Here is a 141,348-nt window from a genome sequence, read left to right as displayed (position 1 = left end):
AGCTAGTTAGCTTCCTTACTAGTGACAAAGTACCTTTTGCTGGTTAGCTCCACAGTAGTTGCACTAGTTAATAATTGATTAGTACTGCAAGACAGGCAGGATAAAAAAAGAGTTACATCTTACATCCTTCCCAATGAGCTATTAGAAGCAAGATATGAGTCAGCACAATCTGGCCAATGAGACCAGCAGAAATAAGCAGATATGGCTGCCCACACAGAACTGGCTATATTCTCTCTGCCACTCAACATGGTTTCTGGACAAACGTTTCTGGAAAAAAGCACAGGGAAACCAGCACTCTGCAAAGAATGTACACATGTAGTTTTTCTCCTCTAATAAAGGCCTACCATCTGTGTCAAAATGGCCCAGACATCTGCAGTGCTGGAGCAGGGTCTTCAACTGCTGCGGATAAGAGACAAACTGCAAACACTCCTCCAGGGCAGAGGGGGCAGCATCAAGCCAAGACACTGTCTGAAGGGGAGAGGGTTGTTTTACATGAAGCTGCTGTTGAGGCTCAGCCTCCTCTCCCATATCCCCCATGACCAGAGGCCCCCTCAGCCTGAACGCTTCTGACATCATTACCTGCATTACCATTACAGCTGTACAATTGTGAAGGAAAAAGAGCAACTCAAAACTAGATTTGTATGCATTTTCTGAAGAAAATGAGATGTGTGGTTGCCTGTGTGCATTAATGACGGTACGTGTGAATTTGTGTGCATTGGAGTTGCTGTCGAAGAATTCACGGAGGAATGGCAGTTTAAAAAACATTTTTTTCAAACACAGAAGTCCTCCCACTATTCTCGCCTCTAGTCTTGAATGGAGGTAAAATTAGAGAGCTTTTTTTCTAAACTGTCATCACAATACTGAAACGAAGACATTGTGAGAATCTGAACATGTACTCCTCTATTTATATTTATATTTATTGATGTATAATTTATGTGTGTGCAGTTCAAAAAGTTTCTAACAGAAGAGTGTGGGCCAAAGGCAGTAAGTTCACACCAGCTCTCTGTGATTGGCTCCGTTGCAGCAATTTAAATGTCAACTGTGAAATTTGGTCAGATTGAGGGGATGCCAAAGACAAAACAAAGACTCATAATTCAAAAACCGTTCATCACAGCACCAAACCGAAGACATTATGAGAATCTGCACAAGTGTACCTCTGTTTTGATATATAATACGGCAGTTTAAAAAAAAAAAGAAGAATCCGGTCTTGTCTTTTTTAATGGGGGTAACATGAGAGTATTTTTTTAAAATGCTGTTAAAACTATAAAACTATATATTTATGAAAGTACAAGGACACCAATGGTGACCAAACCAGGTTTGGTTTGGTATCTGTACAGCAAACGGTTTAGGCTGCATGAAAGCTAGAAGAAGACTAAATACAATAGTAGTAATAATAATAATAATAATAATAATAATTTGTGTACATTTTCTGAAGAAAATACGATGTGTGGTTGTCTGTGTGCATTACTGACGGTACGTTTGTGAGTCTGTGTGTATGTATGTATCTGTTCGTGTTTGTCTGTTTGTGTGTATGTGTTTGTATGTCTGTTCGCGCATGTGTGTGTCTTCGTGTGTGCGTGTCTGTGCGTGTGTGTCCGTGTTTGTGTGTGTATATGTGTGTATGTCTGTTCATGTGTGTGTGTGTGTGTGCCTGTGTGTCTGTTCATGTGTTTGTGTCTGTTCGTGTGCATGTGTGTATGTGTGTGTATCTCTTCGTGTGTGTGTGTATATTTGTGAATGGTTGTGAATGTCAACTGTGAAATCTGGTCAAAATGGACAGATACGAAAGTCTGAACAAGGTCTCATATCTCAAAAACTGTACATCACAGTTTGGGCAACCACACTAATAATAATAAGGGACACAAGAACAGTAGTGTGCGTGCCCTTTGGAAAACCACACTAATAATAAGGGACACAAGAACAGTGTGCTTGCCCTTCGGGCAGCCACACTAAAAACAAACACGCAACCACGGACACAGCACTACGTGATGCAGCAGTATTGGTCTGTGGTGGCACCTGTTTGAGGTCTGGTATTGGCAGCAGCTGCTCCAGTCTGAAGAGAAACTCCCACACCAGCATCTGCAGGGCTGAGTCGTAACTGGGACCAAACAGCACAGGGAACACCTCCTGAGAGAGGAATAAAGAAGGAGGGAGAGGGAGATAAAAGAGAGGGAGAGAAAGAGAGAAATAAAGAGAGAGAATGGAGGGAGACAGAGAAAGGGAGAGAGAGAGAGAGAGAGAAGGAGAAGGGAGGGAGGGGAGAGAGGCAGATACAGATGACAGTACTCATCATGCAAACAAAGCATTTTTGAATTTGAGAGAAAGAGAGAGAAAGAGAGCATGCTCTTTTTCACAATGAGATATTATTTGAACTGTGCAGTGAACACTTGAGTGTAAGACCTGGAGGAAGTGCTCTCTCTCAGCTGGGTCTTTCAGCACGGTCTGAACCAGCTCCTCATAATCAGCTTCTGATGCCTCGACCTTCATATCAGAGTTCTGCAACAGCCAAATACACAACTTACACACTGTGCTGTCACTTTGGTGAGTCTCTCAATCTTCAGCCCAGGGAGAAGTATTTGGATGCAGATAAGAATCAACCAGATAAAAGCCTACATTTACGCTGCAATAATGTGTCGATTGGGAAATGGCAAATGTCTTATTAATTTACATTTTGTAGATCACTGTCCAGTCATCTGACTAACCATACAATTAATCAATAATTGTGACATTCTAATCAAAAAGCAATCATTTGCTCTACAGGGAGGAGGAAAGGGATGGAGTTACAGAAGGAACATCAGGAAGGTCCAAAACAAAGGTGAGAGAGTGCAACAGTAGCCACTGTAATTCATGATTTAACAGAATTTGTAAGTGCAAATACTCTTCATGATTTCCGTAAACTGTCAATTACCCCCATTTGCCAAAGTCTGTATGCTTTGATCGGAAATTTTAAACCCTAAATGTGATTTATAGCGAAACCTGTCTGTATTGTTCCACTCTTATTTTCATCTTTCCAGCACCACCCCCTTTTCTCACCCTCGCTCGCAGTGCCAGAATCAGGTGGCTCCTCTGTCTGTAACTCAGCAGCTCTGGGACTGCCTCTGTCACCAATGCCACAAACTCCTCAAGTTTCCCATAATGCATTATGTCTCCTTGCTGCACCACTTGCCACATGGCTGCAGAGAACAGTCGTAGGGGGGGAACCAAAAGGAGCAGGGGGGAGAGAGTAAGGAAGGGATCTGCAACAGAGAGAGAAAATAAGGAATCTACACACAAACAGGAGCACTTCTGACTAGGGTGACCATACGTCCTCTTTTTCCCGGACATGTCCTTGTTTTGGGACCTAAACCATGCGTCTCTAAACGAGGACATGTCCGGGAAAAAGAGGACATATGGTCACCCTACTTCTGACACATCTAAAGCAACACTGACTTCAGTTACCAGTAGGGATGCACCAATTTATCGGCCATACATCGGTTATCTGCCGATATTCGCTTTGTTGACTGCCATCGGCCTATCGGCAAATAAGATGACATTCACCGATGGCAGTGGCCGATGTTTATCTGTTGTGTTGGCTATTTGCGGTCTGACTTGGACAACAGTAGCCTGCCCAGGTGCATATTCGGATATAATCCAATAGTTGGTACTATAATTAGCCTTATTCACATGGGGGCCATTTTGCTCTTACGTCACGCTCAGGGTGGGAGCAGGGTAACTCTTCAATCAGCATCTATAGCAAAGTAGACTATAAGTTTGACGTGTGTCTGTATCTACCTGAAGAAATAAAACAAAAATGGCCAGATGGGTCAGCAAAGATCCCTAAAATAATTCAAAAGAGATTTAAAATTACATCCACTAATGAATGAATGGCCTGACGCACTTAACGCTAGCTAGTTAGCTAACTAACGTTAAGTTGCTAGCTAGCTAGCAAATGGTACTTAATATCAGAAGTCAGTACCTTGGCTTGCAGTATGAATGTTACAATTAACTGTTTCTTCATAAGAGACATGATGAAGCTGTATTGGTTTGATAGCTAGCAAAGTGCGTGAAAGCCAAATTGCTAGCTAACTAGCTGCACATTCAGCTGAAAAGTACAAATACCACCTTACAAAGACAAATCTAGCTAGCTCACGCACTTTGCTCAGCTGTCATATTACTAAAAGCCAGCCAGCTATCAAGCCTCATCACGTCTCTTCTGACCCAATAGTTCAAGTTTACCACAGACACTACAAGCAAACTGTTCTGACAACTTTAGTACTGTTAGCTAGCTAGCTACCAAATTAACATTATAATTAGCTAGCTAGCTAGTCTGTAGTGAGTGTTTTAGCCAGCTAGTTAGCTAAGTGCGCCAGGTCTTTCTTTAAACTTAGTGGATACCTCTTTCTCACAAATTCAGGTGTGGGCAGAGTGTTCAGTTAGTTCAGTGAAGTGTACGCTTAGCTCAGTGGAGTGTGCGCTTACCACCCCCACAATTTCGGGTTATGTTTCTCATTAAAAAAACTTACCTGTTGCCTACAACATCTCAGAATTATTAAATTTGTATAAATTTGATATTGCAGGTGTGCTGGTAATACTGAACATTGCGTTAACAGTTCAATGACAGCGCAGGTTTGGGTAGTTACACATTTAATATTAAGTACAAAGTGACGGTTTCAAACACCAGTGCACAAGTCTGCAATAACAACCTTTCAAGTAGGCTCGGCGGCAGGAGAAAATATACAGAAGTGCAACTGCAATCCACGGGGGTGCACAAAAAGTCATAAATACCATGCAGACATCGGGATATGAGGAGACAACTGGGGGTGCACTGAGGTCCGGCTTGGAGGGGGGGGCAATGCACCCCTAAGCACCCCCATAACCCCCTGACAGCATTTAAGAATTTGACATGTTAATTCCCCATAAAGCCTGAAGCCTTTCCAGTTTAAAATTGGTGAAACTGTAGGCCAATAAGAATCAGTCGTTTTCTTATGCTACCTATTTTCTTGAGTTAAGGTCTAAATTTCTCGCGTAACGTCAGGCATTCAAACCAGCCAATTTTGCTTACACAGAGAAGCTCTAGAACAGGTTTAGCCCTTGGGATCGATCACACGTCCTGCAAAAGCACCGGCCTGAATAAAACAGATACCGTCTGCTCCGGGATCATTTCGCCCGAACAGCGCCGTTCTCATGAGAGAAAAATCCATACACACCCCTGTTCTCCTTTGCTGTGGAACTTCTCGTTTCCATCGCTACAAATCGTCGAGGAACTATTAATGAAACAGACTGGGACATAAATGTTGAGTCTCGAATGTAAAATTACACAGCCAGTAATGTAGTTAATCGAGCTATTGAACATTAACCAAAGGCAAGGCTGCTACAGCGATGGCAAGGCACTGCCAGCCAGCTCGCTAGTTAGCTGTTCAGCTAACAATTCAAAGCACTGGCTTCCTACAACATTAAGCTGCTTAAGTTGAACGTGGCTTTTAAAGTGGCAAACTTCAGTCAAAACGAGAATGTAATAAGATAGCTTTACCTGCCAGCGAATGTCTCGTTTCCCATTGTATATGGGTGTTGCGCCCTTTTCAAAATAAGAGTTCTCAAGTCTGAAGAATTGTCCTTGTTTTCTCTGAAATTGTCCAGCTTTACTGAAAAATATGAACACAGTGTAGCTAGAATTGTTATTTCAAACGTGGAATGGATCTATGTTCAGGTGGACTGAGGGATCTTTAAACAAATTTTAGAATTATTAGAATTCAATTCCACTTCCTCTTCTGTACCCATGTAAGAATCAGTGACATGTGCATGCCTCCAACACCACCACCATTTTCACACTAGAAGACAGTGAACATCATACAGGAGAACTGCCTGGTAACATGCAGCATCCAGGTGCACCAGATGAGGTGTAGTTGAAAGATCACTTCAGGTACAGCTGACTACCTGAAATTGCAGGGCATAGATACATTTGGCAGTGTTTCTGCAACCAACAAAGGAGGAAATAGTCTCTTGCAATGATAACTGTAACAGCCTCCCACAAATAGAACTGATCCCGTTGAACCAAATTTGAATTAATATGGGACTAGGAGGTGTAATATGTGTTTTGAGTCATATAGTAAAGGGTTTGTTTTCCTGACATTTGGGTCTTTAAAAAAAACAACCCTTTGCTATTTTTATTTTATACCTTCACTTTTTTAGTTTTTGACTTTTAAATATTGAGTCTTATAGTAAAGTGGTGATTTGTTTCCTGATTTCTCGGTATTTGGAATCACTGCAGTTTTCACTGTTCTCTTTCTCAGCAGCTCTTCCCTCCAGTGATGACTGTATCCTCTCCTCTCTGCCCTTCCCTCCTGTCAGAAGAGTACTTCACTGAGCTGTCATAACCAATCAGAATCTGTGCTTGTGCTTTACAGTCATTCAGATGATGCTCACCCTCAGAGTTTTGATCTTTGCTGCTTTAAAATACTTTCAAAATTGTTCATGCACTGACCACAATGACTGCCACAAGGCAATTCATTTGTGGTATTTATGCATAATATGCTCACTAGGTAAAAATGACCCTAGTGGTGGAAACTTTGATACATATGTACTCTGCCACAAATGTAGCTGTTTCAAGTTTTCCTGGTCATTGTGAGCCTCTGAATTTTACCATTCTCAGTTGTTTTGAGTTTGCTCTCCTCAGGGCGGACGGTGAGGAGTCTCAGGTCTTTGCCTGTTCCTAGTGCCCCCGTCTTGCCTGCACTATGGGAACTGCATGCCAGCGTATCAGAGGGGTGAGCTTAGTGAGTTTTATGTGTACCAGGGGCAATTCCAAAGTCAGGGAGATCACTTTCCCTCCCAGCAATCTGCTTTATAAACATATGAACAAGGTCATTTACAGAAAGGCCATTTCTTACATTCAGAATATATTCATCAGTTCCATTTTGTGAATAAAAGAAAAAAAACACCTTTTTGGTTAGCATACAGAAATGGCTTTGATTAGACTCATACAACAAGTATGCAACAAAAGACATTTATTTCAAAATAAAGACAGCATCTTACCTGTTATTTATACATTTTAACACATTAAAACTCAAAGAACAATTCAACACACTGGCCAGTCATGTCAATATAATGTTAGGGATTTAATGAATATTTAGAATTGTCATATGTGGCTACATGTACAAAAATTACTAAACAGTGCAAAAAATTGTCACTCAGTGAAAGGCTGGTGATGTCATCCTTAGACTCATTTTAACAAGTGAGATGTAGACTGTACAGAGAATTTCCACACAACAGAATATTGAAAGATTAAGTAACTGGTTTCTCTTCTTTGATACACACAAATCTATTCATCCATTTCCACTTACTTACAGAGGTGGACACCCCAGCTCCAGAAAGTAAAAGTCCTGCCACGTATTTGTTCCACCCATGCACTACACCAGCTGAATTTAATTAGCGCAACTCTTCAGCCAGGTAGAGGAGCTAATTCGTGAAATCACCTTGTTTAGTGCATGGGTGGAACAGGACTTTTACTTTCTGAAGCCGGGGTGTCCACCTCTGCATACTTATAATTACTTTGTACCACTACTTGTGCTACCTGTTTAACTGCAGGGAAACAACCAGGCCATGGGGGGAGGCTTTCCATAGCTGAGTGCCTCTTACTTTGCAGGTGGTATAATGGCAGTCTAAAGCAGTGTTTCCCAAACCTCTCCTGGAGGACCCCTTGTCCTGCATGTTTTAGATCTCTCCCTGCTCCAACACAGCTGATTTAAATGATCAGTTTGTTTTTAAGCAGCTTCAGGAGTTCATAACGAGTTGATCATTTGAATCAGCTGTGTTGGAGCAGGGAGAGATCTAAAACATGCAGGACAAGAGGTCCTCCAGGAGAGGTTTGGGAAACGCTGGTCTAAAGGATGTAGCCGAATTCAGCACCACTTTCAGCCCATGCAGGGCTTGTAATTGAAACAGAAAAGGTGTGGCTGTAATTTAAGTGAGGCCTGGTTGTTCATGGCCAAAAATATCCAGACTGCAATAAGTAGTTTACTCTGAAATAATCTGCAATAATACCTAATACTTCAGTGTTGTGAAAGTTTGTAGATAACTGATGTTGGCATCATAGTGTTTTAGCAATAAGAGGCTGAAATCCCGCATTCCACACACTAACCATGCCTCTGTGCTGCAGTCCACATGTGTTAGTAGCCTCATATGTGTTAGTAACTCCATAAATCCATACTGAAGTCATCAGAGTTACAGAATAATCACACAGTAGGGCAGAATCTTTCCAATATTTGACTGCTCATTAAACTAAATGATCCATTGCAACTTACACACTGCTGAATAGTCACTCTGTTGGTAGTGGAAATGACTGGGTGAGGCCATTATGGAACATTCAGTTGGTACTGTGGCAGTGTGACATACTGGCAAGGAGCAGGTTCATAAATACAAGGTTGCTGGTTTGATTCCCCGCTGGAGCACTGTTGTTGTACCCTGGGACAAGGTGCTTCATCCACAATTGCCTCAGTAAATATCCAGCTGCATAAATGGATAACATATAAAAACTGTAAGCTAGCTTCTGCTAAATGCCAATAACACATTGTAATAGTAATAAATGCAGCATATTTCTGTGATGACTTTACATATTGACATCTTTATGGTATGTATAAAAGGTTTGTATAAAAAAACTCAGAGTCCTAGAGCAATCAAAGTATTTACTATTGAGAAAAAAAAAATCATGATTCCACTGTGATCCATGAAAAAATGGTTTGAAATGCATGTGGTGTACACCACTGCCTTACAAAGTTCTGGTCATTTTACTTCTGTTGGGTATCTGCACTTTTCCATCTTTCACTGACACATAAAAAGCTGGTAATAAACACATCTCAAATCCCTTCTTGCTAACTAATCATTTTTCACATTTACACTTTTTGCTTAGCAGATGCTCTTATGCTATACAACATATTTTTTGCCATGGAACTGCAGCACACAGTCTGCAATGCCATAATTGTAATATCAGGAAAAAGGTGAGTATTGTGCACCATAGGTTAGCAATCTCATGTCATCATTGTCTAAAATTTAAATCAACATACAGTAACTTAAAAAAAAACTTTTAAAAGTTTTTTTAATCAAAATGATCTTGCTTTAATACTTATGAAAGAAAGAAACCTTCAATTATAGTGTATTTTTAACTATCATGATTGACTAACGCTCATCCAAATTAGGTACAATTCTACGTCTCTCCACCAGAATGAACTCTCTGGTGTGTTTTCAAATTAAATTTGCGTTTAAAGCTCTTCTCACAATGCATACATTTATATGGTTTTTCACCAGAATGACTCTTCTGGTGTTCATTTAAGTGTGATGGAAGCCTAAAGCACTTCCCACACTGAGTACAATCATATGGTTTTTCACCAGAATGAATTTCTTGATGTCGCTTTAATTCTGATGGAAGACTAAAACCCTTCCCACAATGACTGCAATCGTATGGTTTTTCAACTGAATGAATTCTCTGGTGTCTATTTAAGTATGAAAGAAGACTAAAACGCTTTCCACAGTGAGTACAATCATATGGTCTTACAACTGAATGAATCCTCTGGTGGTGGTCATACAAGTGGGATGTCTGACTAAAGCACTTCTCACATTGGGTACACTTGTATGGTTTTTCTCCTGTATGAATTCTCAGGTGAAGCTTCAAAGAATATGCATCGTTGAAACCCTTCCCACACTGGACACACTTGTGTGGGTTGTCATCTGAATGGACACTGCAGTGTCCCTTTAAATGAGATAGACTTTTGTAATTCTTCCCACACTGTATACACTTGTATGTTTGGTCTGCCAAATGAATACTCTGGTGTCGCTTTAAATATGATTCTCTATCAAAATACTTGCCACACTGGTTACATTTCCATGGATTTTCACCGGAATGAATCCTCTGGTGCCGCTTTAAATTTGTTTCCCAGTTGTAATACTTCCCACACTGGACACACTTATATGGTTTTTCACTTGGGCTTTTCTTGTAGGTGTCAGATAAACACTGTTTTTTCTCTGCAGAGCTGCTCTGATTACCTCCATTGTGTATTTCACGCAGGTGACTTGCGTCGTCAGCTTTCTGTGTCTGTACATCACTGAGTCCTGCATCATTGGTACTGAGTTCACCTCCACATTGCCACGGTTCTGTCTTGGCTTTGCAATCAGCTCCAGCTCCCTTCATGACCATGCTGTCATTGGAATCACAGTTCAAGAGATTACATTTTATCTCTACAAGACTGAAGTCCTTAATATCGCTGACCTGCTCTTGCTTAATGTAGTCTTGGTCCTCAGTCTCTACTTTGATTTGGTCAGGTTGCAGGTGGGGTATATATCCCAGCTCAGGACTGTCCAGGCACTCTTTCTTAATAAGATCCTCAGTGCGGGTGGGGCTCAGATCAGTTTCTGTTTTTATGAATGGTGTGGCTGTGTGGTGTGCATGACTGACCCCACTGTGTGCTGGAACACACTCTGCCCCCAGTGTGTGAAGTCCTGCTGCACACTCTGGCTCTGCCATGTGGACAGCCTCTTCTTCCTGTTTGATCCCGGGCTGCAGAGGGAGCTCTGGAGGTGCTGCCTCAGTGTCGTGCTTCACACAGACTCCTGCCTGCATCACTCTGCTGCTGGCAGCTGCGCAGAACTGCAGCTCCTGCAGGGAGACATGGCAAAGGAATCAGCCTTTTAAGGCAAGTCAGGAGTAGCCTACCGTCTACCGAATACAGAATCTTTCCCTGAACAAGTACAAAAGTGTAACGCTAGGAATGGACCATTCAGCCCAACTACTAATTATTCGATTTCCATGAATCTATACTAACAATTCCTGCACGTTAAAGGGGACCTTTTGTACCCCACAGGGTTTGGTCTTCTTCTCTTTCATCATATATGGTGCTGCTTGGAAATATTATTCACAATCACTCAGTGAACCTTCAGTTCTATACAGGTGATACCAAGAGCTATGTTTCTATCAAACCCAGCAAATAAGTACAAACTGCCAGGCTTGAATCATGCTGAAGAGTCACAAAGTGCTGGATGACAGATAAACAGCCAATTAATTCTTAATAAAGATGTTAAATAAAATATGCTTGTATTTCTAACCACAGCAAAAAGGTAGCAACACTTATGGTAAGAGCAAGATTCCAAGATTCCAATCAGCGCTCATACTGCCTAAGGAAAAAATTTCCGATCATTTCATCAATCTTTATATTGGTGACCGATGAAATCTAGAAATTCACAGGTGAACTCCATTAGTTTAAACCGAAAGGTTGCTGGCTTGATTCCCCACAGGGGTAATGCTGTTGTACCCTTGGACAAGTTACTTAACCCGGAATTGCCTGTATAAATGGATAACACGCAGGAACTGTCATATCTCTAAGTTGCTCTGGATAAGGGCGTCTGCTAAAGCAGATATATGTAATTGTCAATGTGAAGTGATTCAGATAGCACTGCTTAGAAGGCCGAACTGAAGAAGTAATCTAAAATGCATGAATGGACTGTCCAGCCCTGGAATCCCCATAACCATTACCTGCCCACACTCCTTACAGCCGCTGCACTCCCTGCGGTGACAGTGCACTGTCACCCAGTTCAGCCTGCTGGAAACTCCAGTTTCAGCACTCAGTCCTGTTTATAGATTCATCTGGATTAACGAAGCCAGAATGTATCACATTCAGAGAAGAGTAAAGCAGGGTGTTGAGTGGTTCAGTCTGTAAGGGCTCTGCTCTGAGGGAGACTCAGGCCTGCTGCTCAAACTTGGTGTTGAAATGAGGAAAGCTCCATTACTCATTCTCAGGTTAGATCATGTATATCGAACAGCCATCGAAACAGCAAAAGCTTACTGATTTCTTTGATGCACAGAAGCTTATCAAGACACTTATCTTGGTAGAATGTGCACTTGTTTATAATTACATTGAATCACTACATCTTTATTGTGTTTTTACTGTATTCTGCACCTACTGCAAATAATGCATTGTAATTAGGGGCCAGACACTGAAGGTGCTAGGCACCTATTGGAATTGTTAGAATTCTTCGCTATTGTTATTATTATACTTTCTGCCATGGGAGTCTATGGCAGCCCATAGAACCCCTTGGTAGATTTTTATGAAATCTGGTACACTCATAGAGGACAGTCCCAGCTGTCCACTCACCAATTTTGGGGTCAGCAAATCAAGCCCTTTAGCGCCACCATCAAGTCAAAGTTCAGCTAACATTTTTGGCCATAACCCCTGACCTAGTTGGAATTTTTTCAAAATTCTTTTTTTTTCCTAGATTCCTTAGGTCAAGCTGAGTCCAACGTACCCATTACCGTCAAAGTCCGCCATATTGGATTTTCAGCCATTTTGAATTTTTAGGAAAAGTGTTTTCGCTACCCCTCCTACAAATTCTTTCTAATCTTTACCAAATTTGGTACATATCTTCTTGAGACCATGCCTCACAAAAGCTATCCACATATTTTAGATATTCCAAAGTGTTCGCTTGTAACATTCAAATGAGTTTTAAAACGAAGACACCAATCAGGAAGTGAGGTCATATCTCAGCAATGCTTTTGTGTCTTCACACCAAACTTGGTGTATGGATTTCCTACACAGTCCTGAGAGTGTCCAAGAGGTTTTGTGTCATTTCACCCCTAGGTGGCACTATAACTAAAACAATTGAATTTCTGCTCATAACTTTTGATGTCTTTAGATTAGAATTATGATATTTTTTCTGTTGATTCCTTGGGTCATGTCAAGTTGAACAGACATAAAATTTTCATTTCCAACATTTTTGGTTGTCTGCCATTTTGAATTTTAATGAAAACAGTCTTTTCGCTACTCCTCCCACAAATTTGTGACTATGCCCTGAGGGTGCCCGAACGTTTTAGTGTCATTTAGTGTCACTAGGTGGCGCTATAACGCATATTGCATATGAGTTCTATTATACTTATATTTTAACATATCTTTTGAATTGCATGGCCTAAAATCATAATTCTCTCTTCTTCTGATTCCTTCAGTCATGCCAAGTTCAGCACACATAATGGTTTCAATGTCTGCCATATTGGCTTGTCTGCCATTTAGAATTTTAATGAAAACAGTCTTTCTGCTACTCCTCCCACAAATGTTCTCCAGTCTTCAACAAAACTGATCTGATTAGTTGTCTACCTGGTGGCCCTGTGGTGCGTGGCCCCTTCATTGCTGCTTGCAGCTATATTTATTATTGCTATTACTTAGGACACACATTTTCTAGCTCAGCCAGAACAGTAGTAGACCATAGTCTGCTTGAAGAAGCTACACACCAACGATGCAATCAGTTTCTGTTTTTATGAATGGTGTGGCTGTGTGGTGTGCATGACTGACCCCACTGTGTGCTGGAACACACTCTGCCCCCAGTGTGTGAAGTCCTGCTGCACACTCTGGCTCTGCCATGTGGACAGCCTCTTCTTCCTGTTTGATCCCGGGCTGCAGAGGGAGCTCTGGAGGTGCTGCCTCAGTGTCGTGCTTCACACAGACTCCTGCCTGCATCATTCTGCTGCTGGCAGCTGCACAGAACTGCAGCTCCTGCAGGGAGACATGGCAAAGGAGTAAGGGCTGGAAAATGAAAAGTCTCATCAGTTTATTCTTAGTTTCTCCATTCTGATCTAATTACCCAGAGAAGGACTGCTGTTAGTATAACACAAGGACACAGCCTGAATTTAGCTAAAGGTAAATTTCCCCCAGACACAACGACAGGTTCAGTCAGTGCATATGATATCTTACAGAGTGGAATCAGAGGCCTTTAAGATAAGGTGCATAGTGCTAGATACTGGAATAATAGCTGGAATAATAGCATTAATTGGCATGCCTCCAGTTAATACAGAAATAAAAGGTGGCTGCAGATATTCCTGAGAGACAAAAATCTGCATGGATTTCTTGTCCTGGCTGATATCCATAGCTCATCTAGAGAAGCTGGTGGTACAAAGCAGTGCTATCAGTCCATCCAATCCAGCATTCTTGTGAAACAGTTCACGTTGGCAACATGCTTACCATTTGTTTACAGAAGTGTGTTTTTGTCTACTTATCTGCTGTGTTTTCTGAGAGTAGGTGGAAGTGTCAGAGACACTTATGAAAGGTTTACTGTGTACCTTCCCTTTGGTTTGTCAATTACACTTGTCTTACCGGCTGCTGTATCTGCAATGGAGAACTTCTACTTGTCCATCAAGAACATACAGTAACCAGCATCCAAAGTGTCAGTTTATTCATTAATTTATTTATCCCTGGCTAAAGCATGAAGACCCCACAGAGATTACCATCTCTTTTCTAAATGGGACCTGACATATTACCACAGATACAATGACAGTATCACAATGACAAGACACATACACAGACGATAAGACAGGCGGTAGTAATAAATAAGATTAAAAGCAGGAGTATTCAGCTGCAGAGTCATCTCTCAATGAGCTAGCTTTATAAAACTGTGTGCAGCCTTTGCTATCTGGCTAGCCATCAGCTACATCTGATGACAGAGCAAGCAGCACTGGTGTACTTCTGGATTGAGCAGACTGTGAAAGCACTCACACTGATATTGCACTTCTGGGCTGGAGCTGGCGTGTATGTCAGAGCTGCAGGGGACTGGCAGTGTCAATCAGAGGCTCTGGGCCAAACTTTGTCAATATTTTCCAAATTACTTCAATGTGTTTTTCAAAAAGTCTGGAAAGCAGCTCTGACCGTTTTCAGATAATGCTAAGTTAGCAACAGCAAGCTAATGTTAATGTTAATGTTAGCTAATGTTATCTTACTTTACGTAATGATGACAGCTATGTTTCCCAGTCATTTTTTCCACTTTACTCTGCTGAGTTTGTTTTTTCTTACTCCATCTGACTAATAGCAGTTCATTGGATTGGATTGTTAGCTACCAAACACCTGACCTTCAGCAAGCTGGACAGGCTGACCATAAGAGAACTGGACAAAGCCATAAAAAATTTTGCAAATCAGACAGAGGAAGGGTGTAGATCTATTTATACGGCATCTAGGTCTTCAGATGTGGCATGAAAGCAAAATTAAAACGCTTACCAGTTTAGACGGGTTCAGGGCCACTAACTGTGCATAACTGGCAACACAGTTGCCTTATATTCAGAAACAAATGCGCAAAAGAAGCCATGGGTTTAAGAGAACGCTTGTGTTTCATATTTTGACTTTATCCAAATACAGTCAACTTTTCAACTTTTGAATTTACCATGAAATTGTTTCATTATGGCAACTGTGTGGAACTGAAATAAGGGCATCTCAGGACTGTCTGTGCCCTGGGTTAAGCAACAGTTACAGTTATATCAACAGTTCATTACAAATTATGAATTATTATTTCATGTCATTTATCTGACAGAATGCGATAATAGCCAATGAAATATTACACTTGCAATAAAGGTAATTTTTTCGCAAAGATGATCTAAATTGTTAAAATTATTATTTCTTCTATATACAGCCCTGTTTTGGAAGAGTCAGTTGTAGCCCAGGCTGGTGTCATCATTGCTGGAGCAATGAAGCGAGAGAAATGCGATTCCCTGTGCGCTCGTTGCCAGCGGCTACTTTCGCACCACGCAGTTTACGCTCAGCGACGGATCGGTGCTGCTCCACTGACGTCATCCGCGCAACTCGCAGTCATCTGAGAGCAACGGTGCGTGGAAAACGCGTCCAGCCTCCGCAGACCTTACCTCACAGTCTCTGACTTTGCTTCTAATTTTGTATAAGTGGTCCTTACTGTACTATGCAGAAAATATAAAATGTTTATACTACAAGTTCATTATGGTTCGGTAGCGCAAATAACCGCTTCTACTGTAGTTTGGTATTGGCCTACTCAATATGCACGGACTAAATTAAGAGTATTTGTTTCTTTGTATCAACAATCAGACAGGATCGAGCATCGAGGATCTCTACTGATCTGCACTGCAAGATTACCAGCGCTAAGCCAAAAAGTGGCCGCGGGAGTTTCTAAGATACACGGATCTGGGCTGGTACCGGCATATTATGACACAGGTTCGCCGACAGAGGACCGGCACAGAACCTGCTGTGTGGATAATGCCAGAGCTGCGCCAACTCTGGCCCGTATCTGTCCAGGATCGGGACACCGCATCCAGGCCATCCTGACCCTGGGCCGGGCCCCCTTTTGATCCGCGCCAGATGTTCTGAGGGACTGGAGCCGGATCCGGCCCGGACCTCTTTTGTTATCAGTAATGTTACACCTTACCATTGCTTTACCATCCTTGTAAAACAGACAGCGTTTACCGAGGAGAAAATTGGCAGTCGCCAAGCCAGCAACAACCTACCTTCAGGCTTTTTTACGCAGAAATATGCTTTGTCATCGTCGGAAGTCCTCGAAAATATGCTGTCAAAACACCCAAAGACAGAAAACCGTCGCCTCTCGAATGCAAAATAGGCCGATTAGCTGGTTAACCTTCCACCGCAGGGAGCGATACGGTTAGCGATGCAGCAGCTATAGCGCAGCACTGTCAGCATCGCACCACTGGGGTCACGCTTTCTACTTCCGTGTGACCAGTGTCGCTAAATATGTCAAAATAAAAGTGCTCATGCATAAGCCATAATATCATCACATACACTTCAGGTATACCAAATTTGTATGCACTGTCCAAAAACATATACATGTGTAATTTTCGTGCGTATATAACATTTTAAGATTTTCTGAGCATTTTTTGGCTCAATGGGATAAAAGTTCAGAGATGTATGGTGGCAGTGTAATGCAGTGGTAAGGACATTGGACGGAAACTCCCAAGGATGGAAAAGATGGACAAACAGAAACAATCTTTAATATTTAGAACATCTATCTGTGAAGCTAGCAATTTGGTATGATTATGTATGTGTATGTAAGTGTAAATATAGTAGCACCAGATCTAATTATTTTTAATAAATTGTTAGATGTTAATATTGTAATTATTTCTACTGTAGCATGTATACTGTTGTCTTTCAGTAAAATGTGCTCATTTTATGATTTGCTATGTAAATCAACAAGCAACAACAAACAATAACATGCTGTGCAAAACTAACCGATTGATGACCTGGGGCAAATCCGGGTTTAGTTCTGAACCACCCAAATACAGATAATCACAGCAACTTAATGTGTGGCTGTCTGCCTTTAATTTAATAATGCCTGCTGTCATTATTGTTAATGCACAGACACTACCATGCTCATAGACAGGTCTACTAAGGGTAAATCAATCATGATAGTGAATATGTGCCATGTGCAAAGGGAACATTTTTCCACACTTCGTATCAAGACAAAAATTTTGTCACACTTGGTCCTGTGAGGAACTATGCATTTTGCTAAGATGCTTTTCTCCTTTTGCAAAATATACGGGGCTCCCTTTCTAAACCTTTTAAAAACCAAGGTCAAAGTTTGTGGCAAACAGGGATGGTTAGGGTTAGGTTAGGAAGTACAGGGATGGTTATATATTGATCTTTGTCATGTCACCTAAACACAGTGTCATCTGATACTACATCTAGTCGTGCAGCAGAACAAGTAGCATTTTTTGCACCCAAATTCATAGACTGACACTATATTTCATCTCTATCATCAGCAATTGCAGTTTGGCAAATACCCATACAGACGGACACCTGTATAGGGTACCTGTACAGACAACCCTTACAGAATTTGAATCAAATCCATGAAAAGAAAGTAAGAAAACCCATCTTTTCAAGCTGTACTTCAGGTCCTTAATGTGGACTTTTCCCTTTTCCCATAGAACTTAGAACACAAATACTTTGCAGTTCATCTCAACTTTGTATAGACTCTTCTAAGCAAGTTCCCTTGCTAGTGCTGATGGTAATGCTCCCTTTGATGTATGCTGAATGTGGTCTGATTTGTAGGTCACTGTGGATAAGAGTGTGAAATGAAGACATATAAATGTACATTTTACCAGAAGTTAACACTTTTGTTGCACTGTTTCTAGTGAAATTGTTGCAAGCTTCATGGAACCACCCAAAAAATTAGGCAATATTTTACCCTTGTGTATCCTGGGGTAATACAGGCTTCATTTTAAGTTTAGCACAACTGGAAGATCTGGACAGGATGATGTATGTACGTACAGACAGGTGACAAATTAAAGGAAAAACCAACATAAAGTGACTTAGTTTGGTGTTGGGCGACCACGAGCCGCCAGAACAGCTTCAATGCACCTTGGCATAGATTCTACAAATCTCTGGATCTCTACTGGAGGGATGGAACACCATTCTTCCAAAAGATATTCCCTCATTTAGTGTTCTGATGATGGTGGTAGGAGTGCTCTCTACCACGTCGGTCCAAAATCTCCCATAGGTGTTCAATTGAGTTGAGATCTGGTGACTGTGAAGGCCATAGCATATGATTCACATCATTGTCATACTCATCAAACCATTCAGTGACCCCTCGTGCCCTATGGATGGGGGCATTGTCATCCTGGAAGAGACCACTCCCATCAGGATAGAAATGTTTCATCACAGGATAAAGGTGATCACTCAGAACAACTTTGTATGATTTGCAGTGACCCTTCCCTCTAAGGGGACAAGGGGACTCACACCTATCCTGAAACTGGCTCCCACTTGAATGTGAAGAATAGCTGTTGGCTGAATGCAAGGCAGGGAGGACTGCATCTATCCTGCTTCAGTATCCTCTGCCAATATTGAAGGGATTTCCACTGCGAAACAGAACATCTTAGCTGAACTGTGCAGAAATCTCCATTGCGATGTCCTGTGCCTTCAGGAGACACATAGAGGAAGTTCCTACCACCGTCCAACCATACCTGGTATGGTCCTGGTCACTGAACGCCTTCACCAAAAATATGGCAGTGTCATATTCGTTAAAGTAGGCACAGTTATAGAAGCAACATCAATGTCTAAAGAGAATAGGATCAAGGTTCTTACAGTTGAGCTAAACAACACTGTAGTAACTTCTGTCTATAAACCACCACCGGTAGACTTCAAGTTCCCCCACTCTGTTCCAAGTGCACAAACAAACCGCAAATCATCATTGGAGACTTTCAACAACCACAAGAAAACTGATTGGAATGGTTTCACACAAGAGCTAGATCAAAAAGTTAGGAGGACTGTCCCAACTTCAAAGAGCTATGATAAGTTTGCTGAACTAGTAAAGACGACCGCTCGAAGACATATCCATTGATGCTGTAGAGTACTTCCCTGGACTTTCTATAGAAAGTGCTATACTCTATGACAACTATGTAGACATGTACCAGACTGATCCCTTCTCAGATAAAACAACTGCCAAAGGTAAGGAAGTGATGGAAGGCATCTCTCAGGAATGCAAGAAAACATGGCATTCCTTGATTGAGTCAATAGTCATGACACACAACAGCAAAAAAGCATGGTCAACCATCAGAAAGCTTAGTGATGACCCAAAAGCAGCCTCTCAGCACCCGAAGGTTTCTGCCAACCAAGTTGCCCACCAATTGGTTGTCAACGGTAGAGGTGGAAAGATAAGACCACAAAAAGTACAGCGATGACCCTGGTTTCACAAGACCCTTCACCATGACAGAGCTGAACACGTATCTCCTCACTTAAACCTGGCAAAGCTATTGGCTTGGATAACATTGCAACTGATCAGATCATGCACTTTGGTCCTGAGGCTAAGAACTGGCTTCTGAAACTATACAATTACTGCCTGAGATACCATGAGATACCTAAGATCTGGAAGAAAGCTAATGTTCTCGCTCTACTAAAGCCGGGGAAAGATCCATCAGTACCCAAGAACTATTAGCCCATCTCACTACTGAGTCACACCTACAAGCTTCTTGAGTGCCTCATTCTTAACAGAATTGCTCCTGCCATCAATGAACACCTCATCCCAGAACAAGCAGGTTTACAGCCAGGCAAGTCAATAACTAGCCAAATACTCAACCTCACACAGTATATCAAAGATGGTTATGAGGAAGGGAAGATAACCAGAGTCATGTTCGTCATCCTGTCAGCTGCCTATGACACTGTCAACCACAGATGCCTTCTCTATAAAATCTTGGAGATCAGTAAGGACATCAAGCTGACAGAACTCACTGAAAGCATGCTGGCTAACAGGCGCTTCTTTGTTGAGTTGGGTGGGAAGAAGAGTAGATTGAGAACACTCAAGAATGGTCTTCCACAGGGGAGTGTGCTTGCACCACTCCTCTTCAACTACATACACTACACTAACGACCAACCACATAGTGAGAGAACCAGATGGTTCATCTATGCAGACGACCTCAGTGTAGGAGCTCAAGACACCGACTTCAGAGTTGTATGAGAAAGACTCTCCAATGCTCTCAATGAGCGGACACCATACCATGAAGAAAACCGCCTCAGTGCTAATCCATCCAAGACACAGGTGTGTGCCTTCCACCTCAGAAATCGTGAAGCCAAGTGCAAGCTTGAAGTTACATGGTCAGGAACAACCCTCGAGAACTGCGAGCACCCAGTATACATTGGAGTCACCTTAGACAGATGCCTCTCCTTCAAACACCATGTAGAGAAGACTAAAAGCAAAGTGTGCTCGAGAAACAGCATTACCCAACTGACGGATACAACTTGGGGAGCAAGCCTAGGACCCTCTGTTTGGTCATGTGCCAGCACAGAATCGCCTATAATCAAGAGAGCTTTTTGCACAATGCCAACCTGCTAGAAGCCTCATCAGAAAGTACCAGAGTTCTAAAGTGTGAGGAAAGACTACAGCACCTCTCACCAACAGACAAAATGTTCTTGAGTATACAAGGTCTTCCACCAGGCTCTGATCTACAACGGACAAAGATGTGGCATTGGACGTTCCAAAGTGTGCCTAAACAAATGCGGATACCTAGACAACCAGGATCTTGCTTGTATATGTGGCACAGAACAACAAATCATGGAGCACCTACTAAGATATCCGTCACTGGAGCACCAATGCACGGCATAGGATCTCGCAGAATACAATGATGTTGTTGCAGAAGGTGTTCAATTTTGGTTGAATCATTTAGCTTTGTATGTGGACCTGCCAAGAAGAGACAGGTCTGCTACACCCTACAAAAACACACAATATATTTTCCACTTGAAAAATGCTTTAATTTGGGGAATGTGTTGTGCTAACATTGCAGCTATAAAATCCTCAGTGTTGGGGGGAATCCCTTACAGGCTCAACTTGCATTTGGGGTGAACGGTTACCCCCCATGAGCATCTCACAGGCTACAGCCCTGCAGCTTCTTGTCGGCCCGTTTGAGGGAGATCCAGGTGTTCAGCATCGACGCCCGCAGCTTTGCCCAAACCAGGTGGTCACTGAGCCCCAGCACCTGGGCCGCAAATTGGGCAGCTGCATCTGGAGAAAGTACCGTGCAGCAGCCCAGACCTGCAGGAGAGCGGAGACATTCAGATACACACTCTCACTCCCTCCCTCCCTCTCCTTCTCTCTCACACACACACACACACACACACACACTCGTACCGCTTGGCAGGCGAAGGGAGGACCACACATCCTGGGCGCCCCAGTCAGGAGTCAGTGGGGGGCAGCTGATGACGGGATAGGCTGTGTTTCCTGACAACACAGGGCCCAGGCCATTGCTCCGTCCTGCCACAGCGATGAACACGGTGGGCACCCCATCTCCTGTGAAAAACAGCATTCCCCAGTGAGAGTTCGCACCCACAGCCACGGCAACGCTCCCAGGCAATGGGACACGCCCCTCGCTCTGCAGCACCTTCATACTCCGCCTTGATGCGCAGAGTCTCGTCGGGCCCCTTGTGGGCAGAGGTGACCCTCAGGGCGCAGGGGATGCCGAAAACGCCACAGGCTGAGCGGATCCTCTCACAGTGGGCCAGGTCCGAGGTGGATCCCATCAGAACCACCACCCTGCCCCGGGACTGGGGCTCCAGCAGCAGCTGCAGAGACACGTATCCCATGAGCCTCTGCTTCTGCACTCTCATCAGGGCAAATGCACTGGATTTCTCTCATTTCAATTTAAAAATCAATCAGAGGTCAGGAAGGTGTAGCATCTGTGAGGAAAGGTCAGTGTGTCACATGTTGCACAAGCAGGTCCTGGAGTTCAGACCCTTCTCCCACCTGAACCACTCTGTTGCAAAATGATTTGTGCTGATATGGAGGTCAGCACAGGATGAAGAGCCCACTGTGAACCTGAGGTTAAGTTAATGTTTTCTTAATGTTCAGTTAATGTTTTACATTACAAAAAGGTTTACAAGGTTGCTGCACAGAACAAGTTCTTCTCAAAAAATACCAGGTTCCCAGCAGTGGGCTGACCTGATGAGACATGCTGACAGGCTTGGCCTCTCAGTGTGTCTAAGAGCCTCCCAGTGCATCTGAGGGCCAAATCAATCACATGCAAAATCAACTTCCTGCACCCTTAATAGAAGGAGCTCTGGGCTGCACCCCAAAACCCCAATAAAGTACTCAAGACTGCAGACACCTTCCAGCACCCCTCACTCCCAAAGGGTTCCCAAACCCCGAGACACACTTACAGATCTCTGGGGAAAACAGAAGGACCTGCAGCTGAAAGGCTTTCAACTCTATCCTGATTCAAAGCAATTCTAGCCATTCTGAGTTTCTACCACAGACAAGGAAGTGTGCTTAGCACACTGATCTGCTTCTAATAAAACCTGGAACACATCTATTACGCCAGCAATAGCAGACTAACATTGTGACTAGCACAGAGAGTACAGAGTAAGAGTGACAGTGAGTGTAGAGTGAATGTGACACAGTGGGAGACAGGTTAGCGCAGCAAGAGCACCTCCACTCTCTCTGCGACCCATTCAAAGTTCCTCTTCACCATCTGCATGGCCTCAGGTGTCACTTCCTTCAGGTCCCTGTACACCTGCAAGGGCAAACACCGGCCATCAGCACCTGCACCTGGCGGGAATGTGCGATTTATTTCCACATTCTATGGATCCTAAGGCTGAATATTTCCATACTCCAACCTGCTGCCCCCCTAGGACTCCATGAATAACGACTGCACTGAGAGCAGACCTGCATTCTGTCATTCTTTCAGGCACGGGATTTCAATATTGATCAATTCCACTTCACATTGTAAATTTCATAATTCTGCTCACCACAATGACAACTTTATTTAACAGTATGTTAAAGGTAGTCAGATGGAGCTGAATTTTTCAGCTTTGTAAGGAAAAAAGGCTGCAATTCCGATGTTCGTGGAAAAGACTTATTTACAGGAAGAGCAGTTGTCAGAAATACATGAAAATGCACTCTGGGTTCAGTGGAGTCAATCTGAACCCCCAGCACTCAGTGAAAGCAGAGCTTTGATCAGGATAGACAATAATTAGCGTACATGTGGTGAAATACAGGAGGCCTGGTAATTAGATTATCTTCCCTAGCAAGAACAGTTCTTAATCATCCATCACCGGTTTCTTTAGAACTATCAATTGCCACAATGGCTATCTGCGGCCAAAGTGACAACTGAAGTCTGTGAGCAGAACTGTGGTTACAACAAGGCCATCTAGACAAATGAATACAGGTATTTTGCATACCTTAAGTGTGAGGATTTGTGCTCTCTTATGATGCATTCAGTGAGCTGATTTAGGGATTTGGACCAAAATCTCACAGCTTTTTCCAGGAATGTCCTACCAGAGCTGTGACCTCTGACCCCCCATGCAGGGTCCAGAATTCTGTTCCTCTACAGCACATTCTGACCCCTCTTCAGCACTTTCTATAGAAACACACACACACACACACACACACACACACACACACACACACACACACCCTACAGAAACACACATGCAATCCCTACAGAAACACACGCACCTGCTTGTCCTTCTGCTGGCTTCGATCTCCTGCCGGCCACAGCCTCCAGGAGTCGTTGTCGATGACATCAGCGAGGATGATCTCCTTGGTCGCCACGTTCACCCCAAACTCAATCTACAAAGCGTTGGCATGATCAGTAAACACTACCTCACTCTTGAGTCACATGATCAGAATTCTGGGATGTGGTCAAAGTCAGGGCAGACCAGTGGTGTCGTTAGGCCTGGGTGTCTGAGGCTGCAGCCCCGAAGGTTTTATGAATAGCCCTGGATCTCAGACCTTTTTTTTTTTTTTTTACACAAAAAGAATAAAAAAAATAGCCCCGGATCTAACCAATTGTCATTCCGATCATGCATTAAAGCCCATGTCATTCAAGCAGAAGATCTACTTCATGCTACTTAGCAAGCGCGCATTTTGTGTGAGCACAAGAGAGAGAGAGAAAGAGAGAGAGAGAGCACGCACCGGTTACAGTGCTTGTCATTGTTGCCATCTGGTGGTAGCTAGCTAGCTAATTCACTAAGGCAAGACTTAAAGGCTATGGACATAAGAAGCTTTTTCAAAAAGAAAAAGCATGAAGGCACAGAAGAAGAACACAGTGACAGGAACAGGAAATACAGCCCATCCTAAACTGTTGCCTACAGCCCAGACTGAAGGAGTGAAATGAACAGTGGGCTGCTGCATCTCACTCTAATGTCCACCAGGGGGCAGTGTTATGTTTGTTTTGATTTGCTTCACTGGTATGACACTCAGATGTATGTAAAAATAGAGCAATAATAATGAAAAACAATACCACTGCTAACAATATACAGAAATGGTACAAAAATAGAATAACTGAGATTTAAAAGTAATGTTAAGACACCTGAAGCGCAGAAGGAATGTCAATATCACTCACTCTCGACCAGAGTGCTGCAGTGAGTCTCTTACCTTCATGTCCACCAGGGTGCAGTTCTGAGTTGCCCAGGCTTTTTCCAGAATCTCAAAGATAGCCACTGTGCTTCGGCTCATAATGTCCACCTCACAGCGGCCGATGTCCAGCCCTGCGAGACAGAAGCGGGCCTCCAACAGCTGCTCCTCTGACCACTGGGGATCATTATTGGCATCGTCCTGAAACAGCAGAACCCCACACAAACAGCCTGTATCACTGGCCTAACAGGAGCGATGTAATACAGTGATGTAACAGTGTCACAGGCTGCTGTGACAGGGACTCAGCAGTGTTACAGGATGGCACAGCAGCAGCAGTTTACTGCAACAGTGTAGGAGGGATGTGATACTGTCTGTGTAACAGGGTGTTGTAACACAGCAGTATAACAGACTGGTGTAACAGCATAGCTCACAGAGAGTGGTGGTGGGGGGGGGGGGGGGGGGGGGGGGGGGTATACCTTGAAGAAAATCTCCATCTTGAGAGGGGAGAATCGGTACCCCTCCTTCACCCCAGGGTTCCTCTTCAGAAAGGAGCCGGTGGCCACTCTCCTGCACACCCACTCCAAGGGAATCATTTCACAGTAGGCCGCAACAAACGCCGTGTCCGAATGCTGCTTCACAAAGGCTGTCTTTATCCCTGCCCAGACACACCAGCGCATCGGGGGTTAAACAGCTCAGGGTGGAACAGTAAGAGGTTTGAGTGTCTCAGCTGTCTAATGGAGAGACGTGTGCTGGTCACATGGAAACCCTTCCCACATTTCCGCCGATATCATGAGCAACGCATGGCCTTCACTTACTCACTCCTCCAAACTGCTTTTGCAAGGAGTCGTTTCTCTTATTAGAGTGTACTATTCAACTGCTAATTCTGCATTTTTTACAAAAAGCAATGTGGTATGACATGTTTCTACATGCTGCGTTACCGCATCCAACGGTGCTTTTTGTGCAACAAACTCACAATATAAGTTTTAGAAACCTCTTCCATAAATGTGGTACACCTCTCAGAGAATGAGCTAGGACTTCCCCACAGAATCATTAGCATTTCTGTAGGAGTGACAGAGGGCCAGTCTCCATGGCTTTGGTGAAATGCTGAAAACAACGGCGCTGAGATTATCCCAGTTGATGTGTTTCCCTGCACCGATAGGGGTCTGAAGCCTTACCAACGTCTTGGAGCAGTTTGAAAACACAGCTGGTCGTCTTATTGGAAATGGCCGCCTTCCCCTCCATCTGGTCCTTACGGGCGGCATTTCCAGCAGTGATCTGGTCCTTGGACTGAACCAGAACGTGACCAGGTTGGTCCAGAACCTCATAGATCTCTTTGGTTTTTCCCTCGTTGAGTTTCTTACCAATCTTCAGCTCTTTGGAACATGAATAATAAAACACTTCACCACTGTGTGGAATGATCTACCATAACAATGCAGTGGTGCTAATGAGACTGGTTCTACTGCTTAAAACTTCCAATAAAACAAACCGTTGGGAATAATATCTGAACTGCTGGCTTTTGAGGTCAATGCCTGGCCAACCTGAACAGATCTGCTTATGTGGCCTTTCCCATGATTCACTACTTAGTGTATTTTTAGGATACAAATGTAAAACTTCATTTTAATAGTGTTGCTTTCATCACAGCAGTGCACTGATCTGGTGTGCAGCAGTTTGTCAGAATTAAGACGGTGGCCCTTCGGTGATCACTGCAGCAAAGATGCACATCACGTGATGGGCCAGAGGTCACAGGCTGAGGCACGTGCAACACACGGAGACAATTCTGTGTTTTGTTTAACATTAAAATACTCATGGTCGGTAACAGTCCTGCTTCTCTACCAAAGTCTAAAATACTACTCTGCTTACTATGATTCACAAAGAATCTCAAAAGATAACCAAACATATTTTTATGCCTGAAATGCATTTTCGGAAGACATTGAAATGCCGTTCTCACCCTAAAATACGGCCTGTGGTGGCATCTGCAGCTGTCCCATTTTAAATAATATATTAATATAAATATATTAATATATATATTATACATTTTAAATAACATAACTATATCAATAGACTTTGCATGTGTTAATGAAAACCTATCAATGTAAGACACAAAATATTATCCGGCACATTTGAGTATAATTTTTTAGCTGAGTTTTAGCTTCAAACTGAGTTCATATTTATTTCAAGCAATGACGATTTGTTGGTGTATTTTACAATGTTCGTATTCAGTTTAAAAATCGCCATCGTTCAATCTCAAGACCTGGAAAAACGTTCCTCCTGTAGCTGTGGAATCTAAGTCGGTGGCATTTCGTGGTTTTATCCACAGCAGCGATGCATCCATGGCGATTTCACAACTTTCATAACTTTGATGTCTGGCAGCGCTGCCAGAGTAATCACGGCGAAGTGCTACATCGCCATGCACGCTTTCTTAACTTTTGCAGATAACTGTATACATTGCACATGGCAAGCTGAACAACGATGGTGTTGGTTAGATCAATGTTAATTCGCTATATGTATAACAGAATACATGCGTTCATCCTCGATGTTTCCTGTCCTGTTTCCTTCCTAGCATAAACTAATCAAAGGCGATGTCCCTACCTGATGCAGACGCCATTTCATCTGAAAACGTGATTTCCTGCAAAACAGTTCGGTGCGTTTAGTTTCACCTGTCCCACATGAGGAATTCCTGCACAACAGTTTTAAACACAAACTAGCACCTTACCAGCGGAACGGGAGCAAGGACAAGGACAAAGACACAACCAAAAATGTGAGAATCTGCTCAGATTCGGCCACTGGCTAAATTACGACACCCCTCTTTACACAATCCGATCACACCAATCAGAGGCACCCCGTCCCCCACGTGGAGAGCGCGTTTATGAAAAAACTGGTGTCAGCCTGCGAGCAATTGGCTAATGTTTTCCATTAACCTAAATCGAAACATTAAATATGTATGCAGCAGCTAGTTTGCTACCAGATTGCGCCAACAGAGGAAAAGTTTGACGAAGAAACACGGCGTCAACCAAGTCAACTTTTGAGGTAAAAATAAATGCAATCGATCATTTATACTTATACAGTATTGATGTTATGAATGGGTCTGGTGAATCAACAGGTATTGTGATGTGAGGTACAGCAGGGTGTAGGAGAATGAGCTCTCCTGAGCTAGTTTAACCGTTGTGGAGAACCGTAACCCGGACGGGCGCTCCCCTACACGGCAGATGGTTGAGTCCGTATGTGTCTGTAGTGTCCGGAACCACATGTGTGTTTGCGGCGTGGCTGCGTTTTGCCGCCGGCACATCGCTGGCAAACTAAGCGGTTCTGATCGGTCGGATTGACCCGCAGGAAAGCGGATCATCATGGAGTTTGAGGAGTCGGGCATCGGGGAGGAGTGCGGCGTGTTCGGCTGTGTGGCCGCGGGGGACTGGCCCACCCAGCTGGAGGTGGCCCAGGTACTGACGCTCGGACTAGTGGCGCTGCAGCACAGGTAAGAGTTTTCAGACTTATTTTTCTGAGTAATTAGTGTCACATTTAATAAGGGTTAACGGATCGTTTTAATCTACACGCTTTCTTGGTTGACCTGACTTCGCCCAGCGCAACCTCTGTATCCAAAACAGAAACGCGTGTCTAAAGACGGCAGAACTATCCATTCACAATAAAACGGAGAACTACACAGTCAGCACTGAGATTAAAACATTGTCATTTACGCGGACATGTGTGCGTTGAAAACGTAGATAAAGCTTCAACCTCAGGATAATTTGCTACTTGACCGAATGTTTCTGTTTAGCAGTGACCCTTTCACATCTCGGGGTATTGGCATCATTCTGCAACTATTCAAACTATTCAGCTTTTGTCCTTGAAAAAGAACTACTGGCACACACACACACACACACACACACAGACACAGGGCTGACCCACCTGTTTTGTGCCAGTGGGAAAGGTGCCTGCACAGAGTTCACAGAGCTGATCTGTATTATGGGAATGTATTGATCTTCTTCTTTGCACTGAAAGCCAATATTCTCTGTAACAGCTCTGCCCTTTGGCCTGCAGCATCGGGTCTGAGCAGGACTTGTTTCAGGGGCTCACTCCAGTCTAAAACAAAGTGTTTTTAAATCGGAAAGAGCAAAGAGCAGGACAAGCAGCACATAGTGTGGGTCTCAGTATTCACAGGTCTAGTGGGAGCTGTTTGCATAAATCATCTTATGATAAAATGGACAAATAACTGGCTCTGCATCTCTGAGTACAGAGGTATGAGAGTGGAGCTGGGGTGATAGCAGGCATTGGAGCACCCTGCAGTGGAAGTGGGAGTGGGTCAGGGGGTGCTGGTAAAGTCACAGTAATCTGTTCTAATTGCACTCACCAGACCTCCCTCATGCTGAGATTCTTTCATCTATTATGACTGGAAGCTGCTGGGTTGTCCCGTGCTGTAGCTCGCTGTCAGACACTGACCCAGTTTTCAGGTCTTAATTCATCGTACGCTCCTTATTAGGAAGGCCACATGCATCACTAATCACTGGGATTTTTTTTCTATTTTTCATTTTGCTTGTATTCATGTATCTCACACCTCATTCTTTTGCTAACTCACTCACCGTTTGCTTTATTTTGAGCATAATTCAAATATGAGGCCTTCAGTCAATGGGGCTGCAGGAAGTGGATTGTCTGGATCCTTAAATATCTGTGAGCCCCCTTTCTTTCCCATTTTTCTTAGATTTCATTAGGAGTCATTCCTGAGTCACAGGACCGAACTGCCCTGTGCTTCTTAAGGCCTGAGAGGTTTTGCAGAGTTTGAATTGGAAACATTTTCCCTTAAATATTCAGGTTAATTATAGAAGGCAAAGCTTTGAACACCTTCATCTGAGGCCTCTGTCTTCACTCCCCTGCCCTTTTCATTTCCTCTGTCCTGGAGTCTGCAACCGCTGTGGAGTAAACTCATGATGTCTTCATCAGGTGCCCATTCTCACACAAAGTTGTTACCATGGTCACAGCACACCAGAGTATTTTCATTTGAAATGCAGTAGAAGATGTGATTGGCAGTAGAATCAGGCATAAGGGAGTGTGTGAGAGGTTTCGAAAGGCAGGTCAGTGACAGGCACACTCCTTTATTGTATTGGTTTATAGGAAAAACACCTTAAAGTGGTTCAGAGCAAAGTGCCACTTGGAATAGTTGTACCAAATGGCAGTAGATTCCCAGGTGTAAAAAGAACTCTTATAGGTTGTGTAAAGTGACCTATTTTGGCATGGTCTGCAAACACTGGATCATATATGACCATTATTGAGGTGACCTCAGAGCAAACATGATACACACACACATTTCAAATATTTTGCAAATATTTGCTTTTTGTGGTATAATTCACTGAAGTACATTGTTAGTTATAATTGTTTGGTATTTTTTCACCAACCAGGTTTCACTTTAGAAAAACACTTGAGTTAAACACAATACAGACAGTCTTACAACTGTGGGTGGTACCTCTGTTACCCGTGCACTTGTGAGCTGTAGGAGAGTGTGATGGTTACCTGTGCAGGTGTGGGCAGTGGGGGATTGTGGTGGTTACCTGTGCAGGTGTGGGCTCTAGGGGAGTGTGGTGGTTACCTGTCTGCTCGCTGTCAGCCCAGTGTGGATCAGTGGGTGAAGCCTGTTGCTTGTGTTGGTTTCTGGTGGCATTCCCTGACCTTCTAAGAATGGCGTTCACCTCGATGTAGAAGCTCATGGCCTGGCAGGGGTTTGGGGCGCCCCCTCGTGCTCAACGCCCAGTGCCTGCAGCCGCTGCGAGATGTGCAATAAAATGTGTCGGTTTCGTGTGGCCTGCTCCAGCCTCCACCTCACCGGCTCCTCTGCCCACACTGACAGGGGTGCCTGCACCTCCTCCTCCACCAGTTCCGCCCCGAGTCGGTCACGCCCACCCTGCTAACACAGCAGCAAGAGAGCACCTGTAGAGGGAGGTAGAGGAGGGCCTCCATCACTCATTATCCCACACACTGTAGGTGGAGGCATTACCCAGAACTTTATTTTACTCACATGCATTCCAGCAGTGCTCATATTTTACACATTGTGGGTAATAATTCAGGTGTATAGCCAGGAATGTCTGAACCTGTTTGATGGCTGGTATTTGCTTCTAATTTAAAACTTTAAGTTGAATTTCATTTGCTTTTGACCAGCTTAAGAGAAGAGAAGTTATAATAAGCTTTTTGTATCTATGTGTGTGATTTTCTTAGATCTGACAGTTCAGTTTTAACATTTGTATATTTTGTATCCTTGTCTAGGGCTCAGATTGTCTTCCTCCACATTATTAATTTAGTCTGTAAAATTGAAGAAAATGGTACATAAGGAAGGAAAAATAGCTTACTTTATAACAAAATTATCAGACTTTTTATGGACATTTTACCCTTTGCAGTTGTCCACAGATATCAGTTCCATTTGGATCTGAAAAGGTTAAATCTCTATGCTTACTGTTGGTGTCACATGATTTTGGTTGATGACCATAATTGCTCGGTCTGCGTCTCTGCAGGAGCTCGGGGTGGATTTCATCTGAAAATAGATAAGGGCTGGAAACAGAACAACACAGTAGCCATCCATAAGAAGGGGCTTTGTAGCGATTTATAGGAAATGACAGCAAATTTATACACCAGTGTAATGTGCATTTTGTTTGAATCCTGTAATCAATTAATATCATTTACGAAATATCGCCCCCATTAATGTCAGTGGCCTGCTCTCTTTCAGGTCCTCTCAGTAGGCTGGGTGCGGCCTGCTCTCTCTCAGGTCCTCTCCACAGGTCCCTCAGATCCCTCCCTTGCGTGATGGCCTCCAACTCTCTGTAGAACTTCATGCTCCTGCCCGTGCTGCTGGTGCCTGGCTGCTTCCTGGTGCTCTTATAGTCGTATTTGAGGTTCTTGTACTTGATGTGGCACTGCCTCCAGCTGTGGGGCATGCCAGACATCTCCTGGACGATGCTTTTATTGCCCCCCCCCAGCTGCTCCCTGTGCTCCCCCCAGACGAGCAGTAGGGCATGCACCTCTTTGTCAGTCCACTGCTTCCACACGTCAGTGGCCGAGGAGGAGGCCATTGCGTGCTGATCTGGGGTCAGGCACTGGGCTCCTGCAGAGAAACAGCACAATCAGGCTTTGTCTGATTATAATATGAAATAAATGCAAGAACCAGGAAGACAGAGAAAGATGCAGGTTAATTAGCTGCTTATGAGGAAGCTGTAACAGTGGCTGGGTCCAGTCTAGCCTGTGTGTTAAGAATGCTGCATATTACCTCAACTGAACATGCCCTGAGCACAGTGCTCGTCTTCCTCACCGGCTGTTACAGAGTCCCTGCAAGCACCATCCTCTTCCTCAGCCCGCTGTGCAGGGGTGTCCTCTGGAGCCAGGATGGCATGCAAGTCCTGGAAGAAGGCTATGGCTTTGCAGGGAGTCCTGGACTCCTGGGCAGTCTTCGCCCTGCGGTACTCCTGCTACAGGTTCTTGTATTTGGCTTGGCACTGTTTTCGCGTGGCCCCTCGGAGGCAGTGGTTGACCCCTCTCTGTGAGCACAGCCAGGAGAGCGCCCACCACCTCCTCTCTCCACTGCCTGCATGGCTTCATGTTCCGGGTGACCTGGAAATGTTTCACCACCCCTCCTCCTTCCACCCCATTACCTAGGCAGCCAGACAAATTTTGTTGGCAGGAGAAAGCTGACAAGCAGGAGCAGCCTCGCGATTGGCTGAGACAGTTTGGTGTGTGTGTGTGTGTGTGTGTGTGTGTGTGTGTGGGGGGGGGGAGGGGTAAGGCAGCTCTGAGCGGCTCTCTGCAATGCTCTCTCAAGCTGCCACCAAAACCAGTCCCATCCAGCTGCAGGCCGTGTGCCTCCAAATCGCTCGCCTCACCCACGGTGTGCAAAACACATGCTGTTAGAGGGTGTGTGTGTCTGCGTGTGTACATGTGCATGCGTGTGTGCTGTTTGGAATGTCAGTTGTGAATTCCCACCTACTTCCTTAAATTGCTGTGGCCCCATTTTCTGGTTACTTATTTCTGATCAATAAAAGCAGTGTGTGTATGTTGTGATTGTTACAAAAGTAGTGTCTGTGATGTTGTACTTGTTGTAGAAAGCTGTGTGTGTGCGTGATGTTGTAAAAAGATGCTTCATCGCTGCTTTGCACCTTATTCTTCAGGGGTCAGGAGAGCGCAGGGATTGTCACCAGCAATGGAGCTTCACCTCCAACGTACACCACCTTGAAGGTAAAAACCAACAAGGTCTCCTTCTGCACCCCACTGCACGCACACAGAGCCAACATACACCATCCTGTGTGTGTGTGTGTGTGTGTGTGTATATATTTCATTGATATGGTGTGTGCATGTATTTCGTTGATTTGGGGTGTGTGTGTGTGTGTGTGTGTGTGTATGTTGCAGGGTATGGGCTTGGTGAACACTGCCTTCCAGCCAGAGGACTTGCTGAAGCTTCGCCATGGGAACCTGGGTATCGGCCACACCCGCTACTCCACCACAGGAATCTCTGAGCTGCAGAACTGCCAGCCCTTTGTGGTCGACACTCTGCATGGCAAGATTGCCGTGGCGCACAATGGAGAGCTAGTGAATGCTGCAACACTGCGCAAACGGGCAAGTCGGGGCCTGCTGTGTGTGTGTGTGTGTGTGTGTGTGTTTACGTGTGTGTGTGTGTGTGTGTGTGTGTGTGTGTGTGCGTACATGCATGTGTTTCAGTATGTTTACGTGTGTGTGTGTGTGTGTGTGTGTGTGTGTGTGTGTGTGTGTGTGAAACAGTGTGTTTATGAGCGTGTGTGCGTTGTACAGGTGATGCGGCATGGTGTGGGTCTCTCCACCAGCTCGGACAGTGAGCTGATCACTCAACTGCTGGCGCTGACTCCGCCCATGGAGGAGCTGGACTCCCCTGATTGGGTTGCCAGGTCAGTCATGCTGGACCATCTCCACAGCAACGCACATTTATGCCAGACTGTGTCAATAACGGATACTCTACTGTACTAATGGCAGTGACTGTGTCCATAATGTACACACCATACTAATAACGCACCATGCTGATACTGTGCTCTACTCTGTCAGTAGATTACACACCATATTTATAATGCACAGTACTGTCAAACTACTCTGTCAGATCTGCTCAGCATTGTCTCCTAGTGATGATGATGATGGTGGTGGTGAAGACGACTGATGCACATCATGAACTGAGAGAGCACAGCTGATCTTGATTTCAGATTTACATTCTTGAGATTTTGGTGTTAAATGGTCTGGCCATGGTTTTGTACAGCTGTAGTGAGGACTGTGTGTGTGTGTGTGTGTGTAATGCTAATGTCATGTGATATAAAGGTGAGGTATAAGTATTCTGTTTCCTGCAGAATAAAGAACCTGATGACAGAGACACCCACCTCCTACTCGCTGCTGGTGATGTACACAGACGTCATTTACGCTGTGAGAGACCCGTATGGCAACCGGCCCCTCTGCATTGGCAGGCTCGTCCCCATCTCCAAACTGCACAGCGCAGGTATCTTACCTGTCACCATCAGTGTAGGTATCTCACCTGTCCCCATCTCCAAACTGCACAGTGCAGGTGTCTCAGCTGGCTGGAGTTAGGGGATTGAGAAGGGGTGGTTAGGGGGTTGGGGGTTAGGGAGGGCTGGCTAGGGGTCATAGGTTAGGGGTCAGCACTGTTCTGTGATGTTGGCAGGAGCAGGGGATGGAGACACAGAGGGCTGGGTGGTGTCATCAGAGTCCTGCAGCTTCCAGTCCATCGGTGCACGGTGAGATCCTGTTTCCATGGTAACCCCTCATCACCTCTGCATCTAGGTTGACTCTGGGAATGTTTATCCATAGACGTATGGTAATATCTGTCACAGTTTCCTAGTATGTATAAATACATACTGAATCTGCCATGGGATTGGTCTCTTTTGAGGTGTTCATATTTTCCAGAGGACTGAACAGAAGTGAGAAGCTTTCCCTGAGCTGCTGATAAACTGTGTTTGATGGGAGCTGTGTCATGTCCTCCTTTGCAGGTACTATCGTGAGGTTGAGCCTGGGGAGATCGTGCAGATCTCTAAACATGGAGTGAAGACCCTGAGCGTCGTACCCCGGCCAGAGGGAGATCCTCCTGCCTTCTGCATATTTGAATATGTTTACTTTGCCAGGCCGGACTCCATATTTGAAGGCAGGGCTTTTGGTTGTTTAGTTGTCAACACTAAAGAAATAAATGTTAAATAAAATTCATGAGCTAAACTTAAAGCAGAACTTCACAAACATGACGTGGAAATTGTCAGTGTTCTGTTGTGAAACTGGCAGGAATCCAGTCCCCTGTGCTATGAAGCAGCCCTGGAGAGACTGAGCTGAGCCCTGGGCCTGGGTTCAAAACTGTCTGTGTTATCTGCTGTTATCAGCAGTGAAGCAAATACATTTTAATAAACCACAATTCCCAGAGTACCTTGCAAAGCGCCTTGAGCAGCTGAAGGACCTAAAGCAAGGCACTAAACCTCGTAGCACAGCCCTGCGTGACTCGGTGCTCTCTGCTGTTGCAGGTCAGATGGTGTATAGCGTCCGGCAGCGCTGTGGACGCCAGCTTGCCATTGAGGCCCCCACAGATGCAGATGTGGTCAGCACTGTACCAGAATCGGCCACACCCGCCGCACTGGGCTACGCCCAGCAGGTGAGTGACGGGTGACCGTGAAAGCCACGCCCTGCTGCGGGGTCGTAGCAGGTGTTTGACCCCTCTCTCCTCCTGCAGGCAGGGTTGCCCTACGTGGAGGTGCTGTGTAAGAACCGCTATGTCGGACGCACCTTCATTCAGCCCAACACTCGCCTCCGACAGCTGGGGGTGGCCAAGAAGTTCGGCGCCTTGACTGACAACTTTGCCGGGAAAAGGGTGGTCCTGATCGATGACTCCATCGTCAGGGGCAACACGATATCGCCAATCATCAAACTGCTGAGGGAAGCTGGAGCCACCGAGGTGAGGACAGAACGAAGCTGCTGTAGTGGTGCTGTAGTGGTGTTTGTCAAGGTTCCACGCTCGGCCCGCTCGCTACCCCCCCCCCCCCCCCCCCCCCCCCTTTAACATGCTGACATGCCAACACAGTCACTTTCTGCTCTGTCATTTGTTTAAAATATTGGTTTTGGTATTTTTTATATTTTTGTGTCATATCAGTTTGAGCGTAAAATGGCTTCCAGTTGTGCTGTTTCTGAATGTGAATGCCGTGGAATCTTTCCTGACTCAACTGACCCCGTTTAGGAAGGAGCTTTTTCAGCTCCGATCCGCTGTAGTTGTGCCTGAATGCTGCACCTGCACAGGTGATACCAGCTGTGATATATCTGCAATGGCATTGGGTGAAATCCTGGCAGTGTGCAGATCATGTCTGTCTCTCGCTCAAACTTGTACTGTTGGGCCCTGGGTCTGTGCTGCAGATGAGACGTTAACTCTCCCACTCAGCCTGAAAAGTGAGCCAAACCAAGACCCAGTTTCAAAAAAAAGCATCCTCTGTGTCTCCGATAGCAGCCTGTGTATGACCTTTCTCATCTCCCCCTCTCAGGCACTTTCGGCCTCTTGTCTCTGTGTAGCGAAATCCTCTGTGTCAAACTGACTGTATTGCTATTCGTTAATATCACTGTGTGACTGTCCCTGCGGGTGCACATTCGGGTCAGACTGACTGTAGTGCTATTCATTTTTATCACTATGTGAATGTCTCTCTGCAGGTGCACATTCGTGTGGCTTCGCCGCCCATCCGGTTCCCCTGCTACATGGGCATCAACATCCCCACCAAAGAGGAGCTCATCGCCAACAAGCCAGAGTTCCAGGACATCGCTGGCTACATCGGTGAGTTTGACCCGTCCTTCAGGTTCTGTATCTCAGCACAGCATGCTGGGATTAGACTTCTGTGGTTAGTGTTATGAGTTCATTTTAGAAACCACCAACAGAGATCCTGAAAGAGAATCCCATTGATAACAGTGTGCACATGTGTAGCGTGACACTATGCATAAAACCTGCGGTAGGGTAGTGTAATTGTGTCATTTGTTGTGCGTATTGTAATGGTGAAGTGTAACAGCGTGGTGTGTATATTGTGTGGAGTGTAGCGGTGTGTTATGTACGTTGTATATTGTGTACAGGGGCCACCAGCGTGTGCTACCTGTATTGTGTGTGTGTGTGTGTGTGTGTGTGTGTGTGGTATATATATTGTATATTGTGCGTTTGGTGTGTTTAATGTGTGCAGGGGCCACCAGTGTACGCTACCTGTCTGTGGAAGGGCTGGTGGCTGCGGTTCAGGGTGGAATCCCACTGCAGAAGGATCGGAGGATCGACTCCAACAGCAAGGCCAGCAGCAGGGTGGGGCACTGCACTGCCTGCCTTACAGGGAAATACCCTGTGGAGCTGGAGTGGTGACCACGAGACTGCAACCTGACCACGACCGCAGAGCTGGAGTGGTAACCTCATGACCACGGCCATAATTCTAACCTAACCAACCCACCTAACCGTGAAGCTCGCTGTGGAGAAGGTGTGCTGACATACGCCCATAACCTCAGAGCAGAACCTAACCCTGCCTGTGTGTGAAGTACCACACAGAGCCCGAATGACCAGGCCTCACTCACACGCAAGGACTAAACATGCAAACATAGCACATGCACATGCAAGTATCAAAGACAACTACGACACCCACAACCCACAACTCAAGCATTATACAAGCGCAGCCCACAGGTCAAGCCAAAGCATTATCTGTTTTAATGCATGTTGAATTTCATATTAACACTGTACTTGTTGATACAGAGAGCACTCTCTCTCTGGGTAAATTTACACAGCTGTGTAGCAGTGAGGTCCTTAAAGCCTAGAGCTACACAAAGCGATTCCACCACACTGCAGCTCACAGGAAATACCAGTTTTATTGAGCCACACTGACTGAAGCCTTAATTAGTCCATTTATGGCATTCCTGCAAGATACACCGTTGCTGATGTTTTAATACCCCTGTACATTTCTGGATAACTGAATACTCCTGGGACTGTTGGATATTTGTTTTCTAAATAAATGACACTGAATTTGCAGTAGAATGTCCTGTGATGTGAGGTGTCTGTCTCTGATGTAGAACTTATTCCTCCATGTTGATATTCTGCAAGAACACCATTTGCAGAACTTATTTTAGGAAACCCATATCTCACAATGGAAGAATGAAGAGGTACTTGGTTTGAAAAATGTTATTGGTTTTAGGCAGTACAGAAAGAACACATGATGCAAAGACCTGTAGGTGAACAAAAACGGGCATAAAAGCAAACCCTCAGTAAAACCTGGAGCACTTTGCTTTACTCTGGCTGGCTCTGGAGTCCGATCTGTGTTTGGATTTGGGGTTGGACTGTCTGTCACATTAGCTGGCAAATGGTGGATTGATTAAAGACAAAATGGAAAATTTACATTTGAATTTAATTTTGACTAATAGCTGAAACTTTTAAAGGTGACTCAGCTAATGACGCCCAATCTGGCCACACCCCATTTCACAGGGAGCAGAATATACATTATCTGAGTTTGTGAAAAACACTTCTGCCAACACTGTCTTAAGTCAAAAGGGCAGGTTTTCCTGTAGATTTTTTTTAATGGTCCGAACTTGCATAAGGCAGCTTGTAGCTTAGTCATAAATTTATAAGAAAAAGCAGGGAACACTGAGTTTGCTACATGTGTAAAGATGAAAGTTCAGGCATAAGGGCGTGAAGGCTTGGTTGAGGTGTTTGCTTTGACTGCACCCTGAGCTCTACAGCCATCAGCTGGGATACAACTGGGAAGACTGGCACAGCAGTGACCCCTGCTGGTCAGTGGGGCACCCACAGTCTGTCTGTTTGAAGCTGTGCAGTAAGTGCCCTCCTTTAGCTCATGCCTGCGCAGGCTTGGCCAGGGGACTGTGCTGTGAAAGGAAGCTGGCTGTTTGCCCTCTCCGGACTGATAGATCCGGCACTATTAATTACATAATTACACATTTTAAATTTGGAGAAAAGGGAAAAAAGCATTATGCATTCCAAATATAAAGGTTAGGCGTACTATGTTTAAGGGTTACGCGTGTATGCGTTCACCAGCTGTCTGAGCAGAACTGAAGCAGATCTATTGACAGTTGCAGCTCACAGAGGCCTGCTGTGTGTAACCATCCTCACAACGTCTGTCTTTAAGATGCTCCAGTCCAGAGCCTGCCAGCAGAATCATGCAACATGTCTCAAAGGGCGACTGCTGAGAAGATTGCCAAGAAAGTAAATACAAACACATGACTGTTTATTCAGCACCTTCGTTACAGTAAGATTTCATACATGCGTTTCATAAAGTCTTCTGTGTTCTGCACTTCCTTCAGTTGAAAATAAACGTTGTGGGGTTTTAAGGAGGACGAGAGGAGGTTGTGTTTTACTGGTGCTGTGGGCACAGGCTGCCTTTGGGAGGCAGTGAGAGGGAATCACTGAAACTGAACAGCACATGGGCAGCAGGATCAGCTGAGAGCCACATCAAACCGCATGAATCAAAACCAGCATTACACAGAACGAGGGTGTGGAAATGGTCTCTCAGGGCAACCGGGATGGCTGAACAGAGGCAGGATCTCTGCTGGAGACACAGAAACGTGGCTGCCCCCAGCCACCAATGCACAGGCTGTGGGGAAGTTGAGGGTTTTTTAACACGAGTATCGACAAAGTAAACGGGGCATGAAACATTTTGTAACATGAGGAAGACCTCTGCAGAGGACAATTTAAAATATTTGAGGGACAGTTCACATGGCCACTGGTGTGCCAGCTGCAACTTACCAACCACTTACTTTGAGTACTAAGTAAAATTAATGTTGAAAAATATTTCTTTATTGTAATTAAAATTTCTTAGCATAGCAGAAGAACGTTTACTTGTGGAGCTGCTGTAATGGCAGGAACACGTTAATGTTACAACGAACCCAGTAACATTACAATACCAACATCTACATTACACGACAAGACATATAATTACAATGACTTCAGCTGCAAGACTGAGGAAACTCGGTTTTGATGTTGGCCAAGCTTTAAGCCTTATTTCAGCACTATTGTCTGTGACTCAAACATTCCAGAAAGAGAAGCAGCCATGCAGATGCCACCAATCGCTGTTAAACAGAAACCTGCAGTCCTGTAAAAAAAAAAAAAAAAAAAAAAAAACTGCTGACATCACATCACTAATGCAGAACTGGGCATGGTGCAGTGTGATATCACTGATGCAGAATGTTTGTTACGGTGCGCTGTGATGTCATCACTGAGGCAGAATGCTGGTTACAGTGCAGTGTGATGTCATCATTGACACAGAATACTTGTTACAGTGCACAGTGATGTCATCACTGACGCAGAATGCTTGTTACAGTGCGCTATGATGTCATCACTGACGCAGAATGCTGGTTACGCTGTTGGTCCCAGCCTGGTTGGCCCGTCTGGTCATTGCAGGAGACTGTACAGAAGCTGTCATCTGGATACATTGCAGGAGAATAACCTGTGAGCATCAGATACAGAAACTGGATGCACAGTCACCAAAACACCTGAATCACAGAAAAACACTCATGACACTGACTGACATTTTCAACCAACTGTAGGAAACCGATAGGGGTTACATTTTGGAAAGTAAATAATAAACTGATCAGCAGATGCAGGTGATCAGAGCTGCATTTGCAAGTACTGAAAATGGCAACACTGGGTCCAACAGTCCATTGCAAACGAGGCATCTTTATATTTCATATAGTAATACATTACAGAATTAATAAAGTAGTTCAAAACAACAATAAACAACAAAGTGTAGAAATATGGAAGAGAAGGAAAAACCCTTTTTGGTGACAATGACCATTGTGGATTTACCTGTGTGAAAATCGATTGGCTCTCACTGGAGAATTCCTGTAAGAGATGAAGAGAATTAAATATTTCTCTTCTGACAAATCTAAGTAACTGCAAGGCCTTTTTTCAAAGATCAAAATCCAGAAACTCACCTTCATATGCAGCAGAAAGTGCATCGTCCTCATGTCTCTAAACAAGAAAATATAGAGGGAAGAACCCATCAGGACGCTGACATGCAGATGAAGAACAGTGAAGCTGTGCATCTGCAGCAGAGACACCCTTACTGATGCATAGCGGAAGCGCTGCTGCTGTAGGCCATCTTCAGAGCCTGGGGCTTTCCTGAAGAGTCTTCCCAAATTCCTGCTGGGCCCTGGGCTGGAACCTCGGAGCAGGGGAAGTCTCTTCCTTGGCTTGTAGAGGCTCCAGCAGGGCTTGCTTCTTGGGGTGTCAGACAGCATGTAGGTGAGGCAGCTGTCTGAATGATGGCTGCAACCCAAACCAGCATCGGTGTGCCTGGAGCGACCTGGAGAGAGAGTGTACTTCTCCCGAGAGCGTTTGGATCTTGGGGATGTCTCCTGGTCTACGTCCCTGTAACGTTTTTGCACCCGGGACCAGAGGGGAGACAGGGCCAGAGCAGCCAATGAGGAGGAAGTCGAGGAAAACGGGTTCCCGGCCATGCTTCTTTTGGGAGACCCCCATCCTGATGCAGGAGAGAGGGGCGCAGAGCGTGGGGGCGCAGGTGCTGTGCAGTCAGAGACTAACCGCTGGTACAGCCTCTCGAACTCCAGGTCAATGAGTTTGCGGGCTGACGGCGTGCTGACCTTACACCCTGAGAGAGAGTGCCGTCTCTGCCGCGGTCCAGCGCTGCTACCCCCACTGCTGGTGTCAGGGAAGGGGGTGGGGGGGGCCGAGACGTGGGGGGACTGTCTGGGGCATCTGTCCTGCTGCAGGGAACTCTCAACAGGCATGGGGAGCTTCCTGGGGGACAGGGTGGAGCACTGAGGCCCCCATCTCAGGGGAGATGCCTGAACAGCCTGGGGGGCTTTTTTGAGCCGGTGACTGCGGGGGTCTGCTCTGCTCTCTACAGGGCCCATTATCAGAGGGCCACTGAAGACCCGTGCAGGGGACACGCTGGGACTGGCACTGTCTGGCACCAGGGCTCTGTGGGCCCTTAGGACCCCAGGGGATGCACTGCGGGGGGGGAATGGGGAGCGAGGAGCAGAAGGTACAGGATGGACTGATTTCTCTGCGTTGGTCATCTGCTGCCAGCCTAAACTCACCCCCTGCTGGACAGGAGGGCAGTTACCCCTGCCTCCTCTGGAGCTGAGAGGCTGAATTGGACCTCCCCCTCCTGCCCTGGAGGGCACGTGAGGCATGGACACTGTGTAGGTGCGAGAGAGGAGAGAGTGTTCCTCAGGGGAGCTGGGGGTGGAGGAGGTGGGGGTGGGGGTGTTGCACTCCTCCCCGCTCTCCCACCCTTTCCCCCGAGGGGGTTTTCTCAGCATGCTGTGCTGGAGGCAGGGTTTCTGCATCCTGGAGCGCCAGCCGCGTCTGCGATACCTGCGCAACACTGCACTGGCTGCCCGTGCCACCTGCTGGCGGCGGCACGCCTCGCCCACCTGGCTGAGCATGCTGGGATACAGCTGGAGGAGCATGCTGCCCTGGCTGCTCAGCGTTCGCTCCAGCTCCTCATCCTGCTCCTCTGGCTGCAGCAGCACCTCCTGCTGGTCACAGTGAGAATCACTCGCCGTGCTGGACAGCAGCTGGGACCCGCCGGCACCAGAATCCCCTGAAATCAGACATTAAAAATCGTAAACACGCGTATACAAACATATACATGCACATACACGCGCATACACACACGCACACACACACAGCATTACAATCACAATTATCAGCCTGTTTTCACATGAGCCAAGTTACCATAAATACAACAATTCCATTGTGGTGGCTAAATTTGGTATACATTGGTATACATTTTTACATAATATAATAATTACATCATGCCAGCCATACACTCAAAGGGAAGAATCTTCCAATTCCAATACACAGCCAATCGACTGACGCCACCTAGTACTGAGCACACACAGAACACCACTCCTGCACTGAGCATGCTCAATGTGTTTACTATGCACATGTTAGGCTCTTACAGAAAAGACTCTCTGAGCTTCTCTCCATCTCAGTTTCCATGGCAATGGAAGAGCTGTTATCGTACTTCCGTGAAGCTTCCTCCTTCATAAGGGAGAGAGGCACAGTTTTCCCCTCAGTCAGGTTTACCACAGATGGCTCAGAAAAGATCCTCACACACAGGCCGGGCTGAACCCCTCTGTACCAGCGCCCCCTGGAAAAGAGAAGATTCCTCCACAGGGACAGAATAAAGAGCCGACTAACAGAGAAACCACAGCCTGGCCCCCCACTTTCTAACTCCCCAGTTTCTGCACCATGTCACGATATGGAAATTAGCTGTGTTTATCAGGGTAATCCTGGCTGTTGTACATGTGCGTCTCCATCATGCAGAGGAGCTACTTGATCCCATGATTCACAGAGCTAGAAAAAATAATGAAATTGGTTTTCAGTGACTCTGCATTTGTAAATTTGTGTTCCCTTTAGAGCTTTTTAAACATCTCTCCAAATATGGAAAGCTGCTATAGTATTTCATATATCATTCCTATCGAATCGATATCGAACGGAATCGAATCGTTACCTTATGAATCGGAATCGAATCGGGGCATCTGTGCCAATACCCAACCCTAGTGTTGATTGATATTTACATAAATACAATGACAGCTGCAAAATTGTAATCCAACATTTACATTTACCAATTTGCACTTGTAGCTCCGGAAGTGAGAGCAGAGCGGGGAGCAGGGGGCGGGGGTGAACCAATCAGAAAGAAGACGAAGCACCCTTTTCATGGGGCTTGCTCTGCTGTCCTCTACGGCAGCCTTTCTCAAACTTCTTTGTCCTGGGGCCCAGTCATGTCAGACTTTGGGGTTACAAGGCCCCATACGCCCCCCCCACCTCCACCCGCAAACGCCCCTTTGCAGTAAGGATAGATAGATAGATAGATAGATAGATAGACAGGTATATAGATAGATAGTATTATTATTATTATTGCCTTTGTGTCCATAGAAGATTATTTACAACAATCATATCAAGAAACCTACAACAGAAGTGCTTTGGCTTCATTGCAAAAACTAACAATGCCAAATAACCTATGAACTGATTTTTATGAACATTCCCAACACACATCAGAGACGGGCAACTGTCCGCAGACTGTCATTTGACAGAGGGATTTCCCTCACCTTTGCAGCAGCAGCCGGACCCAGCACCTCAGAGCAAGCACTGACTAGCGAGGGCAATAAAATGGGCGAAGTTTTTGCCTCTGATTATTCGTTTAAATTAGCATCGTTAGACGCTGGTTGTTTCCTAAAAACGGAATCTAGACTGGCTTGCTTGGAACATGCCATGACTAAACGACAGCTCAAGTAGCGTGCGACTGAGAGAGAGCAAAATGAGAAAACGAAGGGTGCTAGTTCTCTTGAATCTTGAATAAAATGTGACTATTTTCGAATCAAGAAGTTCAGTCAAGGGGGCGGGGACCTGGCGAGTGACAGAAACACCTAGCATAATTTATAAAGTAAATATCTAGCTGTATAAATGGATAACATTGTAAAGAACTGTAACGTATGTAAGTCGCTTTGGATAAAAGCGTCTGCTAAATGATTAAATGTAAATGTAAATAATTTGACTGGCGCAGCGGTAGGGCTCTGCGGACCGGCAGTTTCCTCGTCGCGGACCGGCGGCGGTCCGCGGCCCACAGTTTGAGAAACGCTGCTCTACGGAAGCCCATTGCATTCACAAAAGAAAAAAAAAATTAGACACATTATCTCCTAATTATGAAAACAGATCTCATAATTACGAGAAAAGATCTCGAAACCAGGATCTCGTAATTATGAGAAAAGTTGAGGTAGCCTAGTTATCTATCGTCGCTATCCTAGGCTACAGGATAAGACAGTGGGCAATGGTGGCGCTATCGCATTTAATCTGCTTTTATTTCCTTCTCAGTATAAGACACAGGGAAATATTAACGTTAGTTAATGTGGATGGCATTAATATTAGTATGTCAACACTGAGCAGGCTTCTCAAGTCCGGACATTCTAAAACGCTTAACATGGCTTAATGTTGCAAAACTGCGATCAGTGATCACCAAATTTCTCTCGGACATCTCTTGTCATAGACACTTCCAGCTGTCAAAAAATCAAAACCGAAATCCTATGAGTATGGATGTTGTCTTACATTAAGAGTTTTTCCCTCCATTGACGCCCATTATAAGGAATAGTCACCAAATTTGGTGATCATTGATCGCTGTTTTGGGAGTTGTGGTTGTACTGGAAAATGGACTCAAGTAAAAAAAAAAAAAAAAAGAGTAAATGTTGGATTACAAGTTTGCAGCTGTCACTGTATTTATGTAAATATCAATCTACACATTTGTGAATTTCAACATACAAGTTCACATTTTTCTGCAAGTGAAAATTTAAACATATGAGTTCAGATTTTTGTTCTACAAGCTCACATCGTATTCTGCAAGTTCACAAGATCAAATCTAGTAGTCTACAAGCTCTCGCATTTTGCAACATATTTACCGTCATACTCCCTCCCTCCTCCCTGTGTGTGGTGCTGCTGTAATTTGACACCAGCTGTCTCTGATTGGCTCCGTTGCAACAATTTAAATGTCAACTGTTAAACTGGTGCAGTGAGGAGACACCAAAGACCGAACAAAGGCCCTAAACGGACCACAGCACTGCACTTCGGGCAACCATGCTGCTATTATTATTATTATTATTATTATTATAAATAAAAAATGTCTAAAGAGAATATCAGCACAAACTCCTAAAACGATATCCACTACAACATCATACCACATGAAATATACCAAACGATAACTTCACTTACGTCAGCACATCCTCTGTCTTCTGGCCCTGTGAATGAAATGAGAGGAATGAAGTACACCCATTCAAAACACACCATGAACACTTCAAAGGAGCCCACCTATCCGACAGAAACAAACGAATAATAAAAGACTAATTTGGAATATCTGGCAAAAATATTACGTGGGAAGAAAATCCTCTACCTGCCACCGACTTTTCTCGTAAATCAGGCATTCTCTGGAAGAGAGGTAGAGGAGGGTCAATGCGAATTATCCACCGTCCGCACAAATGATCAGCATTGCGTTTATGGGCTCGTAGCATCTTTGATCTCTGCGTTTCGCTACTGTACCTTCAGAGACTTCATCTGTCTTTCTGCTTCCATTCCGTTCCAAGGTCGGATACCTGGAAAATACGTCGCTGTAACACATTGCTGAAGACGTTGTTTCGGAAATTCTGTGGATTTATTACGGTTTATATAGATCCGTGTCAGCACAGTCTGTTCGGTCGGAAAGGCCGTATTTCCCAGGATGACAATGCGCAATGTTGCCAGCTAGATCATCTCATTCTCAGTGCTTTTGGCCCATCTAGTTCATCTATTCCCAATGGATGATGTTACCAAAGACTGAAGTTGAACGACTCTCTGATCAAAACTCGCTGCAAGGTTATTCTTGTTATAGTCCAAGCGAGACAGGTACAATCTTACCTTCCTCCGTCTGGCAGGTCATGGACCGCAAACACACCTCCGTCCCTGAACCGTCAACATTTGAGTACTGATGTTGTAGAAGGGGATAGAAAGAAAATAAAGTGACTTGTCGATCATGGCAGCAGGTGAAGTACATCAGTTAGCAGGGTGAAAATGCTGAAGCCTTATGCGCAGCTAGCTAACGGTAGCTAACAACGCTCTCATGCACCTTTTGAACGATCCTCTCCAATGCATTCCTGAAAACATCGGCATTTTCTTTCATCTGTCTCTTTATGTAATCATCCATTTCTATTGCCATTATGTAGCTATTCTGTGAAAATAAAAAGACAAGGTCTGCCTTTTTCCGCGGTGTTTTGCCTGTACTGTTAGCGCACCAGCGAACGATTCAAACTTTCTCCCTCTGAGATTCTCCACCGCTGATTGGACATTAGGTTGTGACGCACTTCAAGCGCCGTGGGCGTCATCTCTATGCGAAACAAATACACGGAGGGTGCGAGCTGTATGTTCTGACAGGTCTGCGCTGGTTGATATTCTTCATTTTAACACTTGATAGCTATTTCTGAATGCGGACAGAGATGTGTGGAACGACTCTGCATGAGATGGTGCAGAAAGCGGCAGTTCATCACAGCAACAGGATCGCCGTTACTTTTGACAGCTGTGCGGCGGTGGGCTGCGTGTCCCGCACCTACAGCGAGCTTCTGTCCGCTGCGGAGGAGTTAACCAGACTGCTGAGGATCCGCGATCGCCGGCAGGAGAGGTTGTTTGGGCTCTACTGTCAGCCAGGTATTAACCTCCCACACTGGATCCTAGGGTACGTTCATTGCCACCCACACAGTCCGTATTTATCTAGCGTCTAAACCAGACAGAATAATGGTAAATATGTCATTTTGTACCATCAACATATTAGAGCATATAAATGTAGCCGGCTAATCAGCTGAAGGTTGCTGAAATTTAGCTGGCTCGGCGTATTGGAACTGTAGTCTAAAGACTGATAAACTTCTGCAAACGACTCGCTGTATGAGTCAAACAAGAATTTCACATCTGATTTCTGACACATAATAAGACCTTGACGCTGTCCACCAGATACATTTCGTGTGTGTCTCTTTTTGTGTTCTATAACATCCAGAGTGTGCCGAGATTCACTATGTACAGTAGAACATTTAAGACAGATATTCACAGATAGGTATTCGCTGCTCAGTATCAGAAGGCTGTGGTCTGCCTCTTTTGTGCCTGTGCAGTTTTTTATTCTGTACTGTGTTGTTGTTATTCCTTCTTCTTTGCTCTTGGTCTCATGGTGCAGTGGAAATGGTGTTCATGTGGACATATTCATTTCCTGTCTGTCTACAGCATCCTGCAGGTCCCAGCTGCTTATGTCCCCTTGGATCCTGATGCTCCTCCCCTTCTGTCCGTCAGAGTCATGGAGCAGAGCAAGCTGACATTCGCTGTTGTACAGAGCCATCTCACACAGGTAGCATGCGGAGACACACAGCTGTGACAGACTGTGGCGTCACACACTGCAGTCTCACACACTGCAGTCTCACACAGAGCAGTCTCATACACAGTGATCTCACACAACTAGCTCAGTGAAATGCTGTTGTACAATGATATTAAACAGGTATAAATCTAGAATGGTGTCCTTTTACACTTGATCAGATAATCTCTGCAGAGTGCAGTGAAGTGAAATCTGTGGTTTGTAGGACTCCGTGAATGTTCGTTCCTCTGTGATCTTCTCTGCCCCAGAACTTCCTGAGCTCCTTTACCCCCCACCTGCCTTTGGAGGTCTGTGAAGTGTGGCAAACTCAGGACCTGACACTTGTGAAAATACTGCATGAGTCTGACACTGATAGCCAAGAAGCAGCTGGAGAGGAAGAACATGGCCAGGGTGAGCAGCCCCCCTCAGAGCCCTGCTCTCTGCCTGCAGAGATGGGCATTGGCAGGCAGGGGGCACTGGCCTATGTGCTGCACACCTCTGGAACTACTGGGGTTCCCAAGACAGTCAGAGTACCACATCAGTGCATTGTACCCAACATCCTGCATCTCAGGTTAGTGTGTCTGTGCCACTGATGTGCAGAATACAGCAATCAGTGGCTCAGTCCTGCTTCTCAGGTGCCACCCTAGAAGCAGCCTCGTCCACAGGGACACTGCAGCACTGCAAGCTTCTGTGACAATGTAGGAGTCCACTGATAATATTCCAGACGCCCTGTCAAAGATTATGGATGAACGGCATATTCCTTGTTTTTTATTTTCAGAACAAGATAATAATAATGTGCTGGAAGTAAGTCTGGATAAGAGTGTCTGCTAAATGAATACAATTATGTAATTATATTAAGGATGTTTATTATAACCAATGATGTGTTAAATGAGTCTGTGCACTTATCTCTGATCAGTAAACTGTACAGCTTGGGCACCTAATTGTATTCAAATTATGTTTTAACGCATGGCTTTAAGTTAGTGAACATCACCAGTGGCACTCAAACTGTGGGATTTTGTATTTGCTGAACTGGCATATAGTCTGTTAACGATTTAAGATCGTGTGTTCATGTTGTAGATTTGACTGATCAGAGATGAGTGCACTGGCAGAGTAACGCACATTCTTGGTTATAACCCATGTTCAGTATGAAGTGCTGCTGTGAAAATGATGTGAATACTGTGAGAGGGGCTTTCCTCTTTGTCTTTCAGATCTCTTTTTCAGGTGACAGCAGATGATGTCATATTCATGGCCTCGCCCCTGACCTTTGACCCCTCAGTGGTGGAGATGTTTTTGGCTCTGTCATCAGGGGCATGTCTGCTGATGGTCCCCACAGTTATTAAAAAGGTTCCCAGCAGGCTGGCCACTGTTCTGTTCACACACCACAAGACAACAGTTTTACAGGTGAGAGGCAGTGTCAAGCGTCAGAGTATAATACCCATCGAACAGGTGGGGAATCTCACACAGATAAACTGTAGCCTGTAGGGTGCTGAGTGTCAAGCCTCAGAGTGCAATGCTAATGCTGTGGCCCCTCCCTCAGGCCACGCCCACCGTGCTGCAGCGGTTTGGGGGGCGTGTCTTGCGGACCACTGTGTTGTGTGCATCCTCCTCCCTGCGGGTCCTCGCTCTAGGTGGCGAAGTGTGTCCCTCTGTACCTGTGCTCCTCAGTTGGAGGGAGGAGGGGAACTCCACACGCATCTTCAACCTGTACGGCACCACCGAGGTGTCCTGCTGGGCCACCTGCTACCAGCTGCAGCTGGAGGCTGGGTGAGTGTGCTGAGCCCAAAACACAGCTCCTCCCAAAACACAATCCTAACCCTAACCCCCACCTTGACCTTACCCCTAACATTCACACTAACCCTAATCCCTACACTGATCTTACCCCTGACACTCACAGTAACCCTTACCCCCACCCTGATCTTACCCCTAACACTCACAGTAACCCTAAGCCCCTCACTGAGCCTACCCATGCCACAGCTCTATGTGTTTTAAGAATATTATAAATGTTTTATGAATACTGTGGCCATGTGTTTCAGGAATGATGTCTCTGTTCCCTTGGGGACGCCACTGATGGGTACTGTTGTAGAGGTTCGAGATGAGGGCGGTGGTGTGGTCACTCATGGCAGCGGCCAGGTGTTCATAGGTATCTGAGTGCATTTTTCTACCAGGATATTCAGTTGTACCAGTGATGCTTTGTCCTTTGGTGCCCGATACCCCCTTTAGAATGTGGTTTGATGTGCAGGGGGACACGAGAGGGTGTGCATCCTTGGCGATGAGGTTACTGTGGCACCAGGGGCCATGCGGAGCACCGGGGACTGGGTGGAGGTGAGGGGCTCACACTTGTACTATCTGGGACGGAGGGACCGGCTGGTCAAACGGCACGGACAGCAGCTGCATCTGGACGCATTGCAGCAGGTGAGGTCAGTGCTGCAGATGATGTCAGCACGGCAGGTGTGGTCACTGCTGCAGGAGAGGTCAATGCTACAGGTGACGTCAGTGTGGCAGGTGAGGTCAGTGCTGCAGGTGAGGTCAGTGAGGCAGTTGAGAGTCAGTGCTGCAGGTGAGGTCAGTGCAGCAGCTGAGGGTCAGTGTGGCAGGTGAGGTCAGCGCTGCAGGTGGGATCACTGCTGCAGGTGAGGTCAATGCTACAGGTGTGGTCAGCGTGGCAGTTGAGGGTCAGTGCTACAGGTGAGGTCAGCACTGCAGGTGAGGTCAGCGCTACAGGTGAGATCAATGCAGCAGGTGAGGGTCATACAGCAGCTTGTTGTGTAATGAAAGTGGGTCCTTTCCAGATTCTCTCTAGATCAGCTAAATCATCCATTAAATGAGTGTGTTTCTCTGTGAATATGCACTGAGGACATGCCTGACTGCTGCTGTTATTATATAACACTTACACCTCTCACTGTTTCCCTCACTCTCCTTTTCTCTCTCTCTCCCTCATTCTTCCTCTTTCTCCTCTTTTCCTTCGTGCACACAGACACTGGAGTGTCTGCCTCAGGTGGAGGCCTGTGCAGTGAGTCTGTATGAGGGCCAAAGGCTGCTTGCCTTTGTGGTGCCTGCCCCCTCCACCAGAGACCTGCAGAGGGACCCTAACTCCAGTGACCCTGCCCCTTCCTACAGTGACATTGCCCACCCCCCGAGAAGCCTGCAGACAGAGATACTTGGCAGGCTGTCTCAGCTTCTGCCGTCACACAGCATCCCAGACACCATATTGCTGGTGCTGGCCCTGCCCCTCTCCTCACATGGTGAGCCTCTCTGTCCCTCCCTGCCCCTCTAACTCTTCCCCTCCCCTTCCTTTCCCTCTCCACCCTGCCCCTCTCCTCACATAATGAGCCGAACCCCCCCCCTCCTCAAACTCTGCTGTTAAATTCTGCAGTGCAGACCTGTTCTGATCGCCCTGGCTCTGATTGGTTCTGCAGGGAAGGTGGCCATGGACGAGCTGATTCAGGTGTACAAGAGATGGAGAGCTCGTCATGTTTCCCATGATGCACTGGGAGACAAGGATGCACTGAGGCAACACCTGCAGATGCTGTGGAAGGTATAGATTATTCTGCTCTGCTCTGTGTGTAATCAGTGTGTGTATAATTAATTTGTGTGTAATCCGTGTACGTGTGTAATGAGTGTGTGTGGGTAATCAGTGTGTGTGTGTGTGTGTGTGTAATCGGTGTGTGTGTGTGTGTAATTGGGGTGTGTGTGTGTAATCAATGTGTGTGTGTAATCTGTGTGTGTGTGTAATCGGTGTGTGTGTGTGTGTGTGTGTGTGTGTGTGTGTGTGTGTAATCAATGTGTGTGTGTAATCTGTGTGTGTGTGTGTGTGTGTGTGTGTGTGTGTGTAATCGGTGTGTGTGTGTTACAGGAGGCTCTGGCTCTTGACGGAAGTGCAGAGGTCGATGAAGAAGCACATTTTTTGCTCAGTGGGGGGGACTCTCTCCGGTCCCTGCATCTCTGTGATGACATCACTGCGTCTTTGGGTGTGACCCTGCCAGGAATTCTGGAGGTAATCCTCAACGGGTCCTTCTCCGACCTGCTCAATCACGTCGCCATGGCAACATTCCAGAAGGAAAACACAGATAATACAGCTAACATACCTCTAACTGATGCTCTCCCTCAACCCCGAGCCAAGAGGAAACACACTGACCCTCCCCCTCAAACCCAAGCCAAGAGGAAACACACTGACCCTCCCCCTCAAATGCAGGCCAAGAGGAATCCACCCGACCATCTCTCTTCTGAGAGTGTGCAGAGGCGCATGGGATTTGTAGTTGTGAGGAGAGCAGGCGAGGTTGTGGAGATGGGTCAGGAGAGCGCCAAAGAGCTGCTGAATCACAGAAATGCCAACCAAAGGACTGAATCAAATGCAAACAAAGACCACTCTAACTCAACCGGGGCCAATGAGAGCATGGGAGATGGTGCTGCGGGTTCATCCCGGCTGGCCCTGCGTGTGCGCTGGCAGTCTGACACAGGCAGGTGTGTAGACGCCTCACCGCTGCTGCTGCTGAGCCGGTGGGGCCAGGATATGGTGTATGTGGGGTCCCACTCCCACCGGCTACAGGCCCTTGAGCTGACCACCGGGAGGCTCCGCTGGGAGCGAGTCTTGGGGGGCCGGATGGAGTCCTCGGCCGCCGTCACACGCTGTGGAGCACTCATCGTGATTGGTCAGTTCTGTGAGAGGCGCACACTTCAAATCCCAGAATGTGGTGGCCAATATGACATGAACATGAGACAGTGTGGATGGTGTGGCGGTTTAATGACTGTTAGTGAATGATGATGAATTAGCAGTGAACGGTGTATGAGTAGCAGGTAGACAGCTCATCACTGGCTGGGGTTTATGGTTGCTGGATGATTGGTTGCTGAATGATATGTGGGTGATTGGTAAATGTTTGACGAATGCTTGATACGTTGTAGGTGAATGTGTGAATGAGTGTAAAAATAGTGTTTGTTGAATAGGGAGTGAACAGTTTATTGAGTGGTTGGTGAATGGTCTTTGTGTTTGGTGAGCAGATGGTTAAGTGTATGAGTGGTTGGTGAATGGTCTGTGTGTTTAGTAAGTAGACGGTTGAGTGTTTGCCTGGTTGGTGAATGGTCTGTGTGTTTAGTGAGTAAATGGTGAGGATGATGGCAGGATGCTGTGTGAGTAGCAGGTGTGTAGCGTGTTTGTTGCGGGTGTGTAGCAGGTGTGCAGCGGGTGAGTAGCAGCTGTGTAGTAGGTGTGCAGCAGGTGTTTGGCAGGTGAGTAGCAGGTGTGTTGCGTGTGAGTAGTGGGTGTGTATCGGGTGAGTAGCAGGTGTGTAGCAGGTGGGCGTGGGTGAGTAGCAGGTCTGTAGCGGGTGAGTAGTGGGTGTGTAGTGGGTGTGTTGCGGGTGAGTAGCAGGTGTGTAGCAGGTGTGTAGCAGGTGGACGTGGGTGAGTAGCAGGTCTGTAGCGGGTGAGTAGTGGGTGTGTTGCGGGTGAGTAGCGGGTATGTAGCAGGTCTGTAGTGGGTGAGCAGACGGTGTGTAGCGGGTGAGTACTCAGTGACAGATGGTGTTTGGTGCCGCAGGGTGCTATGACGGGCAGGTGTACTTCCTCTCCGCGGACAGCGGGGAGACTCACTGGGTGTTTGGGACGGATGACGCAGTGAAGAGCAGCGCCACAGTGGACCCCCTGACCGGCCTGGTTCTGCTCGGCTCCCATGATGCTCATGTTTACGCTCTGGACCCGGAGGTAACCTTGATAACACAGACACTATTTAGGGCTCCTCCTGTGTGTACACGGAGGCCACAGCAGCTGCTGTGTATGTGTGTGTGTGTGTATTAAGCCTGGCGCTGTATGTGTGTGTGTTTCAGGGCCGGCACTGTGTGTGGAAGCGGCAGTGTGGGGGTGGAGCTGTGTTCTCCTCTCCATGCCTCCACCAGTCTCTCAGACAGCTGTATGTCGCTACGCTGGGCGGACAGCTGCTGTCGCTAAGGCCAGTGCGTAAGAAACTCCCGACAACACTGTAAAACTCCAAACCACACTATCAAACATTCAACCATGCTGTAACACTCTCAACCACCCTGTAACACTCCCAACCACACTATCAAACACCCAACAGCACTGTAACACTCCCAACCACCCTGTAACACTCCCAACCGGAGTGTACCGCTCCCCACCATGCTGGTACTTAAAACCACTGTTGTTTCTTATATATTTCAGCAAATAACAGGAAGTAAGAGTACATTTACATTTACATTTATTCATTTGGCAGATGCTTTAATCCAAACCGACTTACAAGTAAGGCAGAGTACAACACAAGCAAAAGACCACAAGGAGTCAACAATATTAGAAGCACTGCATGACCAGGTTTCAGTGGTTGGCCAGGCAGGGTACAAACTAGTTGGTCAAGCGAGTGCTTTAAACAGTAGATAAATTTTTTAAAATTTTATATTTAGTAGGAGACAGTTTTGAGACATGACAAGTTCTTTTAGGGAGGCAGTGTTTCAGGTGCTCAGGTGAGAGCGGAAGAGCTATGTCAGACACAGAGAGGGGCTCGGCAAAACGGATGAAGTGTGGAAGTTCATTCCACCATTGGGGGACAACGGCGGAGAAAGTCCTGGATAGTGATTTTACGCTGCAATGCAACAGAACCACCAGACTCCATCCAGTAGCGAAGCATAGCAGTCCGGAGGGGACGTAGGGTTGCAGTAGTGAGTTCAAGTAGATGGGTGCAGTTTTGTTGTTTGCCCTGTACGCAAGCATCAAGGCCTTGAACATGAAGTGGGCAGCTGCAGGGAGCCAACAGAGCGAGACCAAGAGAGCTGTAACGTGAGCCCTTTTTGGTTGGTTGAAAACCAGACATGCAGCCGCATTTTGTATCCACTGCAGAGGCTTAGTAGTGCATGCAGGTAGGTCAGCCAAGGGAGCATTGTAGTAGTCCAGTCTTGAGATGACCAGAGCCTTGGACAAGGAGCTGCGCAGCATACTGAGATAGGTAGGGCCTGATTTTCCTGATGTTATACGGTGCAAATCTGCATGATCTGGCAGTTGTCGCAATATGGTCTGTAAATGCGGTCAGTAAACAGTAAACAGCATTTCCTTGCCTGTTTGCAGTCTTGTTTTGAAACAGTTCCCATCATGTGTGGCTGGTACTGTAAGCCATGGGGTTTGAGACTGACCAGCCTTCCCCTGTGGTTGCAGGACAGCGGCGCCCTCATGTGGAAGCACTGCAGTGATGCACCCTTCTTCTCATCCCCTTGTTGTTCCTGCAGCTGCGTGTGCATCGGCTCTGTGGACAACAATATCTATGGCTTCAGCCACTCTGGCCAACAGGTGACACAGCACCTGAGTAGGACAGGTTCAGATGTACTTTACATTTAGCTCAGATGTAATGTATTGTTTAGCTCAGGTGTGGTGTACCTTTAGCTCAGGTGTGCTGTACTGTCTGTCTCAGACGTGCTTTACCTTTTCAGATGTGGAAGTTTTCTACAAATGGACCTGTCTTCTCATCTCCGTGTGGCACGCCGGCCTGTTTGTCCAATCAGAGAGTGTTCTGTGGGTCACATGACAGCTGTGTGTACTGCCTTGACTCCCGTGATGGCACGTTGGTATGGTGGTTTCAGACCTCAGGCCGGGTGTTCTCCAGCCCCTTCCTGTTCGACGGCTCTGTGTGGGGGTGCGGCAGGCTGGTTGCCCTCGCCTCCACAGATGGAACAGTCTGGGTTCTGGACGCAGAGACTGGGGTGCTGAAAGCCTCTCTCACCCTGCCAGGTGAGCTCTTCTCCTCTCCTGTGGTGTGGGGGCGCACCCTGGTGGTCGGCTGCAGGAATGACTTTGTGTACTGCATAGAGCTGACAAATTCAGAGACTCCTGTATCCTCTCCTGACAGAGGCCTGTAACATTATTCTAATTAATATTAATAGTGAGTTTTTATGGTCAATAAATATTAAAACCTGGATGTGTATGATCTGATTTGATTATCATAACACATAAAAAATAGAAACAGTGGAGAAACAGACCACCCTGGAGACAGAGCTCAAACATCATTATTTAATTTCTCTACAATAATGCATAACATCTGCATCACTTGAAAGAATCCCGCTATGATTAAGTGGAACATAAAGTGCAGTTATTAACAACTGTTTGTCACATATAACACTGTTTACACTACACTATTGCACACTACTGAAGTTAAAAACAAACATAGCAAAGGGGCTCTGGGACTGAGAATGAAATAACTTTAATGGTCCCGTCAAATCACCTCTTTACAGTACATTACAGTGTTGAGTGATGTGATGTGATGACAGGTCGGGTCAGCAGGATACAGACACTACAGGAAGAGAGGGCTGTGGGGCAGTGCGGTCATGTGCTGTGAGTTTGCCCGATCATGAGCCGTGTAGAAGAAGCTGATGGCCAGCAGAATCCAGCTGGCTTCACGTGACAGATCAGAAAGTAACGTCTACAGTAACACAAGTCATAGTTAGCACTGACACCAAGAACGCTACAGGATCTCTGGAACAAAAGTACCCAAAAAAAATTCAACTCATACCTTATACACAAGAGTCAGCCATGAATAAATAACCAAAACCTCATTTAAAACGGGCTGCTTGGAACAGCACCCAAAATAAATACAGAAAAAGGATCAGTTTGATTAAAAAAATCCGACATTGTATCCAGTATTATTTCACATATGCATGCGCAGAGTATTTTGGGTGGTGTTGGAAGGGTAATAATAGGGATATATTATTATTGTTACTATGTTATTTGCTATGCTAGCCCTTAACACATTGCTGCTCTCACAGTAAGTGTTAATAATGAAAGTAAAAAATAATGTCATGGAGTGCAGGCATCACATGTTATATTCTGTTAATACACATTTCCTCTGTTTTTCCCAGTGATCTGACACTGTTGGACATGCCTTATTTACATTGGTGCTGTGGGTCCAGGGCGGCTGTGATCGGCTGCATGACTTTAGTTAATTCCCTCATGTGCAAAACATCATTCATACACCATACATAAAACAGACCACACCCCTACGCCATGCAGCAGAAATGATACACCATACATCATATACCACACACAACGTCCATACACTGTACAGATCATGTCCACACAAGTGGCATACAGCGAGCAAGAACCAGGGGAAGCAGAGAACTGATCTTTAAACCAATCAAAGTCCTGAGTGTCTGTGATGTCATAGTTAACATGCTTCCAGGATGGATCACCCAGCACTTGGTGGTGGATGGTGCTATGACAGCATTGTCTTGGTGCGTCTATCGATAAACCATTATTCTAGCAAGGAACTTGGATTGAATTATATTATTTTGATTATAAAATAGAGATTGGAGATTTATTTAACTCAAATCTAGTTTGAATGTAATCATTACTGGAATGGTTTTATGTGATTTTATGTGATGGTAAGGTATTTTATTTCATGTATGTTAAAATGGTACTGCAAAAAAGCCCTTTCAGGCTTGATGAAGGCACACATTTGCGTATGTATACTCAGGAATATATTCATCTTTTGCTTTGCTATCTTTATAGAGGATTGATGGTTTGATGTCTTCATAGAGTCTGTCAGTTTTAATGTTCATTGTGATATTGATTGCTGCTTCTTACCACACTCTTCAGAGGACATTTTTACAAGAGAAGAAGATGGAAAAAGAAAGGATTTTAAACACAGACATTTGTAAATAATGCAGATGTGGATGGATGATCCTTTCTGAAACTGGAAGCTGTTAATCTTGAGAAACATGGTCAGGTGTGTTATGAGTTTAAAGCTGGATTCTCTGCTTGCCTAGGCTGTGGTCCAACAGCTGCCATTGTTACATACCAGACACCATATCCAGAGGATTTCCCTGCTTCAGCTGATAGTCACATGTAAAGTCTATCCTCTTTCTGAAGTCTCTGTGCACAGGATGAAGGTGTAGAACTAAACATAACCATGTGAATGTGAGGGTGTAGACTGTATTGAGGAAGGGTTCTGTGATGTCAGGACGGGGATGGGGTCAGGGCAGGTCACTTGATGATCTGCGGGCAGTCGCTCCAAGCTTTGGCTTTGCGCTTGGCCAGAGCGAGCCAGGCCGGCTCTGTGGACACCTGCGCAGAATCTGAGGCGGGGAAGCGCTTGGTCACCTCTTTCGCTGAAGGAGAGGTGGAGTCTGCGATCTCAACTGCAACACAGAGAGGCCAGGAGGGTGACTCTTCAGAGCCTGAGACTGTTCAGCTGTTCAAACAGGGGCAGGGAGGGAGCTGGGGAGGAGGCATCACCTGTGACGGAGTTGGGAAGGGTGTCTCACCTGTGACGGAGTTGGGGAGGGTGTCTCACCTGTGACGGAATTGGGGAGGGTGTCTCACCTGTGACGGAGTTGGGGAGGGTGTCTCACCTGTGACGGAGTTGGGGAGGGTGTCTCACCTGTGACGGAGTTGGGAAGGGTGTCTCACCTGTGACGGAGTTGGGGAGGGTGTTAGCCTTCCTCAGCTGCTCCCTGCGCTCGAAGCGGGCCAGTAGCGTGTCTGGTCTCGCCTGCTGCTGGGGGGGCAGTTTTGGGGCAGCGCTGCTGGTGCTGCTGCCCTGGGTGTCAGTGGGGCTCGTGAGCATGCTCTGTAGAGGAGGAGATGCTTGTTACACTTGATATGTGTTCATGTGAACGCATGTCCATGTCATGAAATAATCTGTCAATACGTGCAAATGCTGCCCACTTTCTTGCCGTGGAGAAAAAGAATACTTTGGTACGTACACTTTCTCGATCTTTGGCCTGTTTCTCGGCCAGCTTGACCTCCCTCATGTGCCGGCGTTCCTCTCGGCTCAGTTGCTGGTCCCGGAACCCCTTCTGTTTCTGCAGGGCCAGGGTGATCCACATCGGCCCCACCTCCTTCTCTTGCCCCCGCCCCAACGGCCCCGTCTCCTTCTCCTGCACCCGCGCACTATCCAGGGAGTGTCTGCTCTGCAAGGAGGGCTTCTCTGAAAAGGGAAAAGCACCAAAACCATACCTCAATAAAGACCACAACCTCCCCTCAATAAAGACAACAACTTGCATGTGACAAAAAACTACACTTTCACTACAACTGCATTCAGGCCTCTCCTACCTTCACACCTCTCCTTAATTAAAGACAACAGTTATACTAACACTGACTAACAACACACTGTGCTGACGGCCCTCACCACGTCTGAGCTCAGCCCTCCTGTCTCCTTTCTCTCGCCAGGGGATGTTGATGGAGGGAAAGAATGATCTCTTCTCCCGGATCTCCCCCTCCTCCTGCCGGCTGTGCTGGTCCTGGGGGGCGCTCTTCACCCTGTGCTCTTCCGTCTCCCCCGGGCCCCTCTCTGCTGCTGAGTCACTGGGACCTCCTCTACCCATCCTGGAGAGGGGAGAGGGGGGCGGGGTGGCAGTGGGGGGTTTGGGAGCTACGGAGGGTTTCTGATACAGAGGGGGCCTGGAGGACAGCTTCTCACTGTCGCTGCAGGAGGCTGGGATCAGAGGCCCAGTGGGCTGCGCTCTAGCCGGGGTGCTCTGGGGGGGTTTCCTACCACTGTCCCGGAGAGGAGAGGCGGGGCCGGAGAACACAGAAGCATCAGAGTCGGGATCTACAGGGGTGAGGGGCACAGGCACGCCGTCAAAGCTGTCCCCCGCACTGTACCTCTTCTTCCTCTTCTCTGTGGGCTCGCTGTGGAAACGCAGGGAGTAGTTGGTCCTCCGCAGTTTGACACCGAACGGGGACGGCTTCTCCTCACCAGTTTGTTTCTGCTCCGTGTCCTCCCTGCTCTCCGGACTGGACCTCTCGGATTCTGCTGGGGTCAGGGCCTCGGACAGAGATCGAGCTTTGGGGGACCCTGGGGGAGGGCTGGGTACCAGAAAGGACGGGAGGTCTTTGGCGAACACACATCCTTCTGTTGCGTCTGCGATTCGGACAGCCTTAGCACTGCGAATCTGGGCCTTCCCACCTGTGGGCTGAGAGCCGGGAGAGGGCAGCTCTGCCCGCACCTCCACCTGGTCCCCCCAGAGCAGCCCCTCAGATGGCCTGTTAGCATCTGGAAATTTCCGCCGGGCTGGCGTGATGGAGAACTTGGCATTAGCGGACATGGTCTTTCTGAGGTTGGTGTGTGAAAAGGGTTTCTGGTTCAGATCTTCACTTGTGGGTCGGCTCTGCTGCCAGCTGTCCTTCTCCTGGAACTTTCCCACGTCGGCTCCTTTGAAGATCTTGGAGCGTATGCTGGCCCACTCTGCTAGCACAGCGGCGCTGGCCTGATCGGCCGAGCGCTCATTTAGAGACTTTGTTTTTCCTGTGCCAGACCTGCGCTCTGGTGAGGTCTTTGTGGAGCTTTTGATTGGCTGGATGGCCATGGCTTTCTTGTCCTCAGCCAATCCCAGCAGAGACTTACAGGCCGGGTCTTTGATCTGGTTGAGGTTGACGGCTGCTCCGCAGAGCTGAGCTCCAGTGACCAGGATGGCCGTGTGCGGGACATACAGGGAGGAGGCGAGAGCTGGAGAGTCTGCGCCTCCTGCCACAGAGGCCTTGGGCTCCTTTGTGTAAGCAGCGCTACCCTGCTGGCCTAAAGGTGTCACAGGTGTCAGGTTAACCTTCTGGAACAGAATCTGCTTCTCTCCGGATGACACTTTGAAGCTGAAGGGCCTCTGTCTCTCCTCCATCTCCCTCCATCTAAGCTCCTCTGCTCGCCTCTGCTGTTCCCCAGGATCAGTCCCCTCCTTTGCTCCTGCTCTCCTCTCAGCCTCTCTCTCCTGCTCCTCCTGCTGCTTCCTCCTCTTCTCTGCCTCTCTCTTCAGCTCCTCCTGCTCTTGCATCCTTCTCTCCTCCTCTTCCTCTTTCTCTTGCTGTTTTCTCTCCTCTTCGTCACGCTGTTTTTCCTCCTCTTGCTGTCTCTCTTCTTCCAGCTCCCAGATCCTCTGTTGCTCCACTTCCTGCCTTCTCTTCTCGTCTTCTTCCCTCCCCTTCCTCTCCCTTTCTTCCTCCTCCTTCCTCTGTCTCTCCCTCTCTTCTTCCTCCTTCCTCTGTCTCTCCCTCTCCTCCTCCTCAATCCTTTGTCTCTCCCTCTCTTCTTCTTCCCTCCTCTTCCTCTCCCTCTCTTCTTCCTCCTTCCTCTGTCTCTCCCTCTCTTCTTCCTCCTTCCTCTGTCTCTCCCTCTCCTCCGCTTCTCTCCTCTGTCTCTCCCTCTCCTCCTCTTCTCTCCTCTGTCTCTCCCTCTCTTCTTCTTCCCTCCTCTTCCTCTCCCTCTCTTCTTCCTCTCTTCTCTGTCTCTCCCTCTCTTCTTCCTCCATCATCTGTCTCTCCCTCTCCTCCTCCTGTCTCTTTTTCTCCTCCTCTTCCCTCTGTTTCTTCTCCTCCAGATCTGTCAGTCTTCTCTGCTCCTCCTCCTGCAGTCTCTGCTTCTTTGATTCCTGGGGGAGTTTGTCCACAGGCTGCTGAGGGCTCCAGGGCTCCTCCTGGTTGCAGGGACTCGTTGCATTTTCTCTGTCTGCCTGTGATTCTGGCTCCTCCTGCAGAGCTTCAGGGAGAGACAAGTCCTGCAGATCCTGGGAAAATAAAACACTCCAGTTTTGTGTTGCCTGACCTGCATGTATCTGTGTCTGTAAACCACGACACAAAGGAAACCATCCCATAGCACGAAGAATCTAAACCAATCAGCTTCACTTCAACTGCAATCAGTCTCCCCTCCCTAAAATCTTTTACGTTTATCTGATAATTATACACAACCTTCATCTGGTTACTCATTAACCAGCTGCTTTGATTAACAGCCGCTTCCTTTTTTATTTAACTGCACTCTATGAGTATAACCTCTGTACAGTTCACATGAAATTGTTTTAATCTATTGAAGTTAAAATCTACCTCTGATCTCTTTTTATGATTAAAATGATTTAATGTAACCCAGTTTCTTCTGTGTAATTAAAACTGTTTAATCTGAAGTGCACAGTGTAATTATACAGCGTTTAATATAATTCATTAAAGAAGATTGAGCTGGTGAGTGATTCTAACTGAAACTGGAAAGTTTGTTCATCATCAGTACCAGACTCAGAGCAGATACTGTTTCCCCTTTGGAACTCTGGTACCCTGAATGTGGTGAAGCTGCATACTTACTGATGGACCTCATTACCACACCACTGTGGGATGGAGTGACAGGGGTGAGTGTGATCTGTATGCACTGTTCCACATGCAGGCTGATTAAATACACTGTTGTGTTCTTCATTTATAATAAAGTGAAGTAAAGTGTCTGCTGCGTGACAAAATGTGAATGACGTGTGAATGTAGTAAATACAACCTCACCTGTGTAAGGAGACCAGACCCCCTCTCACCTGTCTAAGGAGACCACAGCCCCCCTCACCTGTGTAAGGAGACCAGACCCCCTCTCACCTGTCTAAGGAGACCACAGCCCCCCTCACCTGTGTAAGTCGTCTGTGCTTCCGTGAGACGCGTTGGTTCTTGGGCTTGACGGACAGTTTGTGTCGGGCGGCAGTGTTGTCCAGGCGGGACACAGAGGCAGGGATGGCATCCAGGTTGATAGACTCGATGGTGCCAGCAGGGGGCAGTGCTCTCCTGGATCTGGGAGACTTTACAGGTGTTCCACTGCCTGCAGCAGCCTGCATTGGCTGACTGACTCCACCCTCATCACCCTGACAACAACAAATTTCCACACACTGATCCAATCTGCAGTATCACCGCACACTCCCACATTGTGCCATTATCCCACACACCCATATACCCCCCACACAGCACCATTACCCTGCACCCCCACACCCACACACCCCCACACAGCACTGTTACCCTGCACCTCCACACCGCCACACACCCCCACACAGCACCGTTACCCTGCACCTCCACACCGCCACACACCCCCACACAGCACCATTACACCACACAGCACCATTACTCTGCACCCCCACACAGTGCCATTACCCCACACCCCCACAAAACACTGTTACCCTGCACCCCCACACCCCCACACAGCACCATTACCCTGCACCCCCACACAGTGCCATTTCCCCACACCCTCACACCACCTGGCCTGCAGTTCCTTTACCTCAGACTGTGCTGGCTCCGCCTCCACCTGTGCCAGCACCTGCAAGGGGCTTCTGGGCACCTCTTCCTCATCGGAGCTTCCTGCTGCCCCCTCACTCTCCCTCAGGGGTGCGGACTTGGGCCCAAACCTGATGCTCTGTGCGATTTGTTTCTATTCAGACAGAGGACAGTGTCTATGTGCAACTGGCAAAATGAGGTATAGTGCTTGGGTACCATAAAGTGGTTTATTGAGTTCCATAAAGTCATCAGGTAGCTTACTTGTTTTCATCGTAATTTTTTTTTAAAAATCTTTCTCACCCCCCATGATACTCAGTTATTTCATTTGAAGAATGAAAAAACTGTTGACAAAGAGCCAACTGCAGGAATCAGAAAGTGAAGACTATCACACAGACGGGCCTGAGAGGAAAGAATCCTCTATGAGCACTCTCATATGAACACCAGCTCACCTTTTACTATACACAGAACCACAGACTTCACTGAAACAACCCGTGATGTGAGCATGTGACCCTTTATGTGCCCATTCCAATCTACATATACTCAGTGACCATTTTATTAGGTACACCTGTACACCTGCTCATTGATGCAAGTATCTAATCAGCCAATCATCTTGCAGCAACTCAGTGCATAAAATCATGAAGACATAGTCAAAAGTTCAGTTGCTGTTCAGACCAAACATCAAAATGGGTAGGAAATCTGATTTGACCGTGGGATGATTGTTGGTGCCAGATGGGGTGGTTTGAGTATCTCAGAAACTGCTGATCTCCTGGGATTTTCACGCACAACAGTCTCTAGAATGCATAGAGAATGGTGCAAAAAACAGAAAACATCCAACGAGTGGCAGTTCTGTGGGTGAAAACACCTTGTTAATAACAGAGGTCAGAGGAGAATAAGCCAAACTGGTCCAAGCTGACAGGAAGGTGACAGTAACCCAAAAAACCACAAGTTACAACAGTGCTATGCAGAAAAGCATTTCTGAACATACAACATGCCGAACATTGAGGTGGATGGGCTACAGCAGCAGAAGACCCCTCTGGGTACCATTCCTGTCAGCTAAGAACAGGAAACTGAGGCTACAGTGGGCACAGGCTCACCAAAACTGGACGGTAGACGATTGAAAAAACATCGCCTGTTCTGACGAATCTCAATTTCTGCTGTGACACGCAGATGGTAGGGCCAGAATTTGGCGTAAACAACATGAATCCATGGATCCATCCTGCCTTGTGTCAACGGTTCAGGCTGGAGGTGGTGGTGTAATGGTGTGGGGAACATTTTCTTGGCACACATTAGGCTACCAATTGAGCATCATTTAAATGCCACAGCCTACCTGAGTATTGTTGCTGACCATGTGCATCCCATTATGACCACAGTCTGCCCATCTTGTAATGGCTACTTCCAGCAGGATAACGCGCCATGCCACAAAACACACATCATCTCAAACTGGTTCCAGGAACATGATATTCCAGGAACATCAGTGAACTCCAATGGCCTCCACAGTCACCAGATCTCAATCCAATAGAGCATGGGATGTGGTGGAGCATTTGTGATGTGGAGGAATGGGACATTCGCAGCATGAATGTGCAGCCGACAAATCTGCAGCGACTGCATGATGCTACCATGTCAGCATGGAGCAGAATCTCTAAGGAATGTTTCCAGCACCTTGTCGAATCCATGCCACAAAGAATTCAGGCTGTTCTGGGGGCAGAGGGGGGTTCTACTCAGTATTAGAGAGGTGTATCTAATCAAGTGGTCACTGAGTGTATTCACCTCAGGTCCTCCTAAAGCAACCTCCAGCCTGCACCTCAAAGGCCTCTACAGGCTGCATGATGATCCTGGGGCCACTAGAGGTTGCTGTGAAATTAGCTCAATGACTGTAACCCTTCTGTATTTTGACAATTAGCACATACATATGTCTTGTGGAGAGCACAGCCCACAAATAATTTAAAACTCATAGCTTAGATAATTTATATAAGGAGATGGACATATTTAAATGTGTGGCTTTCTACCATTTTCTAGTTTTTTAGTGGCTTTGTGTATGTAGTATCTGTGTGTGAATTAAAGCCCTTTGCGTGCCCAAACCCACGTGCAGTATTAAAGCATCTGTTCGAAGCAAATGTATTTCATTCATTCTTTTAAAATACATTCATATTGTTATTTGGTTTTTCAAGTATTGTGTAGCTTCTGAAACAATTGACTCAAGTTTTATCTTTCCTGGTCTGTTTGGTCCCTGACAGATTATAAGCACTGAGAAAATAACTAAAGGTTTTATTATGTGTAACATATTATATGCAACACAGGCCAGTGTCATGTACAGCATGGGTTTGACTGATGTTTAATACGTGTGTGTTCTATGTGACACAGATGAGTGTTTTATGTTTTATGTTTTATGTCATATGTTTTATGTGTGTGTGAGTGTCACCATGTCTCATACTGGTGAGGTGGAGAGAGCAGCGGACACACCTGCAGGTTCCTGACTTTATCGGACACGTTGTCCTGGGACATGGTCTGTCCTGTGACGGCTTCCTCTGTGACAATAACACTATGGTGCGACACAGAGGGACAGCTGGCATTACACTCGCTGCAGAGCACACAGCACAGCTGAGTGGAAACACTCTATACACACAACAAACATACACACTCTATACTCACACCAAACATATACACTCTACACATGCAACATTTTAGCAAACTGTAACCTTAAAGCTTATAGCTGATTTTTTATTAAAGCTGATAGTCTGCATATTCACCCCATAGTCACTGTATCATTTCAAATCCAAACTGCTGGAGTACAGATCAAAAACAACTAAATTTCTCACTGTGCAAATACTTTTGGAGTTCACTGTATATACGATACCACACACACCATATATACACAAAGCATACAGATTCAAACACCATACACACACCACATATACACCAAACATCCACACTCACAAATACCATACACACACTGAACCACACATATTCACTCCATATACACATCAAATGTACACATATACACCCATATACACTCATATATATATATATATATATATATACACACACAAAACATACACAATGAGAGAAACAGCACACAGCAACTCCTCCTGTTCTAGGTTGCACAGCTGTAAGCAGTGAGCTACCAGCACTGTGAGGCCTTGCTCTGCACCTAACATCATTATTTCTGCAATGATTTCCACAGGTCAAAATCAGAAACAGGAGTTTGGAGCAATAAAAGTTATTATTCATGTTGAGTTGTGATTCCTGTGTTTGAATCATTTCAATTCTTTGAATATCATATTAAATATGCCTGTTTGCATGTGTGTTCAGTGATGCTTATTCTTTTCTGCGGTTATTCTCATGAATGGTTTCATCTTTGAGGTCGGTCACCTGAACATTTGGTTAATGTTTTCAGAAACCCAGGGTGCCACAGTGTTGGTCCATGCACAGTGTGATTTTCTACAAGCGTCCTTTTCAGTTAAATATCACATAAAATATGGAGGAGTGAAATAAAACCGAAGGGAGCAACAAATACAGCGTCAGCACTTCATCTAAATGGGACCCATACAGCCAAGATTTCCCTGTCAATGTTCTTATAACCACACACAGCACTCGCCACTGCTGGCCGTGCCACAGTGAGTAAATGCAATAACTTCCTTGAGTTCTGATGGGTTTGAATATTAAAAAAGCATGTGTATGAGCAGCACCACTACGTTACAGTTCAGCACAATTACAGGACAGCAGAGCGCAATTTCATCATTCTCCAACAGCATTACAGCACAGCACTCTATCTGAGTTTCCCGCTGAAGCTGAGACCCTGAAAAGAGGAAGAGAGGGATGAGGCATCTTTACCTCAGATGCTGCTGGGTCTCCTCTTCCTCGGAGCTGAGCCCGTTGCAGATGTCTCCATTGGGCTGATCACCTCTCAGCGTGGCCTCCTCGAAGCTGCTGTCAGGCGCCTTCTTCTTCCTCTTTCCAAACAGCTTTCTGAAGGGTTGGAATTTGCCCTGTCGTCTCTGCTCTGCAGATCAGAAATGATAACGCAGCGGCAGTGAGCTTATCTCCCTGATATCCCTCCTCAGCCCTGTTTAAATACAGCCCATGGCATGCACCAAAGCCAAGGTCAAGGAGTGGTCCTGGCAGAGCGACATGTGGCAGTAAGAATGAGCTCACACTTTCACACCTCTCACACCCAGCTGCTCAGATACACACCTGTGCATTCACACCTGCCGGCTGTATTAATAGACGCAGACACAGAACTGATGGAGAGCAGCACTTACGGTACTTGCTTTTACTGAGCAGACTGAGGAACGAGAGCCAAAGTGAGACAACTGCATCGTCCACACATACACGCGCGCTCACACACACACACACACTCACATGCACACACTCACATGCGCACAAACACACACTCACTCACACACACACACACACACACACACACTCACATGCACACACTCACATGCACACAAACACACACTCACTCACACTCACATGTACACACTCACATGCACACAAACACACACTCACTCACACACACACACACACACACATCAAGTGTCCATTCAGATTCATATGACGGTCTCTGTCTTTGGCTCCTCAAATCTGACAAGAAAAGTCTTCGTTTGAACTTCATTGATTCCCTCAGGCTTTCACAGCCAAGGAGTTTATTACAGGAAGACACATTTACAAGAATCATAACAAAGTCTACTACTGAGAAGGACAAGAGAAATGATTTTTTATATATTACAGTTGAAGAATGTTTGTCAGTTCTGTTTACAGTGGAAGAGTATCTCAGAGCTGAGTGTCAGGATGGGAAAGAGCAATTGGGACAGCTTCCTGTGCACCATCCCCCCATGGCTCTGATTTCTGACCTGTGCCCTCCGTCCATGGAGAGGGCCATGCTTTTCTGGAGAGGATACAAAGAGGAAAGAGTGACAGTAAAAGCAGTCACTTGTGGACTTTTGGCCAGGAGCCCTGTGAGGCTGGAGTATCCAAATGACCTTGAGCACCATCCCACAGGAAAAGGAAAAGCAGTTTCCCATAAACACACAGACCACCTGCGCAATCACTACACGATGACTGTACAACCACTGCACACCTCAAACTCCACATACACTGTACATCTATTCTCAGTCAGTAACTGAAAGAACGGTCAGCACATCAACAAAGTTTACTGTGTGACGACCTGAATCCAAGACTCAGAAGAATTAAACCCAAACCCTGACCCATCCTCCTAAAATAAAGGGCTATCATTGGCCGGAACACAAGTACACTGTCCCCGCCCTGCTGAAATAGAGATTTACTATTGGGCAGAGCACAGCACACTGTCCCCGCCCTGCTGAAATAGAGATTTGGCATTGGGCAAAGCACAGCACACTGTACAGGCAAACAGTGGATCCTCTCTTCTGTTTCCACTCTGCTGAATTAAGGAGCTGAAATTGGGTGGACCAGAGGTGTTGTTGAGATCTTCTTCCTACACCACAAATAAAAGACTACAGAGAGACCTTTTTTTTCATTTCTGCGCTTCCTGGAGTCTGGCCTTTCCTTGGCAGTAACTCACTCATGATAGCAAGCCTCAGGCTGAGAATATGAATCTATTCTGTCTCCACAAAAAGGCCCAGCAAGGAGAGGAGATGTCAGAGAAAAGTGTTGATGTGCAACAGTCAGTAAAAACAAGGTATCTCTGAGAGCTGCAGCTCAGGACAACATTAAAGCCCTGGAGCAGCATTCAGTGCAACGTAAACACAGCATAAACAACAGTGTAAATCGCAGCGTAAACAACAGCATAAACCACAGCGTAAACTACAGTGTAAACCACAGTGTAAACAACACTGCAAACAACAGCGTAAACCACAGTGTAAACCACAGCGTAAACAACAGTGTAAACCACAGTGTAAACAACACTGCAAACAACAGCGTAAACCACAGTGTAAACCACAGCATAAACCACAGCGTAAACCACAGTGTAAACCACAGTGTAAACCACAGTGTAACAGCTGTAACCAGCTGCTGTAACAAATGTGAAATACAATTATTTCTTCCATGGCTTCCAGTCTGTATTATCTATTAAAACCCAATGACGGCCTCAACTAAAACAACACTAGAAAGTGTTTCACATGCAGTGACTCCACATGCTGAACACAAACATACCTGTGCTCCGTCTGTGTGTGTGCATAAGTGTGTGTGTGTGTGTGTGTGTGTGTGTGTGTGTGTATGTGTGTGTGTTGAATCCTGGCTGCTCCCCATGAGACAGAACAGATGAACAGACTGAAATCGGGGTTTGGTGAGGGGATGTAAGCATTTAGGAAAACCTGTAAAAGAACAGAGGAAATCCACTCCACAGCAGATAAGGACAACTGAAATCACAGCACTGCACACCAATCAAGGCCCAGCTGCAGAACTATCACACATTTCACTATAAATGCTTACCAAATTATTTCACCAGCACAGCACACCGTTCTTAAAGAGACAGTGTTAAAAGTTAAAAGAAGAGGTGGGTCTATATGAATAATTTCTTTATTTCATTTATGGAACGAGATGAATGCAATATTGATTAATATTATTTTAAAAAAGGTGAAAAAGGACTGTCTCTTTAAGTTGAGGTCCAAAGCGTTATATATTTACCTGGAGTTTTGGGTATTGTCAAATCTGTACAAACGTCACACCCTTTGGTGTCTGTTTCCATGGTAATGGCAGGGTTTGTCTGCAGGAAAGAGGGGCAGTCTGAGCTTGTTGTTCTGCTGTTCCACAGTGTGTGTGCTAGGCTGTGTAACTCCCAGAAACAGACGCCATTACAGCACGCTGCACAGGAACACTCTCACACACTGTCCCGAATGTCGAAATGAAGCGGAGCCCGCGAGCACCTTTCCTCAGACCCACCTGAGCAGAGTCTAAGGACACAGTCTGATACCAGTCTCACAGCACAACCTGAGAACACAGTCTATATTAACACAGTCTGTGAACACAGCCTAATACCATAGTCTGGTTGCACAATCTGAGAACACAGTGTAATAACAGCCTAATAGCTCAGCGGAATCACACAGTCTGATGACATAGTGTAATAATACAGTCTGAGAGCAAAGTCTTACTGCTGTATCTCTGCCCCAGGGCCACGTTACAGATGAGCAGCTTTGTATGCAGGCTGAGTCCTACAAAAGGATTTGAAACCATCCATGTCTTTTGCCAACAAAGACTGGGACAGTAATGAACCTGGCTTTGATGTGCCAGAGACTGGGGTGGGTAGGTGGGCTGCTGTTTCCTGGTCTTACCGCTCTCATGTGCTCTGTGATTTTACAGGCACCTGCAGGTTGCTCAGTGATGTCAGTGGAATAACAACTATCCTCAGACGAGCTCCCGCTTCACTGTAGTGTACTATGTGACAGTTGTGCCTATCCTCCCATGGGCCCCCACTTCACTGCGGTGCGCTGTGTGACTTGCAGTGTAAGGAACAGCACCATTTTCTGGGTGTGAGAGTGTAGGGGAATGTATTCACTTCAGGGCTCCTGTGTAAAGTGCAGAGGTGTCCGACTGGCGATTCCAAACCAGGAATTAAAAGCACTATCTGCCTCTGCTGTGTCTGCTTCCCCTGTCTGTCTCTTCTAAGTTCTGCCATCTGTTCTTGTAACTGAGAGAAATTATCACTAACAATCTGTTACCATAACATTTCATTTAGAGCATGACTGCATGAATGAAGGAATTTACTGAAATAACATACGACTGCACCGCATCCTATAAAACTCTGTAAGGGTATCCGCCTGTAAAACACTGAAACCATTTTTCCTCATCCTTTTACCTTTTGTCACTCATTCACAACCTCCAACACACTGAGCCACATCACAGCTGCAGCCTCTCTCTCTCTCTCTCTCTCTCTCTCTCTCTCTCACACACACACACACACATACACACAGTGGATGCCACAGTCAAGCCATGAGTGCTTAGCCACTCCCTCTACATGAATATTCTATCATGTGAGCAGAGTCCTTAGGACAGTACTGAGAGGGAAGTCATGCTTTCACTGTAAATATCAATGCATTAATGCATTAATGCTGGATGCCAGTCTGCAGACCCTCTCAGAAATGCCCTCAGGTGCATCTATCAGTGGAAAATGAGCAGAGCCTGGTTCTGATAGGAGAGCAGTACCAAGCCTAGTAGAGCTGCAGAGGGCACGGTGGTACCAAGCCCAGCAGTGCAGCAGTACCGGGACCAACAGAGCAGCAGCACCCATCACCAGCAGCAGGCCGGGTGTGGCCGCCGAATGAGTGTCTCTAACAAGGCTGCAGTGAAGCAATGACAGCAGAGAGGAATGAGGGTGACCTTTAACCTTTTACCTATTTCAGCCTCACAGTGCGACAGAATCACGCACCACCGCAGCCAAGCCTTAGGAAACATTGATCCCTCCGGGACAGGCCTTAAACTGGGGGGAACAGGGCTGCCCTCAGAAAAACACAGACACGGTTCAGCTGCACATGAGCCTGGTCATCAGCAACCAGGGAACACAGAAGAGCAACAGACTTCCTGATATTCAATCATTTCATAACTAATTTAGAAATAAGAATACTAATCACCCCTGGGATCAAAGCAGAGCCAGGAGAGAAGAATGCAGGGTCTTTACAAACTTATTTCAGGAATAAAATGGAGGATTGTTTCACATTTGTGTCTGGAGTAAAATGGAGGACTGTAACATTCATGTCTGGCTTAAAGCAGACGAGGTGTGTTAATTCCTGGAGGAGATGCACACATCCTGCTGAGCTTTTGGTTGAGTTCTTCCATTTTATACAACCAAACATGACCTATGGAACAAACATACATCACCCAGGAAAAGTCAACCATAAAGGAAGTCATCTTTTACACAAAAAGAGTAATTTTAAAACTCTAATCAGTATTTAAAAATGAAACCTTAAAGTATAATGCTCCTCCGACTCTCTCTCAGCACAGTCAGCACAGTGCCTCCCCTCACAGCAGAGTCTCTCTCCTGATAGCACAGAGTCTCTTCTCATAGCACAGTGCCTCCCCTCACAGCAGAGTCTCTCTCCTGATAGCATAGAGTCTCTTCTCATAGCACAGTGCCTCCCCTCACAGCAGTCTCTCTCCTGATAGCACAGAGTCTCTTCTCATAGCACAGATTGTCTCCTCACAGCACAGAGTCTCTCCTCACAGCACAGGATGTCTCTGTTCTCCTGCTCTCTGACACAGTAACCTACAGTTCCACACATTAGGCTCCCATGGAAACCAATTGCCCGAGCTCTGTGAACAAGGGAACACCTTGCAAGCAGGAGCTCATTGTAACTGACACCCCTGAGCCTGACTCCCGCTCCCCACCCCAAACAGAGAGAGAGAGAGCCTCCTCCCCAGTCACACACACAGCCCAGCTCTGCAGCTACACCAGGCTGTGTGTGTGTGTTTATGTGCATACATGTGCTTCTGTGTGTGTATGTGTGTGTCTAAGTGTGTGTGGGTAAGCACCTTAAAGAGCTGCATGGAAGAGACAGAGAGGAGTGGTGAAATGCACAGGGTCACATGATGAGCACAGTATTGCATCTACAAATGTGAAGTAAAGTGTTGTGGCCTCTGCAGCATTAGAAACACACATATTCCACATTCAGAATTACACAATGGCACCTTCCCACTGACTGCATAAAAATATCATGATGGATGATGTATGTGTATTGACTGTGTTAGCTTTACTGTTATTGATTATACTACAGACATAACTTCCATATATCATAAACCACACATTATAACCATTTAAACTCATATGTAAGATGAACTCAGCAGAAAAGTGTTTTTTTTAAATATTTTAATAATTTTGCTTCTGATGCTATTTTTAGCCTTCTCACTGGTAGCCGTAGTAAACAACATGGCCGTACTTTCAGAAAGAAAGCCTAACTGTGTTTGGCTGGATTTCTCTGTACACTCAGCCTCAAAGCCGCTGCCCACCCTCTCCCTACAGGAACGTCTCTGTGAGAATGCAGTCTTACCTTGTTGTTGTTCTTTCTCTGTGTGTATGAGGGCTTCTCTGACTCGCTGTCGTCAGCAGGGAACTGGGGCATTACCTGGAGTGTCAGGTGGCACTATGCGCAGGTGCAATGAATATGCGTGTGGGTGTGTGTGTGTGTGTGTGAGTGTGTGTGTGTGTGTGTGTGTGTGTGTGTGTGTGTGTGTGTGTGTGTTTGTGTGTGTGTGTGTGTGTGTGTGTGTGTGTGTGTGTGTGAGTGTGTGTGTGTGAAAATTGAAATTTTACCTCAAAACTGGTCATTTCTGTTAACCAGTTTGGTTTGTTTACTGAACACTGTCTACTTTCTTTTCACTGTGTCATGCTGTAAATGTCTTCTTTATGCAATGAATTTATTAAAACAATCTGCCTTCATAACCACTGTGCTACACGGCACCCCAGACGCAATGCAGCTGGCAGGGAAAACGTGTTTTAAAGAGACAGAGGCACCAAGCAGCAGGACGGGCAGACCTGACGGGTCATCGCAGGACACTTCTGCCCATCAAAACTCAGGTTAAACCATTTAAGCATCAACATCCATTTATCTTAAGAAAGAAGCAGCTGAGATGAAAATATCTGTGTTAAAATGTGTCATTACTACTTGTGAGGCCTGGCAGTGCTTACCCTAGCTGCTGTTCAGTGTTCAGTGCTGGGTTGTTGGTTGAGGGGGTGGGGGGGGGGGGGTGTTTTGCGGGGTGAGGGGTCTGTAATACACTCTGCCAGCATCACAGTGTAACACAAGTAATGTTTGTTTCCAAGCCAAGCAGCAGGAGGAACAGAATGTGACTGTTGATGAACAGGCTGACAGATACACAAAGGCTGATTATACCAGAGCATTCCTGAATAACTGTGTGTGTGTGTGTGTGTGTGCGTGCATGCGTGTGTGTGTGTATATGGTGTGTGAATATCCAAGTGTAAGTACATGTCTGTATATAGGGTGTGTGTGTGTGTGTGTTTATACTGTGTACATCGGTGTAGTGTGCGTGTGCCACTGTATGTATGCGTGCATAAAGTGTGTATGTGTGAAAGGATTGATTATCTCAGGTCTATAACAGCATTGATTCCATGTGTCTGAGTGGCATTATTATCATGTTCCAAAACACACACAGAGTTGCATGCATGCACACACGCACATAAATTAACAGCTTCAGGAGGGGACCTAAGGAAATAAGATTTCCTGATAGGATGAGACACTGCAGATAGTATTAGAGATGCTTCACCAGCACACTGCCTATTTGCACATATAATAACAGGGCAAGTCTTCATAATGTCCCTCTTAAAATATGTGCTTGGAAGATAATGTAGTAAAAAGGAAGATCTTAAATAGCTTGCATGCTTTTCACATGAGAACTAATGAAGTCCTCAATTTGGAAAGCCAAGAATGACAGCTTCTCTGCACGCGATGCACTCGGTGCACACGGAGAGTGAAATTGCACCCATCATCCTTCCATACCTCTCTCATGCAATTAACTCATCACTAACCTCTGGCATTGTCCCCGAGTCCCTTAAGCAGGCAAGGGTCCACCCACTAATTAAAAAACCCACTCTGAACCCCTCACTAGTCAACAGCTATAGGCCAGTCTCCCTACTCTGCAGAACTCTACAGTATCTCGCTGACCTCTTGTGATACTTCTCGATAACTCTTAGCATAGTGATGCGCTTATTCGGAAGTCGCTCTGGGTAAGATCATCTGCTAAATGAAATAATGTAATGACGCAATGTAAAGATACAACAGCCTCATGCGCTAACAGAGAGTGCGTGTGACACCAGGAATGCGCAAGCTACTGCTGTCATGCTAAAGCGTCAGCAAAGTGATGCAAAAACCCATCTGTACCATAACCTGCAGTAAGGCATACAACCCCGGACACCCAGATCACCTCTGCAGCACCAGGCCTAACTGTTCCAGCTTTTAAAATCACTGAGTGGCGTATTTATCATCCTTTCCCTTTAAATTGCTCCTGCGCTGTTGTTGATACTGTTGTTGCCATCAGAAGGCAGTAATGCCTGTAAGAAGCAGTAATTACTGCATTTAAGATGGCACATATCTAATCAATACAGGTTCAGAAATATAATGTTTGTGTTAGGCTTATGTAGAGATATACAGTATAACTCACAAAGAGAGGGTACGATTTTGTCTGAAATGGTTCCCTGAAACTTTAAACACAAATATTCAGGTAAGTGGTGTAATAGCCATTTGTAGTGTTCCCAAAACAAAAGTGCTGATCCTGACTGATCCTCTGCAGTATAACAATAAAAATGAGTTTTGTGTGTGTGTGTGTGTGTGTGTGTGTGTGTGTGCGTGTGATATAAAACTCCACCACACCACTAGGTGTCGCTAACTTCACAGTTTAAGTGCAGAATTTCACCTATAATCGCGTCACTGTTGATCCTTCAAATCTGAATCTCTCCCCGTCCGTTAGCCTACTCTGAGGCTGTAGTTCTCGGCAGCGCACCATGATGCGCTGCGTGCCTGTGCAGGACTGCGACCGCAGAGCGCAGGAGAGCAGCAGGTTGACATACAGCTCTTCATGCTGAGATAGCCTACTGAAACAGACCAGTGTAATTTGATTTTGCAAAGAAACATAAATCTCTGAAAATACGTGCAATGATATTTTTCAGATAATAAGAGTTTGCACCATACAAAGAAACCAAGAAACTGCTTTACAGTAGTGAAATTGTATTTTTGTTATTTAGATGTGTTATTGATGACTAGACTGTGCCCTCTGGCAGATGGAAGGCTGCATGATATCACCAGATGCCCACTGTAGTGAAATAATTCACTTTTACTTGAGTTTCCCACATACTTAACAGAAAGTGGACTCTGATCAGTACACACACTCCAATTTACAAATACTGGCATCTGCTTGGCAGAGAATGCACAGATTGTCTTCCTACAAGGCTGCAAGCATCTCTCACAACTCTTTTGAATTAAAGTGTTGTCAGAGGGTGGCAAGATTGAAGTGTCACCAAGTAAAAACATGTTGAATGTTCTAGCTCATTTCCCACACTGTTGCATCCTGGGATATTTTCAGAGATTTTAAAGGGCAGTAGTTTACAATATTTGTCCATTAATATAGAATTTAGCAGTAATTGTGGTTTTTAACAGTGTCTGTGTGGGGAATGTTACGGATTGCAACACATTGCAAAACTCTTCTCTTATCAGTTTATCAGTTTATGGTCCTCTATCTGGGGACCATATATTAAACTGATTTTTGGAACAGGGAGATGGAATAGGGGCTTGGTCCATCCATTCCACACATCGCCCTAGTATTGCAGTACCCCCAGGAACGGTACACTCTGCTTCCGGGATAAAATGTGGTTTAAAGAACAGAAAGTGAGGCAGAAGTACAGGGATGCCTTTCTTAGAACAGTGATAGACAGGCAGTGTACAGACCCTGCTAGCTGTCAGTACATAGGGGGCTGCTTTTGCTCTGTTCCCCATTGTTGCTGTTAATGTTGGCTGGCTGAGGGTTAGTTTGGAGTATTTAGTGTCAGACTTGGGATTCCTCACCTCTTGGAGTACAGATGGTTGTGAGATTCTAAAACTGGTTTTATCTCTTTTAAGTTACAGCTTATTTTCCTGTTTCCTACCTGTTTCCTGGTCTTTCTATGGGTACTTCTGTGTTTGTTTTCAGGTATAATTGTGTCTTATTTATTGTGATTTTTTATATTTAGAATTTCTGTTGCTTTCCTACTGTACATGTATTGATTTTCAGGTTTAGAAAGGCATTTATTAAATAAAACAATGTTTATCATTATTGCTAGTATCAGCGTTAAGACCTTTGTTGGTGTTAGGAAGGGTACCCACACACTCACACACTCAGTCTTACACACACAGACATGCCTGTAACCCTAGCCTCTGGTAGAGTATGTGTGTACAGTATTAGGACCCCAGAGGTAGACAGGAGCATGCTTATTTTACAGCATTCTTACTCAGCTGAGTCTGTAAATTTGGCCCAGTCAGAATGGTGGCTGTACATGAATCCAGACTGGGCACGTGTTGGTTATATGTCAGGCGAGCGTTGGTTGTGCATTGGGCCTGTGTGTCAGTTATGTTTTGGGCATGCGTTGGGCCTGCATTGGCATGCGCTGGTTATGTGTTGGTTATGTGTTAGGCCTGTGTTGGCTGTGTGTTAGGCCTGTGTTGGCTGTGTGTTGGGCCTGCGTTGGGCATGCGCTGGTTATGTGTTGGGCCTGCGTTGATTATGTGTTTGTTCTGTGTTGAGCCTGTGTTGGTTATGTGTTGGGCCTGTATTGACTGAGTGGCCTGCACTGGCTGTGTGTTGGTTATGTGTTGTGCCTGTGTTGGGCCTGCATTGGGTGTGTGTTGGTTATGTGTTGTGCCTGTGTTGGGCCTGCATTGGCATGCGCTGGTTATGTGTTGGTCCTGTGTTGGTTATGTGTTGGGCCTGTGCTGGGCATGTATTGGGCCGACGTTGGGTATGTGTTGATTATGTTCTGGGCCTGCATTGGACATGAGTTGGGCCTGTGTTAGGGCTGGGTTAGACCTGTGCTGGGTCTGCATTGGGCCTGCGTTGGACACAGCAGGCTGACTGTGCTACATTACACATCAAACAGCAGCATGTCCCCAGGCTGCACCAGCATGTCAGGAGATTATTATTAGAAACTTGAGAAAAAGGATGCAGGGAGGTATGGAGGCAGCCCCACTCAGAGCAGAAAAAGGATGCAGGGAGGTGTGGAGGTAGCCTCACTCACAGAGTAGAAAAAGGATGCAGGGAGGTGTGGAGGCAGTCTCACTCACAGAGTAGAAAAGGATGCAGGGAGGTGTGGAGGTAGCCTCACTCACAGAGTAGAAAAAGGATGCAGGAAGGTGTGGAGGTAGCCTCACTCACAGAGTAGAAAAAGGATGCAGGGAGGTGTGGAGGTAGCCTCACTCACAGAGTAGAAAAAGGATGCAGGGAGGTGTGGAGGTAGCCTCACTCACAGAGTAGAAAAAGGATGCAGGAAGGTGTGGAGGCAGTCTCACTCACAGAGCAGAAAAGGATGCAGGGAGGTGTGGAGGTAGCCTCACTCACAGAGTAGAAAAAGGATGCAGGGAGGTGTGGAGGTAGCCTCACTCACAGAGTAGAAAAAGGATGCAGGAAGGTGTGGAGGCAGTCTCACTCACAGAGCAGAAAAGGATGCAGGGAGGTGTGGAGGTAGCCTCACTCACAGAGTAGAAAAAGGATGCAGGGAGGTGTGGAGGTAGCCTCACTCACAGAGCAGAAAAAGGATGCAGGGAGGTGTGGAGGCAGTCTCACTCACAGAGCAGAAAAGGATGCAGGGAGGTGTGGAGGTAGCCTCACTCACAGAGAAAAAAAAGGATGCAGGGAGGTGTGGAGGTAGCCTCACTCACAGAGCAGAAAAAGGATGCAGGGAGGTGTGGAGGCAGTCTCACTCACAGAGCAGGACAGGAAGGCAGCATGGAGGCAGCAACACCCAGTATGATGGAGACGTTTGTGACTCCTTTCCTTTGTCCTAGTGTGTTCTAAAGTTTTACATTACATTAGCTTAGTATAAAGCGTGTAGGACCACATGTATCAACAGTGCGTACGCACTAAAATCGTGCTGAGCACTTTTCTACACATCAAACGGTATTTATGAAAAGATACTTCCCGGGAAAACATGCGTACCTCTGCACATGGTCTCCAGGGCCCTCATTTATCAACAGTGCGTACGCACAGATCTGTGCATAATGGTTTCGTACGATCATTCCTGCGCAAAGTGTGGAATTTATGAACTTGTGCTTAGGAATGTGCGTACATATACGCACATCTCTGACCATGCGTACGCACAACACCCAGTGGTAGAATAGCAAAACTGCAAGTAGAAACCATTGTGAATGTGTGATGTGAACATCTGTCTAGTATTGTAATTGATTGATAATTACTAAATGAATTAATTTGTATAATTACAATCAGACATGTAACCAAATTGATGCAAAAAGGTATAAAAGCACACATGGGTCAGGGATTTGAAAATGTAACATGGCTCATCTTGCATTATTAGAAGATTTAGCCCACTGTGCGGTCCGCAGGGAGCGCGTTTTCAGAGAGCATGCTGACTTGTTTGCAGAAAGTACAGAGTGGCTTCTGAGCAGGTACCGCTTTCCAAGAGGAATAGTGCTCAATTTATGCCGTGATTTGGGACCTATGTTGGAGCGCGAAACAAACGCACGAAATCCATCCCTGTTCATATACAAGTTCTATCCACCCAGGGATTTTTGGCTACCGGCACGTTCCAGCGTCAGGTTGGTGACAGATCCGGCATTTCTCAGCCATCAATGAGCAAGATATTGCCTGCAGTGTTGAATGCAATAATTTCCCTGGTCCCAAACTACATTGAGTTCCCTTACACAAATCTGCAGCAAGCCGAAGTTAAACGGGGATTTTATGCCATCGCCGAATTTCCTAATGTCATAGGTGCAGTAGACTGCACCCATATAGCGATAAAAGCACCATCTCAGAACGAATTTAACTATGTTAACAGGAAGGGGTATCATTCCATCAATGTTCAGCTCATATGTGATGCTCGTCTGACCCTGTCAAACGCGGTTGCCCGGTGGCCTGGAGGAACGCACGATTCATTCATTGTGCAGAACAGCTCTGTGGGCCTTCGTCTACAGGGAGCAGCTGTTGAAGATGGATGGCTTATTGGTGAGTGTTGCGCAGCACATTTCAAATACTATTACTGGGATAAATTAACATGTCCTGTATCTCATCTAACTTGCATCCTTAGGTGATCAGGGCTATCCACTGAAGCCATGGCTCATGACCCCATTAGGCAACCCGAGAACCCCGCAGGAGCAAAATTACAACCGGGCCCATGCGTGCACTAGATGCGCAATTGAGCGCGCAACAGGTCTGCTGGAAGGTTGATGGCTGTCTGTGGTGTCTGTCTAGCACGGGGGGGGACATTCCAATATCAGCCTGAAAAAGTATGCAATATTGCTATGGCGTGTTGTGTGCTCCATAACCTGGCCATCAGACGAGGTGTCCCCCTGCAGGAACCCCCAAAACCAGACGCACCCATGCCTGACGAAGAGCCTGACGCAGTGCCCCTTGCACCTCCTAATGCCATTGCCATTCAGACGAGAGCTAGGATCATACAAAGATTTTAGGCAAGTCTGCCCATTAGCCGGCTTCAGTGTGTGTGTATATATATTTGCACAATGACTGATCTCACAATTATTTGCCAGTCTTAAGTTTTTTTAACCATTTGGGATGCACATGACGCTATTTGTTCCAGTGACTCATTGATTTCCATTAATACACTGGAAATAGTGTTCAGTTGCTCTTTTATTTCACTTATAGCCTTGGTTGCATCCTCTTGATTTTTTAGGACAGCGTCTGTCAAGACCCTTGGCTCCCGACGCACAGAAGACTGTGCGGATGGCCGTGGCTCCTCCTGCGTCACCACCACAGGAACGGACAAATTTTCTGAATAATATGGAAAACATCGTTGGTAATATTGTTTGTAACATTGTAATTTTTTTTAAATGCAAACTTCTACTTCATGGTTTATCATTTCAAGTTGCGATACATGTTGAAATAAATGTGTGGAAACAGTGGCTTTGTTTTTTTACCATCACTTTGGATGTTCAATTATCCATCTCCATGTTCTATGATGCCAGAAAGAGCTGCTTTGCCAATGATACTGGCAATCCTCGTGTCCAAAGCCGAAAGCTCGGCCGTGCCTTTTCCTCCACCGGTGGTCGAAATTTCTCGCTTGTATGTGGCCACGCGTTTTTTGCCAATTATTTTGAAGTCAAACCATTTCTTCTTCATTTCTGAAGGTGTCCTCCTCTCAGACCCGACACCATTAACTGCATCTGTGACCCTCTCCCATGCTGAATTTTTTTTCTTGTTAGTTATACCTGCGCTCAGTGAACTAAACAATACCTTTTGGTTGGCTTCCACTTCTCCGACAAGTACTTCAATTTCTGTTTCTGAAAAGTTTCTCTTTTTGGTTCGCTTTGCCATTATTATGAGGGAATAAACAAAACCCATGTGTTTTTAAAGGGATCGTTCATACCATATATGGTTAGTTGGGGGCGTTTCAGAATGCAAATGGTATGGGCGGTATGGGACGTCAAATGTGACAGACCTTTTTCGTGGACAAAATGCCTTCTGTGCTACGAAACGCATACATTCATTACGAAACCATGTAACACCGTAACGCCTTTTGTCCACGAAAAACACAAACGCGTTAGCATTGCGTCTACAAAATATTGAAGAGAGCACATACTTTCGTGCACAGAAAACAAAACTGATAATTCCTTTTGTGCACTGAACTGACCGTTGTGCTTATCATTTTGTGTACAAAAGGTGGAATGCACTTCACACTATGTGGATAAAAGAAACTCATTTTGTAGGCAAAAGTAATTCTGTCCACGTAACAGATGTCCTAGGCCAGCATTTACGCTTTTGTGGCACGAAATGCAGAATGCGCTATACCATCATCATTCCATGCCATCGAATGTTCATCTTGTCCACTTCACTGATTTGCTATATTACTGAAAGTATGATGTGCACGAAAGGGATTTAGCACAATATATTCCGTGACTCCGCAGTTACAGAAGGCATTCCGTCCACGAAAGCAAAGGCTGCTTGAACTTTCGTATGCATCCATTTCGTGGACACAATGCTAACGCGTTTGTGTTTTTCGTGGTTTCACGTGTTACTGTGTTACATGGTTTCGTAATGAATTTATGCGTTTTGTATCACAAAAGGCATTCTGTCTGCGAAAGCAAAACATTGATGTCTATGACAGTTCCAGCAGCCTTTGCTTTCGTGGACGGAATGTCTTCTGTAACTGACGGACAGAATTACTTTTGTCTACAAATTGAGTTTCTTTTGTCCACATTCAGCCCCTGAAAGGCTAAATAACAACAACACAAGACTACTGTTTCAAAATCAAATAATACATTTATTTCACAGCAGCGGTTAAACGTTATTAAACGTTGGAATACTCGTTGGAAACGACACAGGGAAGTACAGTTTCGGTCAACGAGAGAGAGAGCGAGCGAGAGCGCTGCATGGCATAAGCAGAAAGACAGACAAAACGATCTGATTATCTTTTTTTTACTTTATGACCCTGACACTGTTGGTTATTATTTTGTTGATTTTAGCAGTCATCTCTCAGTGGTTAGAATCGTTAGAATTCTATTATTTTGCGTCTTGTAGATCTACGTTCCGAGTGCTCCGATTCCCTAGAGTGCGAGAACACTCCGGTTTAAAATCCGACCACTTTTTTTCTTCTCCTCCACCGCACCTCTGGTGAAACTGCATTCATAGCAGGCACCACTTTGAGCCACTCCTCTTTTTTTCCGTCGATTTGAAATGCCAGTAGTCTGGCCTCCGAAAAGGACATTTTTTCTCCACTCCACCTCATCAACCATCACCTCTATCTCCATGTCCGAATAATTTCTTTTCTTACGTCCTGCCATTGATCCTCAGCATCAGTCTGCATTTCACTCAGATTTACCTGGGATCTTTAATATGCTAATTCGACGAATTAAAGGCGTGTCTCGGTCCATATAAGAACAATTGTGGGAGTGGACGTTAAGAGCGTTCATGTGCACATCATCTCACGATTTATGAAGACAATCAGGCGTACGTGGTGTTTCATAACTCTGACGAAAAACCTCCGTACACAAATCGTGAGATTGTGCGTACGCATGGTCCTACGGCAAGTTGTACACAAAGATTGATACATATGGCCCGTAGTCTGCGTTGTGTCTTTTTACTAGATGGGTCAGTGAGCGAGCGAGTTTTGAACCAAGGTTCCCGCTGCTTACAGCTAAACCCGACGGCCAGCGTTGCCACCAGTTGAGCTAAAAGCAAGTTGCCCCCAGCTTTATTGGAAACAACGCTAGCTAACTAAGTCTTAGGGAGTGACGTAACTGCTGTAACTGCTCGGCTACCTGTTACCCGCTACCCTACAGGCTTTACGCAGGGCTCACATGAGCTACTCACTTTAGCTCTGCTAAATGTGTGTCTCACTCCTGTCTCAGTGCCAACCGCTCCCCTCTCAGCCCCCACCGCGCCTCTCTCAACGCTGACCGCACCTCTCTCAACGCTGACCGCTCCCCCCTCAGCACCGACCACTCCTGTCTCAACACTGACCGCTCCCGTCTTAGTGCCCACTGCTCCTCTCTCAGCTCCCACCACTCCTGTCTCAACGCTGACCGCACCTCTCTCAGCGCCCACCGCTCCTCTCTCAGCCCCCATCGCTCCTCTCTCAACGCTGACCGCACCTCTCTCAGCCCCCACCGCTCCTCTCTCAACGCTGACCGCACCTCTCTCAGCGCCCACCGCTCCTCTCTAAACGCTGACTGCACCTCTCTCAACGCTGACCACTCCCGTCTCAGTGCCAACCGCTCCCCTCTCAGCCCCCACCGCGCCTCTCTCAACGCTGACCGCACCTCTCTCAACGCTGACCGCTCCCCCCTCAGCACCGACCACTCCTGTCTCAACACTGACCGCTCCCGTCTTAGTGCCCACTGCTCCTCTCTCAGCTCCCACCACTCCTGTCTCAACGCTGACCGCACCTCTCTCAGCGCCCATCGCTCCTCTCTCAGCCCCCACCGCTCCTTTCTCAACGCTGACCGCACCTCTCTCAATGCTGTCCGCTCCCGTCTTAGTGCCCACCGCTCCTCTCTGCATGTGTGTCACTCTGACTGCCTGCTGTGCTGTGCACATTCATGCAGGCAACAGCTGGGCGCAGAAGCATCAACACCCTGGATATATATCCAGCCCAAAGGATGAGATGGAGGGGAACTGATGTGGTTCTCCTGCCCCCTCCCTTTCTGCAGGGGACCCTTCCTCATCCCTGTCTCCTCCTCCTCCTCACCTGCACTGCAGTTTCTGCACATCGCTGAATTATTTTATTTTATCATATTTAATCATCCAGTGTTCCAGCTTTGTCACCTGCAGTATGACATCAAGGACTGAACATTTTCAGTGATGCCTTTGAATTGATAAGCAGTACTGGAAAGAAGCAGAGGGTTATATTTCAATGATCACGATTTTACTTTACATTTGGCCTTTAAGAAAGACACTGAATTTGAAATAGGCTGAAGGACTTCAGGGTGCAGTGTTTGTATCAATGATAAACTGTTGTGTGAATACTGTTCATGGGCAGTGAGTATCGGTGATGACTTCAGTCTTTCACACAGAGTACGATGTCCTTTTAAATAAAAGTTTAAATAAAAATGACAGGTGTGCCATCGCAGACATCTGAATGAATGAAACTATAAAAGGAACGTCTACCCTGACACAGCTAATGGAATAAAGAAGAGGTCATTTCCACATCCTCTGCAGTACAGATACATCAGCTTCACTGCTGACACACTCTGTAGCAACCTATATTCTATAGCGACTTTATCAACACATTCTGTATAGAGCTCAGATGTGTGGATACATTCTGTTAAACTCAGACGTTGCAACATGGGACCAGGTAGGTGGCTATCAGCCTCAGTAAGCACTTCAACCAGTGCAGTATTTTTAGTTATAAATATTAATCTCCTGCTTCATGAAATATGAATGTTGAAAGTGTTCCTCTGTAGCAGTGACTCTTCTACTACTTACATGGTGACTGAGGGCATGGAGAGACTGGAGCACACAGCCTCAGTGCCTGGCTAACTGCTCATTATTACTGCAACTAACACATCATCTACACGGATGCACCTTTACACTAACACCATCACAGTGGGGGGGGGGGGGGGGGGGGGGGGGGGGGGGGGGGGGGGGGTGTAAGAGGAACAGGGAAAGCCCTGCACTGTAATAAATGTCACTACCACTCTAACTGTCCTCATGCCACCTGTTTGTTTTATAATGTGGTTTCAGCTTAACTTCAGTTAATTGGCACTTTTGTAGATGTGTACATTTTCTGTTTATTTCCTCTTGATGATATTTTTTAAATGTTCATTTCATGTGACAAATATAACGCTGTCTTTGAGTTCCCAAAAAAAGTTGATGGAAAGTTCAGGCCAAATGGTTTTGTGATCTGATTACATCACCCTATGATGAGAGAATTTCACAGCCCTGGAATAACACTGACAGCAACACTGAGACATCAATCATTCCAGCTCTCAAATGGATGAATGGTTTAACTGTGAGTGAATGGCATGTCCTCCCCTCCCTCAGGAAGAGGGATACAGAGTAATACCGCAGAACCTGAGTATCCCTGCCACCATTAAGAGGTCAATCCAATTTGTTTGTTTAGTTATAGCATTTTCCAAAATTGTGTGTTTAGCAGGTCATTATTTCCTGTATCTTCTCTTCCTTCAGGAGATTATCTTGATCACCTTTTAAGGGGTTGAAGAATAATTTCCCAGTGTTTCCCAAAACGGCCCCTTCTGAAATGCACTGCTAGATAGCAGGGCGGGAAGCGTGGAGGTCAGCCATGCATATTCTGTCTGAAAACCAGACTCCCACTGGTTTCAGAAATAGGGCGTTTGAGGAAGTGTTTCACAGAGGCAACAAACAGCGAATTACAGAAGCAGTCTGAGTCTGACATGGAGAAACTTGAGCCCGTTGGGTCCACTGCAGATGTTAGACTAGAAATCTGTCTCAGGGAGAGGAAAGACCTTGCGCATGAGGTCAGAGGTCAGAGACATCAATGCTGGAGACATGCAGTGACAGGAATGACCTGTCAATCATCAGTAATGCAAAAAATCAGTCACCATCATTTAACTCCTGGAAACTTTATCCATGCCCTAATCTTTTGAAAATAATTTATATTTGTCCCATGTATATTATCTGTTTAAAAAGACTATGTAGTGCTGACTGATCGCACTGCCTGGTGAGCCATGAAGACTGTGGATTAAACAGGACCTAAAACTGCCCCCCTTGGGGGAAACCAAACGTCAACAGGTAGATTCGCAATTCAGGTTCCATAACAGGGAGATCACTGCTGGCTGCAGACAGGTGATTTAGCAACATGATGCTATGATCAGAGGCTCTGCACAGATCAAAAATAGCATTAATACCAGCATATATCTGATATTTAGTTAGAACAGTACTAATAAGTGTCAGCAGAGACTGAAACTGAAGCTATCAGTAAACCCTGACTGTTGGACCTTGATGACAGTGATCTGGAGGCTGTGACACTGTGTGAATCCTGGCTGAAGTGCCTCCAGGACATCACTGTGGTTGTGATCTGCATGACTGTCTGCTTGGGAGGGCTGCTGGCCTGGCCTGTAGCTGCTGGTGACTCTGAGCTCAACATGAAGTTCCCTGACTGCTGACCAGTATGAACTCCTGCAAAGGCAGTATATATGCATCTGTTTACAATACATACGTACACACAAACACAATGTGTGTCTCATACTCTATCATTGGGACATGTACAGTCAAAGCACTTTTTTTCTCAGTGCACTTTGTGTATCTGTTTATCTATTGGTTTGTCTGTCTGGTCAGTTGTGGATGTCATGATCATTTTTATATTAGGCCAGACGCCAGCGCTGTGCAGTGGAGTCCCGTGGGAGCGTTCCGTACTTCTGCCTTCCGCCTCGATTCTCACACTTAAACACATTCACAGATCCAAGGCCAGAAACGGCAAATCGGATAGCTACCAACCTCTCTGTCATCACTGACCGTCCGTTTTCAGTACCAATGTTGTCACATGTGGTGAAGAATAACAAAGCGCAGCGGCTATATTTGCGTTTTTTACATGTTAATATTCGAAAAAAAAAATGTCAAAAGAGAACATACGCCATTCATGTGCCTTATTCGTATAGACAAATTCATGTTCGAACAAACGATACGAATCCGACACAAAAAAACACCCCTTCTAACAGAAACTATTAACCACCACCATCTATCTTTTTAGACAGCTTTCCCGACACGCCACATAAATCGACCTCAAGCAGACACTGAATTTGCGTATCGTGAGCGCTATATGGTTATAGTTAAGATGCCATTCCTTTGAAGTGCAGCTCAAAGCGAGGACATTGAGGAGCATGCGGGCTTCGTGAAAGAATAGACATGGGCTACTTGAGGCTCCTGCATATGAAACACAATGACGACTCCGGTTGCCATTCAATATTTCACTGTCACAATAGACTGCGGCGCCAAATTAAGGTAAAAAAAAAAAAAAAACGGCCGCAAAACAATCCGTTGACAAGCATCTACTGTGCTGATTTCGTAAATATGTCGGGAAGAGGAACAGACAGACGAGTCTCGTCCAGGCACAGGTGTGTACCGAAGGCCGATTCATAGACAATAGAAACAGACGTACGATGATGTAAACACATCACAACCATCCTCTAGGCAGCAAAACTGAAATAACGCACTGAAATCTGTGTGCAGATGTATCCCTCTCCTGCACTGGCTTCCCTTTCGTAGACCGCACATCTAAGGACGGACTCTTTTTCTCAGTGGTTAAAATAAGAAACCCGACAAGGTCACCATCACAAACAAACCATCCGCGACCGGCATAGAAAAAAAAAAAACAATATAACTTATCAGATATGCTATCCTACCGCTCAAAGCGCGTCTCTCCCCGTCGGCTCGCCGTCTCCGCGCGCCTTTGTGCTCGGAACGGCTGTGCGTGTCCGCGGCGATCCTGCACACGGCTGCTCCGACCCCTTTGCGCTGCTGATGCTTTGCGGGTGCTCACGCAGGACGGAGCCACGGTGGGATCGGCTGCGGAGCGGAGCCGCGTCCCGCACAGCCGCACGTGAGCCGGGAGGGTGTGGCGGAGCTGGCGCGTGCCGCCCGAGCCGCCCGTGCCTTTCACTGCAACGGTTTCATCCCGTTCGCCCTCTCGCGTGGGGTTTGTTGTTGACATTATTTTTGCGGTGAGGACACTTTTTAAATTAATGGCAGATCATAATGCGTGCTAATACACATAGTTTTATTATTTTTTTTTGTCAAAATTAGGCAACTGTCCTGCCTGGCAGAATAGTGGTATTCATGGAATTGAGTGAGGGGTGTTTCGCTGAATAATCAATGCTCTTATTTATACACATCAATCAATAAAATATGCAGCTCCGTCTTGATGAAGCAACTGCAGCACGTCACGTGGAGAATGATCACTATTCTGGAAATGTAATGCGAACAGAGAGCGATTGTTTGGAGGAGGGGGAACAGACTCACACGGACTCCGGACGCGGTAAATCGTTTATTCATGCAGCTAATTCTCTACACCGGAGCCGTTTCTCAGGCGTGGGATTCTGCTGGGGTCTGTGCCAGCCATTGTGCGGCGTGCAGCAATTCGCTGTTTGTCCTGTGGGGACATTAAATTCACATAATAAACCACTTTCTAAAACACATTATTACTATTATACATTTTGGAAAACGCATGTTTTTACAAAATATGAACATGATCAATAAATTTACAGTAATGACCCAATTAAAGACTCATTGGTCTACATACAGCAAACGCACCCACGCACAGCGGAAAGTGAGGACCATGCCACCCCTCCTGCCCTCAGGGATGCTGAACAGACTACAACTCCCAGAATTCCTCACTGTAAATAGACACGCAATCTGGCGAGAGGAACTCGGCAGAAGTTGGGGTGACAGAAGAAGTTATGGGTCCGTATTAGTTCAGCCTGTTTGTTTCCCTTAAAAACAAACGAACTGCTTTGTGGACCTCGGCTGTGCGTGGATTATGGCGCCGCGAAAGCAGGACGTTGCGCTGAAGCGGTCGGTCCTAAACCTGCGGTCGCCGGTGAAGCTGCGACGCAGCTCCGCAGTCTTGCCCTCGGTGCTGACGTTCGCGGTGATCGTGGCGTCCGGAGGCCTGTTGCTGATGATCGAGAAGGGGCTGCTGAACAGCGTGGACACCCCTCCACCCAGAGGAAACGGCAAGAAAGCGGACTACCTCCGACCGGCTAGACATCATAGCCCCACCGTGGACACGGAGTCTCAGGTAGGCGCTAACGGTTAGCCCGATCTGCGACTGCAAGGTCTGCGTGATCGCGGTGGTGATGAGGATCCTAATTTATCGCTAAACTCCTGCTTCGTCTGCGGGAATCGTGTAAGATGCCTGGCTGCATTCCTGATCTTATTTCACTGGTATCCGGGGGCTAATGAGCCCTCCGGAGATGCGTTGCGGTCTCTGTGAAACAAGATACTCCGGGGGAGATGTTTCATCTTGCACGATCACGAAATGACCGAGTGCAAAAACATACAGCCTGGATTCCTGCTTCAGGTTAGCCAGCCTGGCTCAGGAGTTTACCGTCAGATACAAAAGAGCGTCGCAGCTGTTTCTTACGGCGGTGTTTGTCTTAAGGGGTGTGTGTGTGTGTGTGTGTGAGAGAGAGAGAGAGAGAGAGGGAGGGAGGGAGGGAACATGAATGTTCATCGTGCAGGTTTTCATGGATATTGATGGTGCAAGAAACGTGCTGATAAGTGTGATTGATGCAAGCGTAAGGTGTGGATTGTGTGCACTGTTACTACTAAGGACACCAGCAAGAGATGTAAGTGCTTATTGTTTGTGTAGGTAAGTGTTAATGGTGTGTGTAAGACGTCACTGTATATGGTCTGTGAAAGTTAGTTTTAATGGTGTGTGTGGGAGGTCTGTAGTTTTACAGGTGTGTAGTGTGTAGTGTGAGACGTGAAAGTGAGAGGAATGAGCTCAGTGTAACAGGATGGAAACATTTTTGCAAAATCACTTCAACGTGCACATTTAGGGGCATAAAAACACTGCTGACGAGTTAAATAAAATTCTCTTGACAGGAAAGCATAACCATTACAAATAGGAAATAATTTGAGGAATAGACTACAGCTCCATGCTACTTGTGAGGCATAGAGAAATTATATTGTGTAATTATGGGCTTTAGAGACTTAGAATGGGCTTTTGGCTGTTGATTTTGGATTCATTGTGCCCCTTTATTACTAGAACCAAAATAGGTCCCAATTCTGAATAACAATTTTTGAAAATGACAGTGAGTCCTGAGATGTGTTAGATTCTGGTTTGTGGACCAGACAGTCGGATGAATGAGACCGGTCTGGCAGAGACAAGGTTAATTCCCCAGGAGCCAAAGTTACGCATGCAAACAGCACCCGAACTAAGGCTGCTGTCGGGAGAGTACCATGCATTTTATGGTTCTTTGCCCTGGTCTGGGTTTTTATGATTCCTTTCCTGACTCAGGACCAGACCAAGGACAGATAAGTCAACAAATATACACATATAGCAGGCAAGAGGGCAAACCGCCATAAATACCCCTAAATCAGTGACCTCAGGTCACATACCTACTTAAAATAAGCAGCCATCACTTTAAGTTTGCAAGAAGTCACCTAAAACCCAGTCAGATACTTAAAACCTCAAACTAATGATTGCCTGTTTGGATTCACATTTGATTTTGCCAGCTAAAAGCGGAAGAAGAGCGGGGTACACCCACTTTGTGTATTGGTAAGCATTAATCTGCCCCTCAGATGTAGAATCCTTGGCTAAACGGTGGCTGCAGTCATGTTTGGTTTAATCTGAAAGAGGTTCAGGTACCAAATACTTCTAATTTAATCTTAAAGAACACTGTCTTTTCAGCCAATCTTAAAGTTACTTCTTAAAACAGTACCATCCAGATGGACCACAACTTTTCTCCTCGTCCTGAGCACAATCAGTAGATGTGTGTGCTTCTTTGTGTGTATCTACATGTTCAGATCACTTACCCTTTTATACCCCACAGTTAATTGTACCCTCATGTCATGGGTAAAATGTTGGAAAACCTAATATCGTGTGATAACGTGTATTTCTCAGTGTAGCAGCAAACCACCACTTTACCAGTTCCTCTCAGCCAACTCTCTCCTCTCAACCCATGCCTATTAATGTTTGGTGTCATTGCGATGCTCATGAAGATCTGAATGCAAAAATGACAATCTCAAAAATATATCTGGTATTTCCAGATGTTTGGATAGAAAGCACAAAATTAAGTCCTGAAGAAACTTCCAGGCACCCCCCCACCACAAAGTTAATTATGCATGGGTCAGGGACGTGGAGAGAGCTTCTTCTTAAGTCAGGCCTAGAACAGGCCTCAATGCTCAGATAGATGCTCAGCCTTACGCTCAGTCATACTGCTCAGTCATCCAGTATGCTCAGTTCTTGTCTGCACAGCTTGGTTCAGTTTTTGCTTGCGGTCCATCCAATCTGCTCAGTTTCTCCTGCAACTTTTTGGATTTTTCCTTTTGGAGTTTTGCTGCTATTGTGAGTGGTTCCTGTGTTCTTCCTTGGGAGAGGTAAACAATTGACTTGGGTTATTTTCTCTTCACGCATTCATTCATCCATTCCGTGATCCATCCATGTTCTTGGTTTGTTAATGTCTTTATGTAATTTAATGTCTGTTAAGGTAGTGGACTAGGCCTGTAGCCCAGACTCTGAATTTTGTCTTTGTCTAAGTGTAACTGCTCAATAAACCTTTTTAATTTATTCCAGTTGTGAATATATATTTCTGGCAAAGGCTGATCCACCAGACTGCTCATTTCCTATCAACGAATTTGGTGATTTAATTGATAATTAATATCTTTAATATTAATTATTAAATGAAATCAATTTTTCTTAATTATTTTACGTTGTTTAAGTGAGGAGTTTTAGTAATTGGCGTCATTTGTGTTTGGTATTCAGAGTGCTGGATGATAAACAAGGGCATTAATTTCTAAGACCGCTAGGTTCAGACCATTTAATTTTTATTAAACTCTCACTTCCCCGACACTGCCTAGGCTCAGATGAGTGCTCACAGAAATACCTAGGATATTTAAGCCACACCTTAACAGTTGTTGATTGGGTTTAGACAGAGGCAGTGGACTACAGGCATTGATGTGTTGATGACCCTTTGTTCTAGGACAGTTCCCCTAGACAATTTGGTGTTATCTGTCCCGATATGGTGGTGACGCTTTGCCAGTTCCTGTCGACGATTTGGTGTCATCTGCCTTGGTATGGTAGTGACACTTTGCCCTGGGACAGTTCCTGTGGATAATTAGATAAATACAATGTAGATCCTAATAGGTGTTTGGTGTTGAAACCTCCTCTTTTTAGATTATTCGACACAAATTAATCAGCTCTTTATAGCTGTGTTGACGAATCATTGAAGTAAGGAGTGAGCGCAGCATATGTAGGTGTTCCCCTTCTTCATTTGAAAGTCTCTCTTCCTCTGTGTTCCTGCCTAGATTCTTCAGGACATCCGTAACCGCACCATCTCGACTGTGTGCGGTCAGAAGAACATGCCGCACAGCGTGTGGTCCCTCAACCCGCTGCAGAGGAAGACTGTGCTGCAGCATATCCTGGTCAACGACGAGCACAAGTTCCTGTACTGCTACGTGCCCAAGGTGGCCTGCTCCAACTGGAAGCGCGTGCTGAAGGTCCTGAGCGGCGCGCTGGAGAGCGTCAACGTGAAAATCAAAATGGACCACAAGAGTGACCTGCTTTTCCTGTCCGACCTGAAGCCTGAGGAGATCCGACTCCGCCTCAAGCACTACTTCAAGTTCCTGTTCGTCCGAGACCCCATGGAGCGCCTGCTCTCTGCCTACAGGAACAAGTTTGGTGAGATCGAGGCATACCAGAAGAAGTACGGCATGGAGATTGTGAAGCGGTACCGGAAGAACCCAGGGAAGTCTGCGGGGGATGACGTGACATTTGCAGAGTTTGTGCGCTACCTACTGGATGAGGATGTGGAGCGCATGAATGAGCACTGGATGCCCATCTACAACCTGTGCCAGCCCTGCGCCGTGTCCTACGACTTCATCGGCTCCTATGAGCGCCTGCAGACCGATGCCAGCTACGTCCTGCAGCGAGTCCAGGCCCCGCCTCACGTCCAGTTCCCTGAGAGACAGACCTGGTACAAGCCAGTGACCCCTCAAACACTGCAGTACTATCTGTGCAGCCTGCCCCAACGGCTGCTGACCGAACTCTTGCCCAAGTACATCCTGGACTTCTCCCTCTTCAGCTACCCCCTCCCCAACACCACCAGCCAGCTCTGCAGACACTAGCATAACTGCTTTTACATAGATATCTTTCTTATACAATTTTTTTTATTAATGGTCATGTAGGGTTATTTTGATATTGAGAGAAATTTTATACTTCAGATTTTTTTCCTTACAGCTCTGGGAAATGTTTGAACCTGCTGTTGTCACATATCAAACCCCAGACCAGGGAGAGGAGGTTGAAACCACTTCTGTAGGATATGCATTTTACTGCCAGCTACATAGAAATGACGGTTATCAAATGATTGTGATGTTGTTAAGATGAATCACAATCGTTGCATATCAGTGGAAGATACAAGTAATTAACTGAACTGTGAGCTGGTAGCTCTGTCAGTTTCCAGTGTTGCCTCTGTGTTGAATCTGTGCTTGTTTCAGGTTTGAACCAAAACATGGACCCATCCATTAGCAACATTAAAACTCCAGTGCTGTAATGGATGTGTTTTCTTAGTTATTTTGTCCTGCTGCTGGTGCTGATGTCAGAGGCCGGGTTAGGAACCCAAGAGTTTTCTGTGAGAAATGCCTGTTGAAAGTTAAAAGTTCTGAAGTGCCAGTGGCAGCAAAACAAAAACTGCACTGCAGTGATGAATTCTGGAGCGCTCAGCCCGGCTGGCTCACAGCACGGGAAAGGGTCTACTGTAATCTGATACTTTGGCAGGAAGTGGGTGGTCCAGAGCATGGGAATGGCTTCCTGTAGTTTGACACCTTGGCAGGAAGTGCTGTCAGGGCACGTACAGGAAGCTGAAGTGTGTACTTGCGTAAGTTTGTTTGGTAAAGTTGTCAGAGCGAGCAGGAAACTAGCGATGTGAATAACGGCTCTTTGAAGGGAGCTGGATCTTATGGCTCCGTTCCTTTCCGAGAGCCGTTCAAAAGAACAGCTCATCGTTCTTTTAGGGGGCGGGGATTACTAGGTTTATCTGCACAATAATCATATCGTATAATGATACTCGTATTGCCAGACCTAATGTCATTGTGTATTTGTGCTTTACAACGTAACCGCCATTAAACAATCAGAAGGCGAAAATCTCTCTCTCTCTCAGCAGAGATCAAAACAGTGACACTTTAGTTATGATTCCTGCTCCATAACCACTATGCTACGCTGACTGAACTTAAGCCACAGTGAAATTTGGGCGCAACGATAAAATGAGCAGCTCTCAAGTACGACTCGGATCACCGAGGACTGTCAGCTGCTGCTGAGGTAAACCTATCAGTGCGCATTGAGTAAAGACATGCTGGCCTCTGCGTAAACATCAGAAATTCCCTCATGGAAACCCGGCGCCGTAGTTCCATCTGAAGCAAAACCAATTAACACCACACATCACCATGGCTTCCCTGCAATTCCAGCACAGTTGGGATTTTCTGCTCTGAACACAAACTGCACTCATCTGCCACCTCTGTGGTCTGTCCAGACCACCATACAACACCGTAGCCTCAGCTTTTCCTCATAGTTTATGCAAAACGATTCTGCTAAAGTCGATTAAAGCACTCTCCCTCAGGTACCTCAGAACATCTCAGTGCAACGCAGCCTGGACTGCATGTATGTATGTGTGTGAGTGAGTGAGTGTGAGTGAGTGAGCGAGCCAGTGAGCGTGCAAACACTGACATCGGTGCTGAAGATTTGCAGATATATCAGCAGTAGGAAGGAGATGACACGAGGAACACACTGATTTTAGAGGAGCAGATAAGTAGAATGGTTTTGCCATATCTTCCTAAAGATGGGTCCCTGGCTTAAGAGCATTTCTTTATCATTTTCCAGATGCAACTATGAATGATATAAATGGGATCTATTTCTGTTACATATTATAAACCGACAGGATTGAGTACCTGTTGCTCAAGTGTTCAAGAGCAGTACCTCACCTGGGAATCGACATCCCCCAATCCCCCCGCGCACCCCCTCCTCAAATCTCCCTGCACACCCTTTAACCTTGTCCCCTGTGCACACCCTCTCCCTAACCCTAACCCTAACCCTTCAGCCTATCCTGACCCCCTTGCCATGTGGCCTGTCTGTCCTGCCTCTTCCTGCAGACATGTGAGTGAGGCTTCATGAACCCTTAAAAAGCGGAGACTTCATATGTTGTCTACCACTGACTCACAAACCACTCAAAAGACTTCACCCTCCACAGCAGCACACTGATTGTTTCAGATCGGGGAATCAATGATGGCATATGACTGGCATGTGACTGGCCTCATCTCTCATGACTTTCATCCAGGTCTGAACAACACAGTGATAAGTCCTCGGGATCTTTCAAAAATGAAAATTTTCAAAATAAAAATATATTTATTCAAACACATGAGAAATTCATTTACATAAATATTAACTTTTTTACAAAACAGTTGAGTTTAGTGAATATTATTTCTTGGAGATTTCTGGGTGAGGAAATCCGCCTTAATTTTTTTGCTGACTGGAAGTGTGGCAGCATGATTTTACTGAAAGCACACACACGTACACAGACGCACAGGCAGACACACGCGCACAGACACGCATACACACACACACACCGCTGGGTAGCTGGGCTGGTCCACACGCTCACTCTCTCAGTGACAGCAGAAGCACTGATGGCTGTTCACACTGAGCTCTGAGACGCAGGGTTTCCTGGCTCCTCTATTCCTTAAAGCTCACACTTCTGTAACAGAAAGAGGCAGAAGGAGTTCACCATTCCACTTTACACACGCTCTGTGAGTGTGTGTGTGTGTGTGCGTGCGTGCGTGCGTGCGAGTACTCACTTCTCAGGGGACTTGTCTGTGGAGTGCTCCGGGGTGCGCAGGATTGAGCGTTCGGGGGAATGTGGGCAGGGGCTGAGGGAGGAGCTGAGGGGGGAGGAGCTTCTGAGGGAGGAGAAGGACACACCCTGTCTGCGCATCTCCTGCACCGCCCGCTCCCTCAGAGAGAAATAAGCCAACTGTTTCACTGAAACGTTCCCACATTTTCATCTACATTTCGAATGTTAATTATCTCCCATTAATTAAAAAACGATCGAGTTGTTCACAGACTTAAAGAAAGGAGTTCTAAAGTGTTCTAAAGTGATCCGCATCCTCTGTCGGCAGAATGAGGAGGTGGAGTGCATGGCTTCGAGGTGTTAATGTTTCTGCTCAGTGAATGAGTGAATGGCTGTTAGCTGCACTGACCTGAAAATGAGAAAATCTGTTCTGTATTTGGGCTATTTTGCAGAACACCTTCATCACACTGATCATTAGCACAGATATCTGTACAGCAGCCAGGCGTGAGTCACAGAACACGACCACCATCATTCAGTGTCTCCCAATCCAGAGAGGAGCACGACCCAGAGAGGTGACTGCATGACCTGCGATCTCATCTCCAATGTTGGCAAGTTTCTCTGACCTTTAACCTTTCCAAGCAAGCACTGTGAGCAGAATGCCTGCAATCTGACTGCCTGGGTAGCTGGATGTCAGCTGTTGCACTAACAGAGCGGTCAGTTTTACCTGTCAAAAAGCTCGTCTGTCGGTTTTACCAGTGGAAACGCTTGGTCAGTTTTACCTGTGGAAACACTTGGTCAGTTTTACCTTTCGAAACGCTCAGCAGTCAGCTGTCTCTTCAGCACATCCAGCTCTGTCTGCAGCTGAGAGACCTTCCCTCGGAGCTGAGAGACCTCCCTTGTCTGAGTCGCTCTGAGAAGAGACGATGTACTGTCACATGCCACTGACACACCTTCACACGTCACTGACAACCCCTCCCTACAAGCTGAGAGCACACAGCTCCATGCTGGTAACAGGGGGTGGAGGTGTTTTTCCAACTGTGTGATTCACTGCGCGTGCTACATGCCAGGGGTGTGTCAGGACTGCATCAGCACATTTCCATGGTCCTCTGGCAAGGGTTTATACTTCAAGCACCAGAATCTAAACTCCACGCTGAGCAGTCAGAGAGTGTAGGAGATACTGCACGGTTTCAGCTGAGTGACTGTCACTAGACTCTAAGTGCGTAGGTGTGATGAGAGAATGTATACGTGTGTTGGTGGGACTCTCTCAGCACATAGGTGTGTTGGTGGGACTCTCAGTGCGTAGGTGTGTCAGTGAGGGAGCGCGTAGGTGTGTTGGTGAGGCTCTCGGCGCGTAGTTGTGTCGGCAGGACTCACGCCTTGCTGTCGGCGAGGGCCAGCCGATCCCGCAACACCTTCAGCTCAGACTCCTTCTCGCTGGTGCTCAGGTGCGTCTGGAACTCCTTCTGCCGGTTGCTGGACAGCAGCGTCTCCAGGTTCCTAACCGTCAGCCTCTCATTGGACAGCTGTTTCTTCACGAGCTCTGCCTCCGACTTCACATCCTCCAGCTCCCCCAGAACCTACAGCCACAAACACACTGCACAGTCACACACACACACACACACACACACACACACACACACTACACTCAGATGTTACAGACTGTATAGACTGACCCTCTCCAGCTCCATGCTCTTGGAGGTGAGCTGGCGGGAGGTCATTTCCTTGCCGGAGTCCAGTTTGACGCAGAGCTCCCTGAGGGAGGTGAGGTCGGCGAGGGCGGAGGCTCTCTCAGCGTGGGCCAGCTGCACCTCCTCCTCCAGCCTGGACAGACTCCGCACCAGAGAGGAGCCCTGCGCCTCGTATGCCTGCTGTGCGCTCATATGCTGCAGAGTATACACACAGTCACACATACAGTATATACACGCACCATTACACACACGCAGTACGTACACACAGAGAGCGCAGAGCTTTCTCCCTCTCTAACCTCCTGTATCTCGCGCTCCAGGTTGCTGACTCTCTCCCGCAGGTGTCTGCGCTCGGTGTCGGCCGCCAGCAGCTCCAGCCGGATGGAGCTATTGAGGCCCTCGGCCTGCTGCAGCTTCAGCTCCCAGTCCTCTGCCCGCGAGTGTGCCGCACGGAACCGCTCCAGAACATCCCGGTTCTCCTGCTCCTGCAGGGGGGGGGGGGGTCCACAGCATTCCAAACCTGACTGCTCCCTACAGCGTTCAGCTACTATAACTGAACCTAAACCTGACCATTATCTCTCACCTGACCCCTCTCTCTATTCTGACAACTCTCTCTCCTGACCACCCGCTCCCTCTCCTGACCCCTCTCACTCTTTCCTGACCAGGCTCTCTCTACCCTGACTGCTCCCCCCTACTCCCTCTCCTGACCCCTCTCTCTTTCCTGACCGCTCTCCCTCCCTCTCCTGACCCCTCTCTCTTCCCTGACCAGGCTGTCTCTCTCATGACCATTCTCTCCCTCTCCCTCTCTCTCTTTTCTGACCGCACTCTCCCTCTCCCGACTGCTTCTCACCTTGGCTGCCATCAGACTCTCAATTCTGGCCACCTCAGAGATGTAGGACTGAACCCTGAGCTTCAGATCATCCTTCTCATGCAGCACCTCCTCCATCTCTGCGTGCACAGCCTGAAACACAAAGAGTTACGCACAGTGTAAGCCCTGAGTTCCACACAGCGTTACACACCGCGTAAGCCCTGAGCGGGCTAGCGTGCACCTGGTTCTCTCGGGTCATGGTGGCAAGGTCATCCTGCAGCCTGCGGTTCTCCCTCAGAGCGATCTCTCGGTCCCGGCCCACGTCAGCCAGCTCCTCCTGCACGGAGTCTAGCTGCCTGCGCAGACTGGCCACCTCCCGCTCGCGGCTGTTCAGCGCCCCCTGCAGGTGTCTGTGTGCAACAGCAGCTCAGAGTAACTTCTCACTACAGCACAAACACACACTCACCGCAGTGAACCCACACGCTCGCTGCAAAGAACACACACAACCACAGACTGTATCAAACTCACACACAGACTGTATCAAAGTCACACACAGACTGCGGTGAACACACACTCACTGCGGTGAACACACACAGACTGCGGTGAACACACACACTCACTGCAGAGAATTATCCATGTCAGTGACGGTTTGTCTGACAGCTGCCAGGGTCTTCTCCTGTGAACAAGAAACAGAGGAATGATCTCCGTGACCGGAAATGAGCATCTCTACAGGCCTACAGTGGGCCCACAGTGGGACTGTGACCATGGGAGTAACCGTCTCTATAGGCCTACAGCAGGACCACAGCGGAACCACAGCAAGCCTGTGACCATGGAAGTGAACGTCTCTACAGGCCTACAGCGGGAGGACCACAGCAGGCAGGTGACTCTGGAAATGATCATCTCTGCAGGATGGGGGGGGGGGGGGGGGGGGGGTCGGGAGTCCTACCTTGCTGGCTAGCTCGTCCTGCAGGACCACGATTCTCTCAGTCTTCTGGTCAACTGCGTCCTGTAAAGCGTCTTTCTCTCGGTCCAGAAAAGTGAGAGTCTTCTGCAGCGCGGTCACCTGCTCCCTGCGGCTCAGCTCCCCTGAGAAACACAACACGCTCAACACACAGACTCATCACAGTCTACCCGACACACAAAAGACCACGCACTGACCGTACCCTGACCACACTCTGACTGCACTGTGCGCTCTGGTGTGACTCACCGATTTGCTCCTCCAGCTTCTGAATCTGCGCATGTGCAGCGTGGAGCTCATCGGTCTTCACTGAGAGACGGTGCTGACAGTCAGAGAGAGACTGCTCTACCTGCTCCTGCAGCAGCCTGCAAAGCCAATATGGACACTGCCTATTAAACACACACGCAAACACTCTCACACACGCGCACACAAAGACACACACACACACAGACACAGACACGCACGCACACAGACAAACACAGAGACACACACACACCCACACCCGATTACACACACCCACACCCATACATACACACTCACACAAAGATACACACATACACACACACACAGACAAAGACAGACAGACACACACACACACCGCAGTGCGCTTGTCTCTGCTCGCTGCTGTGTTGCCTCCTCTTTGGTCTGGATCAGGGTGGCTGACTGGGCCTTCATCTCCGTCTCCACGGTGACCTGGCTCTCCTTCAGGGCTGACACCTGGGCCTCCAGCTCCACCCTCTCCCTCTGCAGCTGCAACAGGAAGACGTTCCCCCAGAGGGTGGGCATTGAGACACGCCCCCTCCTACGTCTGACTCCCTAGGACAGCAGCTTTGTGCCTCTGCCACAGGCAGTAAGCAGATTCTCACTGTGCTGTGGATACATCTGAGCTGTGTGCTGCGCTATGGTGTTTCCGAACGCTTTCAAAGCCAGAGTGCAGGTGGAAGTGCAGAAAGCGAAGGCGTGTCATGTGTGTTAGCAGTAACACTCCTGCTGTGTGTCTGATGGTGTGTTAGCAGTAACACTCCTGCTGTGCGTCTGATGGTGTGTTAGCAGTAACACTCCTGCTGTGCGAGTGTGCGATGGTGTGTTAGCAGTAACACTCCTGCTGTGCGTCTGATGGTGTGTTAGCAGTAACACTCCTGCTGTGCGTCTGATGGTGTGTTAGCAGTAACACTCCTGCTGTGTGAGTGTCCGATGGTGTGTTAGCAGTAACACTCCTGCTGTGTGTCTGATGGTGTGTTAGCAGTAACACTCCTGCTGTGCGTCTGATGGTGTGTTAGCAGTAACACTCCTGCTGTGCGAGTGTGCGATGGTGTGTTAGCAGTAACACTCCTGCTGTGTGTCTGATGGTGTGTTAGCAGTAACACTCCTGCTGTGCGTCTGATGGTGTGTTAGCAGTAACACTCCTGCTGTGCGAGTGTGCGATGGTGTGTTAGCAGTAACACTCCTGCTGTGCGTCTGATGGTGTGTTAGCAGTAACACTCCTGCTGTGTGAGTGTCCGATGGTGTGTTAGCAGTAACACTCCTGCTGTGTGTCTGATGGTGTGTTAGCAGTAACACTCCTGCTGTGTGTCTGATGGTGTGTTAGCAGTAACACTCCTGCTGTGTGTGTGTCTGATGGTGTGTTAGCAGTAACACTCCTGCTGTGTGTGTGTCCGATGGTGTGTTAGCAGTAACACTCCTGCTGCATGTGTTTATGTGTCTGTGTGTGTGTTAGCAATAATGCTCAGCAGCAGTCACTCACTGTCTGAATGAAGGTCTCCAGGTCGAGGATCTTCCTCTCGTCCTCCTCCCTGTCAGACTGAGCTGAGCTCTGAATGACCTACAGAGCACAGCAAAGCAGTAGCTGAACATCCTCTGCACTGACCGCCACCCCCACTCTGCACTGACCGCCACCCCCACTCTGCACTGACCGCCACCCCCACTCTGCACTGACCTCCACCCCCCCTCTGCAGTGACCGCCACCCCCACTCTGCACTGACCGCCACCCCCACTCAGCACTGACCGCCACCCCCACTCTGCACTGACCGCCACCCCCACTCTGCAGTGACCTCCACCCCCACTCAGCACTGACCGCCACCCCCACTCAGCACTGACCGCCACCCCCACTCAGCACTGACCGCCACCCCCACTCTGCACTGACCGCCACCCCCACTCTGCACTGACCGCCACCCCCACTCAGCACTGACCGCCACCCCCACTCAGCACTGACCGCCACCCCCACTCAGCACTGACCGCCACCCCCCCTCAGCACTGACCGCCACCCCCCCTCTGCAGTGACCGCCTCCCCCCCCTCAGCACTGACCGCCACCCCCACTCAGCACTGACCGCCACCCCCACTCAGCACTGACCGCCACCCCCACTCAGCACTGACCGCCTCCCCCACTCTGCACTGACCGCCACCCCCCCTCTGCAGTGACCGCCTCCCCCCCCCTCAGCACTGACCGCCACCCCCACTCAGCACTGACCGCCACCCCCACTCAGCACTGACCGCCACCCCCACTCAGCACTGACCGCCTCCCCCACTCTGCACTGACCGCCACCCCCCCTCTGCAGTGACCGCCTCCCCCCCCTCAGCACTGACCGCCACCCCCACTCTGCACTGACCGCCACCCCCACTCTGCACTGACCGCCACCCCCCTCAGCACTGACCGCCACCCCCACTCAGCACTGACTGCCACCCCCACTCTGCACTGACCGCCACCCCCCTCAGCACTGACTGCCACCCCCACTCTGCACTGACCGCCACCCCCCTCAGCACTGACCGCCACCCCCCCTCAGCACTGACCGCCACCCCCACTCAGCACTGACCGCCTCCCCCCCTCTGCAGTGACCGCCTCCCCCCCTCTGCAGTGACCGCCTCCCCCCCTCTGCAGTGACCGCCTCCCCCCCCTCAGCACTGACCGCCTCCCCCCCTCTGCAGTGACCGCCTCCCCCCCCTCAGCACTGACCGCCTCCCCCACTCTGCAGTGACCGCCACCCCCACTCAGCACTGACTGCCACCCCCACTCTGCACTGACCGCCACCCCCACTCAGCACTGACCGCCTCCCCCACTCTGCACTGACCGCCACCCCCACTCTGCACTGACCGCCACCCCCCCTCTGCAGTGACCGCCACCCCCACTCTGCACTGACCGCCACCCCCACTCAGCACTGACCGCCACCCCCACTCAGCACTGACCGCCACCCCCACTCAGCACTGACCGCCACCCCCACTCTGCAGTGAATACCCCGCTGCGCTTGCACCTTCAGCTGACTGAGCAGTGCATCTCTCTCTGCTGTCATCCTGCGCAGGTCCGACTCCGCCCTCTTCCTCTCCTCCCCCAACTGCTGCTGAACTCCCGGCAGTAACTCCACCCCACTGTGCACCTGCAGCAGTTCCTCCTGCGCCTACACACACACAGACACAATAAAGGAGACATAATTCAACATAGCCATCCATACACAGACACACAGAGAGAGACAGACAGACACACACACACAGACACAATAAAGGAGACATAATTCAACATAGCCATCCATACACAGACACACAGAGAGAGACAGACAGACAGACAGACACACACAGACACAATAAAGGAGACATAATTCAACATAGCCATCCATACACAGACACACAGACAGACAGACAGACAGACACACACACACACACAGCCACAAACACACATATGCACGCGCACACACATGCATGCACACACACCCGCTGGTGCAGGGCGCTGAGTGTGTCTCTCTCAGCCGTCAGCTCCTTCACTTTGCTCTGAATGTCCTCCATGTGCCTCTCGAAGCCCAGTAAGACGGCCTGCAGCTCATCCCTCTCCCTCAGAGCACGGTGCAGCTCTGCCTCACAGCCACGCATCTGCAGGGATCCGCACACATGGTGTTACACACGCGTATTACACACACACGGCGTTACACACACATTGTACACACATCACACATGCATTACACAGTGTTACACACACATATACTACAAGAGGGCCATATGTATCAATCTTTGTGTACAACTTGCCGTAGGACCATGCGTACGCACAATCCCACGATTTGTGTACAGAGGTTTTTCTTCAGAGTTAAACACCACGTACACCCAATTGTCTTCATAAATCTGAGTGTGAATCAAATCAGCGTGAGATTATGTGCACATGAACGCGCTTAATGTCCACTCCCACAATTGTTCTTATATGGACCAAGACAGGGCTTTAATTAGTCGAATTAGCATATAAAGATCCCAGGTAAATCTGACTGAAATGCAGAGATTGATGTGTTTTCGATTTACAAAAACAACTTCATCCTCTCTTGGTGCCCGTACTGCAATGTGATGTGAGTGCAGTCGATTGCGCCGATTACATTAGGAAAACCAGACATCGCTGCGAATTACATTTTGATATTGGCCTGTTCCTCCGCAGTGTAAAGAAACTTTATATATCTTGGAGTCATCCGGGTGATCCCTTCCCATACTATGGGCATGATACGGCTCGGAGAGGATTGTGCTGTTCCCGACCTGTCCGCAAGCTCTCTTTGGACGTCCCAGTGGTGGTCAGAACTTCGAGATGAACCGGTATTGCATGGGTTCTCCGAGTTTCTAAGAAGAGGCTCCAGTTCCTCACAGAGGCTGAGGAGAACGGCCCATGGCAATCTAAAGCGACTTATCAGCCATACATCATCATTGGTGAAGAAGTCTGCCTGGTCCCTGAACACATGTTCATGCCTGATTAGGTTATTCTCGATATCCTCTAAAAGCGCTAGCACAACCATACTGATTGTGAATGCTTTAATCTCATACGTTGTAAATGAGCCTGCAAATCTGCAGCTTTGACCCCAACGCCAGAGAGCCAGGCTCGTTGGTACGGCAGTCAGAGCGCACACTCATGCGCCAAGGCGTCCCTCGCGCGTTCCCCATTTGCAGCAAAGGGTGAGAGCAGTCACCCCACCCGGCCTCAAACCCAGGTCTACAGGGAACCAGATCTGCAGCTGGACCACAACACCAAAGAGCCAGGCACCGGGGATGGGAGAAGTACGGCGGGGGAATGCATGAGGGACGCCTTGGTGCGTGAAGCGTATGGGCGCGCTTCCCGAAGGGGAGGGCAGTGTGACGGAGTGCTGTCACTACGGTTGAGTATGCGCTCTGACTGCCATACCAACGAGCCTGGCTCTTTGGCGTTGTGGTCAAAGCTGCAGTTTGGTACCTCATAGACCCGGGTTCAAGGCCAGGTGGGGTGACTATGCAATGTTAATATAATAATGCAAAATTGACAGTCACAGTTTTGCAACAATGTCCAACATGTTCACAGTTTACAGTTAAACCAGTATTTCACATGGACCAATGCATGCATGATAACACTCATCAATGACTGATACAAGACCCGTTTACTTGCATCACCATTAGTTCCTCTTGGTGTCGCCAACCTGCAAATTACACATTTTATGCGTATGTGACCTTGAGACCATGGGTAGAGGTACGCATGTTTTCCTGGCAAGTATCTTTTCAAAAATACCGTTTTACGAGTAGAAAAGTGCTCAGCATGATTTTAGTGTGTATGCACCGTTGATACATGTGGCCCACAGTGTAACACATTACACACACAATATGCACTGTTACACACACACACACACACACACACACACAGGTGCGTCTCCCCTCACCCTTCCCTGCCGGCTTTGTCTGGGACTATGCCCCCTTGTCAGACTCCTCCCCCTTGTAGGGCTGTGGGCAGGGCTCCACAGACGCTCTGCCTCCTGTCTGTAGAAATCCCGCTCCTCCTCCAGCGTGCGGATGAAGGCGTCCAGGCGAGAAGGAGACCTGTCTGCTCCACACACACCGTACCGAGCCCGCATCCTCTCCAGCTCCAGCACCAGCTCCTTCTCTGCAGCATGGTCAACAGGGAGCAGTGTGAAAAAGTGGTCAGTAGAGGGCAGTGTGAAACAGTAGTCAGTAGGGGGCAGTGTGGAGCAGCAGTGTGGAGGAGCAGTCAGTAGGGGGCAGTGTGGAGCAGCGGTGTGGAGCAGCAGTCAGTAGGGGGCAGTGTGGAGCAGCGGTCAGAAGGGGGCAGTGTGAAGCACAGGCCAGCGGCCCTGTTCTTACCAGTGCCTGTCAGTCTCTCCACTTTCTCCTGAAGTTGCCTCTTCTTGTCCTCCAGGAAGTTCACCACATCCTGTGTCCTCTCCTCCTGACCTCTGAGCCCTGCAAGCTCCTCCCTCAGCGCTTCCTCCTGAGCTTTGACCGTGGTCAGCTGGACCCTCAGCTCCTCCTTCTGATACTCACTCTCTTCCAGATCCTGCACACCGGACACAAACAGGCTCACTGTGCAGACACCCAGGGGGCCGCAGTCTCACCGCACAGACATGCGTACCACACATAACACCACTATAAAAACAGTGATAAACTTTACAGGCATCATGCTATCATCGCTCTGCAGACACACACCCTTCTCAGTTTAGAGACGACATCTTCAAATTCCTCCTTTTCTCTGTGCTGCCGCTGAATTTCATTCTAAAAAAATAAATAAATAAAAATAAAGAAGAGAAACATCAGTATGAAAAACCCAAAGCTCTCATTTCATTTTTCATTTATATTATTTAGCAGACGCTTTTATCCAAAGCGACGTACATAGGTTACAGTTCTTTACAATGTTATCCATTTATACAGCTGGATGTTTACTGAGGCAATTGTGGGTTAAGTACCTTGCCCAAGGGTACAGCAGCAGTGTCCCAGCGGGGATCGAACCAGCAACCTTTCGGTTACGAGTCCTGCTCCTTAACCACTATGCTACACTGCCGCCCTCTCCTTCCTCCCACAGACACCTGTGCAGGGTCTGCAGGAACCTCCTAACATTATGGCATTATTATTACAGTGAGGTTCCCGTGGGTCCCGCACACCTTGGCCTCCAGCAGTTCCTTGTCGGCCGTGTCCAGCAGCAGCTCTCTGTCCCGCTCCAGCTGTTGTGCCAGCTGTTCGATGTGGCTCAGCTCCTGGCACAGCTCCTGGTTCCTGGAGTTCATGTCCGCCAGGTCACTGCGGCTCTGCTGCTGCTCCTGCAGCTTCTGCTCCAGCTCTCTGTTGGTCTCCTGCAGGTACTCTACCTGAGGAAGAGCCTGCCCTTTATGACCCTGCTACAGAGGGTACGCACGTGACATCACAGCGGGCGGAGTCCCTGCGGGTTACACCCACTGAGCGGCAGAAAGACTTACTGAGCGGCGGCGTTAGCGTTCAGGTTGAATGCCGCGAGAACACAAACAACACATCTAAAACGGGAAAGAGCTGTCGTTGAATCTATTTTTACAGTCAATCGCACAAGAAATCGGAGCTATCTTTTTACAGACTGCCGAAAGCTAAAGAAAAGAGAAGCAAATGGATCGCTGCAGTTCGCAGAAACAACTGGAATCCAGGCACCGAAACGTGGATTTGCGGTTGCCATTTTGTAAGGATAAAGATAAGGATGTTTTATTGTCATTCCAGAACATGTTGTACATGAAAGGGTACGAAATTAGGTTCTCTTAGGTTCAAGTAATAGCAATAATAAAATCAAGAAGAAAGCACACAATAAAACATCATTAAAAATAAAAATAAGTAAATAAATATATTTATATAAGTATAAAGGAAGCAGAGTGTGAGAATAGGAATGTTTCAGGTATGTCGGATTTTTAGGTAAAATCATGCCTTAAGTTATATACTGTATTGACTACTCATCAATTAAATATTTACCATCTTGCATTTATATTCTGTGTAACTGTTAAGTTTTTGTCAGTGTTTATTAGAAAACATCCATGATGATGAGCCTTGTGTTCTACAAACAGAGGCAGGGATGGTTCGATAGTGTTAGCTAGCCAAGACAAACCCGGTTTTCCTTAAAAGGGGGTACTCCACAAAGCAAGTTTAGACAGTTAGTCAGATAACTTTAACCCTTTCGCACGTAACTTATTTTTTATGCTATGCAGTTCACGTGTTACGTTACATGGTTCATTACGTTTTCATTAGCGTTATATAGCGTTTGCTATATTTTTTAATGTTAAATCGCTGTTTCCTCAAAGCTAAAATTAGGTAGAATTTTTCCAGTCTAGTTTTCTAATGGCACCGGTTTTAGCATACGCAGTAAATGGCTAATCACACCGGTGTGACCGTACGTGCAAAAGGGTTAAAAGTTTCTACAAAATATGCTGAAATTTTGTTTATTATTAGCATCCTCATGGGTGGCTGAATCACACTCCTAGGCTACCTTGGTAATCCTGCTTTGTGGAAGTACGACCAAGCCACAAGGCTTTTGTATGCCTTCAGGCTTTGCTTTGTGTATTTCCCCGGCGTCGAAATCAGGTACATATCAATGTCAGGAAACCCGATTCCTGGCCACATGTCAATGTCCATGGACTACTGGTTCTTTGGTAAGTTGTAAGGATTACTGTCAAGTCCAACTGCCTTTAATTTAAGCAGATAATCATTTGTTTTACTCCCGCTTTCGCAGTTTCCCCTACTAAAGGCAGCCATGTTGCAGGATGTTTTGCCACTCAATCCGACTGAGGGGCGTATTGTGGTGAGAAAGTGATGTCAGTGCATACCCTCTATACCACCCTGACACACCCAGACCTCACCCTACGCACCAAAATGCAAGCACAACACACCCAAATCTCACCCTACACATAAAAATCTCACCCCATGCACCAAACTGCAATCATTACACACCCAAATCTCACCCTACGCACCAAACTGCAACCGCTACCGAGCTGCACCCCCTACACTGTGCCTGCTACCACACCCACCAAAACCCCGTCCAATATCACCCTGCTACACCCCATCTGCTACCACCCTGCTACAGCCCACTCTCTCCTTGCTACACCCAGCTCTCTAAGACCAGTCACTGTTAGCAGCAGCTGCAGTACCTGCAGGTTCAGGTGGGAGATGAGCTTCTCGTTGCTGATGTTCTGAGCTTCCAGAGAGATGACATCATGAGGCCGGCCGCCAGAGAGAGCGCCATTCAGACGCTCAATCTCTCCATCTCGCTCCTCTACCTGCAAGAACTCACAGTTTAGCAGTGTGTGTGTGTGTGTGTGAGAGACAGTGTGTGCTTGCATGTGTGTGTGTTTGTGTAGGGACACAGGGGTGTTGAGTAAAATCATGCAGCTCTTCAGGTGTTCACGTGTGTTATTCCTCTCTTTAGCCCGTGTATTCCGGTGCGTTATTCTTTTCTTACCTGCGTGTTCAGGTACTGAATTCCTGCCTGGGCTCTGTCCAGCTCCACTTTGAGTCTGGTGACGTCCTGCTGCAACTCCTGGATTCTGGACAGAACCATAACACGGATAGGCGAACGGGCGGATAGAGCCCCCGCGTGAATAAGCTAAAGGGCGGACAAAGTCCTAACATGGATAAGCTAAAGGGTGAGGTTGTCCCGTTCGGCCACAGGGTCACAGGTACCTGTCGTCAGCCACCTGCAGAAGGTCAGCGATGTACGGGTCATCAGGCTGTGCCACAGGCAGGGATGGGCCACTGGAGGGGGGGATGAGGTCATCAATCTGCATCCGCTGTCGTCTGAAAGGAATGGAGCACTTCTTCCCTCCTGCACAAACCAACGGCACATCCAATCAACACTCGGCGCTGACACTCACAACAAAGGCGACATCCAATTACCGCTCAGCACTGACACTGACAAGACAGTGGGAAGGTATGGCTAGTTTGGAGAGGGAGAGTGGGGGGGGGTTCTGGATACAGTGGGATGGTGTGGTTGAGGTAGAGGAGTAGGGGGGGATGTGGAGGGGGTGTAGGAGGGTGCAGTTGGGGTGGATGGACAGCAGGGCGGTGTTTTTGGGGTGGACGGGGAAGGAAGGCGGAAGGCCCACCTGGCGTCTGCACCACAGCCTGCAGGTTCTTCTCCTGCAGGTGCTGGATGCGCTCCATCTTGGCTTTGCAGTCCTTCTCAAGGGACTGAACCTTATGGACATACTGATTGTTCAGGAACTTCAGGTCGGACATCTCCTGCTCCAGCTTCCTGTTGTAGCCTCTCAGCTCTGAAAGGGTTGAGATGTGTTAGGCTCCAAGGAGAAACAGTGGGCGAGTCACTACAGTGCCAGAGTAACAGAGATACTGTATTACGGCAACAGCCTGAGTCTCTCTGATCAGTGGAGGCTTTGATGACAGACAATGTGCCTTTATTTGATAATTATAAAGTCATTTATAACTCTTCTGCACAATTAACATGAATACCAATTCTAATAAGGTTCACCCAACAGCAGCTGAAAGCTTTTCTGAAGGAATCCCCATCTCTTTTAGGTCTTTCTGCATTTCATATGAAATCCTATTAAATTCTGTCTTACAGGGAATGCTTTTGAGTGTAGATTATTATCTGATCCCCACAGCCGTAGCAGCACTGAGAGCTAGACCCGTATGGGCTGAGCTCCAATCCCACCTCGGCTCAGCTTCTCCTTCTCCTCCCTCAGCTTCAGCAGGCCCAGGTGCAGCTCGTTGTTTTCCCTGACCAGGCGGGCGTTCTCCACCCTGTAGGGCTCCAGCTGGGCGTCCACATTCTTGCTCTCCTTCTCCGTCTTCCCCGCCGACAGCTTGGCACTGCGCAGACTCTCAGTGGTGTGCACCAGGTCACTGCGACAGGCAGCACACGCTCACTCACAGTGCGCTCTCAGTGGTGTGCACCAGGTCACTGCGACAGGCAGCACACGCTCACTCACAGTGCGCACCAGGTCACTGCGACAGGCAGCACACGCTCACTCACAGTGCGCACCAGGTCACTGCGACAGTCAGCACACGCTCACTCACAGCGCGCTCTCATTGATGCGCACCAGGTCACTGCGACAGGCAGCACACGCTCACTCACAGCGCGCTCTCATTGATGCGCACCAGGTCACTGCGACAGGCAGCACACGCTCACTCACAGCGCGCTCTCATTGATGCGCACCAGGTCACTGCGACAGGCAGCACACGCTCACTCACAGCGCGCTCTCATTGATGCGCACCAGGTCACTGCGACAGGCAGCACACGCTCACTCACAGTGCGCTCTCATTGATGCGCACCAGGTCACTGCGACAGGCAGCACACGCTCACTCACAGTGCGCACCAGGTCACTGCGACAGGCAGCACACGCTCACTCACAGCGCGCTCTCATTGATGCGCACCAGGTCACTGCGACAGGCAGCACACGCTCACTCACAGCGCGCTCTCATTGATGCGCACCAGGTCACTGCGACAGGCAGCACACGCTCACTCACAGCGCGCTCTCATTGATGCGCACCAGGTCACTGCGACAGGCAGCACACGCTCACTCACAGTGCGCACCAGGTCACTGCGACAGTCAGCACACGCTCACTCACAGCGCGCTCTCATTGATGCGCACCAGGTCACTGCGACAGGCAGCACACGCTCACTCACAGCGCGCTCTCATTGATGCGCACCAGGTCACTGCGACAGGCAGCACACGCTCACTCACAGCGCGCTCTCATTGATGCGCACCAGGTCACTGCGACAGGCAGCACACGCTCACTCACAGCGCGCTCTCATTGATGCGCACCAGGTCACTGCGACAGGCAGCACACGCTCACTCACAGCGCGCTCTCATTGATGCGCACCAGGTCACTGCGACAGGCAGCACACGCTCACTCACAGTGCGCACCAGGTCACTGCGACAGTCAGCACACGCTCACTCACAGCGCGCTCTCATTGATGCGCACCAGGTCACTGCGACAGGCAGCACACGCTCACTCACAGTGCGCTCTCAGTGGTGTGCACCAGGTCACTGCGACAGGCAGCACACACTCACAGTGAACCCTTGGTGGTCTGCACCAAATCACTGCGACAGTCACCACACACTCATTCACAATACACCCTGCGGCCTCTGCAAGGGCGACATTCAGGCCTCAATCAAAAGGAAAAACATTGCCTATTTCCCACAGGGGTGGCCGGGTGGCAAAGTGGTAAGGAGTAAGGATCATAACCGAAAGGTTGCTGGTTTGATTCTCTGCTGGGGCACTGCTGCTGTACCCTTGGGCAAGGTATTGTGTCAGAATTGTATCAGCAAATATCCAGCTGTATAAATAGATAACATGTAAAAACTGTAACCTATGTCAGTCTCTCTGTATAAGAGTGTTTGCTAAATGACATTAATGTAATATAATGTGAGATCCCAGGCAATAAAGCAGGAAATGTGACCCGTATGCAGCATATCAGTACTGACTACAGTCTCTTTCCCAATACACTAACATTCTCCCTCCACAGTTTTGATTTTCAATACTCTTTTGTTTAACTTAAGTGCGTTTTTTTCCCGGACGTTGTCCAGCAGAACGGGTAGTGGCCACCACCGAAACCAGGGCTGAAAAGCTCGATCCAGTTTCTATATGAATGCAGGTATGGCTGAGCTGTTGCTAACTGAGCAGGTAACTCACCTGAAGAGCTTCTCCACCAGCGGCAGGGACTCGATCCCAAGCGGCTGTCTGTAGCCCAGCTGGTCCAGCCTTTTCCGGAGGTTGATAAACTTTCTTTCGGCGGTCGTGCTCATCTTGGCAAAACTTTTCTAAAAACACACGAGGCTGAAAAAGGGAACAGACATTAGACTGCTGACCAGCCAGGTAATGGCATTAATGTTAACAGCAGGGAGTCTGTCTAACTGCTTACTCCTAACAACAGCCACAGTTAAATCATCTGACTGTTTAAACACGCAAACAAAACAGCAGCAATAGATTAATGACTGGATCCGATTGGCAGAAGGCTGCTGTTTATTCTACTGCTAGCTAGCGAAGGCAAATGTCAGCTACAGGATCTCATTATACTCTTAATAACAAAAAAACTGCACTACCGAAACAGCCATCCAGATAGCTAGCTTTACAAACAATTACCACAAAACTGGCTCGTACCGTTGGTTAACAATATATTCACATTTTAACAGACACCGTCAGACAGCGAGCTAACGTTAAGCAGCCGTATGTTACTTACAAATCTGAGCACTTAAGCCTGCTAGCGTTAGCCCGCTAGCGGAAAAGCACAGCTAGCATGTTCTCTGTTCCGCACGGGCGCAAACAGGCCTCAGATTGTTTGTGTGTGTGTCTTTAACTGATATTTCCCTTGGATATCCTGTATATATTCCTCACTTCAGCTGTCGCATATATGTGGGATTTAAAAAGCTGGCAGTTGCTTGCCGGCGGATGGCGTTTCCCCTTCCCCTGCTTTCCGCTACCGGCGGTAAAGCCATTTGAAAATGGCGCCGAAGCTTCAGGGCCCTGGGCGCTCGCCATGGAAACGGGCCCTAGCGACACCTGCTGGCCGTGTGTGGAATTACGGTGCAATACCGACTGTGTAAACACTGTCCTGCAGTCTGAGCCAATTTTGGTTATTTGTGTCGCTAATGTGGGGTGATGGCGCAATTTAATGACTGTATTCTGGTACTTCAGGGTAACTGTAGATAATAGATATGTAAGCAGTGGCAGATTTAGGTATGGGCAGCACGGGGCGCCCGCACAAAAAAATTTGGAATGGTGAAATTTGCGCTATCGGTTTTGTATCGTTCATTTTCATGTCACGTCAGTGACGTCACCATGTGGGTCAATTAACCTTGTCGGACTGGGCACCCTGATTCTAGTTTGTGAGCTAGGCAGGCTACTGCCTGAGATTAAGAAGTCTCACACTGCGCTCACACCGGCAGCGACGACGAGCGACAAAGCGGCCGGAAGTCATTAATTTCCAATGGTCGCTGGGCGACACTGAGCGACATGGCAAATCTCGTCGCTTGGCGATGCGATCGCCGCGACTTGGCGACTAAAAAAAGTTAAGCAAAGTTCAACTTTATGCAAATGAGCAGCGACAGAGTCGAGCGACGGCCAATCAGGGCAGACGTACACCTCTTATATTCTTTCGCGGTGAAGCGTTTTCTTAAAAGTTAGTTCCTAAAGCATTTTAGTTCCCATAGCGACGATTGTGAATGCTAGCTACTTTGCGGTCCATGGTGAAACGGTAGTGTTTGAGGCAAGATCATACTCTTTATAAGAAAATAAATTCCCTCCAAAACATTTTTTGAAAATTGATGCATCTCCTGTCAATACATTTGTAGCCCACTTCCTCAAAACTACGTTAGCAACGCCCACAAGCTGGCTGCAGCAAGCGACGGCGACACAGCGACTTGGCGACGTACATTGATAAAGTCGCTGCCGGTGTGAGCACGGGATGGGGAGGTTGACCTCAGGTCTCCCCACTGGAAGCCCGAGGTAGGGGGAATCTATCAAATAGCGCACCTCTTTGTACAGCACCACAATTCATTCATAATACTGTGAATATATAGTTTCACAGACATATTGTTGCATTTTTCTCTGGTTTGTGCGAAACCATTAAGAATAATATAAAACCAGTCTGCACACCACCAAGGTGAATTGGTTTAGTCTTGACACTTTGTTGACAGTGGTTGACAGTGTTGGGGGATGGGTAATGTGAGTAGCTCGTGTGAGCCCTGCGTAAAGCATGTGGGGTAGCGGGTAGCAGGTAGGGGTGGGCGGATCGATCCAAATATCGATAGTATCAATACCAACGTTGGTATCACTATCTGATCGATACTAGCGTGATGAGATCGATTCTTTTGTTCCAGTTTCTCTTCTACGTTCAGTACGTTACTCCCATTTCACAAAAAAGTAGACACGTGTGTAAAGCACAGCTCCATTTACGTCTTGCCTGCTCACTCTGCTCCCCCTCCCCTCCCCGCTGTACTGTTTTGCTGTCACGTGACTCAGCACCGCCTAGCAAACACTGTTAGTTGCACTGAGTGACAGCATGGCAGAGAGAAAGAGGAGCGCTGTTTCGAGTTATTTTACAAGCGAAAATGAAAATATTGCAAAATGCGATGTGTGTAAGAGAGCTGTTCGTTACTGTGGCAACACCACCAATTTATACAAACATATAAAAAAAACCACGAAAAAGAGAACGCCGAGTTGCAACAAAAAAAAAACGAGAGGAGGAGAGAAATCCCCCAGGCAGACCGCTGCCAGCACAGAGACAAAAGTCGCTGACAGAATCTTTTCTGCGAGTCAAAGAATATCCAGGTAGCTCCTACACAGCAGTGAAACTAATATTTTAGTCATATCGGATGTTCAGTTTTAGTTAATGTTAATTTTCAAAGTGATACTAGTCATCATAGGTGTTACTTTAGCAGTCTGATTAAATATAGACCATATTAAGACATTCAAATAACACAGTCAGCTCATTACAATGTGTTATCTAAATTATTTCACTGGAAGTAAAAAATATTTTAAAACTGAAATATGAAAATGGCAGAATATAATAATAATAATAATAATAATAGAATAATCCTTTAGTGTTAACTGTCAAAGGGGCACTGGGATGTATTTAGGCTACATTTAGATATATTTGCACCTTATTTACTTTATTTTTCTCAAACATTTGTGTGCACTTTGTTTTTAAAAACTAAAGAAATTTTCATTTTGTTATGATGTTGTTTCTGAACAAAAACTGAACACAAAGTCTAATTGAAAAAGAGGAATTTAAGTTTTACAACATGTTCTCCAGTAATAATTTTTTAACTTTGTAACTTTAATAACTTTGTTTATTTATTTATTTTTTTTCAAAAAAGCCAGAGAAGAAGTGCAATGTTATTATATTTTTGTTTTTGAACAAAACCTCTAACTGGGAAGGAAGAATTTGACTTTTTTAAACATTTGTTCCCTAGTAATAGTTTTGTGCACTTTGTTCTTAAAAAAGTCAGAGAAGTGTAAATAAAGGGAAAAATTGTTTTGTTATTATATAGTTATTTCTGAACAAAAACAGACTGAAGGGAAAAGGAATGTAAATTTTCAATTTTGACTTTTCTTTTGTGCAGATTTTATGTTAATAAATATATATATTTTTATTTGCCTAACTTTGCTTAAAATCTGTTCTGGGTTTTAACATGCACATAATTAAACAACAGTGGAAAGCAAAAATCACAAACTCATTTAGTGGTCAGAAAATGTATTCAGATTTAACATATGATGACACACTGCTTGCCCCTACGTGAAAGCACATAGGCTGCTTGTTTAAGTACAAAGTATCGGTATCGGCAATACTGGCCTTGTATTTACTTGGTATCGGATCGGTAAAAATATTTGCAGTATCGCACACCCCTAGTAGCAGGTAAGCGAGCGGTTGCAGCAGTTACGTCACTCCCCGAGAACTTGTTAACTAGTGTTGTTGCCGACAGGCTAGGGGCATAGGCTTCATAGGCATCATAGGCTTGTGATATATTTCTGGGGTGTCTTATATACTTTTGGGGTGTCTTATGCTTAGAATTAGCCAACGAGGTTGTATGGTTCATTTGGTTCCTATTCTGAAAGTTTGGTAAATTGTGCATAATGAATAATATATATTTAATTGTGCAAGAAATGTATTTAGGGTGTCAGACTCATATACTGTATTTCAATGCAAATTCAGAGGCACTTCTGAAATATTTTGGATTTGTTGTTCCAAATGTCTGAATAAAAAATTACAGTTGGGGGGGGGGGAGAACCACCACTGTATGTAAATATATGCTGAGTAAGTCGCCCTGAAAAATAATGACCAAACTCATAAACAAATTCAATACACCAAGAACATTACAGAGTTCAAGGGCTTCAGGGCATTTAATAACTATCAGGCCAAAGGCTTATCAGCTCTGATATTTGCTATCCACAGTGGTTAATCATTAAATCTGTCTATTACAGGAAAAATGTACTGTGATTTACAATATGAAAATAAGCATGCAGGGGACGTTATAATGTGATGAATGTTATAATGCTTCCCTGAGGGCAGTGGCCAGAGCTGTGTGCTTCCCACTTCCTGTCCTGGAGAGCACAGCAATGTCAGAACAATGCTAGCTTCCCTCCTAATGCATCGTCACCAACGGGTAACAGCTGTTGTAGGAGCCAAATGTTGCTGATAATTCAGTTGTAATTTTCTTTCTGTACACTGGGTGTCACTGTTATTAATTGGGGTGCTCAGGTATATAGGTAGCCAAGTTCAATGTTGTGGTTAGGTGTTTGATCCTGGAAGGGCAAAAGGTTTTTGACCGCTAGGTTCACGCTGGGCTCATGCTAAGCTCACACCTGCTGTAAGCTATACCGCAAGTTTGTTTAGTTTGGTGTTTCGGGAATGGACATTGAGCTTTATCTGCGACTGCTGTGGAGGATTACGTTGCTACTAAAGAACCGTCTGCAGACTCTTTGCTGAACAATCTGGTAGGTTTAGCGGATTTAGCAACGTCAAGTCTAGCGCGTCAGCCAGGTCATTCCTGGGGTTAAAACACTTCAGTAGTTCCGTAGACAGAACTCCTTTAACAGCTGTGTCAGAAACAAATCAGCAGACACACAGAAATGCAGGATGACTTTATTGTACATTTGCCAATCTCACAGAAAGAAATAAGACAGCTGGAATATCAGAGTAAAAGAGACAGATTAGCAAGGATTCAGCCTCACAGAGCATGGTGAAGGGCTAACTCCCTGTATGTGCATTTCAGTTAGGGGCCTACACCCCTGCATGAACACAGTTGTTAGTGGACTCACAACGTTCATACTGTAGTTAATAAGTGGGGCTAGTCCTCAAACTGCACAGAGGTTCAGTCATTTGGTATATCATCATTAACGTGTGTCACAAGGAGATGCCATGCTATTGAATATTCCAGAAACATTAGGGGCCTGGGTGCAGTGGAACTGAACACCCTGCTCACTCAGCCAGAGCAAAGCTAGATCTGCTCCGAATGTAGTGATGCTGTATGTTTGCACGGAGAATGTAGTGATGCTGCAGTTTAAAAGATAAGATTTCTTATCTTTTCTCTTTCCCTTCTGTGAGTGTAAAGCAAAACACACAGGCCTTTCTCACTGTTGGTAAAATGCCACAATAGTGTTTAACCTTTAGTGAGAATTCAAATATTATGAATCTGTTGTAGAGTATTTGCTGGGGTAAGCGACAGTAGATGGACTTCAGGACAGGATCTTTTAGCTAGAAGGACATCTGATCACATCAGTGTTACAGGACAGGCGCTGAAACTTCAGGAACTGAATCTGTTTTGTGCAACTTTCTGTTCACACAGACAGTGCACACATACGCTCCCTCTGTCTATCTCTCCATCACACACACACGCACGCGCGTGCTCGCGCGCACACACACGCACACACACACACACACACACACACACACACACACACACACACACACAGAGTCTGAAGCTCCTCAGGTAATGCTGTCATGGCAGCTGCTTTTCCTCAGTAGCTACAGCCACCGCCATCAACTCTGAGGAACAGAAACTGAACTCTCAGCAAAAAAAATATTCCTCACAATAAAGTCACATGACCAACAGCTACAGGATTTCCTCAACAATGAGGGCAAGAATGCTAAATCCCTTTCCTTCTGCTAGCCACCAGAGGGCAGCACAGACCCACAGTCTCCTTCACCACTTATTACGCTTTTCCTTTAATGCTTAGACTACAGAGACAGGGTGGGGGTTTGGGTTGAGAGGGGTTTGGGGCGAGGGGCGTCTTGGGAGAGGACACTTTTGGGGTGAGGGGGTGGGGCTGGGTGTGGTGGGTTCAGTGTGACTGTGCGATACTGGAGAAGTACTCCAGAATGTCCTGGATGGTGAAATCCATGGTGATTCCAGAGCCCGGGTAGCAGCGGCCGATCAGCCCCACAAAGTGCTTGTACTGACGGATAAACTCATCCTGCATGGAGTGCCATACCACCTAGTGGAGAAAGCAGGGATTACACCACAGTAACACTGACAGGAAGACACCTTCCACACTGGAACTCAACTGCAGTCTGTGTGTCTCTCTCCTGTGCACCATCCCAACATCTCTCCCCCTCTTTCATTTCCTCTCCCACTCCATCTCTGTCTCAACCCCCTCACTCTCTCACCTGCAGAAGGTTCTCTTCCTCACACAGGTGTTTGTCCACCTTCTTGTAGAGGTTGTCCAGCCCTTTCTTCACCTCCTTTCCGGGATACTCTTTGATGACCTTGCGCAGTTCCTGCTTGCTGAAGGCCAGCTGGTAGCTGACCTCCTCCTCCCTCACACCCTGTGCCACCCGAGCCTCCACCCCCTCGAAGAAGTGCTGAGAACACAGACACGCACAGACACACAGACACACACACACACCGGTGTCAGTATTATAAACTCTGTATATAACACACAGTTAATGTAAATGTGACCGGCAGCTTGTCCTCACATTTAGCTTCTCCAGTGGCTGTCCCAGCGAGGTGATGACATAGGCCTGCAGGTGTTCAGTGTATTTGTGCTTGGCCTCGCGCCGCTCCGTCTCCAGGCAGGAGATCTTTAGGCGTGACAGTGTGGAGAAGATGTGGTGGAAGTTCTCCATTAACACTACGTCCCGTGGAGTCTTCAGACTCTCACTGGCCACCTTCTCCACTGAAACACACACACAGAACACATGGCCAATCAGAGCTACAGACAAGCACACACCGGCCAATCAGAGCTGCAGACAAGCACACACCTGCCAATCAAAGCTACAGACCAGCACACATCGGCAAATCAGAGCTACACACCAACACACACTATCCATCCAGAAAACTAAAAGCAGACAAACGTGGGTCAATCACAGCAACACCACAGTGGCCAAACACAACATCAAATGGCGCAGGCTCTTGTTGGGTCGGGTGCTGGTCTTACCGTTCATGTAGACGGCTCTGATGAGCTTGACATAGGCTTTGTCCAGGTCACCACGGCGCTCTGCGTTACGGAAGATGGTCTCAGCCAGCTCTGCAAACTCCTCGAACCCGGTTACAAATGGCAGGATGCCCACCTTGCTCTTCTTGGAGATCTTCACTTCCTCCATCTGTCGGATCTGGCTGGACTGGAGACACAGAGTGGCCATGTTACGTGGTCTGAATGATCCTGAATAATCCCCAAGCTCCCAAACTTTCAGGGAAATCATACAGATTTGGTGAAAATAGCAGTTTAGAATGTTCACATTGTATTTATGATGGAAGACAGGAAATTCACAGAAGGGCCTCAAAAATAAAAAGCAACAGTCCCTCCCCAGTGTAGTTCACTCATTATGTAGCTTATCTGTTTCACTGAGATACCTACAATGCATTTATCGAAGTTCCTCTTGACGGTGACGAGCACATTGCCAAGGGTGGTGCTGAGGTAGGAGGCGGGGTCCACGTTCTCGGCTGTCCAAACATGATGGCTCATCTTCACCAGCATGTACAGAGAGTGGAAGCTGTCCATCTTATCCCCCAGAGCTATCAGACTGTTTAGCTCCACCTCAATGCAGTGGAAGATGTTATTCATCATCAAACGAACCATGTCCTTCCTGAAGGAGGGAGAGAGTGAGAGAGGGAGAGAGAAGAAGAGAGAGAGAGAGAGAAAGAAGAGGGAAAGAGAGGGAGAGAGAAAGAGAAACAGACAGGAAGAGAGACGGAGGGAGGGAAAGAGAGAGAAGGAGGGCAGAGGGAAACAGAGAGAGGGAGAAGAGAAGGATGGATTTGGATAATGATGGATTATGATCCATCCATGCGAGAGTAAGCCCCTCACAGTGCACACAGTTCTGTTTCTTAGGTAACTGGCAGGAAGCATTTCTTAAAATGTCTGATTTGTATAATGTTAGATAACAATGTTTTATAATCGTTCAATCAAGGTGACTTTAGCTGTTTTTGTCCCTTATGGAGGATTTCCTGTGTGGCAGGAAGGGAGGAAAGAGCAAACTCACTCAGACAAGGAGTGCCTGTGTTCTCCACCGGAGGACAGCCGGGAGTGCACTGTCCCATCGGCTTCGCACCCCTCTCCCTGCCGGGGAAACAGCTTTACTGCAACAACAACCTATAATAACCGCACGCACGCACGCGCACACGCACACTCACTCACACAAACACAGAGAGGACAGCCGGGAGTGCACTGTCCCATCAGCTTCGCACCCCTCTCCCTGCCGGGGAAACAGCTTTACTGCAGAAACAAATCAATCATAGCCACTCACACACGCACATGCACACACTCGCACTCATACACACACTCACAGAGGACAGCCAGGAGTGCACTATCCCATTGGCTTCCCTCCCCCCTCCCTGCTGTGGAAACAGCTTTACTGCAACTACAACTGATCATAACCGCACACAAAGACACACACAGGCACACTCACTCTCACTCTCTCACACACAGGACAGCCAGGAGTGCACTACCCCATCGGTTTCACTCCCCTCTCTCTGCCAGAGAAAACAGCTTTACTGCAGAAACAATCAATCATAACCACACGCTCACTCCCATACGTGCTGTCACTTACTCACACACACACACACTCACCTGTGTCACACCCTGAGTGGGGTGCTGCTGCAGCTTGAAAAACTTGCTGATGAAGTCCTGCTCGGCCAGACACAGCGGCTCCAGCTCACTGAGGACCTGCTCAAATATCTATGCACAGAGAGACCAGGTCACTGAGGACCTCTTCAAATATCTACACACAGAAACACAGAGAGACCAGCTCACTCAGAACTTGTTCAATATCTACAGGCAGAGAGACCAGCTCACTGAAGACCTGCTGAAATATTTACACACAAAGAGCCCATCCTAAAGGGAGTAGGGGTAGGGGTGGGGTTAGTGGGGATGGGGCAGTAAGGGTAGTGGCTGGGTTTGTGAGAGTAGGGCAGTCGGGGAAGGGGTGGGGTTAGTGAAGGTGGGTGGGGCGGTACTCTGTAGTTGGGGGGAGGGTGCTGCACCTTGTCGAATTTGGTTCTGTCGGCAACGTCCAGGTCGGAGGCGGACATGTTTCCCATGTCGAGCAGAGAGGAGGACTGGGAGCGGCGGCTGCTGGATCCCTGCACCGTCAGCTTATTCAGGCTGGACGTGGAGCCTGTAAGCTTCCCTGAGCTCCCGTGCAGGCCTAGTGCATCATGGGAAAACAAAATTCACTTCAGCCACTGCTCCTCTATCTCACGTACAGAAAGTTTGACCTTTTTAATGACTCAGTTAACAACAAAGCTTGAGGGACTGTGGGGGTTAGGGATCAGAGAGAGGGATCAGAGAGAGGGATTCTGGAAGTTGGAGGTCACAATGTGGGATTCTGTCAGAGGTCAAGGTAAGAGATTCTAGCAGGCAGAGGTCACAGAAAAGTACACTGGCAACTGGGGACAGAATGAAGGATTCTGGAAGTTGGATTAGAATCAGATATAGTGGGACACAAGCGTCATACTTACTCTCCGTTTCCTGTTTGAGAGCACTCTCTTTCCGAGGCAGAGTAGCTGGCAGCCAGTTAGAATGCAGCATGGAAGACAGAGACACGTTAGCCAGAGTGTGTCACACAGCAGGCAGTGTGGAGCCAAGTTAGAAATTAGTGTCAGAGCTCAAAAACTGACATGCACTGCACATGCTGTCCGATAGAGACTAGGCTTAGTCTGAGCTGGTGTACAGCCCTCGGATGAAAACAAACGTCTCTGTTTTGTTTTCGGAAGGGGAGCTTCAGCAGGCTGGTGTGTGATGGAGATGAGAGGAATACAGATGCAGAGCAGTGTGAATCACATTTACTCAAACCCAGGCTACACACCCCTCTCTCCTTCTGTTAGCCGTCAATGGGGTTGGAAAATTAGAGGATAAAAGCACAACTTAACGAGAATGAGAACACGTGATACAATGCTGGTGGGGTTATATGCAGCATGATTAAATGTAATCAAAGTAAAAGTAATCGCAGCTAACTGTCACTAACCCTCAGTGCTAACTCTCACTAACACTCACAGCTTAATCTCACTAACATTCACAGCTGTCAGTAGCACTCAGTGCTAACTCTCACTAAGACTCACAGCTAGCTGTCACTGTCACTCACAGCTCTGTCACACTCAGTGCTCACTGTCACTCACAGCTCTCTGTCACTAACACTCAGTGCTAATTGTCGCTAACACTTACACATAACTGTCACTATCAATCACAGCTCACTGTCACTCACTGCTTACTGTCACTCACAGCTCACTGCCAGTAATACTCAGTGCTAATTGTCACTAACACCCAGTGCTAACTGTCACTAGCACTCACAGCTCACTGTCACTAACACTCATAGCTAACTCTCACTAGCACTCATAGCTCATTCTCTATCTTTCAGCATTCACGGCTAACTGTCATTAGTACTCACAGCTAAATGTCCCTAACACCCACAGCTCACTGTCACTAACACACTCACAGCTAACTCTCATTATCTTTCTGTACTCCCAGCACTTTCACTTCCAGTGACACCCCTGAGTAATATCAGCAAGAGTGATTATTAGCTTTAATTTCAGACCTTGTAGTGTGGCAGCAGAGCAGGCCTGACTCTGCCCCTGCACCTCAGGGATGAGGGAGTGTCCTGTGATTACTAAGGGATACGCAGAGACTCCACACACAGACAGTAAACACACTCTCCTACATCTCCTACACACTAAAGAGTCCACACCCAGACAGGAGAAACCCTGAAACGTGACACATAATACTATACTGCAGCATGTACACTACATTACATTTGCTTAGCAGATGGTCTTACCGTGAGTCGCTAACATACTGTAGCAATCAGTTTCTACATGTTTCCTATTAAAACAGGTGGATATTTACTGAGGAAATATACACATCGCTGCCCCTTACTGCTACACCCAACTGCTGCTCCTTACTGCTACACCACATGTATGTCTCAGATGCTGTGGTCTTGTCCATTGCTGGTCATAAAGACTAAAGTTCTCCTCTCAGGCACTGAGCTCTTACCAAATTTCTTCCCCTCCTTGCTTGTTCCCGCTATTTTCATTTTTGCCACTTCAAAGAAGTCTTTAATCTCCCGCTCATACAGTCTTGTCATGTAATCAACGTAGGTCTGAAAAAGAAAAAAATTATTGATATTGATACCGATATTGATATTTATACTGATACTGATATCGGCACTGATACTAATACCGATACTGATATTGATATTTATTCTGATACTGATATCGGCACTGATACTAATACCGATACTGATATTGATATTTATTCTGATACTGATATTGATATTGGTACTGATACAGATACTGATATTGATGTTGGTACTGATACAGATACTGATACTGATAGTAACACACCCCGGTCAGGCCTTCGTACTTCTCGCGCTGCGTGTTCTTTAGCCACTCCATCAGCTTGGCATAGCGCAGCAGGTCTCTGTGCAGCACGTTGTGTTTGGGGAGCGTCAGCTCTGCAGAGTGCTGGCTGAGGCTGGAGCTCTGGTCATGACCCTGAACACACACAGAGCACAGTCACTGAACACTGAACACACACAGAGCACAGTCACTGAACACTGAACACACACAAATCACAGTCACTGAACACTGAACACACACAGAGCACAGTCACTGAACACTGAACACACACAAAGCACAGTCACTGAACACTGAACGCACACATAGCACAGTCCCTGAACACACACAGAGCACAGTCAATGAGCACACACAGCAAAGTTACTGAACACTGGACACACACAGCATTTACTGAACACTGGACACACACAGAGCACAGTCACTGAACACAGAGCACATACCACATACATAATATGGTCACTAAACACAGAACACATACAGAGCAGTCACTGAATACATATGGAGCACAGTTACTGAACACAGAACACATAATACGTACATAACACAGTCACTGAACACATGCAGAGCAAAGTTAATGAACATTGAACACATGCGGTGCACAGTTACTGAAGACTGGATACATACAGATTGGTCACTAAACACTAAAAACAGACATAGCACAGTCACTGAACACATAGCACCATTACTGAACACTGCACAAATACAGGACACAGTCACAAAACACAGAACATAGATCACACTGCCTGAACACTGAACCTAGGCAGGACATAGCCACTGAACACTTACATACAGTCACTGTACACTGAACATGGAGAACAGTCACTAAACACATACTGAACACAGTCACTGTACACTAAACACAGACAGAGCACAGTCACATGCCATAGTCCATGAGTACAGCCACTGAATTGCCACTGAACACTAACAGAGAACAGTCACTGAACACTGCCCACTGACAGAACACATGAAGTGAACACTGCTCTCATGCACAGTCAGTCACACACACTCATGCGTGCACCTGGGCATGCAGACACACGCGCACACACACACACACACACACACACACACACACACACACACACAGGCACAAACACACACGCAGGCACAAACACACACGCAGGCACAAACACACACACAGTGCTGGGTCCTGGGACTGCAGTCCTGAGCAAGGCTTCCCGTCACTCACACAGTTGTCCGGCAGGGGGCGCTACACTCATCAGAAACACTCTTTATACACAGTTTGCACAGCACCACACCTACACCACCCTCATTAGACAGCTCTGCTGTGTGTCAGTACGCAGGGTCCCTGGTGCTTGCATGCTCCCTAACTGTCATTCACTGTCCAGGGTCTGCTCTACACACCCGAGCTACACTCCTACATGCCGAGGAACAGAGCTTCTCAAACAGGAGCAACAAACCAAACCACTCCAATGCAGTAGAGACAGTCCCATTCTTTCCAGCAGGGGTTAGAGAGAGGGTACTGATGTAGTGCTAGGCATGTTAGATTTCACGATTGTATGATATAATTCCCATGCTCTCCGGAAAGGGTTAACTGCTGAGTCATGGCATATCGAGGTTTTCCGACTGACGTCATCAGTTTGCACCTGCTTGTGCCAGGGAGGCAGTGATGAAGATGGCACAGCGGTGTGTAACACACCTCATCAAAAGAGTGCACACAGCTAGATGCAATCTCATACATCTGGGAAAGACTGTATTAAAGAGACAGACCCAAGGGAGAGACTGCACTAAAGGGACAGATTGTCAGTCATTACTCACAGACGTAAAGGCCTGCAAGTGGATCTTTAGGACCAACAAGAAAGGAAATAAGAGACTGAACTGTGGCGTCATGATCTTGTGTGCTTTAAAGCCTTTTATTCCAGTTAATAGCTTGTTTTTATTTCTGTAGTAAATACCTGACAAAGTGTCCTTAAGTTATATGGTGAAGAACTGACCGGGCGACATTTGTTCTGCTCATGTTAGTTAAGGATACTGACCAACACGAATATGAGAGCCTGGAAGACAACCCATATAAACACAGCAATACAGCACACATGCTCGAGTACCAGATTACTTCTAAGTGCTGTGAAGGGGTGTTTTAAAATGTAACTTCCTTCCTTAGTCTAACAGTAAAAGACTCGTGAGACGACTGAGAGCTGGAAACTAGTGCTGTTGCCCGTGTTCTCCAGCCATACCAATCTACAGATCAAACTGTCAGAGTCCCTTTAAGTCTCAGAGAGACTTTTTCCTGCAGTATTTTTGCCTTTCGTATTTTCATATTCAGCCACAGACAGAATGTTCTGGAGACCCGCACACTTCTGCAGCAGGTCGCTGGGTCATGTGATGCGCAGTCAGGAAACACCTCCATGCCAGAAGGAAACTGCACTGCAAAGGGGCTTTGGGAGATACTCACAGGAAGTGACAGACAGGAAGCCCTATAGAAGTGAGGAATGCTCATTTTGAAGTGACTGAAGTGGTTGAACTGACACAGGAGGGAAGCAGGATGACAGGAAACAGAAGGGCTCGTTAAGACCCGCAGAATTCACTGCAGTCCAACATCACTGCACTGAATCTAACACCACTACACCGAGTCTAACATCGCTGTAGAGAGTCTATCATCACTGCACTGAGGCTATGTAACGGAGCTGCTAGCCCGTTACGGAATGCCTCTATAATTGGGACAATAAAAAATAACAACATACACAACTGTTCATTACTTACCCGTTTATTGTACAAAAACAGAATTCCGACACAAGTACGTAACCGAGCTTACTGTGCACATGTTCAGAAAACAAAGTTTTAAATTACCGTCAGGCTACTCTGTTGTTGTTAGGGTGGCCAACTAACAGGGCAGTGAAGCTACAGGCTGTTAAAAACTTAGCTAAACAGTTTTAACTTTGTTTTAAATGTTTTATGGTACTGCGTTAGTGCCAACTAGCAAATTTCTTACCGCACGTTTGTTTGTGTCTCAGGCAGCAGCCACTGTTTCCGGGGCAACGGGAAGCAAAGGTGATTTGTTGTGCGGGGACTGTATTTATAATATAATGTACATCGGGTGGTATATTCCAGTTCACACCAGTTTTCATATATGTTTATTTTCTGAACACGGGTAAATGGGAAAATGTCTAGTGTGTTACAACTGAAATGCTACTTATAATGTAAATTATTTCTGTTATTCATTGCAATATTAAGAGTTTGGGATTGAAAAGAATTAAAATTGTTTTGGATCATCCCAGCCAGCTAGGAGGGTATTTAAGGGAGTCTTTGCCCTCATTTTGTGCTGTTGGTTGGTTGAATGGGAGTGAAGACTGGTCAGAGTCAAAGTGTGTACAGTGAGTGGGTATTACTGGAAAACCCTGTAAATAGTTTTGTTTACCTATTTGTTATTTTTGTTGCTTGAGTTCTGATTTTTGTTTATTTTGATACTGCACTGTATATTTTGATATACAGTGATCCTGCACTGTATATAGCCTTTGCCTTCACCTGCACGCCCAGGAACCAATAAAAACACCCTTGACACTTCATTTGTTGTTTGGCTCCATTTTTGGATTTTTTTTGCTGCGGTTGTCCCGTCACAGAATAACATCACTGCACTGAGTCTAACATCACTGTAGACGGTCTCAGATGACTGCACTGAATCTAAGATGACTTTACTAAGATCACTAAACAGAGTCTAAGATCAATCAGCAAGTAAAACAGCTCTATGCTTCATAATAACAGCACAGCAAACCATCTGTAACCAGGAAGGAGGTTTCCAGTGACAACGCTGTCAATATGAAAGAATCACTGAATCAGAATCACACAAACAAACAGGGCATGAGAGAGTGTTTAAAAGGCGTAGTCTGAGAGGAGGAGGTGAGAGAGACAGTCTGAAAGGAGGAGATGAGAGAAACAGCCTGAGAGGAGAAGGTGACGGAGACAGTCTGAGAGGAGAGCAGGGGTTACCTGGTGAACGAAGACATTGTTGAGGTGGTTGGTGAGCCGGCGGGAGAAGCCGTCTCTCAGCTCGTTGAACAGGTGCTGCTGCTGCTTCACTGCCAGGAGCTTATCATGCCCTTCAGGAGAGAGAGACTGAGCTGCAGGTCTCTCACACACACACTCACACACTCACACATTCACACACTCACTCACACACACACTCACAACCACACACTTACACGCACACACACGCACACACAGACAAACACACACTCATAACCACACACTTACATGCACACACACACACACACACACGCACACACACGCACACACACACACGCGCGCACACGCGCGCACACACACACACACACAGTCAGACACACAGACACAGACACAGACACACACACACACACACACACTCAGACACACAGACACAGACAGACACACACTCACTCACACACACACTCACAACCACACACTTACATGCACACGCACACACACACACTCTTACACACAGACACAGACACACACACACACACACACACACACACACGCGCACACACGCGCGCACACGCGCACACACGCGCACACACACACACACACACTCACCTGGTCGGAGTGCTACGTTCATGCACTGCAGCAGGGCCTCGGAGGCATTGATGCAGGCCTCGATGCCCTTTGGAGAGGACAGATCTCCCTCCTGCAGCGCTCTGATGTGGCCCTTCGACAAATCCATGTAGTTCTGACAGCACATAGAGAGAGGGGGGAGGGAGTAAGGGAAACTGAAAGTGTGTGAAAGCAAGTGTGCATGTATTTAAATGTGTTGAAGTGTGTGTGTGTGTGTGCGTGTGTGTGTGTGTGTGTATCTCTTCCTCACCACCAGGAAGTTGATCTCATCCAGCAGCCGCAGGTTGTTGGTGCTGCTGAGCTGGATGAGTCTGTTGCTCTGGGATATCTGATCCATCTGCTCTTTCACGCTCTGCAGCATCTCCTCGTAGCTGCTCAGCTTGCCCTCGATGGTGTCCACCTCTGCCAGCGCCTCGTCCAGCAGCTGCATCAGGATGTTCACCTGCTTCTCCGATGCCATGATTGACTGGATGTTTGCCTGCCAGAAAGACATAGCGCTGAAATCAACCACAATGTGCTGGATTTAACCACAGTGTGCTGGATTGAACCATAGTGAACTGGACTTAACTGAAATGCCTTGGATTTAACCACAGTGTGCTGGATTTAACCATAGTGAACTGGACTTAACTGAAATGCCTTGGATTTAACCACAGTGTGCTGGATTTAACCATAGTGAACTGGACTTAACTGAAATGCCTTGGATTTAACCACAGTGCCAGGACATACAGTACCACTCAAAAGTTTGGACACACTTTTCTTTCTTTATTTTTACCATTTTCCACATTTTAGAATAATAGTAATTCCATCAAACTATGAAATAACAGAAATCGAATTATGCAGTGACCAAAAAGTGTTATGAACAAAGCAAAACTGCCTGATATTTTAGATTCTTCAATATAGCCAAAATATTTTTTACATTTTTTTGGAAAGAAATTCATACATAGACAAATATAAGTCATGAAGCTGATGCCTAAGAAACAAATTTCAAACATTTAAGCCTAAGTGTTTCAATCAAAAGGTCTTTGAATGCATGTTTCCCATTATCTTAATCAAATGTGTCCAAACATTTGACCGGTACTATAGGTGTTAAATGCTGGCATACAGCACACCCACACACAGCACACTTGCATCGGGACTCTTCATATCTCTTCCCCAGCGAGGAAGCCTGGCCTGGAGAAATGACTTGTTACCTGCCAGTGTTTAAGCTGGACTCACCCCATCCAGGACCTGCAGCTCTCTGGAGAGCTTCTCGGCGAAGGCCTCGGCGTTGGAGATGGCGTATTCACACACCTCCATCATGTTCTCAATGTCCTGCTCCTCCCTGGCGTTCAGCTCCTGATAGTCATCCAAAGCGTCCTCATCTCCTCCGGCCACACTCTGGTTCTCCCCGCTTGGGACCGACTCTACATGGGAGACACACAAGCCACACTGACCCCTGAGTACCTGATCCAAGCACACACTGGATGCATACTGGACCCAAACTGACCCATGGGTACTGATTCTATAGTACATACAATCTCAAACTGGGAGTCTATCTCTACACTGGAAACATGCTAACCCCTGGGTTCTGACTCTATACCAGTCACAAGCTCACCCTGGAGGCTGTCTCTCCCAGGAGTCAGACTCTACTTAGGATAAGCACTCATTCCCAGACACTCTCTCTACACAGAATAAACACTCATGAGACAAAGGTACCAATCGAGGGGCAGTGTGCAGGGGGGTGTTCATGGCAGCAAGATTTTACAGCCTCCATTTTAGAGGATGTAATTAAAAGCTTAAAAGCTTACTGTCTCAAAGAGCTTAGTACTTGCACTAGCTATGCAAGTGCTGTGTATATGATTACAATATGTCATTTAAAAGGAGACAAAAATTAAATGTTATAGAAACAAAATGATAAATAACAGATTATTGAATCATCTAGTTAGATTTTAAATGGCATAATAGTCCATGAGTACTCAGCTTTAACACAGTAGATTTGAGGAGATCAGAACACTGAGGATGACATCACTGTTACACGCCACTATGAACAAAAAAGATGTGGTGAACAGGAGTACAGAGCAGTGTGAATCCATCTTCTGTGACATGAGGGGAATTCACCGGAGCTCTAGGCTTCCTGTTGATCTGAACAGGACACTACGTGCTTATGCCACACACTAAACGTGACTACGCCTTCAATACACAAACACAAAACTAACAGCTTCCACGACGATGAGTGACCATCATGAGCACAGCTGAAAGGTGACCCAACACAACAGTAAAGACGTTTTAACTATGGAAGAGGGAAGAGGGAAGTATTACCAACCTTCGGCTTTAGGAAGCTCTGGCCAGTGAAGGGTAGAGAGAGAGAGGAGTAAATAGTTAAAGTGGAGAGCCGATCTCTAACGCACACTGCGACACCACACACTCCACACTGATCTCTAACACACTGCAACACCATACACTCCATGCACACACACATCACACACAGAAACACTACACACAAACATCTCATACAGACACACACCAATCGCTACATACATCTACGCAAAGGTATCAAACAAGTATGCTATACAATCTATATGAACATACATCTCACATGGCCAAAACACACACTACAGACCCAAACACCTCACACAGCCAAAACACACACTATACACACAAACGTCTCACACACTCAAACCATACACTCATATATACACAATCATCTCACACCAACACAATACACACTACATACACTAACATCACATATGGCAAAAACACACACACAAGCATACACTCAGACATCACACACAGCAACCCCATTCACGCTGCATACACAAACAGGAATATTCTGGCACAACATACTGTAGGGTCAACTCTAACACACGGTAGAGCGTGCTGGTTGTGACAGGTTTAAGCGGACTGTGTGACATGTGTCACTATACAACAGCAGTTAAGAGACCATAGTGTATTAAACAATATTCAGGGTTCCAACTGCCTCCCTCTCTGTGGGACAGCTGAGGAATATAGGGACTGTTCAGGGAGTGTCCAAGTACTGAAGCTGAGTGTTCTGTTTCAACTTAAAAAGGTCCATCTTATATTTCCTCACAAAGCCATATGAAACCTGTAAGGGTGGAGACATATGCAGGAGTGCTAAGTCTGCTCTTTCTCACTGTAATAAAATATAATTTTTTTCCCCATTTCCCTTGAGTTGCATCTCACTATATCTTCCCTGTAATTTCAGATTTCTAAGAATTAATTTCATACGAAATATGCGTTTCTGTATGTTTGCAGGTTTGAAAAGCGATAGGCCACAGCCTACACTTCCTCATATTCTCAACATATTCTCGACTCTTGATTGCCTACCTACAACGAGGTAACAGGGTCGAGTGGCTCTGTAGTAATTCAGTACTTATTTCTAAAGAGAGGCATTTTATCTTTTATCTGGTTAGTGCCTCAGAAATTAGAGAAACAAAAATCCAACAGCAGTCAGTGAGGAAGTGTGCCATCTGTAACTCTGTGCTTCAGAGCAGGGAAAACCATGAGGAGGAACACAGTGTTACATCCAAAAGGGCCACCAGCAGAATAGAAGACTGTGTGTGGACTGTAGGGGGGCAGTATGTTCACACACCTTCCAGTAGCTGGGGGCTGACGTTCACAAACTCCACTTTCTTCCGAAGGTACCTCTGGTTCAGCTTCCAGATGCAGGAGATGAAGGAGTTCTTCTCAGCTGTGCTGCTGGCCACCCACTTGTACACCTTCTCAAAGTGCAAGTCAAACTCTGGGTTCTCCTGTGGGAGGGGGAGAGGAGAGGATCAGAGCTGACTGCCCATCCAGCGCTTGTCTCAATGTGATCAGATCAGCAATGTGCCTCAAATCTTAAAAACTTACAAAAGTACAGGGGATATGCATCAGATATTTTTAACACAGTAGCATGCAGAATATGTCTCAGATATCTCTCACAGAATGTAGCACACAGAATGTGTCTCAGACACAGATATTTCTCACAGACTGTAGCATACAGGATGCATCCCAGTTATTTCTCACAGACTGTAGAAAAAGGCCACATGTGTTTGGCCCTGTTCACACCTGGCATTAACATGCATCTTGGGTGATCCGATCACAAGTGGACAGCTCTAAGTACGTCTGTTCACACCTGGCATTAAAATGCGTCTCCACATGCGTCTTGACTGACCACTTGTGATCGGATCTCACTTCCCCGCTGTATATGCAAATAAACACATACATCATTTCTGTTTGCAAATGTAAGTTTACGCATCATTTAAAGGTCTGTTTGAACGAATCTTGTTATGACTGTCACTAAGAAATAATGTGTGTTGTATCTGTAAATGAAAACATAGTTGACTAGCAAGCTAGATTCCATTTGTCACTGAAATTAAATACCCTTAACTCAGCTGCAGCTGATCTTTTGTTAAATTCTGTTTATGGTTGGAAAAAGCATAAACGCTAGATTAGAACATTTTGAACTTCACTGTATTTGTCTGGCACCTTGCCGGTATGGTTGAATTTAATAGGCTAAGCAAGATATTATGTTTCCAAAGTTTCTTACGTAATGTAGTTTAATATCAAAGGGTGTTTGGTGGTTTGCTAGTATTGTGAATACATTTATGAATTACTGTTCTAAAACCAAAGCGCACTTGTTACCGATGAACATATTCGAAGAAAGCGCATGCATTACCAAAGGAGCAACTTGTTCAGAGTAAAGAGTCTACGTAACCTGATATTCATGATGTAAGCAGGTTGTTCCACTCTTTTTGCTTTATTCACTCTAACTGGTGTGCCTTCTCTAGTGTAGTTTAATATATGAAAGTGATGTTAGTTTGCTAGCTGGCTTGCTAATATTTTTAAATACTTGTGTACATAGATTGTACTTTTAAAACTTACAAACTTTAAAACAAAGCGTACCTCATTTAATATGGTAAAATGTATTGGAAGGAACAGTCCTCCTTATGAAGAATCTGTATGTAGCTTGCTATTGCAACAAGATGATTATTATTACACAATATTTAAATTTGTGTAACTATAAAACAGAACATAGCTGTGATTAAACAAATGTATGTCATTGAATTGTGCTGTTTAATTTGTTTTTAAAGCACTGAAGGTGTTAATGTAATTATGGAATCATACTGTCAGAAAAAAAACAGTTTGTTTAATTGTTATATATATTTTGACACCTTTGGGCTTGGAAGCATTTGAGGTGGCTTGCGACCTCTAGTTTGTTTTATTGTTAATCAAGGAGGATAAATCTGCCCCTCCAATCCTGCATTCCTTCACTCTGTGGCTATCACCTACATTCATAAAAAAAAATAATCTCTCCTTGAATGGACTTTATGAACAGCTGAATAATGTGTAAAATCTTTTTCCAAAGGTTTACAGCTATGACATCGAACAGGGACTTGAAAAAATATTTCTCACTTTCTAGGGGTGCATATACACTATATGGACAAAAATATTTGGCCACACCTGTTTTTCAGGGTTTGGGCTAGGCCCCTTATCTCCAGTGAAGGGCAATCTTAATGCTTCAGCATACCAAGACATTTTGGACAATGCTATGCTTCCAACTTTGTGGCAACAGTTTGGGGAAGGCCCTTTTCTATTCCAACATGACTCTGCCCCACTGCACAAAGCAAGGACTATAAAGATATGGTGTGATGGGTTCAGTGTGAAAGAACTTGACTGGCCCGCACAGAGCCTTGACCTCAACCCCATCGAGCACCTTTGGGATGAACTGGAACGGAGATTGCGAGCCAGGCCTTCTCGTCTAACATTTACGTCCAGTGCCTGACCTCACAGACGCTCTACAGAATGAATGGGCACAAATTCCCACAGAAACACTCCAAAATCTTGTGGAAAGCCTTCCAAGAAGAGTGGAAGCTGTTATAGCTGCAAAAGGGGGACCAACTCCATATTAAAGTATATGTATTTGAATACAATGTCATTACAATGTAATGGTCAGGCGTCTAAATACTTTTGTCCATATAGTGTATATTTATCAGTGTTATTGGTTCATTTTCTAATCTTTCCTTTACTATAATATACCTTCCTTCTTTATCTTTGAATTCCTTTTCATAATCAAATTGGGTTGTGTTTGATATTAATGTTTCAACTCCTTTTCTGCGTCCCTCTTTATATGAACTGTAATATAAATTCTTATAGCCATACCTTTTTAGTTTTCCATGTTGTAACTAGGATAAATGGGTCTCTTGGAGGAATATGATTTGTACTTTTTCCTTTTTCAATTTTGTCATAACCCTTTCTCTTTTCATTGGTGTGCTTAGTCCATTCACATTCAGTGACATTATCTTGATATTGTTAGCCATCCTTATGTTTTGCTACTCCCTGAATATGTGCTCCCTATGTGCTATATCCCGTCTCCATTCTTTCCCCTTCACACGTTGCCACTCTGACCCTCCTCACATCCTCCCCTCTGCCGCAGGTTCGATGTCCCTGCCTCGGACATCCACCGTGTAGCATCTTTCCTCCATGTCCCGTGTGGCTTTCCTGGTGTTTCCATACATCTTCACTCCATTGTTCCAATGTATCCTTATTTTCGCAAGCAGTGTCTGAAAACAGATCCCTTTAATACCTTTTTAATGCCCGCATATGTCCTTCGTTTCTGGACAAGTTTGATAGCGTAATCATGATCGAATAAGATTTGTTTGCCGCCTACATGTATCTTCTTCTGCCACGCTTTCTTCAGAATCATTTCTTTCATCTCAAACTGTAGAAATTTGACTACAGAATCTGGGGGCAGCACTCGGGCTCGGTTTTTGGGCGGGGGCTCTGTGACCTCGTTGGATCTGTAGATTAGTTCCTTCAGGCAGCTCGAGTTTGGTGTTTAGGAGTTGCTCCAGGTATTTGCTAGTGGAGCTCCCTTCCGTGTCCTCCAGTATGCCAAAGATTCGGATATTATTTCTCCTTGACCACCTATGAGATAAGTTATTTTTTCTGATCAGGGTTCCCACCCATTTTCACTGACAAGATTTCAAAACATTTTCCATGACTTTTAAATGACCTTTAATGAAATTTCCATGACCTTTCACTACCTAGAAGTACACACAATTGTGTACTTTACTCCACAGGTTGGGTCTAATTATTAAATGACAATTAAACAACAGTAAATTGCTAGCATTTACTGTCAGTCACGTTGTTATCAGACAAATCCAGAGAAGGCTTTGGCCACTGATGTATTTGATAGAATAAGCTCGCCTTGTAAAAACAGAACAATTTGATCACCATGATGTCTGACAACCAAAATTAGATTTCCTATTCATTTACACTACTGAGGACGTGGTGAAGCTTCATGAAGCTTCATGAAGCTTCATGGAGAACGAAATGAGATTGGATAAAATGTGTTTTCTCCCCTCACTCTCCGTTACCACACTGTTTAATAGGAGTAGGAAGTGATCAGATTTTGTGACTCGCATTAATCCATAAAATATACAATAAAGTATAACTTTATTAACTCCTATGCCCCTGGTATGACAAAATCAAATTTTATGACTTTTCCAAAACTTTCAATGAATTTACTGAATTCCATGACTTCTCCAGGACTGGAAAATGGGATTTTAAAATTCCATGGCTTTTCCAGGATTTCCATGACCGTGGGAACCCTGTCTGATGTGTCTGATCCGACATCACCAACAGTGTATCATTCGCCTCTGTCTGCAACTCTTCCAATTCTGGTGTGTGCCTGGGCTTCGGCGATACTCAACTTTTGTGTCTGTAGTTCGTTGTTATTCTCTGTGAGCTTGCGGTCTATTTCTTGTCAGAGATTGGTGATTTCTTCCTTCATCTATCTCTTCAGTTCATCCTTAAATGCAGCTAATTCATGCTGTAACTCTTTTTACAGTAGACTACGCTGTTGCACAGCAAATAGCAGACGAAAGGATTATTCTTCCTGAAGCCTGGCTAGCTAGCATCATCGATTCCTCTACATGCATGCGGTACAGTGTAATCAGAATGGTACACACATAGGACCTGCTGCGGTCGCGGACAGAACCGTGTCCTATTGTCATCCTTCTCGCGCATGCTCAGTAGTACAAGGGGGCAGCTTCCTAAACAGCAGGCGATCAAGCTGCTATCAAGGGCATAGTTTTGGTCTCAACATTGGTAGGGACACAACAACCGAGGGTACACTGGAATTATGTAATATGACTTCACTCCAAAGATAATGCGAACAAGTTCGCTCAAATATTGGTAGGGACATGTCCCTACCGTCCATATGCAAAATTACGCCCTTGGCTGCTATTGTCTCACAGCCGGATTGTGTGTACCGCAGCTGTGAGAGAAGCGTTGCGCTGCTTAACCAAGAGTAGCGTACCAATTGCATGTAGAGAAAATTTGTGAACGCATAGCTGTACAAAGTCTGTAGGTTTAGTTAAGTCACGTTTGTGTTCATGTAGAGGGCTCCCATTCCGTTGAGATATCTATGTAGTTGTAGTATTTTATGCAGTGGGAATTATTCACATTCGTGACTGTACTGGCCTAATTCCTAATTCCTGCTCCTTCCCTTGCAGGAAACCACACACACAACACACAACCAGAAAACCACACATCCCACACGCGTATACTCCACATCAAGCAAATCCCTCAATAAAATTCTGAACCCGAAACCTGACTCCTGTGTCCTGACCGACACACCACTGTGACAGCAACCTTAGCCTGAACCTAGTTCATGGGTGTAACTGCCCCTTCATTTTCACAGACTGTAGCATGCAGGACGCATCTCAGATATTTCTCACAGCATGCAGCATACTGGATAGGTCTCAGATATTTCTCACAGATTGTAGCGTACAGAATGTGTCTCAGATATTTCCCACAAACAGTAGCATACAGGTGTCTCAGACCTTGTTGGCATCTTTGGCGTCCACCTCCGTCAGGTCCCTCAGCTCCCAGGCCACCTGCCGCTTGTAGAAGTCCCCCTTGTCAGACTTTTTCACCTTCACAACTTTCACCTGAACCGGTCGCTCTGTGGTCACTGAGAGATCAGAAGCACACACTAAACCCGACTCTCTGGTAAGAGAGAACAGAAATACCCAAGTAGGACTGTATAACTATACACACACAAATATATATATCAGGGTTTCCGTTATCCAGTAGTTACCGGTTTTTGCCTGGTAAAATTTATAAAAAAACGATAATGCCAGTCAAAATGTCCGGTAATAATGCTCATACAAAACGTAGCTATCACAAAGGCTATCCCTAAACAGGACATTTGTGTTTTGACAGCGAAACGTGCTTATTTGTAAGGCTAAAGCCGTCTGTGTTCTTTCCGTGTCAAGAGTGCCAGCAGAGAGGGGCTTCTCTCTGCAGAACTGAATTAAGATGGCGCTGTGAAGTCGTCTGGAGGAAAGGCGCAGCTTATGCACATTTTAAGCTGCAACATTGGACACGTTTGGTTTCAAGTCGGCAGCAGAGGACTTTGCCGTAAAAAAGGAGGAAATAAAATGTTACTTGGTAGCCTATAGGCTACATTTGATGCCATGTAGGCCTATCCTTTTTTTTAAACAGGCTACAGATATTACAGGTTACAGATGTTTTGTAATAGCCTACATTTTAGTGGCTAATGCTGAGGTTTTGCTCAATTGTTACACACATAATATATGCAAATAAAAAACTGTCCTAAAGTAACACAAATATACACTCCTATGGGAAGTAGAAACATTCTGAATGCAAAAAGACAAACAGCAGTAGTGCCTGTTCTGTTCTTGTTGGACTGCTGACGGCATATACATTGTAAGGGACTAGTGATGTTTTCCTCAGGAGCCTACAAGCCCATTTTCACCCAGTGGAACCTCCGGTCCAGTCTGAGCAAAATAAATACTCCAAAAACAACACAAGGTCTCAGAGATACTTATTTCATCCCTTCTGCTGTTATCATGTACTCCAGAGGTGGCAACTTTCTTCATGGATTTTAACCAATATTACAGACCTAAAACATTGTACATTGGTCAGTGTGTTTGTGTAAGAGATACTGAATGAAAGTGAGTTTCCTTGAAAGGGAGGATAGGGTTAGGATTAGGATAGTGCTGGAGCTGAAGGTACACTGGATCTGGCTGCTGGAGATGGCTCACCTGTGGCGCACAGGAAGCAGTTCTTCTTCTTCTTCCCAGCCTTACACACATTAACGATGCTGAGCAGGCGCTCATCGTTCGGGGTGAAGATGTCCCTCTGCAGGGCGTGCTTAATGGCCGTCATCTCAGCCGCTTCTGCGGGAAAAGAAGCAGGCTCACTCGGACCGCACTCACACAAAAACAACCAGACTCACTCGGACCGCACTCACACAAAAACAATCAGACTCACTCGGACCGCACTCACACAAAAACAACCAGACTCACTCGGACCGCACTCACACAAAAACAACCAGACTCACTCGGACCACACTCACACAAAAACATCCAGGCTCCCTCGGACCGCACTCGCACAAAAACATCCAGGCTATCTCGGACCGCACTCATACAAAAACAGCCAGGCTCACTCGGACCTCACTCAATAAATCACATGCAGAGCTGTTGCACATTTAGAGCAGGCAGATCCGCAGAAGAGAAAAGCTAGCAGACACGTAGCTGTGTTAGCGGGTACATAGCACATGGCAAAACCATCCCCACTTCCAGCAAGTCACACTACAGCACTGTGCAGAATCTGAACTAAACTCTGCTGTGGGCATTTAGAGGCAGAGACCTCCCTCACAGTGACAGATCTCTCTCACAGTGACAGACTGCTCTAAAGAACTGCAGGCGAAGGAGGCTAGCTTAAACAGTGCCTGTTTGGGTCTTCTTTTGAGAATGTGTTATGTTAGAAATTTCTTTACAGGAGAAGAAGTTTCCAGTTGGGTAGAACATTTTTCAAAGACTTACTAATGCATACTCGCAATTACAGCATGATTTCTCATGCGCAGATTTCTGTGCTAATCTTTATCTCCTATAAATTTCACAATATATCTCACTTATCACACTAGTTAATTTAACTTTCCATTTAAATATCATTGTGCTATTCAGAAGCTTGCCTGCTTAATTTATATATTTTAGGGACAAGCGGGTAGCTAGGATAACTGTGACCATGATAAATCATAATTACTCTCATTATTTATTTCTGGTTGCGCATTGCACTGCGCCAGGCACGTCGTGTCACCCCAGCGGTCTCGGAATTTTCGCATAAACTGCAACCGCAGGTCGGAGCTGCGTGGTGTTCGGTTTCACACTTAAACTTTTTTTTTTCACCGCAGCAGCAAAGTAAAAATAGATCCAATCTAATCAGCAACCCAGCGAAACTACGTTACCTCTGACACACAACCATCGCCATGTCGCTTTAAAACCGCTGCGGGCTGGCTACAGCCAAGTACAGAAAATAAGTGCATAATAAGGGGTCAGTGATAATTGTATTAACACACTACCTAGCCACTTTAGGTTAGACAGATATCATTACAGAAGAACACTGTTAGCTAACTAATTAACGTTAGCGAGGTACGCTGACAGACCAGCTAGCTGCATCTGTACTGATAAACGTCATCTAAAGATGTTAGCTTGCTAGATAGTGATTGCTAGCTCGTCTTATGCAGAACTGTCACGTTGCGAGTCTTTTTAGTTCGCTTGCAGAACAGTAACTTTAGCAAACCCTGACCCTCCTGGCCAGGCTAGGAGTGTCAGCTCTCCCCACAGATCATACGCTGGGAATGTCAGCAACCGGAGCCTCGATCGATCACTATATTCATGCTGTAAAATTCAGAATACTCACCCTGAAGACGGTTTTCAATGCGATAGCCTTATTTCAAATAGATGTGGTGTACACAATTGTCCTTTTTCCATGTAAACAGAAATCAGTTAGATTTCTTCCGGACAAAGTCCTGCGGGGGGGGGGACGCCCGGCCGTTTCCTGTTTCCGGTACATAACCGGAAGTCACGTGACGTGAGTGCCCACGGGGGACGGAGTGTTGTGGTGGTTTTGATGAGAAATGGAAGAGCAGTGCAATATTGTGCACAGTGCACTTACGTTCTTAACATATTCATAGGTGTCATTTTTACAAACTAAGAATATGCGCATTTCCTTAAGCAATCAGATTCCCATTTTAGTCAGACTGAAATCCCTTTTGGTAAACAATAAAAGCTTTCAGGCTCTTTCTTTTTAAATGTGAAGAGAAGAAGGTCCAAAACAAACGTTAATAAGTAGAGACCATGATTCGTTCTCTAAACTATTACTGTTTTGAAGATGGAAATTCTGGAAGTGTCCAGGTGAGCTGAGAGAGTCTGATCTGTGTGAGCGGGGGAAAAGAAAAGGAAGTATTTATTAAATATTACTAATCAATTTATCAAATATTTGTGTATTAGTAAACATTCATCATGTTTTCACATTATAATCAAAAGAGACATTGACAACAAGGTCACAGAAAAGCCAGTCCACTTCAGAGCTGCCACGCCCACTGGCAGTGTTCTGGGTGCTAACTGTACAGAGACACACAGGAAAGTTAGTCCATTGTAGGGCTTCTACCCTGACTCCCCCACACTGTCTTCCTGCAGAGGATGCACAATGACAGGTGTAAACACTTGTCTGTCCAAGAGTTTCTGAAACTCATATGGACAATCATTCATCTCATGTAGTTTCTATTACTGCGCACGCGCGGCAACCACATGCAAAACAAGCTTTTTAGGAGCCGCTGACAGAAAAGAAGAACTGCTATTTATAATGTAGAGGAAAAGGAAGTACAATAACCAGAGCAACAGTAACTATTGGATACCCTTGGGTTACACCTTACAGATTGAGCTATCGCTACCTGTGAAGACGCTGTGAAGTAAGCGACTGATCAGGGTGTCACACAGATACAGAAGGACTTTAATGCTGCCAGCAACTGGTTTTGGTGATATTATTCAGCTTTATGGTGATAAATAACTAGCTATAATACATTTGATGCATACCTGGCAAAACGGAAATTTTATTTATTTTTGTTCTTCATTTGCTTTGTGTTACTGTGGGTGATCTGTTAACTGCTTTTAGTGATGGATTTGGAGGCCTTCCTGTAAAGTATCATTTAACTGCAAACTTTGTTATTATTATTGACATTCAGCAGACACTCTTATTCAGTGCAACTTACAATTACAGGTTTTTACAATGTTATCCATTTATACAGCTGGATATTTACTGAGGCAATTGTGGGTTAAGTACCTTGCCCAATAGTACAGCAGCAGTGCCCCCATGAGGAATTGAACCGGAAACCTTTCAGTTACGAGTCCTGCTCCTTAACCATTAGACTACACTGTTGCCCATATTTTAGGCTGTGCAGCGTAAGGACAGTGATGGTAATCATGCCCCTGGGGTAAAGACACTGCGGATGGAATGTGAAGACAGGACAATGTAGCTTTTTGATTAATTTTCACAGGGGTAATTATGATCAGTGGGCAGTAGGTGGCAACATTTAGCCATTTCAGACATTATCTTGAGCCAGGATGTTACGGGTGCGGTAGTCTTTGGCAGGCACCTGCTTTGCATCTGAATCACATAAATTTCTGTCAGGCGTATTATCAGTACTTTATACCGCAGAGAATGGCTCGCTGTGAGACTCACACTGTGTTGATCCACAAGAGGTGAAAAGACTGTGGCTGTGGTGAGCCTGAATAAAAACACTGCTTCATAATGATGTTTTTCTCCCCCATTCGAAAGAGCATTCTCTATTCAAAGTGAATCTTCCTTTGGCTCATTATCAATTTTCAGGTTTGATTCAATGTAATGGAGGCCTTTCTCATTTGGTCATTTTTGTGCAGAAATATTTATGGATAATGTAGTAATTATAAGTCATTATCTTTCCTTTTCAACGTGTTGGACTGTAATAGATTGATCTGAAGCTGCAATTCTTCGTCCCAAACTGGCCTTTTTACCGAGCTCCAGGAATCCATGCCTGAATAGGCAAGCTTTTAATGACCAGGAACAGGTCCAGGACAGCTGTGAGTTCCATTCTGCCTGCATGTCTGCTGTGAGTACAGATTAACACAGCTGTGAGTTTGATTCTGCCTGCATGTTAAAACAGCTGTGTTTAATTCTGCCTGCATGTTAACACAGCTGTGAGTTTCATCCTGCCTGCATGTTATCACAGCTGAAATGCCGCAGTGCTTCTGCACCAGAGCAGAGTGTATGAGCTGTTAACAGAGTCCTTTTATGTTTCTATCACTTAAATAAATTCAAATTGTTAAATGCATTGATTCACTGTTCTCCATTCAAACATCAGTGCACAGGACTTTGGATGCAAAGTCCTAAAGGGCAACACAGGGTCATTAAACACGAACATAAATTTCTGTATGTACAT

General features: G+C 46.4%; 8 protein-coding genes, 1 long non-coding RNA gene and 1 pseudogene across 17 annotated transcripts in view; 4 read left to right on the top strand and 6 right to left on the bottom strand.

Moving 5' to 3' along the window:
- The window catches only part of LOC118772574, a 1,864-nt gene extending 1,307 nt beyond the window's left edge, over window positions 1-557 (bottom strand). Inside the window, exon 1 of the mRNA XM_036521025.1 lies at window positions 345-557. Coding sequence (XP_036376918.1) covers window positions 345-537 — 193 coding nt within the window. The 5' untranslated portion in view covers window positions 538-557. The remainder of the gene's footprint in view (window positions 1-344) is intronic.
- A 20,414-nt stretch (window positions 558-20,971) lies between these two features.
- Window positions 20,972-27,394, bottom strand: paics (phosphoribosylaminoimidazole carboxylase, phosphoribosylaminoimidazole succinocarboxamide synthetase). The gene is made up of 10 exons (XM_036522572.1): window positions 27,305-27,394; window positions 27,181-27,217; window positions 25,767-25,964; window positions 25,068-25,246; window positions 24,613-24,792; window positions 23,692-23,805; window positions 22,664-22,747; window positions 21,620-21,800; window positions 21,370-21,528; window positions 20,972-21,273 (listed from the first exon to the last, which is right to left on the bottom strand). The coding sequence occupies exons 2-10, from the start codon at window positions 27,194-27,196 to the stop codon at window positions 21,107-21,109; spliced, it is 1,278 nt and encodes a 425-aa protein (XP_036378465.1). The 5' UTR covers window positions 27,197-27,217; window positions 27,305-27,394; the 3' UTR covers window positions 20,972-21,106.
- Window positions 27,395-27,518: 124 nt separating this feature from the next.
- Window positions 27,519-37,550, top strand: ppat (phosphoribosyl pyrophosphate amidotransferase). Its single transcript, XM_036522571.1, has 12 exons — window positions 27,519-27,618; window positions 27,922-28,063; window positions 32,727-32,793; window positions 32,965-33,171; window positions 33,364-33,476; window positions 33,924-34,069; window positions 34,253-34,325; window positions 34,578-34,729; window positions 35,094-35,221; window positions 35,300-35,521; window positions 36,262-36,382; window positions 36,777-37,550. The coding sequence occupies exons 2-12, from the start codon at window positions 27,936-27,938 to the stop codon at window positions 36,944-36,946; spliced, it is 1,527 nt and encodes a 508-aa protein (XP_036378464.1). The 5' UTR covers window positions 27,519-27,618; window positions 27,922-27,935; the 3' UTR covers window positions 36,947-37,550.
- Window positions 37,551-39,959: 2,409 nt separating this feature from the next.
- LOC118769683 lies at window positions 39,960-40,721 on the bottom strand. Of its 2 annotated transcripts, none has more exons than XR_005004510.1 (4): window positions 40,645-40,721; window positions 40,513-40,549; window positions 40,385-40,420; window positions 39,960-40,025 (listed from the first exon to the last, which is right to left on the bottom strand). It is a non-coding gene; the product is annotated as an uncharacterized LOC118769683 (long non-coding RNA). The 2 variants fall into 2 exon arrangements; XR_005004511.1 differs by having other exon boundaries at window positions 39,962-40,001.
- Window positions 40,722-46,471: 5,750 nt separating this feature from the next.
- Window positions 46,472-53,736, top strand: aasdh (aminoadipate-semialdehyde dehydrogenase). Its single transcript, XM_036520806.1, has 12 exons — window positions 46,472-46,802; window positions 47,339-47,459; window positions 47,732-48,033; window positions 48,671-48,863; window positions 49,000-49,226; window positions 49,496-49,602; window positions 49,702-49,874; window positions 50,437-50,704; window positions 50,879-50,997; window positions 51,316-52,111; window positions 52,996-53,159; window positions 53,282-53,736. The coding sequence occupies exons 1-12, from the start codon at window positions 46,555-46,557 to the stop codon at window positions 53,435-53,437; spliced, it is 2,874 nt and encodes a 957-aa protein (XP_036376699.1). The 5' UTR covers window positions 46,472-46,554; the 3' UTR covers window positions 53,438-53,736.
- Window positions 53,737-55,228: 1,492 nt separating this feature from the next.
- Window positions 55,229-87,028, bottom strand: cracd (capping protein inhibiting regulator of actin dynamics). Of its 3 annotated transcripts, none has more exons than XR_005004700.1 (9): window positions 66,273-66,345; window positions 64,902-64,980; window positions 62,446-62,595; window positions 61,808-62,038; window positions 58,576-60,943; window positions 58,151-58,374; window positions 57,855-58,014; window positions 57,244-57,583; window positions 55,229-55,303 (listed from the first exon to the last, which is right to left on the bottom strand). XR_005004700.1 is itself a non-coding variant. In XM_036520805.1 (9 exons), exons 3-9 carry the CDS (start codon window positions 64,941-64,943, stop codon window positions 57,429-57,431), a joined length of 3,330 nt encoding a protein of 1,109 aa, XP_036376698.1. In that variant the 5' UTR covers window positions 64,944-64,980; window positions 66,273-66,441; window positions 86,903-87,028; the 3' UTR covers window positions 55,500-57,428. The 3 variants fall into 3 exon arrangements, 2 of the variants coding, with proteins under 2 accessions (XP_036376698.1, XP_036376697.1); XM_036520805.1 differs by lacking the exon at window positions 55,229-55,303 and adding an exon at window positions 86,903-87,028 and having other exon boundaries at window positions 55,500-57,583; window positions 66,273-66,441; XM_036520804.1 differs by lacking the exon at window positions 55,229-55,303 and having other exon boundaries at window positions 55,500-57,583; window positions 62,446-62,580.
- On the top strand, window positions 75,544-75,715 carry LOC118773857 (annotated as a pseudogene).
- Window positions 87,029-87,831: 803 nt separating the features above from the next.
- chst14 (carbohydrate (N-acetylgalactosamine 4-0) sulfotransferase 14) lies at window positions 87,832-92,759 on the top strand. The gene is made up of 2 exons (XM_036522208.1): window positions 87,832-88,296; window positions 91,530-92,759. The coding sequence occupies exons 1-2, from the start codon at window positions 88,036-88,038 to the stop codon at window positions 92,346-92,348; spliced, it is 1,080 nt and encodes a 359-aa protein (XP_036378101.1). The 5' UTR covers window positions 87,832-88,035; the 3' UTR covers window positions 92,349-92,759.
- A 1,954-nt stretch (window positions 92,760-94,713) lies between these two features.
- Window positions 94,714-111,694, bottom strand: cep135 (centrosomal protein 135). 3 transcript variants are annotated; one of them, XM_036521364.1, is made up of 26 exons: window positions 111,428-111,694; window positions 110,881-111,024; window positions 108,896-109,086; window positions 108,330-108,497; window positions 107,908-108,049; window positions 107,687-107,771; window positions 107,376-107,504; window positions 105,381-105,584; window positions 104,929-104,994; window positions 104,587-104,779; window positions 104,148-104,368; window positions 102,208-102,363; window positions 101,754-101,897; window positions 100,252-100,329; window positions 99,106-99,257; window positions 98,757-98,872; window positions 98,496-98,635; window positions 98,170-98,225; window positions 97,791-97,959; window positions 97,592-97,702; window positions 97,041-97,226; window positions 96,730-96,939; window positions 96,431-96,633; window positions 95,862-95,966; window positions 95,064-95,219; window positions 94,714-94,963 (listed from the first exon to the last, which is right to left on the bottom strand). In XM_036521364.1, exons 2-26 carry the CDS (start codon window positions 110,991-110,993, stop codon window positions 94,942-94,944), a joined length of 3,516 nt encoding a protein of 1,171 aa, XP_036377257.1. In that variant the 5' UTR covers window positions 110,994-111,024; window positions 111,428-111,694; the 3' UTR covers window positions 94,714-94,941. The 3 variants fall into 3 exon arrangements, with proteins under 3 accessions (XP_036377257.1, XP_036377258.1, XP_036377259.1); XM_036521365.1 differs by having other exon boundaries at window positions 95,064-95,165; XM_036521366.1 differs by lacking the exon at window positions 101,754-101,897.
- A 4,939-nt stretch (window positions 111,695-116,633) lies between these two features.
- On the bottom strand, window positions 116,634-138,933 carry exoc1 (exocyst complex component 1). 4 transcript variants are annotated; one of them, XM_036522237.1, is made up of 20 exons: window positions 138,792-138,933; window positions 137,132-137,266; window positions 135,905-136,035; window positions 130,666-130,825; window positions 129,379-129,396; window positions 128,292-128,479; window positions 127,327-127,554; window positions 127,059-127,191; window positions 126,477-126,586; window positions 122,523-122,672; window positions 122,173-122,278; window positions 120,648-120,692; window positions 120,171-120,334; window positions 119,758-119,865; window positions 119,171-119,247; window positions 118,546-118,774; window positions 118,126-118,309; window positions 117,665-117,864; window positions 117,356-117,550; window positions 116,634-117,183 (listed from the first exon to the last, which is right to left on the bottom strand). In XM_036522237.1, exons 2-20 carry the CDS (start codon window positions 137,253-137,255, stop codon window positions 117,031-117,033), a joined length of 2,703 nt encoding a protein of 900 aa, XP_036378130.1. In that variant the 5' UTR covers window positions 137,256-137,266; window positions 138,792-138,933; the 3' UTR covers window positions 116,634-117,030. The 4 variants fall into 4 exon arrangements, with proteins under 4 accessions (XP_036378130.1, XP_036378132.1, XP_036378131.1 ...); XM_036522239.1 differs by lacking the exon at window positions 120,648-120,692; XM_036522238.1 differs by lacking the exon at window positions 129,379-129,396.
- Between the last annotated feature and the right edge of the window lie 2,415 nt (window positions 138,934-141,348).

Source organism: Megalops cyprinoides, chromosome 2 (genome assembly GCF_013368585.1).
Source record: "Megalops cyprinoides isolate fMegCyp1 chromosome 2, fMegCyp1.pri, whole genome shotgun sequence".
Taxonomy (NCBI): domain Eukaryota; kingdom Metazoa; phylum Chordata; class Actinopteri; order Elopiformes; family Megalopidae; genus Megalops; species Megalops cyprinoides.
The sequence above is the reverse complement of the archived record's forward strand: the minus strand, read 5'-3'. Positions and strand labels throughout refer to the sequence as shown.

What these genes read in the sequence shown, in the direction of transcription:
- paics (XM_036522572.1), bottom strand. An exon ending in AGATGGAGATTTTCTTCAAG is followed by an intron (nt 24,793 to 25,067) that starts GTATACCCCCCC and finishes CTGCTGTTTCAG; the next exon opens with GACGATGCCAATAATGATCC. An exon ending in GCACCCTGGTGGACATGAAG is followed by an intron (nt 23,806 to 24,612) that starts GTAAGAGACTCA and finishes AACGCTTTGTAG; the next exon opens with ATTGAGTTTGGGGTGAACGT.
- ppat (XM_036522571.1), top strand. Translation starts at nt 27,936, where the DNA reads ATGGAGTTTGAGGAGTCGGGCATCGGGGAGGAGTGCGGCGTGTTCGGC. An exon ending in CACTGGGCTACGCCCAGCAG is followed by an intron (nt 35,222 to 35,299) that starts GTGAGTGACGGG and finishes CTCCTCCTGCAG; the next exon opens with GCAGGGTTGCCCTACGTGGA. An exon ending in GGACATCGCTGGCTACATCG is followed by an intron (nt 36,383 to 36,776) that starts GTGAGTTTGACC and finishes TAATGTGTGCAG; the next exon opens with GGGCCACCAGTGTACGCTAC.
- aasdh (XM_036520806.1), top strand. Translation starts at nt 46,555, where the DNA reads ATGCGGACAGAGATGTGTGGAACGACTCTGCATGAGATGGTGCAGAAA. An exon ending in ACAAGACAACAGTTTTACAG is followed by an intron (nt 48,864 to 48,999) that starts GTGAGAGGCAGT and finishes CCCCTCCCTCAG; the next exon opens with GCCACGCCCACCGTGCTGCA. An exon ending in ATCTGGACGCATTGCAGCAG is followed by an intron (nt 49,875 to 50,436) that starts GTGAGGTCAGTG and finishes TCGTGCACACAG; the next exon opens with ACACTGGAGTGTCTGCCTCA.
- cracd (XM_036520805.1), bottom strand. Translation starts at nt 64,943, where the DNA reads ATGTCCCAGGACAACGTGTCCGATAAAGTCAGGAACCTGCAG. An exon ending in ATAAAGTCAGGAACCTGCAG is followed by an intron (nt 62,596 to 64,901) that starts GTGTGTCCGCTG and finishes CTGTCTGAATAG; the next exon opens with AAACAAATCGCACAGAGCAT. An exon ending in CCTCCCCAACTCCGTCACAG is followed by an intron (nt 57,584 to 57,854) that starts GTGAGACACCCT and finishes TCTGTGTTGCAG; the next exon opens with TTGAGATCGCAGACTCCACC.
- chst14 (XM_036522208.1), top strand. Translation starts at nt 88,036, where the DNA reads ATGGCGCCGCGAAAGCAGGACGTTGCGCTGAAGCGGTCGGTCCTAAAC. An exon ending in CCGTGGACACGGAGTCTCAG is followed by an intron (nt 88,297 to 91,529) that starts GTAGGCGCTAAC and finishes GTTCCTGCCTAG; the next exon opens with ATTCTTCAGGACATCCGTAA.
- cep135 (XM_036521364.1), bottom strand. Translation starts at nt 110,993, where the DNA reads ATGAGCACGACCGCCGAAAGAAAGTTTATCAACCTCCGGAAAAGGCTG. An exon ending in GAAGGAGAAGCTGAGCCGAG is followed by an intron (nt 108,498 to 108,895) that starts GTGGGATTGGAG and finishes CAACCCTTTCAG; the next exon opens with AGCTGAGAGGCTACAACAGG. An exon ending in CTGCAGGTGGCTGACGACAG is followed by an intron (nt 107,772 to 107,907) that starts GTACCTGTGACC and finishes GGTTCTGTCCAG; the next exon opens with AATCCAGGAGTTGCAGCAGG.
- exoc1 (XM_036522237.1), bottom strand. Translation starts at nt 137,255, where the DNA reads ATGACGGCCATTAAGCACGCCCTGCAGAGGGACATCTTCACCCCGAAC. An exon ending in AGCTGCAGGTCCTGGATGGG is followed by an intron (nt 127,555 to 128,291) that starts GTGAGTCCAGCT and finishes TCTTTCTGGCAG; the next exon opens with GCAAACATCCAGTCAATCAT. An exon ending in ACAATGTCTTCGTTCACCAG is followed by an intron (nt 122,673 to 126,476) that starts GTAACCCCTGCT and finishes GTGTGTGTTCAG; the next exon opens with GGTCATGACCAGAGCTCCAG.